This window comes from Acipenser ruthenus, chromosome 17, assembly GCF_902713425.1.
Source record: "Acipenser ruthenus chromosome 17, fAciRut3.2 maternal haplotype, whole genome shotgun sequence".
Lineage (NCBI taxonomy): Eukaryota > Metazoa > Chordata > Actinopteri > Acipenseriformes > Acipenseridae > Acipenser > Acipenser ruthenus.
In genome coordinates, this window is record NC_081205.1 from 33,537,176 (window position 1) to 33,681,354 (window position 144,179).

The window sequence follows — 144,179 nt, forward strand, 5'->3', positions numbered from 1 at the left end:
TATGACCATTTTCATAGCGAGGCTAAGAGAACCAAACTATGACTGTAATCTAACCTGTATCTCTTCTGTCCCTCTCCTCCACAGAGAAAAAACAAGAGAAAGGCATCAAACAAACAGAAAAGTCAGGTGATCAGATGGAAGGTGAGATTGTCAGTCTACCTGTAATTCTACTGCCCAATCTCTCCCCCCCCCCCCCTCTCTCTCTCTCTCTCTCTCTCTCTCTCTCTCTCTCTCTCCCTCTCTCTCCCACCACTCCTCTGTCTTTCTTTCCTATTCTTGACAGATCCCAAGCCCCCAACACTAGCTGTTAGGCCAGGCTGCCTCCCAGGTTTCTGAAGGTTTTTTCTTTGGTTTACTCAATTCCAGGTTGCTACTTCGAGGGGGATAGGAAGATACATCCACCAGGGACCACATGGCATCCGTTTGTGCCTCCGTTTGGATACATCAAGTGTGCCGTCTGTACCTGCAGGGTGAGTCCCAAACTGAAACCAACAGTACCCCCATTCTGTATCTATACATGCAATGCACTTTGCTAAAAGGAGCGAGCCTGTGTTCTGCTGCTCACTCTGCTTATGCTTCATCACTTCAGGGAGTCACTGGAGAAGTCCACTGTGAGAAGGTGAACTGCCCTCGACTGACCTGCAGCAACCCTGTCAGACGCAGTCCCTCCGACTGCTGCAAAGAATGCCCAGGTACATAAACGACACAATCACACTTCTATACATTTCCTTGGGCACCGAGCCCACAATGTCCTTTCCATTCCCCACTCCCCATTCCCAGAGACAATTCAGTGCTCTAGTCTAGGGGCAGTGAACGCAAGGTAAAAGGCTCAAGGTTTCTAACGCCATGTGCTTTGACCCCCTAGCTGAAGAGAAGGTGCCCATTGACCTCACAGAGATGATGCAGGCGGATGGGCCGCGGGCTTGTAAATTCGGGAAGAACTGGTACCTCAACAATGAGAGCTGGCACCCAGAGGTCCCTCCTTTCGGAGAAATGAAGTGCATCACCTGCTGGTGCGACGTAAGTACCCTGCATACATGCACAGACTGAGAGAAAAGGCAAGGCAGTGCAATTCAATGAGGACCCTGCATACATGCACAGACTGAGAGCAAAGGCAAGGCAGTGCGATTCAATGAGGACCCTGCATATATGCACAGACTGAGAGAAAAGGCAAGGCAGTGTGATTCAATGAGGACCCTGCATACATGCACAGACTGAGAGCAAAGGCAAGGCAGTGCGATTGAATAGTAGCACTATTGCAGAAAGGCCCAGGTGCCCCACATAGAGGCAATGTGTTTGTTATTAGACTGCTTGCTCAATGCCACGCAGTTGGATGGGGTCAAGAAAGGGTCATTATGAATAATCTCCATTAAGGCTGGCTACATGCCTTGTCACATCACCACTCCACCAGATGTGATTGCTCATATGAGTGCCTGCTTTACAACCTCATGGTGTTGTGAAGTGTTCATGGGTATGAGGTAACTCATTGCTGGTGGTACCCACACTGTGCTTCTGTACGTGGGAGGTGTGTTAGAGGCAGACCCTGACGGTCCTTTCTTGTCTTTCCTCAGGATGGCGTTACCAAGTGCCAGAGAGAACAGTGCCCCCTACTAACCTGCAGCAAGATCGCCAGGAGAGAGAACAAGTGCTGCCCGGAGTGCAAAGGTAGGCAGCGATGATATCATGCTTTTATACACTGGAGTTTATTTCTCACTGATTGATTTTTCCATCGCCTAACTTGTTTGTTAATAGGTTGAAGCCAATCAGATCAACAGGATGAAAAGTTGGAAAAATGTCAGAATGGCACCAGAATTGGCAGCATTGTGTAGAATGTGTGTAGAATGTGTGTAGAAACAGAATTGACGGCATTGTGTAGAATGTGTGTAGAATGTGTGTAGAAACAGAATTGACAGCATTGTGTAGAATGTGTGTAGAAACAGAATTGACAGCATTGTGTAGAATGTGTGTAGAAACAGAATTGACAGCATTGTGTAGAATGTGTGTAGAATGTGTGTAGAAACAGAATTGACAGCATTGTGTAGAATGTGTGTAGAATGTGTGTAGAAACAGAACTGACAGCATTGTGTAGAATGTGTGTAGAATGTGTGCAGAAACAGAATTGGCAGCATTGTGTTCTAGCTGCCTTCTAATATGTAACTTCTTATTTGCTAGCAGATGCCTACAATGTGGAGGAAGTGGAGCAGCTGAAGGAGGAAGAAGAAAAGAAACAGAACTGGGGCTACTGAGACTGAACAACTGGACTAACTTTTACCAGCAAGACCGAACGCTGAGCTAGCACTTCCACCTCAGACAGAGAGCAAGAAAGAGCAAGCCAGCGCTGCAGAACAGGGATAGAATGAAATGAAAGGACAGCAGAAAGACACTTCCACTGGGTTTGCAAACTCCACTTTAATACCATTGAAAATAATAGATTTAAAAAAAAATAAACTAGAAAGACTAATATTTAAAACTAAACCCCTGGACTTTCTGGAGGGGTCAGGAGAACTTTAATGAACAATTATTTAAGATTTGATTTGATTTTCTTTTTCACCATTTTGATGACTACAAAAAAACGGGCCTGGGCGCAGATTATTCATATTTTTTAGCAGTCTGGTCAGAACGCAACAAGAGGCACCCTTTTATTTATTCGAGACGTTCCACAAAGCGGAGATCAGAGGAGTGCACTGCAGCCCTGAGTACGATGCTTGAGGTACAAGAAGGGACTGTCCAGTACCTGCTGATGCTGGGCAAGACAGAACCACAGCCCTGTGAGACTTCTTCAAGAGACAACGGCTCAGTCTGCCTTCCTTTCCAGGCAGCTACAGGGGCAGCGCTGGGGATATGAAGTGGGATCTGCCGCTATAGGAGCTGCAAGGATCGAATCAGGAGACCCATTTCATTGAATGCAATGTATTCACTGAGAAGCAGCTTCTGGTTGCATAGTATTCAGAACCTGTTTCTTCTACCCAGCTGCCCAGAGGGTGCCCCAGGAGGTCAAGTGTCTGGACCCAACAGGGGTGGTCATCACACACTAGTAAGCCCGGCTCTTGAGTCTTCATCGCAGTAAACCACACTGCTTCCCATTGCACTCACCGCATACAAACCTTCAGAAAGTCACTGAAGCACCTTCTCATAAAACACAAGGGACCTGTTGATGTGCTAATGAGTCCTAATTCCTTTTAAATAGCATTGTAGTGCAAACTAAGTGCGGGAGAGGAGGGGAGGGGAGGGGAGGGGAGGGGAGGGGGTGTAGACACAGCTGAACAGAGAGAGCGAATACACAGTAACTTTCTTGTAATATTACACAAAATATGTAATCTTTTCTCAGACACATAAAAGAAAAAGTGGAAAGAAGTAGAAAAATATATGAAATAGGAGAGACTCGGGCTTAGAACCACCACCCACAAAGGGTGTCATTAACCACAGGGGATGTAAACATGGCAAATGAGCAGCTGTATGTAGAAAAGTGCTCTAGACAGATGGTCTTTTAAACAGGTCTGACTGCTTTTTTTTTTTACATGCCTTATTTCTGCTTAACATGCCCTCCTCTTCTGTATGCCCTTCTTTCTCTCAGTAGATTAGGGGTTGATCTGCATTAGCATGTGGGAGTCCTGCAGAGTGAAAGTGAAAGGGAGGTCATTGATGTGGCAGGTCTTGTGTGTGTGTCTGTTGCCTTTCTTATGCGAGAGAGGCAGCAATGGCCACAGTAACATTCCTCCTGGATTCCTCGGCCGGGGGTCCCTCCACGAGGGGTTGGTTGTCTTTGTGCCGCAGTAAAAGGAGTCCTCATGCTGTGCAGTAAATTGTGCAGCTCCTGTTGCCACAGGGGGTCTAGAGACCACCTGCGCTGTGGAGACAGCAAACAGGGAGCAGTGCTGAGGTTAGATCAGGACCAGCCGTATAGTGCAGCAGTGGGGGTGTCTGCAAATGGAAGGGTTCATCCTCTTGGGTTAAACCGTGCATCTATTTGTGTTTTCTGTCTGTGGATCACATGTAAGTGCACCTACATGTTCCATTATAAACACACTAATTATCTGTCTGCCTATCTATCTGTCTATATACCTTTCTAATTTATTTACAAATGTGTCTTTTTTAAACTCTGTGCACGGGTGGACTGCTAGACAAATAGACAGACATACAGACATGAAGGTTTTAATGATCAGGCTTTAATGATCAACGTTGACACACAGCTCACTGGCTTACAGCAAATCTATAGGTCTTCTATAATGTAGTCCAGTACCTCCTGCCTGCCAGCATTTTTCCAGTGCTGCCAGTGCCAGCTCATGCTTCACTGTAAGGATGAGCAGTGCTGTACATCATCGTGTAAATGCTTCCTTCCTTCTCTGTTGTTTTTATTTTATAATTATTTGTTTTCCTGTTTGTTTGTTTCTTTTTATTTATCAGCAGCGATACCCATCTGTTCCCTCTAGGGCAGCTGATGACACTCTTAACTATTATTATTATTATAATTTGAAACTTTTGTATTTATTGAAAATTGAACAAAAATTTAAATAAAAATTAAGTTACAAAAAAATAACTGGTCTTGTTATTCTTTCTCTCTCTCTCTTTCTTTCTTTCTTTCTTTCTTTCTCTCTTTCTTTCTCTCTTTTGTGGTTGCAGGTTCCAAAGACCGTTGAAACAATGCTCTTAAAGAAATGGCAGCGCAGTAATAGCAAAGTGATGCAGAACGCTGTGCATGTGCGATCATAAGCCTGTTCCTGATCGGCTAGTTTGTCCTTGAGGTTTTGTTTGAAAGTAAATCTGTGCTCAGTGGATATGCATATGTATATAACGTGGTTCTGTTGCAATAGCCTGGCTGGGTGTGGATGCTTTCTTCCTAACGTCATCAGATTCACACCAAGGAGCTTTCATTGTGTGCCTCTCAGCAAAAGAAAATCTTCTGCAAACTGTACCATCTGCAGCTCCACTCGCCGGGATGCAAAGTCAAAGGCATATTTTCTGAAAGGAATGGATCTTTTGCAATGGTGGAAAACAAGAATGAAACAAGAAACAAACTGCTCTTACTCAAGCTGTTTCTTGTTAGCATCATAGTGTTAAAATAGCCCATTGTAAATGTATGATGCAGGCAATTTGCCTGCAGTGAAAAATCGGATCCCAAATGTTCAAGTGAACTCTGTACCACACGTGACAGCAGCAGTTAATCACTGTCCTTCACTTTTTAAGGAACAGTATTTGTCTCCCTCCTTCTCCAACACGCACACACAGTCTGACACAGCCTGTCCGTTTTCCACAGATTCCTGGCAGTGACACGGGCGTGCTTCTTATTGGGAAGCTCAGCAATGCCAGGAATTCTGGGGAATGATTTCCAGATTGAGAGGAATGCAGTCGGCAGATAAGGCCAGGCAGAGTTGATTCCTCATGCTCAGTCTCCTCTAACCCCCAGCTCCACTGCTTAGCATCCTTAAAGAAACAGCCTCCTTTTGTAGTCCTGCATTTCCCAGTGAGTTTGTTTGTTTGTTTTGAGTGCATGGTTAGTATGAAGGCATGGTTCTGGAGGTGAAGGGGCTCCTACCCCCCTGCTCTGAGCCTGTGCTGAGACGGAAGTGAACTGTGCCCCAGGGTGGCATCAGACAGAGCAGGGAGCAGGGCACCCTCACCCAGATTATTGTAGCCAGAATGATCTCTCCAGGTAACACACAGGACAAAGTGTTTGCTGTCAGATGCTGATCCTCTTAAGCCTCTGTAAACACCCGGTTGGTCTAGCTCACAGCGTTTGAACATGCTGAAAGTCTTAGCAGCACATTCCCAGGACTGATTCTTCTCCTTCTCTTAATCAGGGCAAGTTACATTGGAAGCGACCATAGCAGGTGCAAATCCAAGTACCTGGCTCTTAGGATTTGTAGGTATTGACTGGAAGTGTTTCGCAACCTTTTTGAAAGCAGCGACCAGCTCAGTGTCTTTCTAAAACCTGGCGGACCACTGAAAGCCAGGACCACTGAAATGTAAACCTTATTTATTTATTTATTTATTTATTTATTTATTTATTTAAAAGCATTTTATCCTTAGCAAAAAAAAACCAAAACATAATTTAGAAAAAAACAAGATTCTTTTCAATGCACCAAAGCGGTTTCTTTCTGTTTTGTAGTATTTGCAGGCATTTCTTTTGATCTCATGTCAATATTCTTTTTTCAATATAATCTTGAACGACAAGGCGGCTCTGGCAGACCGACTGTTCTCAGCTGCCTGATGGAAACACAGCGCAACAGAGCCAGCACAGGCCTGACATCATATACCGCCACAGGACTGCTTCAACACACAACAGCGCCGGGTTGAAAACGAATTACTGTTTCTTCCCTCCTCGAATGAAGGACATTACGATCTCTGTGTAATTTCCATAATAAAGAGATCTTAAAACAAACCGGACACAGCTTTTGGAATGGCTTGTTGTTTTTATCACCAAACAGCGAATTGTTTTCCGTGCCGGGCTGTCAGGGTTGCACAAGCAGAGCTGTTCCCGCCTCTCTCCCCCCCCGTTAACAGGCGTACAGATAAAGAATGTGACGTGTGCTTACCAAGCATCTCCAACCTCACACACCTGGCAGCGGCGTCACTCCCTCCAGGGGCTGCAGAGTGAGCGCGCGCGCGCGAGGACCCTGAACTCCAAGGCAGCTGTGCAGGAGTCCGCAGGGAAGTGTTTGTGATGCGCACCTCACAGGGATTCAGGGATGCTGCTGTTTCAGTAAAACCCTGCTCAGAGTTTACTGCAGCGATCCTTGGTAATAGCACAGTAAAGTGTAGGCAAGCATGGTGAAGCGTTGCAAGAGCAAGGAAGCGTAGGACAGACCTGCTAAACTTCATCTCCAGGTCAAAGTTTCTGTTGTTAGAAACTAGATCTGAGATGCAACGTGAATTAAATTGGAGCATCCAGTCCCAGTTAGCGGGAACTGAAGACTTGATTGAGGGGATTAGCTTGAAGAGGGGAGTGCAACCTGCACAGACCTGAGTGAATATGGTTTGGGAATGGGATCAGTGTCTAATGGGTACTGCATGGGGAATGTCGCCTCCGTAACCCGGGGCAACGATGCGCCCTGTGGAATCCTCAGCAAAGGACACAAACCTGAGCTCTGACTGCATGACTCACACTGCACACCGGGCAGCAGCGCCCTTACCAAGCGAGCCCTACACATTACACCTGCGTCCAACGGGATACAAGCCCAGGCCACCCTCTGGTCATTTGGCACATTACACCTGCATTCTCCTGGCTACCGTTAACCTGCGTGGGTCCCATCGAATCAAACCCACCTGTAATACACTGATATCTGTGTATGTGGTGGTATGTCTATGTAGGACACGCTGTACTCCTCTCCTTGTCATCTGTGTAATTTAACTAGGCGCATTCAGAGCATCGATAGCCTACTGCTCCCCGGCCAGCATGACACGATATCAGGAGTCATCAAACCCAGCACACGCTAAACGGCCGATCACCCATACATCGATTTCTATTCTTTTGTTTTCTGTATCGTTCTGTGAATTGAAATGTATTATATACTCTGTAATTAACCGAGTGGATATGCTTATCGGTTATCCCAGAATCACCGAATGGATCAATTGTAGAATTTCAAAAACAACGTGTTATTATTATTATTATTATTATTATTATTATTATTATTATTATTATTATTATTATTATTATTATACACGGTGAACGATAACAGAATTGATGTCGTCAATTCTGCACTCACTCACTCAATTGAGCTGAACAATCGGTGAACAAATATCAGGCACAGTCATCATATTCTGCTCCCGAATAAATCAATCCAAAGCGAATTTGAAAGCGTGCTGATGTGGGGAGTCGTGCTGGATTGTTGCATCGAACACACCCGCATTGCAACACAGAACCGGAGTACTCGCGCGCAGCCCCCGGGACTCCTCACAGGCTGTGTGTCGCTGGCACGGGGTTTATTCTGCGGATACGGATACCTGTGGATGTCTTCCCATTATTCAAATCTATTCTCCTTTAAATACCAGGCTATACCCACAGACAGGTGTGTGTTTGTGTAATCGTTTAGCGGTGAAGTTAAGCAGTTAATAGCAGACCCGATGTTTGACAGCAGCAAGCAGCAGCAACATGGAATTATTGATCCAGAATTCCGAATCGTGAGTCAATTTCCTCGACGTCGCTGGTGATGAAGATCTGAAGTTTGCTTCTATGCGGTGCATCGCTCCTTTCGTCTCTGTACACATTGAGTCTATTTATTTCATTTTATTCCTGTGAAGAATGGCATTTAATAGCAGACCCGATTAAGAAAACGGAGCAGAAGCTTGCTGATAAGAAACCACCACACCAACACGGGAGAGCAAGAAATGTGAGTACTGTGCCGTACGCTAGCACACAGCTTATCACTTTCACTGTACTCAACAAGGCGATTCATTTGTGATTGCGACTGTGTTCATTTGTAATCCCCTTGAGCTGCAGGCTGGGCTACTGTAGCCCAGCAAAGCCTTAATCCAATTTAAAAGAAACATTATGCAGAAGAAATACCAGTGTCCCACACAGCATTTATATTGAGTACGGTTATATGTGCACTTAATGGGGTAGTAATAATATTACATGATCTATCTATCTATCTATCTATCTATCTATCTATCTATCTATCTATCTATCTATCTATCTATCTATCATCTATCTATCTATCTATATGGGTTGACAGTTCCTTCAGCTTGTTCTTTTAGGGGGGGGGGGCACGCATTTACTATGGTATTTAATAGCAGTGTCAGATACAGTATGTTAACATTTAAAACAGTACTCGGTGTAGTTTTCCCAATACCACACGGTATACTAGTACAGTAGTAAGTATTTTTCCAGTGAGATGTATTGGTCTGATGTACACACACTATGATTCTTTGAACTTCATGTTGGTATAATGGTAATGGTATTCCAGTACAGTGTTAATGTATAAAGGCAGAGCAGTTCTGTACTGTAGCTCGGTAGTGATGTTGACTCGCAGCTGAGTGCAATGCCCCAGCTATGCACTCTGCTCTCCAGGGAGCACTCTGCACTCTGCTCTCTGCTCTCTGCTGTCTGCACTCTGCACTCTGCTCTCTGCTCTCTGCTCTCTGCACTCTTCACTCTGCACTCTGCACTCTGCACTCTGCTCTCCAGGGAGCACTCTGCTCTCTGCTCTCTGCTCTCTGCTCTCTGCACTCTGCTCTCTGCACTCTGCTCTCCAGGGAGCACTCTGCTCTCTGCTCTCTGCTCTCTGCTCTCTGCTCTCTACACTCTGCACTCTGCTCTCTGCTCTCTACACTCTGCACTCTACACTCTGCTCTCTGCTCTCTGCTCTCTGCTCTCTACACTCTGCACTCTACACTCTGCTCTCTGCTCTCTGCTCTCTACACTCTGCACTCTACACTCTGCTCTCTGCTCTCTGCTCTCTGCTCTCTGCTCTCTGCACTCTGCTCTCTGCTCTCTGCTCTCTGCTCTCTACACTCTGCACTCTGCTCTCTGCTCTCTGCTCTCTACACTCTGCACTCTGCTCTCTGCTCTCTGCTCTCTGCACTCTGCACTCTGCTCTCTGCACTCTGCTCTCTACACTCTGCACTCTGCTCTCTGCACTCTGCACTCTGCTCTCTGCTCTCTGCTCTCTACACTCTGCACTCTGCACTCTGCTCTCTGCTCTCTGCTCTCTGCTCTCTACACTCTGCACTCTGCTCTCTGCTCTCTGCTCTCTGCTCTCTACACTCTGCACTCTGCTCTCTGCTCTCTGCTCTCTGCTCTCTGCTCTCTGCTCTCTACACTCTGCTCTCTACTCTCTGCACTCTGCACTGAGGTTACAGCCCTGCCTTGTTTTGGTTATTGCAGTTAAGTCACACTTTTTTGTGTGACTGGTTGGGATGCTGCTGCAGCAGAGCAATGAAGCTTGGCATATAATTGCAGAAAAATAGCGTGAAAGAAGGAGTATGGACGTGGGAATTACTTTACATTGACATGATGTAGCTATTGAGCTCAAGGCACTGCCTGTGCAAGATAGAGAGGATGGGTTTGCATGTGACTTTACAGGCCTTTCTAATTATAAAGCAAACTAGGTTTTCAATATCCCCCCCCCCCCCCCCCCAAAAAAAAAAAAAAAAGTCAGCAGAACAAAAAGGGCTGTCTGGATGTACAATTAGGGACAATCAGGTTTGCAAAGCACCTCAGCAGGAGCAGCGAGCGCAGCGGGGAGACTCGGGGCCAGCACCTCAGTCCTGCACAGAGAAGCTGCTGATACCCAGCCCCTGGGATGCAGGCTCACTCAGAGCTCAGGATAATAGAATGTAGTCTCACTGCTCACCTCTGTGTCACTTCTTGTTTAAATTGTGCACCCCTGTTGCATGATGAATGTCTGTAGAATTCAGGTTTGATTCTTGCACATTCGGCTCCTGTGCAACAGTTTCTGGTGGATTAGTGACTTCAGATACTCACAGGTCCTTTCCAGCGATTGGGGTTCGAGGGAATATCCTATACACAGTATTTTTCTGGAGTTCTGAATAAGCCTGTACAGTATATGTAATTATCACTGTATAGACTAGAATACTGATGAATGCAACACAAAGTAGTATACAATTACACAAAGATTTTTTTTTTTGCAGGCATAGTCTGCACCCCAGTGCACATGCATGCCTTGGTGAACGCATGGATATCAGGCAGGTGAAAATGAGGCACCGCTGGTGCAAACCTGAATGGCAGATATCTGACACCAGCACACATTGAGTGACCTGTATTACCCAGAACCCCCTGCTGACCCCCAAGGAGAGCCTGACTTGCCGCATTCATCTCACACACCAGGCAAGCTAAATTTAGCCTCAAAATTCCAGCCAATCGATAAGGAACTGCTCAGCCAATAACCCAAAGAGAGTGTGTGTTCTGTTATTGCTAAACACTGCTGTATATCATGGGATGCTGTGGATTGATGTGTCCCCTGAGACCTCATACCTCCGAAGTGCCTGAATGCAGCGTATCCAACCCCTTCATGAAGTCAGCTGGATTCCTCAGGGGTAGAAGAGTAGAAGAGAGAGCCTGATTCCTCAGGAGAAGGAGAGAGAGCCTGATTCCTCAGGAGAAGGAGAGAGAGCCTGATTCCTCAGGGGTATGAGAGAGCCTGATTCCTCAGGGGTAGAAGAGAGAGCCTGATTCCTCAGGGGTAGAAGAGAGAGCCTGATTCCTCAGGGGTGGAAGAGAGAGCCTGATTCCTCAGGGGTAGAAGAGAGAGCCTGATTCCTCAGGGGTAGAAGAGAGAGCCTCGTAGCTGGAGGTTTGCCCCCCATCTACACACAGATGGTTTGAATTTTTTTTTTAAATCCTCGAAATTTGCCAAACAGATTGTCCAATGGTTCATGCAGCCAGACAAACAAATACCAGATGGTAGGAGCAGTATGGACTGCAGAAACACACACACATGCATACACATACACCCCCCCCCCCCACACACACGCATACACATGCACACACAGACACCCACACCCACACAGACACACGCATTGTGTACCACTAAGTTTGTGCAGTTGTGAATGCATTATTTAGGCAGTTATGAATACATTTTGAATGCAGTTATGAATACATTTTGAATGCAGTTATGAATACATTTTGAATGCAGTTATGAATGCATTAAGTGCAGTAAATCTAGCGTGTGAATAGAATATATAACCTGCACGTCCTTCTTTAAACTCTGGAGCCACTTTGCAGAGCTCCTATCTAAATGATCCCATTAATATTACAGGCAAATGTATATAAATAACCTAAGTCATATATTTACTTTAAAACAAAAAAAGCTGTTTAATTCTGAACTGCATTGCAGGGCTTCCCCAGAGCCAGGATTGATAACAATGTCCTTTCAACCCTCTGCAATACAACACCGCTTATCACAGATAATCTTTTCCTTCAATACTTACAGTAGATAGTCATATTTCACATCAGCACGCAACTCCAGGCAAGAGTAAAAGGGAAAGATTTTTTTTCTTCAGTGGAATTGTAAAAGTGCATGCATTTTTAAAGTAACGGAGGGGAGCGATTAGGTATGGATGTGGGGATGCCACAGTGGCACTGCAATGGTCCTGAGCTGAGGGGCGATGGTAACTCAAGGGCAGTTGCAATGCAATGAGGCTGCCATTGATAGAATGGTAACACAGTATGTGTAGAAACCAGTGGGATGGGATGAACCCATGCATACTGGCACCCATTCCAGTTCCTTGGTACCTTCCTATCAGAAGAGCTGACTACATGATTGTTCTGTTGAGTTTGCATTGCAGGTGCTCTGTGATCTTACCAGGGTTTCTTAATGATAATGGGATGCACACTTTTCTGTGAGGAATGTGCTGCTTATATTGCGTTGGTATAGTGACGGAATACTGTGTTATAAATGAGCCCTAATTGCTCCTGTAAGCACGTGCATCTATTGATTAGTCATGCGTATTTGAGATCACTGAGCGAGACACCCACTAACTTTTATAGCAACATCAGGGATGTGAAACAGTAAACCTGATGGGGGGAAAAACAAAAGAAAACAAGCAGAGAGGAAATACCAGAAAAACAAATGACTAGTGCGTTCCAATATAGAGACGTACTGCAATGCAGACTGGGAGGATTGCGCTACCTATTAATAGAATCCATACAGGGGAGCTGGGAGCACTGCAGTGATCTTACATTCAGATTTAGGGTGGTTTAAACATCATGCCTGGGCCAGTTCATTTACATGTGGAAATTACAGCATTGACAAGCAAACCTGACAGACAACGCAGCCCTGCTTTGAACTCCTCCTCAAGCATCTCAATCGCTGTTCTGATGAAAGCCACTGCACAGCAGCATGGCTCTCTACAGAAGCGTGTGTTCAGTCCGCACTGTAGTGTTTAAAGTCCAGGCTGCTGTCTTTTTTGCCCTGCTTGCCTGTGTTTCCTGCAGTTTTGACATGCACTGGGCATTAGCCGTTTCCCACAAGCAGCCTCAGGTTCAACTGTGTTTGTTGAAATGCCCTGATGTTTCATCAATGTGATGTGTGCAAAGAGGTTTCATCAATGTGATGTGTGCATGAGGTTTAATCAATGTGATGTGTGCAATGAGGTTTCATCAATGTGATGTGTGCAATGAGGTTTCATCAATGTGATGTGTGCAAAGAGGTTTCATCAATGTGATGTGTGCATGAGGTTTAATCAATGTGATGTGTGCATGAGGTTTAATCAATGTGATGTGTGCAATGAGGTTTCATCAATGTGATGTGTGCATGAGAGTAACAGTGGTAAGCTTTGGAAGCAATGCTAGCACACCTTCGTACCCAAGTTAACCCCAATCAAGCCATTATAGCCATTAGAGTTTAATCCCATTCCAATCCCCTTCCATGTCTCCTGCCTGCTCCACTTGCTCACACACACTGCTTTTCAATTAGTGACTCCAGGGAGTAACCCAGCCCTCCGGCAATATTACAACCTCCTCTCACTTCTGCACAACATGTCATCGATGCTAACTGAAGAAAACAGCAACAGTAATCGACATGCAGGAACTCATGTTCCCACATATCTGCCGAGGCACTTAACTGGACCTGTCAGCTAGTTTCCTCTAATTCTGCTTTGCCTCTATTTGAAACTCGTTGCTGAAAAGCCGAGAAGACCACGTGCAAACTCATTTCTATACCCTTTGTACAGTCTATAGAGAACAGTGTTTGAATATTGAGGGATTTTGTATCATTCAGAATTGCATTGGCAGGTTCTGCTGCAGTGGTTATAGGTCATGCCTTATTTCAAGGCAATGGTAGTCCAGGGCTTCCTGTGCAGCTTGTTTTGGTAAATACTGACCGGAGCAAAGTGTAGTAATGCTCATGTTTACAGTGCACGTTTACCACAATAAACTGCTATAATATATAGCAGTCTTGAATAAAGCTCAGAGAATACTTTAAGTGCCCGGTATTCAAAGAGGTGAAAAGGCAATCGATAGCCCCTTTTCTGGAAATGAACCCCTTTTTCGTAGGACTTTATATTACAGGCATTAATAGCTGTGTAATGACATTCCAGTAACCGAAGAGTCCTGCTCTTACCCGGTAATTACTATGTAATGGGCTTGTTAACATCTTCTTACATTCTGTAATTACATTGAACAGATGGTGCAGGTCATTTCTGTCACACTTTGCATGAGGAAAACCTGTCCGGATGCTTGGCAGTGTTAGGGTAGGAGTGCTGGGGTCAATGCCAGTTACCTGTATTGGGTCTATTATAATGAAGCAAACCCTGTCACCCTAACCCTTCACTGTATTTAATGCATGCAGTAATGTTCATTATAAGAGAGAGGGGGTCTACATACAGAGACTGTATTTAATGCATGCAGTAATGTTCATTATAAGAGAGGGGTGTTCTACATACAGAGACTGTATTTAATGCATGCAGTAATGTTCATTATAAGAGAGGGGTGTTCTACATACAGAGACTGTATTTAATGCATGCAGTAATGTTCATTATAAGAGAGAGGGGGTCTACATACAGAGACTGTATTTAATGCATGCAGTAATGTTCATTATAAGGGGCAGTCTACATACAGAGACTGTATCTAGAATCACCACGGTTCAACCCTTTCATGCACGGCGACCTCATATGGGGATGAAGAAAAACTCTCCATCTTTATATGGGGTCGTATGGAAGACGCAGATGCATGATGACATTATGTGAGCCGCATGCCATTTTTTCCTGATATAAAGCAATGGAAAAACTTTTTTTTTTTTTAATTGAAGAATATATTTGTTCCGTGTCCAAAACTACTTCAAATATGTTTTTCAGCTATTTTTAGTATTTCGTGCAAGAAAGGATTAAATCGTTAAAATAAAACAAAAAATACCACGTGATTCTAAACAGGGTTTCAAACCTGCAAATGAACAACTGCGTAAAAGATGACAATTGCCCTGTCCCTGTCCGCATGCTGGTAGGAAACTGGAATGTGTTTTTACTACCAGCATCGGCCTTCCACGGATCGTCGACAAAGAAAACAGTTGCTTGCACCTCACCTACGTATCCGCACCTTATTAATATGCGAAGCAAAAACGGGTAGAGGCTAGCTCGTGCTGGTGTTGAAGCAGATCGAAGTCTGGAAGTGATACGGGTACTTTCTAAATGCAATACATTAACAAAACAAACAAACAAACAAACAAACAAACACATCAAAACATACTTAGTTCTTAAGTACGCGTCACGGAGACACAGTTCAAAAGGTGTTATTTCACATGTAATGTCGGAAACTGTATGAATGCTGTGCATTTGTTGAATAAAATATATATAAATAAAACCAGCAACTCTTTAATCCGCTCACTTACAAAAAAGCCACTAAAGGACACTTTACTTAGGATCTGAAAAACATTACAAGCGAACAAACACTGTTTTGCACAAACTTGCTCCTTTCTGTTCTGAACTCTGTCCCTCTGGGATATGCTTAGACGGTACCACGTGAGCTAAAGGAGGGGTGTCCAAACCTACACACCCACTAAAAGTCCTGCCTGTAACCAGAACCCGGATACATTTGGGAAGATAAGCGCACAGACTTTGCTTGTCAGATGTTTATTAAAGTTTGAGCTGTAAAAGCGGGATATGGACTGTAACTGATTAAATAAGTGAATGTTGTAATCACCCGTGCAGGCTTTATCTGCGCCTGAGACTTGGTACACATTTCAGTACTGTTGGCACACCAGACCTACTCCAGATCAGAGCTGTCCAGTGTGCAGCTATGTCAGGGGACGGGACAGACCAGCGAGCGCTCCAGTATGAGCAAACTTTGGTAAGTGTCTGTGATACCTTGTGTTGCAGGGTGTTGCTTTGGAACAAAACAAAAAAACCGAAACAAGCCGGAACACTTCTGAAATGCACGGCAGTGTGGCTGCTTACGCGGATGCGTAAGTGCACGACAGCTAACAATAAAGCATTTTAAGGAACTGAGGTTTTTTTTTTTTTTAAGAGAGACAATTCAGAGTAAAGTGACTTCGTCCAGTGAGGAGAGACGTGTGTTTGGAGTTTAGGTCGTTTCTGGAGATCTACAGTACTGCCGTTTTGTTATTGAATGCTGCGGTATCTTTGAGTGCAGAGTTATCGTGTTCCCTTTTTAAATGATACCCTTCGTCCCAATACCTCTACAACTCAGTATGAGGCAGAAATCACTGCTTTGTTTATTTATTTATTTATTTATTATAGATTTATCATAGCTAAAAACACTCCGCAATGTTTTATGATAACGATCGTAAAGTCAGTGGACACCTGTAGCAGTGCAGGTATAAGTGCCTTGGTATATCAGTATGCATTGCAGAGATACTAATGGCACACTGGACAGCGGTAATACACTGTGTATCCTATCTGCCATCTTCTACAATGGTTCATTTGTCAATACTCAATGCGGAGTTATCATGAGCGACAGGAACCGAATAACTCCATCGGATTGTTGCTGCTGCATTGTATATTATTGTGGCTTGTGTGTTACTGTGTGTCGTGCATGCGCTTCCTAAACGCAGGCGGTATTGTTGCAATATGTTGGTATAAACTCACTACAGTGTGTGTGTGTGTGTTTTTGCCGGTGTCTCGTACAGCGTCGCGGATGGGCTGACCGGCTCTGTGCATCGATACGTGCTTTTCTCAAAGAAGGCGACTTGTTTTAATAGGAATCTGATGTTAACATGTGGGGTCCGCTAATGCCCTTCTGTACAGAGCACTGCAGGGCTCTGTATGTAATTGGCGTCTGGCAGGGAGACACTGTGACTGTGGATGCTAACTCAGTGCCTCTTCAGCACAAAGCTGGGCTCCACGGAGTCTCTTTAGATGAAGTGCTTTTCTTTTTGTAGTACTGTAGTCTGTATATTTCTAGTGGGGTAGTTATTATGTATACCTTTATTCCATTCATTACAATGGGCTGAAGTCAGTAAGCATTAAAGAAAAATAAAACCCAGTTTCCATTCAGCGTGATGGGTGTTGGTGTGTAGCCATGTGTGTATAAATGCATGAATATCATTGAAAAGCCTGTCTGGGGATCCACGAGTGACTCGCCAGGTAAAGGCCGTGAGTCTGACACCCTGCCTTGAGTCTGACACCCTGTCCTGACACCCTGCCTTGAGTCTGACACCCTGCCTTGAGTCTGACACCCTGCCGTGAGTCTGACACCCTGTCCTGACACCCTGCCTTGAGTCTGACACCCTGCCTTGAGACTGACACCCTGCCTTGAGTCTGACACCCTGTCCTGACACCCTGCCTTGAGTCTGACACCCTGCCTTGAGACTGACACCCTGCCGTGAGTCTGACACCCTGTCCTGACACCCTGCCTTGAGTCTGACACCCTGCCTTGAGACTGACACCCTGCCTTGAGTCTGACACTCTGTCCTGACACCCTGCCTTGAGTCTGACACCCTGTCCTGACACCCTGCCGTGAGTCTGACACCCTGCCTTGAGTCTGACACCCTGTCCTGACACCCTGCCGTGAGTCTGACACCCTGCCTTGAGTCTGACACCCTGTCCTGACACCCTCTCTTGAGTCTGACACCCTGTCCTGATACCCTGCCTTGAGTCTGACACTCTGTCCTGACACCCTGCCTTGAGTCTAACACCCTGCCGTGAGTCTGACACCCTGTCCTGACACCCTGCCTTGAGTCTGACACCCTGTCCTGACACCCTGCCGTGAGTCTGACACCCTGTCCTGACACCCTGCCTTGAGTCTGACACCCTGCCTTGAGTCTGACACCCTGCCTTGAGTCTGACACCCTGTCCTGACACCCTGCCGTGAGTCTGACACTCTGTCCTGACACCCTGCCTTGAGTCTGACACCCTGCCTTGAGTCTGACACCCTGCCTTGAGTCTGACACCCTGCCTTGAGTCTGACACCCTGTCCTGACACCCTGCCGTGAGTCTGACACCCTGTCCTGACACCCTGCCTTGAGTCTGACACCCTGCCTTGAGTCTGACACCCTGCCTTGAGTCTGACACCCTGTCCTGACACCCTGCCGTGAGTCTGACACCCTGCCTTGAGTCTGACACCCTGCCTTGAGTCTGACACCCTGCCTTGAGTCTGACACCCTGTCCTGACACCCTGCCTTGAGTCTGACACCCTGCCTTGAGTCTGACACCCTATCCTGACACCCTGCCTTGAGTCTGACACCCTGCCTTGAGTCTGACACCCTGTACTGACACCCTGCCGTGAGTCTGACACCCTGTCCTGACACCCTGCCTTGAGTCTAACACCCTGCCGTGAGTCTGACACCCTATCCTGACACCCTTCCTTGAGTCTGACACCCTGTCCTGACACCCTGCCGTGAGTCTGACACCCTGTCCTGACACCCTGCCTTGAGTCTGACACCCTGCCTTGAGTCTGACACCCTGCCTTGAGTCTGACACCCTGTACTGACACCCTGCCGTGAGTCTGACACCCTGTCCTGACACCCTGCCTTGAGTCTAACACCCTGCCGTGAGTCTGACACCCTATCCTGACACCCTGCCTTGAGTCTGACACCCTGCCTTGAGTCTGACACCCTGCCTTGAGTCTGACACCCTGTACTGACACCCTGCCGTGAGTCTGACACCCTGTCCTGACACCCTGCCTTGAGTCTAACACCCTGCCGTGAGTCTGACACCCTATCCTGACACCCTTCCTTGAGTCTGACACCCTGTCCTGACACCCTGCCGTGAGTCTGACACCCTGTCCTGACACCCTGCCTTGAGTCTGACACCCTGCCTTGAGTCTGACACCCTGCCTTGAGTCTGACACCCTGTACTGACACCCTGCCGTGAGTCTGACACCCTGTCCTGACACCCTGCCTTGAGTCTAACACCCTGCCGTGAGTCTGACACCCTATCCTGACACCCTGCCTTGAGTCTGACACCCTGTCCTGACACCCTGCCTTGAGTCTAACACCCTGCCGTGAGTCTGACACCCTATCCTGACACCCTGCCTTGAGTCTGACACCCTGTCCTGACACCCTGCCTTGAGTCTAACACCCTGCCGTGAGTCTGACACCCTATCCTGACACCCTGCCTTGAGTCTGACACCCTGTCCTGACACCCTGCCTTGAGTCTGACACCCTGCCTTGAGTCTGACACCCTATCCTGACACCCTTCCTTGAGTCTGACACCCTGTCCTGACACCCTGCCTTGAGTCTAACACCCTGCCGTGAGTCTGACACCCTATCCTGACACCCTGCCTTGAGTCTGACACCCTGTCCTGACACCCTGCCTTGAGTCTGACACCCTGCCTTGAGTCTGACACCCTATCCTGACACCCTTCCTTGAGTCTGACACCCTGTCCTGACACCCTTCCTTGAGTCTGACACCCTATCCTGACACCCTTCCTTGAGTCTGACACCCTGTCCTGACACCCTGCCTTGAGTCTGACACCCTGCCTTGAGTCTGACACCCTGTCCTGACACCCTTCCTTGAGTCTGACACCCTATCCTGACACCCTTCCTTGAGTCTGACACCCTGTCCTGACACCCTGCCTTGAGTCTGACACCCTTCCTTGAGTCTGACACCCTGTACTGACACCCTGCCTTGAGTCTGACACTCTGTCCTGACACCCTGCCGTGACACCTTGCCCTGACACGAACCGGTGACCCTGCGCTCTGCAAGCGAACATCTTAACCACAATGCAGAAGAGTAGGGCTTGTTTGCATTCGTGGTTATAGAGCTCTTAACCTCCTCTCATCTTACCTCACCGACAGCGGAAAGGACAGATTCCGCAATGGCAGGGCATTACACAACACTGCGTGTTACTTAGGCTAACACTATCTGTGGATTTAATTACAGTGTCTTCTAAAAATAACCAATGTGATAAAGGTAACCTTGCCTTTTATGCAGCACTAGCTTATATAATTGCACAAGCTATCAAAGTTTCTGTTATCTGGTGCATTAATAGCAGCGCTAAGGATGTTTCCTGGTTGTAGCTTCAGCACATTCTGCAGTTGCGTTTGAAATGAATGTAAGAGTTTGTGAGTAAGTGTTATTTCTCAAACTCTAATTTAAATAATGAAAATGCACTGAAGAGATCCGAGTGGCTGGTTTTCAGGTCCTTGCTTGACCAAGGGCTCCTGTTGTGGTCATGTATGCAGCAGTGGTATTAAGATCACGTTGTGATTATTATCAAAGAACTTGCTATGTCTCCAAATAAAGAAAATGAGTTCATATAAAGAGCAATGGAAATATTGGCTTTGGAAACAGAAGCCCCACCATAAGGAAGTCACGTTACTTTACTCACAGTGCATTTCCCCTTTTTGTCAGCCTACTGTACTTCTACTTCTATGAATTTAATGTTGCAGCTTCTGAGCAAGGGCTGCTGTCACAGCGTCGCATTGCCACACTGGCTGAGCCTGACACATTCAAATTGCAATCTAGTCCCAGTTTCACACGCGCTTGTCTGTGGGGGAGTTTGACTAATTGTTCCTCTCAGAAGACTCATTTTCAATGGAAAAGCTTGGGGAGTCACTGATGTAGTTCACTCAGGGCTCTGGTGTAGTTTGGGAGAATTGGGCATGTCATTTTATCCTCTAGTTATTGTTTTCCATTGACACCAGCGCAGTGAGATTTCCATTTCATTTGCAGGTCCTGTTAGCTCCGAGCGGCTGTGTAAACTTGCACACGATGTTGTGTTGTCACAGTACTGCATATACCATATTTGAGAAAGAAAAGGATGTAATGCTGCTGGGATTAGTCCTTGTTCACAGCTCGTAAGATACAGGCAGCACCACGGACAGGTCAAGACCAGCACTAACCTGGAGACTGCAGTGTAAGTGAGGAGGGCTAGCAGGACTGGGGATTTGTCACTACCACGCTGCTGTACTTCACTCTGCAAACGTACAGCAGCTAGGGATCGGAAGTCTCTTGAAGAGCGTTTTCTTTTCGGCTCAGTGTTTATTTATCCATGTGTGGACTTGCGTCTGAGAGTCCTTTGGGTTTCCTTGGCTGTGGGAGCAGATTGAAGAGCAATGGTTTCACCAGGACCCTGTCATTGTGCTCAATGCATTTCCAACGTGCTGCTGCCACGCTGTGCAGCCTCGGGCTAGTCTGCACCTCCCTTTACTCATTGCACCCTGGAGTTCAGTGATCGGTTCAGTGTAGGGGTGCCATCCTCACCCGTGAATATTGCTTGCTTTTGAATGAGCTGCGCTGTATGTGTCAATGCAAATTAAGAAACAAAGTAAGTTTGTCGGCAAAAGTCAAATAATGAAAATCAATGTGCATGAAAATCAATACCTGGAGTTGAACAATCGGAGTACGTCATAATTACACTTTGCAAAAGGGCTCTGCAAAGGTGTGTGTGTTACTGGCAGGTGTGTGATACTGGCAGGCTGTTTGCACACAGGGTGAGGAGGTTTCTGAGACAGCAGGCTGTGTGACGTGGCATCCTGGTCCAGCTATAGTTTCAGAAGGGTGTTCTAGTATTCTCGTATGGATGGGGAATATAAAGATATGAATGAGAGCTGCATAGTAAATACATCACGGAGCGGGGAAAGCAATTCCTGTGCTTCCTGATCTGTCACAGCTGTTGTAGATGACACTCCCCGCTGTTATCTGTGTTGTTTCTAGCATGCTTGGATTACCCGGACAGCTCCCTGTAACTAGCTTAAGAAATAGGAAAGTAACCAACGCCTGCTTTCTGGTTTAATAGAACAGAAGGAATCAATTAACAAACAGACTTCACATGCACACGCACGCACACACACGCACACACGCACGCACACACACACACACACACACACACACACACACACACACACAGTCATGTTTTAAGTATAATGTTGCAGCTAGGTGTATTGCAGCAGTTCTGTACCCGATTCTCCTCCAGCTGTGTAACTGGCGTGCCAGAGCCTCCGAGAGGCAGCCCACTGGCCCCCAGCTACTGCCTCTCAGTCTTGTGTGAGAATCCTTATAAAACTGGAGCATGTGATATTACGACTCACAGAGAGCGAAGGCCAGGAACTGATTTGATTAGCTGTGCTTGTGTAATTTTTAGCACCTTTTTATTGTAGGCAGACCAGATAAAGATAGAGAGTATTAGTTTTTAGTTTTCTTTGCTGAACGCTTTTTTTAATATTTTGTATTTCCTCACTCTTGTTTTAAGCTCTTAGTCGCTTATACGTGGACGTCCCTGCAGCCAGTATCTTGAAGTAGAGCCGGGCTCTACTTTCCAAGCAACCTCCTGAGCGACTTCTTTAGACACAGGCGATCACGTGACAATTCGTGAACTCTGATTGGTTCTTATAATGCTGACTGCACGGCTTGCACATCCTGTCATAAAGAAGCGCTCATTTTAAAAATGTCAGCGGTAAAATTAAACGGTTTCGTCCAGCTTTTATGTGGCTTTGTTTTTTCTTTAGGGAATACGGCATTTAAATTAACAACAGTTGAAAAAATAATAACAGCCAGCTTTTCCTCGTTAATTACTGAACACATTACGACCTGACCAAAAAAAGTGTCACCTCAGTTGTCAAAAAATAAATAAAATAAATACAATTCTAAACTTGTAGACACGGGACAGAAAAAAAAAAAAAAAACTACTTCACCTTGTAGATGGAATAAAAATGTCAAAGAAAAATGTCGCCTCAGTTATCATAAAAGAATGAAACTTGTAGAGAAGTTGCTCAGATGTGGACCCGGCTTAACCCTTCTCTGGTAGCGGTTTGTTTGTTTGTCTGTTTGTCTGTCTGTTTGTTTGTTTGTTTGAGCTCTAGTTTTGTTGTGTAGGTATTCTTATTGCGTTGAGCATTAATCGCTGTTATCATGGCAGCTTTGCACTCTGACTGTGTTGCCTGTGTGAGGCTAATGAGCTGCTAAGCCTTCGAGGGGATTGGCTCATCTTTGCAGCTTGTTACAGGAATTACTTTTTCATGTCCGTGTGTGTGTTTGTGTGTTTGTGTGGGTGCTGGCGTTGCTGTGTGTGTGTGTGTGGGTGCTGACGTTGCTGTGTGTGTGTGTGTGTGTGTGTGTGTGTGTGGGTGCTGGCATTGCTGTGTGTGTGAGTATCAGTGCGTGTGTGTGGGTGCTGGCATTGCTGTGTGTGTGTGTGTGTGCGCGTGTGTGTGGGTGTGTGTGGGTTCTGGCATTGCTGTGTGTGTCTGGATGCATGACTTCATTCTATTGAAGAGCCCACAGACAGGTAGCGAATGTTTTCTTGTGTTTTGCAAGAGCCCACTGTCATCACCTGACAGTGATACCTGGGGCTCGCTGCACGCTTTCTCAAGCCAGGCATAGAAGTGGGTTTTATTAACTACATATCGACGCACACAACAGACAGTCTTAGTTTGTCTAACGACTGGTTGGGAAATTGCTTTTTAAAATGGTGCACCTTTAACTTTCTAATTGTAGTTTGGCACGTACAGTATTGCGAGACTAGGATATATGATGTCTACCTTAAAAAAATAAAAAATAAAATAAATAAATAAATAATAATAATAATAATTCTGTCCCAGTAGACATTGCTGTTGCAAACACAGTGCAAACGTGACTTCTGGAAGACACACAGGCTGAGACACTCGCCCTCGAGACAGTTGCAGAATCAGAAGTCAATTCTAATGCGAGGAGCTGGAGTAATCTCAGAGGCAGGGAAGCTGCATTGAGATCTCAGCCCAGACACAGGCAGGCAGGCAGGCAGGCAGGCAGGCAGGCAGTACAGAGTCGCGTTATTGCTGATTGGGTCATTAGCTTTGTATTGATTCTGTATCCAGGAATCAAGACTGTGGCTTCTTTTACGCTGATGACTGTGAAGCAAGCCGATCATAAACAAGACAGGATTAATTACTGTACACTCTGCTTGTTCACAGCCAGCCCCATCATTTACAATGAAACCTCTCCAGGGCAGTCGTTCTTATATCATGATAGTTATTCAACCCTGTGCAACATGACATGAGTCAAAGACTGTAGAAATAAAATACAAAAATCTGAGAGCCACACAGGACAAGACACTCACTCATTCTGCCAAAAGTGAAAAATGTAAAATTACTGTAATAAAAAGGCTGGCTTCTTTATTGCAGAAGCCCTGAGCGGAAACCACCTCTAAGTATTGGAGTATAGAAAAAGATTTAGGGCCCTGTCTTGAAGAGAGTGCAAAATCTGGTTTTCTGAAAGGAATGAAACCCATTGTAAATGTATGCCAACACCAGCAGGAATCACACAAGCCTGGGAACTGGAGCCAGTTAGAGAGAGAGAGAGAGAGAGAGAGAGAGATGGGGAAAGGGAGAGGGAGAGAGAGGGAGAGAGAGAGAGAGAGAGAGAGAGAGAGAGAGAGAGAGAGAGAGAGAGAGAGAGAGAGAGAGAAAGGGAGAGGGAGAGGGAGAGAGAGAGAGAGAGAGAGAGAGAGAGAGAGAGAGAGAGAGAGAGAGAGAGAGAGAGAGAGAGAGAGAGAGAGAGAGAGAGAGAGAGAGAGAGAGAGAGAGAGAGAGAGAGAGACCGCGCCATCCGGAGAGGCTGACATGGAGATATCGGCTTTCCTAGCAACGGCAGGGCCTTCGGGAAGCATTCCTGCTGGAGCCAGCCTCCTCCATGTCCTGCCCTCCAAACACCCCGGACCGCTGGGATATATTTCCAATGAGGTGATGTCCCCATTCTGGGTGTGGGAAAGTGCAGACACATATTGAACCCCACAATCCCCCGAATCATCATAGACGAATTTCTAAAAGATACAGGCGTATATTTCCCACTGTGGGCCGTTTGTAGGCAGATTGCCCGCCGCTTAGCCAGCCTATGACGTGGGAGAAATGCCCAGTGTTTTGGTTTTTGTTCTTCTATTTTCCTGCTTTTTGATTCTTCACACTCAAGCATAGTTTTCTTTTAAAGTTCTGCAAAGACTCCTTAGCACAGTGAGGGGAGGCCTGGGGAGCGAGCTGGTGTGTGCAAAGCAACCTGGACGATTGCTCACGAACTCCAGGTGCTGTTCTGCATAAGAATAAGAGTGTGCTCCTCGTACGGCTAAGCTGGGCAGAAAGTCAAAGCTACTGCATGCTGTGAATGGAGATGTTGGAGTGCTCTGCCTTTAATGCATTTCTCTGGAGCCAGCAGTGGTAGTGCTGGCAATAGGGGATCTGAAAGCATTCAATAATGATAGGGAGGTGGAAAATCTGTATCCTTCGAGGTGCATTACAGCAATTAGTCCTGTGTTGTGTGTAGATGTCATAGTGGTGGTAATACTGCATCTCCCCATTTCTAACCACTCCCCCGTTTGGGGGCAATTATTATGCAGGGTCATTGGAATTATTATGCAGGGTCACTGGAATTATAATGCTGCAGATACTGCAGATACTGCACTAGTGAGAGTGTCCACCTCTTCATTCACAGCGCCCGATTGAACAGTCAGCATTCGAGAGGTCAAACAGCCCTGGGTGTCGTGTGTCAGCTGATTAAAAGGGGGAAAGGGAGGAGTTTGTGTGGTGGTTTGAGCCGAGGGGAATGAGAAGCAGTAATCGTGCCTCTTGACTGGGTGTCTTTCACTGCGTTTGCTGTGGATTTGGACAGAAGCCCGACCCTCTTTTTTTGTGCATGTCTTCCGGAGCTACATGGCAGTGAGAAAGAGAGAGAGTTAGTGAGCATGTTTTCAAGTGGACAAGTGGACAAGTGCACAGAACCCTTCAGGCGCTGACCTCACTGCACAAACCTGCTCTTTGCCTGTCCCATTCGTGTCATGTCCGGGGTGAATTGATTTTATGATTATTATTTGAGCTTCCATACTCCATTACTTAGCTGTCCATCACTGCAGATTGCGTAGTGTCTGTGTCAGGATGGCTTCTTCAGTCGCGGGACTGTGCATTAACACACTCTTGGAGGTTCCTCATAAGAAAAGGCTGGTTACAATGAACATGTGTCCTCCTAACCCCACTGCTTTCTGCCTCTCTGTGAAGTTTCAACAGATCTGTGAGCGTTCTGAGGCTGGGTTTCAGTCAGGTTTAGACCCCTGACCCCAGTGATTTCAGGGAAGTGGATAAAGCCTCTCTAACCGTGTTTAACAAGCTCAGGCTGAGTGAAAGCAGAGTCTGTTTACACAAGAGCAGTAAGAGATTACACACTCTCACTGAGCTCAGATCCATTCGGAAGGGTCAAGCCCAGCTTAAGTGAGGGCATTAAAGACGTTTGTAGTTTAATAAAAAGTGAAATCAAAGTTTACCACTGTACTTTTTGCATAGTCTTGCTCACTTTAATCGTGCGTTTCCCAAGGTTATACTATGCATTTATCACCTGGTTTGACTTGTTTTTTGAATATGGCTTACCATACCTCTCTGTACTTTAGAATGCTTTAACAATAGAACGACCAAGGCGGTCATTTTGACATTTAAATTTAAATTGGGGTGCGTGTGTTTAAGATACAGAGCTGTGCTTTCCTGACTTTTCCTAAATATATGTACTAATTCCCCTGACAAGGAAAGAATCGCATAGCTGCAAAAGTTAGCGAGATAAAATACTGTCATACCTATTTTGACCAGGAGAGGTCAAATTGACCGCTAAATATAAAACATATTATAACAATGAAATGTTGCTGCTTTATTTGTAATAATAAGTCAGGACTTACCGCCATGTATTGAAGTTTGATAATATCAGTCTGCATTCCTCAAGTGAGCGGTCGTCTGACATTTCTATGTTGCAGTGAGCCTCCGGATGTATGTTTTAGATGCACTCTGGTTATTGTACAAGTCACTTGTTTTTCTAAGAAATTCATTGTTGCCCCAATACACATTGAAAATGGATTGCGGAAGACGCATGACAGCAAAGCAGTGTTTGGAACTACTGCAAATGATTCCGATGCAGCAGAGATGGACAATGACGAAGCAGACTGGGTTTGCGAAGATGAATCCTCCAGCAGCAATGACAGCGAGGAGGATGCCAGCGAAGTGCCAGGACCAAATGTGCAGGTGATCCCGTGGGAGAAGAAGCAATCCTGTGGCAGCCCCTGCAAGGATGCCAGCCACTTCACCAGCATCAGCCCCTGCACCTGATCCAGCTGCTACTTCACCTGAGGCAGCTGCTTCTCCAGCGGTAGAGCCAGCACCACCTGGCACTCGAGAGGCTGGTAATGAGGGCACTGTTTGGAACACTATAAATCCTGGTGTTGAAGCTGCAGGTAGAAGAGATGAACATAATATTTTGAGGGAAGTTCCAGGGCCCACGGCATATGAAAAACACAACATTGACGAGAGCGCATTGAGTGCTTTTCACATATTAATTGACATGCATACGCTTCACCACGTACAATGCTGCACTGAAGCAGAAGCCCACCGACAACTACAAGGTGATTCCTGGTCAATGCCCTTGGAGGAATTAGAAGCTTTCATTGCAGTAGTATATGCCTGTGGAGCATTTGGTGCCAGAAGCCTGTCACTGTACAGTAAGTGGGGAGTTGCTTTTTCAGAGACAATGCCACGGAATTTTGCGATTTCTGCGTTTCGATCTGAAGCAAACCATAAGCATCCGACTTCAAAATGATAAATTTTCCCTGGCATCTGAGATTTGGACCCGCTTCATTGACAATAGCATTCTCTGCTACAAACTGAACATTACAGTGGACAAGCAGCCAGGCGCAAGAGATAGCTGTGCCAAATGCTCAAAGACAGTCTGCGGTAAGTGCACTGCATATCTTGAAAAGCACAGGATCTGTGTGACTTGTGCCAGCACTTGCTTTATAAACGATTGTAAATGAAGCCCATTCTGCTATAATGTTTTATTCGTGTCATTTCGATTCTAGTATGTCTGTGTATAAACGCATAGCTTTGGTTGCGTGTATGCGCTTTGTTATGTAGGCAAACCCATTTATTAAAAACCCATTTATTAAAAACCCATTTATTAAAAACCCATTTATTTTACATTTTCAGTTGTACAGTTTTGTATGTACATGATAAACCTGTATATACACACATTTATTTTCAAATATTTCTTTTTCATATTTTACAGTTTTCTGAGGTGGCGCTTTATGCATTTCTGCTCAAATGTCAGTTTATTTACAATGTTTCGGTTGTGTAGAAGCTTTTATATGACATTCCTGAGTAAAACTACGACTTATATTCAATTGTTTGTCCTTTCATTATACAGCTGTCCCGCGTTATAACGCCACCCTCGCATACCTCCAGCTATTCTCTCTGAACAAATGTCACCAATATAAAAACAGTGCTATTTGTACCCGTTATATAATAATAATAATAATAATAATAATAACTGCTTAAAAAGAATGCTGTTGATATTAAATTGCTTTGTGCAATAAATAGATGGCATCATTCAGTGGGGGGTAGTATTCGGCAGACTTAGTCATGCCACAAACAGTAAAATTCAAAGGACAGTACAGTTTAAAAAAAAAAAATAAATCTTACACTAGTTTTTATGGAATTGTTGTTTGGGTGATTTGAAACTAAATGAGTGTTTTATTTGTTTATTTATTTTTAAGTATAAGCTGTTCCTCAAAAGTAACCATGTATGTTTCATACAGATGGGAAAAGATGATAAAACGTCACTATACTGTTGTGTTAAGGACTAGTACTGTAGTTTTAAAAAACGATTAATGTTTTATTAAAATGGCTGGAGATACTGTAATTGTATAACTAAAAAATTAAAACGTTTGAATTTATTGCAAACATAGAAGGTTGTGTGTGTTTGACTCTCATTATAACGCCACCCTTGCTTATTGCCCGATTGTGCCCATGGCCCTTACCTGGTGGCATAAAGAGGGTGGACTGTAATATTATGTTGTTTTTAGTATGCTGGTCAAATTGACCGCTCATGGTCATTCTAGTGTTAACAAACTTTCACTGTGAAAGCAATGCTTTTAATAGTGTAAGAAATATGAGATGAATATAGGAACCCTGTCTACTGGTTAAGTAACCTACAGGTTACATTCACACAATCTGGGGCCCCTTATCTGCAGTGGAAAGAATAGAAAGTCCTTGCCTTGCCTTGCGAAATCTCTTTTTTTTTTCCTCCAGATAAAAGTGTATACCCTTGTTTATGACTGCGGGGTAAAGACCAACCCCAGTGTAGAAATCTCTCCTTGTATAGAGATAGAAAAATTCAAGCAAAGGTAGCTAAGGTCACAAGCTTTTGTTAACGTTTAATTTGAGCTTCTGTTTCACGTCATTCACATGTTTAAAAAAAAAGAAAGGATTGAAAAAATACATTTTGTGTATAGCAGCCTTTCCACACAGTTGTGTCTTATTGCTATTACTATTATTGTCTAAAATTAGGTGTGTGTGTGGGTGTGTATCTGTGTCCCTGTGTGTGTATCTGTGTGTGTGTGTGTGTGTGTATCTGTGTCACTGTGTGTGTATCTGTGTGTGTGTGTGTGTGTGTATCTGTGTCCCTGTGTGTGTATCTGTGTGTGTGTGTGTGTATCTGTGTCACTGTGTCTGTGTGTCTCTGTGGATATGCGTGTTTCTGTGAGTGCGTGTGTCTCTGTGAATGTGTGTGTGTCTGTGAGTGCGTGTGTCTCTGTGAATGTGTGTGTGTTTCTCTATGTACCTGTATATATGTGTGTGTGTGTGTGTGTGCTTTGTGGTTTTATGTTCTCTGCTCTACTGGGCAGCTACTGTATGTTTTGATGTGATTACACGTACACAATGGTGCCAAGCAGTGCAGCTCCCATTAATTAGCAACAGTGTGTGGTTGAGAGTGCGACTTTCCTGACATGAAAGGTTATGAAGATGTGAAGGAAGGCATTGTGTTCCAGCGTGCCATACTGTGCAAGGTATATTTCTATTTGGACTAGTTTAAATTGTAATAATAAAATACCTTATTTGAATTCAAGTCATGTAGAACCCACCTTGATCAAAATAATCAGACTAGACAATGTTTCTAGTGAATACAAAGGAACAGTTTTATTAGAAATAAAACTAAACAAAGGAAAAATTACAGGTGCAACAACTAAACTAAAATAATACAGAAAGGAAGAGTTAACTAAACAGTACAGAAAAGAAAGTTTAAACAACACCACCCCACTCCCGCTGGTTGATCAGTGATCCAACGCAATCTATGGGAGATTCCCTTAAAGGTTACAACTGCATTCCTGACAGCTATTTAAGATGAAGGTTAGTCTTAACAGGGGTATTGTTATTAACACAAATATTTACGATCGTTAATATCTGATAATCAATGCATCGTTAAATTAGTCTCATATATATATATATAGCAAAGTGTGATCAAGCATGGCAAAGCACAGGTAAGCACTGTGGAGTCCAGAGAGGTCTGGTAACTCTGGTAAATACATAGCATAATCATAAGAGGACTCAAACTTCTCTCCATCTTTATGAAGATAAGGGCTGGGACGACATGACAGGACCCTTACTGGAGCCCAATCGCCCACAGAAAAGTCAGTCATTGCATTACCGGTCACAGTGTTTGACTGCCTGTGTTCCACCCAGCATTCCCGAAGACACATAAGCCTACTCATCAGGTCACTGAAGAGTTAAAACTGTAAAACAAACTATTTCCAATTGCCTGTTGACTGCCTGATGGGTGAAGACAGCACAGCCCATAGCTGCTGCTGCTGCCAACAACTGCCTTACAAATCAATCACAAAAGCGTGTCTTTGAGTCACACAGGCTACTGTATCTAGATGTGAATCAGTACATTGATCCAGACACAATGCCCCAAGCCAGGGTTCAAACCCGCTTATAACGACCGGTCGAGGGACTGTATCAATTGGTGGTCGTTATATGCAGACGATTAACACAGGCAACACATATCCACTGGCATTCTCCAGAGCTGCGCTGACAGACTGGAGATCTGGCTGGATAAAGCCTGCTTTTCTTTGCTCTTCTCTACCTTGCCTACACTAGCAGTCTTTAAAAACCTACTTATTCCTGGCTTTTACAAACAGCTAAAGGGAATACTGTAATGCTGCCACCTACATCAAAACTGTACGCTTGAATAGGTGGGATGTTTTTTGCCCTAGGAATTCTAAGCATCTAGCTCTCTTTTAAAAGAGCAGAGAGAAGCACACAATTAACATTTTTCATGAGTAATTAATATAATGTATGCTGAATGTATGCAAGTGCTAGTACAGCTTCAACTGCAGGAAGCCCCCAGGGTTACAGTGTCTCTTTCTCTCTCATCAGACTGTATTGCGATTTAGAAAAAGGTAAACAGCATTTATTGTTATGTCAAACATTTGAAATCTCTAAATTTACAGGTTTCTTTTCCTTCTGTTTTTCTTTTTATGAAGTTTTTTTTTATCTGGAAGTTCTGCTGGTGGATGATGGTCCTGAAGTTTCTAATTTATATTTACCGTACTTCTTTAAACAACAGAAGTTAATTAAGGAGTGCGCTAAATGCTTTGAAAATATGGCCCATTGTGTTTTATTACAGCCAACCTATCAAGCTCTGTCTAACAGAAGGTATGCAGTGCCTGTGTCTGGGACTTTTTATTCAGTGATACATGTTTGAATACTCGCATCATCAAACACATTCATTGTAACTTATCCATGTTAAAGACCTTCATGTTTGTATGGTGTAACTGCAGTGTGTCAGTGTTGATGGATGGATGGATGGATGGATGGATGGATGGATGGATGGGATGGGATGGGATGGGATGGGATGGGATGTCCACCACTGTCACCTAATCACAATCCTGGGACCTTATCTCACGGGTGTACCTACCGTGCGTTTCTCATCACCAATACAAAGCTTTCTGAATCTTTTACATAAAAAATACTTTTTAACCCAGATATCAACTTTACCGCCCATCGATTGCCTCTTTTATACCTTTTATACCAGTTTTATACCTAAAAATCACTCTCTAAATGACCACAACTCTTTAACTCTCTAGCACTCTGTTCCTTCTTAATTCAGTCCTTTGAGCAGCATGCACTGTACAGGTCTTTCTTTGTTAGTTAACTTTACAGTCCTGGGTTCTTTGGCAGAGCTGTCCCCGTGATTGGGGCTCGGAGCCTGGTTTATAAATAGAGTTCTTGTGGCGTCTTGGCACAGCCTGGAAGAGCCTTTCTATCAGCCGATGATCAGTTCAGCGATCCAACAGCCTTTCTGAGGAATTGCGAGCAGAGCTCTGCCAGGACAGACCTAAAGAACTCGAGCCAATAAATCCTCCGTCATTACTTACTGCCTAACTAATGCATCCTGTTTCATTAATGTGATGATCGTGAGGGCTAAGGGGAGATGGGTGGCTCTGAGATCTCAGACAGGGTTAACAGAACAGAGTGGTCAGATTCAGGACTTGGTCCCAGACAGAACTAAATGGGTTGAAATGTCAGGGAACTCGACAGTCAGTGTTGCAGCTGCGTTCACAATCTAGTGTTTGTTTTCATTTGAATCCCCCCAGTTTACGTGTTTCGGAAGCCACAGTGGTTTCTTGCAAACAGCCTCTCAGTCCCAGTGACAGGCTGCAGGTTATTGGCATCTCGCTGAATGTAAACATTTTGAGTTCTGCCACGTTGGGAGGCACGTGCGAAGATTGAGATGCGCATCATGTTTAGAGAGAGAGGAAAGAGACATTTACTCTGGCAGGGCTTCATACAGATTCATCAGAAGAAAGTGGTTAATAATAAGGCCTTGGTGCAATTAAAGGATTTACACAGAGAGCAGGCCAGCAGCAGAGTGGTGAAATCCTTCTCTGCAACGATCACTGGAGTGGATACTGCAACCACCCAAACTCACTGTGCCTCCCCATTCAGACTGGAGTGGATACTGCAACCACCCAAACTCACTGTGCCTCCCCATTCAGACTGGAGTGGATACTGCAGCCACCCAAACTCACTGTGCCTCCCCATTCAGACTGGAGTGGATACTGCAGCCACCCAAACTCACTGTGCCTCCCCATTCAGACTGGAGTGGATACTGCAACCACCCAAAATCACTGTGCCTCCCCATTCAGACTGGAGTGGATACTGCAGCCACCCAAACTCACTGTGCCTCCCCATTCAGACTGGAGTGGATACTGCAGCCACCCAAACTCACTGTGCCTCCCCATTCAGACTGGAGTGGATACTGCAGCCACCCAAACTCACTGTGCCTCCCCATTCAGACTGGAGTGGATACTGCAACCACCCAAACTCACTGTGCCTCCCCATTCAGACTGGAGTGGATACTGCAACCACCCAAACTCACTGTGCCTCCCCATTCAGACTGGAGTGGATACTGCAGCCACCCAAACTCACTGTGCCTCCCCATTCAGACTGGAGTGGATACTGCAGCCACCCAAACTCACTGTGCCTCCCCATTCAGACTGGAGTGGACACTGCAACCACCCAAACTCACTGTGCCTCCCCATTTAGCCTGGAGTGGACAGGTCAGGGTACACAAGACAGCCCTCAAGAATCAGGCAAAAATATATCCAGACTTGTGCAATAAGACCATGCATAGTGTATGGAAGAAAATAATGAAGCCAAAAGGAAGGAGCCCTGCCTGCCTGCCTGCTACCATTTTAAATACTAACAGCAGAATACATTCTTCAGTGGTGTTAAGAATTATTCAGCACACCGTATACTGGGATGGCCATGAGATTTCTACTGCAGAGCACTTTCACCCATTGCAGGACAAATGGCTTTTCTTCCCGATCGCTGAATGACTCCAGGCAGTTCTGGGTGCTTTGACACCTAAGACAGAAAACAGTCCATCTCATAAATCCAGCCGACAGGGGGTGGAATAGCTGACCAATGGAGAACAAGGGGCTGCATCGGAACAAGAACAACCAATGGGAAATACTCCATGTGGACTCAGGCACCGCCCAAAATAACCATAAATAAAATAAGATAAAAAATAAGAGCGTCTTTGTATTCACTAGAAATGTTGTCTAGTCTGATTATTTTGATCAAGGTGGGTTCTACATAACTTGAATTCAGATAAGGTATTTTATTATTACAATTTAAACTAGTCCAAATACAAACATACCTTGCACACCACAGGAAGTTCCAGGAGTTCTGCAGGCTAGCCAGCCCCCTCCTGCTGCTGCTCCTTTAGCTGATACCTGCATATCTTGTATATCCCAGCCACTCAGAGCAGCAGTGCCCAATTAAACGCACTGAAACGCTGCCGAGTCGTTACTGTATATACAGCCTGGGGGTTGCTACAGCCCTGTACAGTACTGTACAGTGCCTTTGCAGCCCTCGGGTCTCTAGAAATATCCTTTGAAGAGTAGACCCGATGGCTGTGGCAGCTCAATCTACCTTCCACCAATACCCTTGATGTGGTCCTCTGCTGATGAGCTGGTGAGGAATAAAAAAACAAAGTGGCGAGGTCAAGAGTATTCAATCCACATTCATCACGTTACTGCATCAAGAGCTGCTGAAGCAACACTGTGTGCGGCACTGAAAAGAGAGCAGGGTTCTGGCGCTACGGGGAAGAACATTAATACAGTGTTTCTGCTCCCAGTGTGAGAATGCATACTGCTTTCAGAGATCATTTATCTCATTCAGAAGTTAATATGCAGTTGAACCTGTCCCGTATGTGCTAGAAAAGACGACAGAATGTAAGAGGCGGGAGGTAATTGGGCATATAAACCTATTGTAAATCATCTTTAACATTACTGTTACATGATTCTAATACAATCCTCTTGTGTGGGTTTTTTTCCCATTATCATTATGCAGAAGATTGCTTTTGTCTATACTTTCAATATTAAGAAGTTAATATAAAAATAACAGCTAGAGCTCAAATCGAGAGGAATACGACTGTGGAAAGTAGATCAGTGGTAAGCATTTGAGGGGAGGTGTGGTGGTCTGATGCATTCGGAATGAATGGAAAAGTGCATTGAAATGCTCTGGCTTTGTCTGGGGAGACCAGGTGGTTACAGCTAAGAGTAGAATGCATGACTACAATAAATACATCCTCGAATGGGTTAGGCTTGATTTATGGAGACGTGAAGTCAGAGGCTCTTAAACACCCCAGATCCGACTCCCTATAACTATAGGGGACAGGCAGACTGGTGACTTTCCATTGTGTGAGAGCAGAGCTTCCAGAGCCTGGCTCGGGGGATGCCTGCCTGGAAGTGTCTAGTGAAAGAGGGGGACCCTTCAGTTGTTGCTCTGATGTATACTAGAACAGTGAGGGAGTGAAGCTGCGGTGTCGTGGTCTTAGACGCCAGTCTCACGGTCCTGCAGTCTCACCTGATCATTGTACCAAGTCACACCGTTCTTGTATTGGGTGGAGATGTGGGAGTTTGGAGGCTGTACTTTTCCCATGTGTAGCTCGTTCTTCTCGTATTGTGCAACAACAGCAGCAGGCTTGTTTTTTGAATGCCTTTCTTGACAAGAGCATGAAAGAGTACAAATGTTTTACTGATCAATTATGGCTTGTGATGGTGATGAGGTCAAATGCAGATTTGTAAGCAAGGTTCCATTTTACTGCAGCTGGCTTGTGAATCGCGGTTGTTGCAATAATGGTTGTGCAGTGTTTGGAGTTGCAGCTAAAGGTCAGTGGAGGCTTCTGAGGCTGATGTGCTTGAGAGAACGGACAGGTCCATTCTACATATGCTTTATGGCTCTTCTAGGTGGGTTGTAGGGAGCTGACCGGGAATAGGGATGTTGGGAAGCGATTCCCAGGAATTTGAACCTTCGTTTGGTGTTCCTTGTGTGGAATCTGCCCCCGGGTGTTGTATAAACCCTCATTTGTCCAGGCTGAAAGATTCACCACATCCCAAACTGTTCATGCTCAGAGCTCCTCTCCTGGTGCGTGCTCATTGTTTGCCATCTCTTCAAGCTCCCATAAACCTGTGGAGTCCCCAGTCACTTCTTGGGGCAATAGTAATATACTGTAGGTCTAGAGTTAAGTAACTCTTAAAGAGATGAAATAGGGTTCATTAGTGTCCTGGTTATTTCCACGCAGTCGTCTGTATTGGAATATACAGTACACTGTGCTGGGAGTCCAAACGATATACAATAACATGCCTGCTTCACTCCCCGATACCAGAGCAGGATTGTATTTTTATTGAAAATAAAGATTTAATACAATAAAAAAAGCAGCAAATAAAACTGTGAACAAACCTCAAGCAGAAAATCCCTTCTGCTCCTGTTCCTCTCGAGTGACTTGACGTGATAATTGTACTTCCGATCAAAGATTACAGATCTTGGCAGCCAGTGCTTGGTAATAAATATTGACTTTAGTTCTGGTGTTGTGTTGTGTTGTGTTGTATTGTATTGTATTGTATTGTATTGTATTATATTGTATTGCATTGTGATGGATTGTCTTATTGTGGTAAGCGTTCTGTTTACATTTGTCCTGTGTATAAAACCGTGCACGTTGTTTCATTTCTCATCCATAAGGACATTGGAACTGCAATTTAAGAAAACTGGAGAAACAATTCTACCATTCAATAAGATGCAGGTCGACCGCAGTCTTGCAGCTCTGTGCCGGAACACTAATCCCTGGAATCTCATTTTGTTTTTATAGAACTGGAAAGGCAAGGTGTTGTACAGTACAGTACACTGTTGAGACGTGTGCGGAACAGTATAGTACAGTGTTGATACGTGACTCGCTGGGGTTTTGGATGGAACATATCAGGAACTTGAAGTTGCTCATTTGCATACATACATAAACCCACGTGTGTGTGTGTGTGTGTGTGTGTGTGTGTGTGTGTGGATACTGAACTCTTGGAGCATATGTAATTGTTCCTAGTGGTTAATTTAAAAAAAAAAAAATACCCATGTTGAACAAGATAGGACGTGTTTTTCTAAATTCGCCTTTTTGCTAAAATTGTAAGAGAGCCACTGAAGTGACTTGTGGGCGTGCTGTTGTGTTTTTATTTCATTTGCTTCCTGGCTGGCCAGATGTTTGAGGGGTTTTATGAACTCCACTTGGTTCCAGTCCATTCACAGGTGTAGGGTAACACAATTATTCACAGTTGTGACTAACATAAGTAAAGATGTTTTGTTTTTGAAATCCTTGTCTGTGTCGTGTTGCATTTCTAATCTCCTCAGCATGGTGTCTTCAGCATTACAATGGTAGTTCAGTGAGCTGGTTTTGTGTGTGTCGGGTATCCCCGTAGTGTGATACAGGGAGGCATAGTCCACAGTGTACTAATGACTGCCCTGACCTTGTGCTGGAGGGGATTCTATGTGTTTAGACCTGTTTTCAAAGTGCACTGTAATGAAAAGGTCCTAAACAGAGCGACTCTGTTTGAATCGTTAACTGAATGCAGAAGAAGGGCAATTAAATTTATCAGCTTGTGAAACTTTGGTCAAAGTGTGTTATCTGAGCAGTAAAGAAATCACATTCCTTAGCCTGTTAGGCAACGGTGTATCTGAAGTGAATTATTTATCAAAGACTTTAATTCCTGTTATTGTACAATTAGGCAATGTACTGTAAAAAAAACAAACAATATAAAACAAACACTGTTAAGCCAAAAGAAGAAAGAGTTCTATTAAGATATCTGCAATCTTAACTGCTGATCTCTGTTTGCACTAAGCTTGACACCCAGAGCGTTTGCTAAGGTTTTGAATGGTTTTCTTCTTATCAATATAATGACCGGGGGCCTGTGCACATGTAAAATATCTACGCACCCACAGTCCTTACAGCAGAAACAGGACCTGGCGTAACATATGGGGATAATGTTGAGGAAATATGTAATATATTTCCAGATAAATCTAGGGAACCTGAGACCCATTCAGTTTTAAACGTGGTATTGAGTTTGAACACAGACGTCATTGACCACCATGTCTGTCTCGTGCAGATCACACAGCACAGGTGCAAAGTGGGCAGCTCATTATTGTGAATGGATATGCATGCATGTCTTAGATACAACGTTATGGTTTCGATCAATGAAACTACACCTGTACTTTGTACTGTACACCATTCCACACTCCCCACTTTCACTCCCAGTTTCTAATAGAAAAAGGGTTAAACCTCCTATTTGTTTTTGTTTCCTCTCAGAAGCCATCCATCCATTCATGATTTGTTGTCTCTGCTCTGCACAATGTGCTGTGCTGGCTGTTTAGTTCCTTGCGGTCTCCAGAGACTGAGGCCTCCAGTCTGAGACCCCCTGCCCTGGGGGGAGTGCTCTCAGTGGGGCGCTTGCTGTTTTGTCCCGGCTGCTGTGTGTGTGTGTGTGTGTGTGTGTGTGTGTGTGTGTGTGTGTGTGTGTGTTTTTTTTTTCTCTCTCCATACAAGAACAATATTTCATGCTCAATTAGAAATGAACATGTAGGAAATAAAATTTGAGGCAACACGTAACCCGCTAATTGACTCTAGGAAGGAAGCCTGAGGGTCTTTTGTTTGTGTTGTAGTTGTTTAATCTTAAAAAACAAAAAACAAAAACAACTCAGCGACTGGGATCCCATTCACAGTCCACTTCGGGAAAAATGTAGTCTTTCTTAATGGAACAGAACAATGAAAACATCAGCATCCAAACCTGGGGATGCAGCCTTTCTAAAGCTTCCACTGCTCTACACTCCCAATATATTCATCTCTTTTTTTTTTGTACCTGCTTTCTCACTTTGTCTTGTGTGCAGACCACGTATTCTGCCACAACACGACATGCTTCATGGAAGTGCCTGCTTTTCTCTCCCCGTCTCCCGAGTCCCGCTGTGCTGGCATTGGGATCCCACCTGACCCCAGACAGCTTCCTGGAGTCGCAGTAGAACGAGAGAGTAGTACTGTGGGGGTGCTGGATAATGAGTCTTCCCACCAAGTCAATGTGGAAATCCAAGTGTGGAAAACAAGAGAATGAAAAGATCCTCACTGAGTCTTGTCAGAATGCTGCAGTGTTATGAGTCTTGTCAGAATGCTGCAGTGTTATGAGTCTTGTCAGAATGCTGCAGTGTTATGAGTCTTGTCAGAATGCTGCAGTGTTATGAGTCTTGTCAGAATGCTGCAGTGTTATGAGTCTTGTCGGAATGCTGCAGTGTTATGAGTCTTGTCGGAATGCTGCAGTGTTATGAGTCTTGTCAGAATGCTGCAGTGTTATGAGTCTTGTCAGAATGCTGCAGTGTTATGAGTCTTGTCAGAATGCTGCAGTGTTATGAGTCTTGTCAGAATGCTGCAGTGTTATGAGTCTTGTCGGAATGCTGCAGTGTTATACCGAGTCTTGTCAGAATGCTGCAGTGTTATGAGTCTTGTCGGAATGCTGCAGTGTTATGAGTCTTGTCAGAATGCTGCAGTGTTATGAGTCTTGTCAGAATGCTGCAGTGTTATGAGTCTTGTCAGAATGCTGCAGTGTTATGAGTCTTGTCAGAATGCTGCAGTGTTATGAGTCTTGTCAGAATGCTGCAGTGTTATGAGTCTTGTCAGAATGCTGCAGTGTTATGAGTCTTGTCAGAATGCTGCAGTGTTATGCTGAGTCTTGTCGGAATGCTGCAGTGTTATACCGAGTCTTGTCAGCATGCTGCAGTGTTATGAGTCTTGTCGGAATGCTGCAGTGTTATGAGTCTTGTCGGAATGCTGCAGTGTTATGAGTCTTGTCAGAATGCTGCAGTGTTATGAGTCTTGTCAGAATGCTGCAGTGTTATGAGTCTTGTCAGAATGCTGCAGTGTTATGAGTCTTGTCGGAATGCTGCAGTGTTATGCCGAGTCTTGTCAGAATGCTGCAGTGTTATGAGTCTTGTCGGAATGCTGCAGTGTTATGAGTCTTGTCGGAATGCTGCAGTGTTATGAGTCTTGTCAGAATGCTGCAGTGTTATGAGTCTTGTCAGAATGCTGCAGTGTTATGCCGAGTCTTGTCGGAATGCTGCAGTGTTATGAGTCTTGTCAGAATGCTGCAGTGTTATGAGTCTTGTCAGAATGCTGCAGTGTTATGAGTCTTGTCAGAATGCTGCAGTGTTATGCCGAGTCTTGTCGGAATGCTGCAGTGTTATGAGTCTTGTCAGAATGCTGCAGTGTTATGAGTCTTGTCAGAATGCTGCAGTGTTATGAGTCTTGTCAGAATGCTGCAGTGTTATGAGTCTTGTCGGAATGCTGCAGTGTTATGAGTCTTGTCAGAATGCTGCAGTGTTATGAGTCTTGTCGGAATGCTGCAGTGTTATGAGTCTTGTTGGAATGCTGCAGTGTTATGCCGAGTCTTGTCAGAATGCTGCAGTGTTATGCCGAGTCTTGTCAGAATGCTGCAGTGTTATGAGTCTTGTCAGAATGCTGCAGTGTTATGAGTCTTGTCAGAATGCTGCAGTGTTATGAGTCTTGTCAGAATGCTGCAGTGTTATGAGTCTTGTCAGAATGCTGCAGTGTTATGAGTCTTGTCGGAATGCTGCAGTGTTATGAGTCTTGTCAGAATGCTGCAGTGTTATGAGTCTTGTCGGAATGCTGCAGTGTTATGAGTCTTGTCAGAATGCTGCAGTGTTATGAGTCTTGTCGGAATGCTGTTATGAGTCTTGTCAGAATGCTGCAGTGTTATGAGTCTTGTCAGAATGCTGCAGTGTTATGAGTCTTGTCAGAATGCTGCAGTGTTATGAGTCTTGTCGGAATGCTGCAGTGTTATGAGTCTTGTCAGAATGCTGCAGTGTTATGAGTCTTGTCGGAATGCTGCAGTGTTATGAGTCTTGTCAGAATGCTGCAGTGTTATGAGTCTTGTCGGAATGCTGCAGTGTTATGAGTCTTGTCAGAATGCTGCAGTGTTATGAGTCTTGTCGGAATGCTGCAGTGTTATGAGTCTTGCCAGAATGCTGCAGTGTTATGAGTCTTGTCAGAATGCTGCAGTGTTATGAGTCTTGTCAGAATGCTGCAGTGTTATGCCGAGTCTTGTCGGAATGCTGCAGTGTTATGCCGAGTCTTGTCAGAATGCTGCAGTGTTGTGAGTCTTGTCAGAATGCTGCAGTGTTATACTGCAGTGTTATGCGTATGGTTGTTCTGTGTTCTCCTACACCTTTTCAAGGAATAGGTTTTTCTTTTCTTTTTGCACCCCAGCTGCTGCTATCGGCTCCTGACTGTCTCATGCTTTTGAATCCCAGTGGGTGAAGCTGGGGTGGAGCCGTCTAGAGTCGCAGAAACACTGGGCCATTGAAGAACAATTGTTCTGCTCTATTTCAGAGCGCTGAATAAACTGCAATAAAGAAAAGTCTGTTTTTAACAGACTGGCATCTCTGTTCAACTTTGCTGCTGTTTGCTAACCTCTTGGCGCCTAATCTTTCCTGCGAAAGCACAGACATCCATTTGCTATATAGTGAAGTCTAAACTGGGTTGAGACATTTCCTTTTGAAGTTTTAAATCTATGATTCCATTGATCTTTATATACTGTAACGGATTTCTCCTGCAGAAAGATATAATCGGCTGTCCTTTAAGATGTGTCCCTGAAATGTCTGAAGGCAAAGGCTTTCCTGCATTTCATAACTTTCTTTAACAGTTGCAGAGTTCAAGTTACTTTATTAATTGTTCTAGCTAACTTGGAATATGCAACTGTTAAGAGCTGAAAGCAATTACAAAGGTCTAATTAAGCAAATTAGCAGTTCAATTAAGGGTCTCTTTAAGTAATTGAGAGCTCAGGTGGATTGAAAACCAGCAGACACAGGGTCCTCAGGACCGCTTTGGGAACCACTGCCCTGGCAGAACTGGGAGCTGTTTCTCAAAGAGACTTGTTCTATACAGTGGGCCTGTTCCAGCTCTATTTAAAACAAGCTCCCCTTACTGCTGAGCCCACGATACATCACACTGGGTTTGAAAACAGAAAGACCCATTCCGAGCCTGGAATTATTCATATTTCTAACCATAGTGTCTGTTTTCTTTGGGCTTGTTTTTCAGCTTTGTCAGTAAGGGAGGCAGGTCTGTGTGGTTGCCAGGTAACCCTTGAGAGAGCAGCGGTAGTTGGTATTCAGTTTGAGGCCTGCTCTTGTTGGCAGTCTTGGAGGTGTAATAGTTCAGGCCTCTGTCACACAGTGGGGGTGAAAGGAGGCTGGAAGCAGGTTATTGCTGATTTACTGTAACCATACTTTACAACGGCCTGATTCTGTCCTGACTCCCTCCCAGGCTTGAGGAATGGAACCAACGTGGGACTGACTTTCCCAGCGTGCCACGCTGAGACGTTAGGGCTCAAGAACCCGGAGCCCTGCTGAGCTGAATGACCCAGTTTGTACTTTATTATCCAGGGTGTGGATGTGGAAGGGGGTGGATTGGAGGGTGTCGGGTCCCTGATGTCATTCCCTGATGCTTCAGCGCATACTGGGGATATTGATGGTCCCAGTTGTGATGCAGTTGCTCCGAATAAAGTGCATGCTGCCTGTAAGCTGGTAGTGTTTTGGCTGTGTCCAACACTATATACAGTACGTGTGGATGGTTGGATGTAAGTGAGACTTCACTGCAGTCTAACGGCACTCTTTCTAGGTGTTCGTTACTCGGGTGCTGCAGTTCAACTGAACTTGCACATTGTATTGAACCTACTGAACCCCCTGGAGTCTGCCCCCCCCCCCCCAGGTGTCTTACAGGTGCAGTCTGGGGTTTATGGACCCCTTCCCCTGCTTATTGATCAGTTTGCAGTCTGCGTGATGTGTCAGTGTGCCTAGGCTCTTTACTCCCACAGACTCATGAGTAATCTTGTCCTGCAGAATATCGCCCTGTCAGCAGAACACATCTCTGGGCTACAGTGTAGCATTGCACAATCTACTGCATTTTTTAAATTATTTATTTTTTTAAATTGTATTTGGTCTCAAGATCTTTAAGCATTGATAAAAAAAACAAAAAAAAACACTGGCTCCGTTTTAACGCCGCGCGGCTCTGACGGAGCCAGCGGAGACCCCGTTAACACAGCGTGGCTCTGACGGAGCCAGCGGAGACCCCGTTAACACAGCGTGGCTCTGACGGAGCCAGCGGAGACCCTGTTTGTGGTCTGGCTTTTGAAAGCAGTGCTGTCCTGTGTAGGAGTGACAGAACAATGCTCTTTGATTGGAGTGTAGACACAGGCTGGTAACCAGCTTACAACACCATTCTGTATGCCCTCTCTGTAATGCCAGTAGAAATGTTAGTCTTACAACACTATTGTCACCTTTTTCGAGTAACCAGTGACTCGAGCCATTTTTTAAATGGGACAGTAATTAGTAAGAGATCAGAAACTCGTTCGCCTATTTAAGGTTAAAGTCCCCACTTGACTGATCCAATGGCAAAATCAGAAAGCTCCCAGGAGTGCAGATTTGTGAGGGGGGTGAGGCGCAGCTTCCCCAGTGCTGCTCGTCTCTTTGTGTTTGACGGTGCTCTGTGCTTCTCATCCGCAGATGTATGGCAGATATACCCAGGAGCTGGGGGTATACGCCAAAGAAGAAGCAGCACGCTTGCGGGAGGAGACCAGTTTCAGGAGGACAGCGCTCAGCCGGTCTGCGGAGCTGCTGGAGTACGACAAGAGCCGCTGCGCCAGGTGTCGAAGTGAGTGACCCTCCGTACAGCCACCGTGCACAGCACAGGAACAGCAACCATAGGAACAGCAGAGGAACAGCAGAGGAATAGCAACCGTGCACAGCATAGGAACAGCAGAGGAATAGCAGCCGTGCACAGCATAGGAACAGCAACTGTGCACAGCATAGGAACAGCAACTGTGCACAGCATTGGAACAGCAACCATGCACAGCATTGGAACAGCAGAGGAACAGCAACCATGCACAGCATAGGAACAGCAGAGGAATAGCAGCCGTGCACAGCATAGGAACAGCAGAGGAATAGCAGCCGTGCACAGCATAGGAACAGCAGAGGAATAGCAGCCGTGCACAGCATAGGAACAGCAGAGGAACAGCAACCATGCACAGCATAGGAACAGCAGAGGAATAGCAGCCGTGCAAGCATAGGAACAGCAACCATGCACAGCATAGGAACAGCAGAGGAATAGCAGCCGTGCACAGCATAGGAACAGCATAGGAACAGCCACCGTGCACAGCATAGGAACAGCAGAGGAATAGCAGCCGTGCACAGCATAGGAACAGCAGAGGAATAGCAGCCGTGCACAGCATAGGAACAGCAGAGGAATAGCAGCCGTGCACAGCATAGGAACAGCATAGGAACAGCCACCGTGCACAGCATTGGAACAGCAGAGGAACAGCAACCATGCACAGCATAGGAACAGCAGAGGAATAGCAGCCGTGCAAGCATAGGAACAGCAACCATGCACAGCATAGGAACAGCAGAGGAATAGCAGCCGTGCACAGCATAGGAACAGCATAGGAACAGCCACCGTGCACAGCATAGGAACAGCAGAGGAATAGCAGCCGTGCACAGCATAGGAACAGCAGAGGAATAGCAGCCGTGCACAGCATAGGAACAGCAGAGGAATAGCAGCCGTGCACAGCATAGGAACAGCATAGGAACAGCCACCGTGCACAGCATTGGAACAGCAGAGGAACAGCAACCATGCACAGCATAGGAACAGCAGAGGAATAGCAGCCGTGCACAGCATAGGAACAGCAGAGGAATAGCAGCCGTGCACAGCATAGGAACAGCAGAGGAATAGCAGCCGTGCACAGCATAGGAACAGCAGAGGAACAGCAACCATGCACAGCATAGGAACAGCATAGGAACAGCAACCCTCACTTTAGATAAGCTCGTTCCAAATTAGTGCTAACCAGGGGTCTGAGATCCAGTGGTATATCAAATGAAAGCATGATTACTCTAAACAGCCATTAAGGCCCGCAGGGAAAAGGCAGCTCCCATCATTAATGAAGCTGCTCTTACTGTAAACAGTGACGAACACATTTCACAAGCAGGGCAGTGAGCTGAGCTGCAGAGTTTTCAATGGAGTAACAAGTCAGGAAGTGGAGCACAAGTGAGAGTTGAGTGATCATTGGACCTGGGATTGGAGGAATGCATTATAGTTTCCAATCTTGAACTGCTTGTATGAAACTCCCCATGCATCTGTTCCACTGGGCATGACTGGGGTGGAGATACGAGTGTTCTGATTGGAGGAGGGGTGCAGGAAAGCGCTGGGTCTTTGAGGTGAGCTCGGGATCCCTGCTTTCAAGGGCAGGAAGCTGGGGGTTTCCACATCTCATTAAGCATTGTTACTGTTAGAGGAAATCAATCTAGTACCATTGCAAAAACAAGGCACTTCCTATTGGGGCTGCGACAGACCCACACTGCCTCGTGCAGACAGCAGTGCAGCAGAGCTTCCAGGGAAAGCTAGAAAGCACAGTCAGGAAAAGGAATTTCCAGTTTGCCTAGTAATACAAAAAACCAATGCAATGCTTTGTTTAACCACTAGAGGAGGCTGTGGCATTGCAAATTCTCTGTCTTCCCACGGTGAATGTAATTTACAGAAAAGCATCTCAATGTAGTATTGCTTTTGTGGGGATTATCTAAAACACACACACATATATATATATATATATATATATATATATATATATATATATATATATATATATATATATATATATATAATATCATTTTTTTTTGGGGTTTTAAAGTACCTTTTTTGAACATAAATGTCCCTTAATATGCAGTTTGGCACGAAGGTCCATTACTCTTTAATATATAAGCAGGAGGGTAGGACGCAGTGTAATTCTTATTGTTGCTGTTCTGACACAGCTAAACTGTGTGAAGTCTGCTCTCTGCTGGTGGACAGTTTTATTACAGCATTGTTAAAAGATTGCTGGCTCATTCTCCACTCCTGACCATCCAGGTTTTGGGGTTGGGGTTGGGGCTGGAGTTGGGGTTGGGGTTGGGGGGGCTGATCTCGTTAGTCCAAGGCTGCTGCTGTTGTATGGAAATTCAGAAGCAATGCTGACACTGTTACTGGGGCTGCTCAGTCCTTCACCACTTCTAAGAAATCATAATGGTTAAACATCTGAAAACAATGGAAGAATCAAGAAAAATAATTTTGAAGGGAAAATCAACTTGATTATGCCATTGAGAGCATGATACAAGTTCGAAAACAGAATGCTATTCAGCCCTTAGAAAGAGAAGCCTCGGCTGGCTGCACCCTGCTCCTTTAATGAGTGACAGCTGGCCTGGCCTGCTTCCTGCCCTGCTGCGAGACCTCCTCCCTGGCCGGGCGGCGCCGGTACTTTCTGTTTCCTGTCCCCGTGGCGTTGCCTGTCAGCAGCTCTTCCTGGCCGGAGAGAGTGCAGGGGCGGACAGTGGAGTGAATAATCTCTTTGTGTCTGGCAAGGGGAACGCACTTCATTCAAAAATAAACAAACAAAACAAAACGGTTCCTCTGAGGGTGACCTGAGCCGCCGTTTCCTCTGAGCAATGCAACCCCACTGGAGGGCTGGTTTGTGTTCCCCTTTTAAACACGTGTTTATTCATTTGAAATGGGTTCTTACCTGGAGGGCAGGTGTGATACGAGTGCTGTTTTCTACAGTATACACACTTCTGAGACATGCAGAGTTGAAAGAAGAACTATGCGTGGATGATACAAGGATAGGAAGGGACTTCATGCATATCTTACACTCATCCAGCATCTCCGTATTAGCAAACCAGCCACACCTGCTACTGGTTCAGAGTTCAAATCTAGCTAATTCCTTGTGTGATCCTTGCATCATCATAGCAGAACCCTTCTTCCATTCTTTGTGCTTCACATGCTCCCCAATGCGTGTATCATTCTATCACAGCTGTTGCTTTAAACCTGCATTGTGGTCTTGCATGGTCCTTGTGTTTTTATTGGAGTGTGAAGATCTGGGTGTACTGTAGGTCTTAATGGAGTCTCCTCTCTGCTTCTTTATTCGCTGTGTGACTTTGGATTTCTGTTTTCTCATTCTGCACTGTGTTCTTTCAGAGGACACATGCCTGTAGAATGACACAAGATGCAGAAAACCACAGAAGTTGGCTCCCCATCCATCTTAACTCGCTTTGTTTTCATTGTGAAATCCAATACATATATTGTAGTGGAAGAAATTGGCAGTTGATATTTGATAAATATGTTATGAATTTTTAAAAGATTATCATTTCATTTTGAAGATGACTTTTGCGGTTATTACTGCACAATACATAAAAAAAGGAAAATACAGACTATGAATGTTCAAGGTAAACTGAGATTTCTTTAATCCAGAGTAGTTCCAGATATCCTGTTTGTATTATTTAATGAAAATGCATGCTTGGTAAAACCTCGGTTTCTTTCATAACTACACATCTGCTTGCCAACATGGATCCAAACAGTACGGAGCTGATGTTCATTTCTTGACTGGCAATGCTCGCTATCCTATACAAAGAGCTCTGCATTGTTCTATAGCCTGCATTGGAACATGGACTTGTTTTGAGTATGACCGTTTCCTTAATGAACAGAATATCTGAACCTTGCACAGACCGTTTGGTTTGGACTTGATTCATGTTCTGAGCGGAGCTGGGCTGCGCTGGTAAAGCTGACATCCAGCCCAGTCACTTCAATAAGGTGGTTAATAAATGAGTGTTGAGTAGTTTAACAAGAGCAGCGCCAGGCCGTGGCTGTGTAAGGCTTGTCGGAGCGCATGCAGCGTGACAGCGAGCTTTTCCTTTTCAATCCCACAATCTAATCTGCTTGCATACAGCAATCCAAACCCCAGGCGAGTAACACGGAAGGGTAGTTGTGGAATCAGGGTTTCGTGAATGTAATCGCATGCTTTCTGTACACTTCCCATGGTCTTTTTTAACCCCTGCATTGATTTCAGTTGTGTAGCAGCAGCTTCTCTTCAATAAGCATGTATTAAACGGAGAGCAATGCCTTTCAGAACAGAACCGAGAGAAGGAGCTCAGGGTGCTGTGTGTGACTAGCTGCGCTCTGCCTTTGAAGTGAGACATACACATTGTAAACAATGCATTAAAATTGAACGTCTTCTTCATGTAATCCAAACACATCCGCTTTGTTAATTAAATACATGTTTCATTTCTCTAGCTAACATGTTCATTGAATTGATGATGCCTTAAGGGATCTGCTGACTTCAATGCATTTTAACAGGAATAGACCCCCCCCCCCCCTCTGGGCCACTTTGGGGCATCCAGTGGGACCTGTAAAGCTTGTTACATTATATAGTGTCCCCCTGAGCTGCTTAAGCTGCATTGTTTTCTTCTGCTTTTCCCAGAGCTTCCCGTGGTTTGCTATGTTTTTCTCATACCTCTCTAGGTCTCACAGTGTCAAGCTCAGCACAATGTCCTGAGGAAAGGAGGCTGGACACTGTTGGGTTGTTTAGGTGCCGCAGGGATTACTGGTGTTTAGGGGTTCATTAAATCTTAGCCAGGACCCCAGGGCTCCAGTCCTGCTCTTTCTTGAAGTATCTCTGTGGTGCTGTCGACATGCATCAGGTTTACACCATCACTATCACCCTTTCATTTTCCATGAGGACCGCAATCATCATTTGAAGGGGTTCCAAGTCCAATATTGAGATTCCAGTAGAAACGTCTCTACTGTACCTGTCCTGCCAGGTACCTCATTATCCAGACAGCTGCTGGCCCATTAGCACTCTGGCCCCGTGATTTAATCATTTTCACCCCCACCGCCCAGTCCTGCTCCGGAGTGCTGGCCTGTGCTACAGAGAACAGAGTGACCAATGTGAGCTATCTGGACCCCCCTCCCAGATCTCCTGCAGCTAAGTCACATGGTTGGGGTTACCTTGCTGTAATTTCTGTTAACCCTTTAATATTAGATTTAATGTTTATCTTACATTACATTGCCAAAACAACCTTTTACACCTTTTACACTGCATTGTGTGTGTGTGTGTGTGTGAGATGCATTCAGTATTACACTGCATTGTGTGTGTGTGTGAGCTGCATTCAGTATTACACTGCATTGTGTGTGTGTGTGTGTGTGAGCTGCATTCAGTATTACACTGCATTGTGTGTGTGTGTGTGTGTGTGAGCTGCGTTCAGTATTACACTGCATTGTGTTTTTCTTCTTTTTCTTTCTGGAGGCGTTGCAGCTCTAGGAAGGCTCACATCTTGCTCTGTGCTGTTATCGAGCTGTCGACTGCCCTGAGATGCATGGCTGTAATTATGTCTAAATGACATCGCGGGAGCAGGAGAAAGGCTGCCACCTATCTTTCATATGAATTGGCCCTAATGACCCAGCCCCACTGATAACATCACTGAATAACACCGAGCACGGCAAAGCAAGCTGCTCCACAGACTCACAATTGAAGCTCTCCTGTAAATCGGGGATGTGCATGACTCTCCGTTCCAGTGGAGCTCCAGAATGGATGGCTTCGTGAATGTAAAGGGAGAGTGATGGTTTTGCTTGTCCCAGTCAAGACCAGCTCACCTGCCAGGCTCGGGACTCCTTGTTAAAGATGCACAGCTCGCTGTTCTTGTGCTGCTACCAGGTGACACGTAGAACAAGCATGCTGTTGCTGCATCTGCCCGTTCAGGTACCCGCAGGCAAGCGCGTGCTGTCCAATTGAAAAGACATTCTGGTTTCCTCTGTGTCGCGTTCATGTCTGCTTGTGCACGGGATCGTGTGCACAATCAGGTGTGAGACGGTGTTGTTTTTCCAGAAGGCTGGCACTAATAATCTTTCACAACCAAGATCTGGAGATGTTGAGTAGGAGGTGAGTTTTTGCCAGACGCCCGACTGCACTGCCAGAGCAGCTTAGAGGAAAGCAAAGAGAAAGCAGGGCTTCTGATTTTCGGTCGATAAAACCTGATAAAACACCCCCGATACAAAAAGAAATTGAAATCGGTGTATAGCCAATAAACACCGGAAAACACTGGAAATGGTTACTCAATTCATGCTGACTTCACCCCTTTCCCATTAAAAACAAACAAACAAACTGCTTTTCCCAGTGCAGCTGGACAGTGTCCCTCCTTCCTGGCTTGTATCTCTCATTGAATCATCAACGTCCCTCCTTCCTGGCTTGTATCTCTCATTGATTCATCAGTGTCCCTCCTTCCTGGCTTGTATCTCTCATTGATTCATCAGTGTCCCTCCTTCCTGACTTGTATCCCTCATTGAATCATCAATGTCCCTCCTTCCTGGCTTGTATCTCTCATTGATTCATCAGTGTCCCTCCTTCCTGGCTTGTATCTCTCATTGATTCATCAGTGTCCCTCCTTCCTGGCTTGTATCTCTCATTGAATCATCAGTGTCCCTCCTTCCTGACTTGTATCCCTCATTGAATCATCAATGTCCCTCCTTCCTGACTATTCTGATCATTCTGAATACTTTAAACCCTGGTACTGTTCTAGCCATGCCTTACTGTACATGATCACAGCAGCCACAATGTTCCCAGAGTAGAGTCCTTATTGCTCTGCCATTGTAGTGGCACTGCATTGCCACTGAATATCACTGTTTGTGAATATCAGTAATGCGTCTTGCTTACGATTAAGAGTACATATGATGGATGCATTGCATCGTTCCTCTTCATAATGGATTTACATCTTTCCATGACTGATCGCGTCGAACACAAAAGCTATTATTTTGTCACTTTAGAGAAATGCTTTTTCTTCACACCTTGCTGGTTTTGTTTCGTAGCTCCCTGTAAACTCTAATTGCAGCTTGTACTTCGAGCCCAGGCAAGATACAAGAGATCTTCTGTGTCAGAGTTTCTGATTTCTTGTATCTACTTTTTAAAAAGCAGAATAACTCGGATGAACATGTACAATAAGATTTCTGATAGTGCAGCAGACAAGTCCCAAAAATAGCTGAGCAGAATCTACAGAATCACCAACACAAAAGCTGTAGTTAGGTTGTATGCATTTGAGCTTTGCCCAATAGTCCTGTTCATCCTAAAATCCTCTGTTAGTCCTATACCCATATATTAGTCCCAGTTAAAGCGCAGGAGAGCAGGTTTATCAGGGGAAAGCGTGGCACCAGCCCTGGCAGACAATAGCCCCGGAATCCAGCTTGGTAAATTGCAACATTTCTCATGGCTAGCTTTTTTCCTTGCTTATTGATGTTGCTGCTATGTTTCATAGGGATGGAAACAGGATTGCAGCTTGTAGCTACTCTCCAGTGCTGTAAGATTGCAGCTTGTAGCTACTCTCCAGTGCTGTAAGATTGCAGCTTGGAGCTACTCTCCAGTGCTGTAAGATTGCAGCTTGGAGCTACTCTCCAGTGCTGTAAGATTGCAGCTTGGAGCTACTCTCCGGTGCTGTAAGATTGCAGCTTGGAGCTACTCTCCAGTGCTGTAAGATTGCAGCTTGTAGCTACTCTCCAGTGCTGTAAGATTGCAGCTTGTAGCTACTCTCCAGTGCTGTAAGATTGCAGCTTGGAGCTACTCTCCAGTGCTGTAAGATTGCAGCTTGGAGCTACTCTCCAGTGCTGTAAGATTGCAGCTTGGAGCTACTCTCCGGTGCTGTAAGATTGCAGCTTGTAGCTACTCTCCGGTGCTGTAAGATTGCAGCTTGTAGCTACTCTCCGGTGCTGTAAGATTGCAGCTTGTAGCTACTCTCCAGTGCTGTAAGATTGCAGCTTGGAGCTACTCTCCAGTGCTGTAAGATTGCAGCTTGGAGCTACTCTCCAGTGCTGTAAGATTGCAGCTTGTAGCTACTCTCCGGTGCTGTAAGATTGCAGCTTGTAGCTACTCTCCGGTGCTGTAAGATTGCAGCTTGTAGCTACTCTCCAGTGCTGTAAGATTGCAGCTTGTAGCTACTCTCCAGTGCTGTAAGATTGCAGATTGGAGCTACTCTCCAGTGCTGTGCTCTGGTGTACAGCCTGAGATTGGCAGTTCATTACCAGGGCTGCAAATTCAGTGTGTGTCATCCTCCTTTAGCAAAGCAGATAAAAGTCTCTGGGCAATTAAAGCTGAGCTGATACAGCTGGGTGTCATTAACTAAAGAAGCAGTAAATCAGGGATCAGAGGCGAGGCACTGAAAGGGCTGCTTTCCTTTAAATACTAATGGTACCAAAACTCCTGTGATTAACTTGCATTGGATTGCAGGTCCTCTGGGCTGGGTTACGGAAGCGCATTTCTGTTCTAGTAAAGATTACTGATTGCTGTTTGAAGCACAGACACCCTCCCTCTTGTTTTACCCGCTTGCTTGTCTTTTATCGCCCTGTTCGGGGGGGGGGGGGGGGGGGGGGTTCATCCTCCAATTCCATCCTCCTGTAAATTCATTAAGTCCTTTAAGGAACAATTCTGTAGTACATTGGATTCCTAAAAAAAAAAAAAGGCTGGATATTTTTCTGAATTTTAGGTTTGTTTGCGGCTTCCGAGGAGAAGATTTGGATTGTTACTTGTTTTTGAGCTTGGTTTGAGGTTGAAAAAAAAAAAAAAATCCATAGGCTTGTTCTGAGTGAGTGTCTCTTAATAGACTTTTCTTTTGCCTTTTGTCTTTGTTCAGGAAGAGGGATTTGTTAGCTCTGCATGTTGACTTTTGAGACCTGAAGGAGGATTTGACGGGGGGGGGGGGGGGGGGGGGGGGGGTCCTTTCTGCAATTCCAAAATCTTGCAGCAGGGGGCAAAGTGAGTCTTTGACTGAAAGTAGCCAGTGTACAAAAATAAAACAAAAACGCCTCCCCCAGTGTGTGTGTTTAGTCGACTGTGACACACCTGTGTAATACTGTCAGTGTTGGGTTCAGATCTTGATGAAACTAATCCAGGTACAGAGGGCACTCTCGGTAAAGGAGCATTCTGGAGTGGGCGTGTGTCAGGCGGATTGTTTCAGATCTCATCAGACACTGTGCTGTGTGGGAGGGCTGTCCGAAGGGAAGGGGGCAGAATGCTGCCAACAGTGCCTCACTTCTGTTCATCTGTTCCCAAGCTCTAAACAACACGACCCATGCATATATTCTCTTTCCTCATGTTAAGTAATGGGGCCATATTGAACAACGTTGTGTTAATTTGCACACTGGAAAGATTCAATGGGGGTCACTGCTGGATTGGAGTGGAGTTTTTAGAAAGCGGGTGATGGCAGGGGTCTGGAGCTGAGGGACCCTTCCTCGTGACCCCGATTACACCCCTCCCCACGCCCAGCCCCTGGTGGAATCTGGTACCCTTAGTTCAGATCTACATGGAAAGTGCTTGGTGTGCGTGTATCCCCTCAAACTAAAAAAGGCTTGGGCTTGGTGCTTGTAGTCCAGGTGTTGGATTCAAAGTGCGCACATCACATGGTCATGTAATAATGTAGCATTAGCTTTCAGAAGGCATCTGTGTAGGTAGCTATACAGTTCCTCTTGAGATAAGGGTGGATTGTACCGTGCTTGGAAAATGTTATTAAAAATGAGAACTTCAGCAACACAACGATGCACGAAGCTGTGTGAACAGAGCCTCCGACAAGCTTCTGAAGTGGATGTTTTAAACCACCTTCCGCTCCTGGGCTTTGTTCCAGCCCTCTTCTAAATGTTTAATCAAACCAATTGCACCTCCATGCAGACCCTGAAGTTGTTCATTATATCCCTTTACCTGTTAAACCGGGAGTGGAATGGCCCTCCAGGACCGTGATTGGATACCCCTGTTTTAAACAGACTGGCAAATATGCCTGTAATATAAATAACCAGGCATCGGAGCCCCTTTATTTAAGCACAGAGAGTTTGTTTGACACTGGAGTTGGAAGGAAAGAGAAACCCGGGGTCTCTGATTTTTTTTCTGCAAGCGAGCGATCCTAATTACGAGACGGAGCCCCTCATTACAGAGCTGTGACTGTGCTCATTATCACAGAGCTGCAGAAACAGCAGCCGCTGCTCACCCCTGCCCCCGGGTGCGTCACTGCTGCCCCAGAGCCTGTGCTGTGCCGCTGCGTGAGGAACCGTGCTGACTGTGGAATAGACGCTCCCCACAGAGCAAAGAACCCTAGGACTGCTGCCATGCCAACTGCATAACACAGACAGTGCCTGGAGGAGGATCTTTAAATAACATATTCCAAAAAAGCCTGCTCGTGCAATGCATTACTATCCTTCAATTCAACTGTAACTTAACCAGAGTCACGTTGTTTGGGTTTGTGTCAGTCTTGTAACAGTGTGTCTGTTACCGCAGTGTATTCCTCTGTTTAATTCATATTGCACTCGACAATGGCTCTCAAACTAAAAATAATCTTTATTTTTATATAGCGCCTTTCATAGTGGACCACCATCACAAAGCCCTTTACAAGATGCAAGACTAGGGTCTCACCTGAAAGACGGAGCACAGGAGGTTAAGTGACTTGCTCAGGGTCACACAGTGAGTCCGTGGCTGAGCTGGGATTTGAACCGGGGACCTACTGGTTACAAGCCCGTTTTCTTTACCCACTGGTCCAGAGTTTTGCCTCCTATATTAGGTAAAACTGTGTTCATAAATTAGGAAAAATGGTTTCACCCATAAAATAAATAATAAAACTTCCAAGCTGTACCAACCAGGTTTGGAATATCGAAGCGTGCGTGCTTGCGTGCGTGCGTGCGTGTGTGTGTGACCCTCAGGGGAAGCACTCTTGTTTACAAGAGGGTCCCAACAGAGCGCAGGCAAAGAGAGTGCACATCATGGTGCAAAAAAAAATAAAACATCATGGCAAACATTTAGAAAAGCTGATAGACTGCCCCTAAAAAACTAACAGGAGCTGCACTCTCTTATAAAGTTTGTTCCATTAGTGAAAGATGAAAAGAAAGCTCTTCTTAATGTCTGAGCTGGATCTGATTCAATTGCATTCCCCTGAGAGAGAGAGAGAGAGAGAGACTGTCATTTGGATGGCAAGATGTCACGTTGCAGGTCGTGTCATTGATAAAGACATAAGACATTGATTGTACCCAGCGATCGGAACACATTTTCTCTGTCACAGTGACTGCTGAAGCACCAGCGTCTGAAGCTGTGATGTGCTTGGAAGACAGAGATAGTCTGGTTTGTGAGCTGCAACACCGTGGCCATTCAGAGACAATGCGATACTGTCCCGGGTGACCCACAGGGCTCCTTCCAAACTGCTGAAGTTTTCCTTTTAAAACAATGTGACTGCCTCAGAATCAATATGATGCTGCATTTGTAAAGTTGAGAATATGTTGTTAGACTGGGAACACTGGGACAGGATAGAGTAGTTTTTAGTCAATGACTCCCATCTGGTGATAACTAAGGTAAGGAGGGGTTTTGGTCAAGTGGCTAAAAGGCACTGTACATACTGTTACGCCACGAAGTGATAAAATATACATTGACGCCACCTGGTGGACACTACAGCTCATGATTTCCTCTGATGATCCTGATCCCACGGTTGGCAGTAAATGATAAGGGCCTTCAGGGGAATATTCTCCTAGTTCAGTAGGTCAAACTGTTCTGAGTAGCGCTGCTGAAGTTAACAGCGTTGTCCTACGCCTATCTGAGCCTAATCCCAATGAAGCTGATGTCAGATTGGGTGTTTCTGCTGACTGCTTGAGCAGAAGTGTCCGGGTTCGGGGTCCCCAGCTCTTGGCTGCAGTGCCTGTTTGCTGGCTGTGGGGGGTGTTGGCCTGGGTACCCAGCACGGCTTTGCATTAGTAGAGCAGATGGGAGTTCAGTGGCAGACAGGCCTGGTGTCATTAGGGAAGCAACATGCTATTCAATGTTGCCATGGATACAGAACAGCCCCCCCCCGATAATTTCGCGCTCTCTCAAGGTGAAAGTAATCGTTATTGGTTGTGATTGGGGGCAGGAATACAAAGTCACAAAGTGTTGTTATAGCAACAGAGAGAACCAAAGGATGACGAGGTGTAGCCTGTGTCACTTCTTGTTCAGCTCATTCTGTGGTTTATCGGCAGAGGCAAGGTTGACCTTTCCTTCCACGAAATATGTAGATAAATAAATATCTAAACACAGACGTGCCATTAAATGATCGTGTTGAAGAGGCTGACCTGTTTAAATGTTATTTATTTTAAAGTCTCAAGAGTTGTAGGTGTGTGAGGAATGTTCTGCTTCCTGGAATATTCATCTACCCATCTTTCTGTCCTTCCTCGCAGTTCACCTACAGCAGGGTGCAGCATGTCAGTATAGAGCGACACAGCCTCTTCCATCTTCTAAACATCCCCCCTCCTCTGCTCAGTTTCCTTGAGCCAGGCAGGAAAACAGTGGCGGTGGTTCGAGAGGAGCTGAGATCCTAGAGCTGCACCTTTTAAATGTTTTAGTGTTTGTCATATTCCTCGATTTCCTAGGGGCGTTCTGTGCAGTTTCAGATTGCGTCTGGATATTAGTCTGCACCCCAGAGTGGAATTGAGGGCGCTGGGTGAGAACTGCTAACCCTCATTCAATCAGAGCCTCGTTACCTGCTTCTGAAATCTGATACACTGCTTTAGACTGTGACTTTCAGAGAGCACTGACGCAGGTCTCCTGAGTTCTACAGTGTCTGTGAGCCTGTCTGCGTGTCTGCGTGTCTGTCTGTCTGTCTGTCTGTCTGCTCTTTCCACCCCTCACACTTTATTAAAGCACATGACTCTGGCATGTGTTGCATGTCCGCTGTGATGTTTCGTTTTCCACTGCAGATCAAAGGCTCTGGTGATCCAAGCACCTCACCTGCTTAAACATTTGGTGATGAATAGCAGTGTGTTCTAGGAAAACAAATCCTGTGAGGGTTATATATAATATATGTGGTGGGGACAGGGTTAAAAGCCTCCCTGACAAGTTTAATTGTATTAGTTAATTGTTTTATTGTTTGATTGTTTTGGTCGCTGATTACTGACTGAAAAGAAATCCGAAGCAAGCCTGTGTGTTCACTGCTCTCTCTGCCCTCTGTCTGCTTGTAGACCAGCGTACCGTTACCATGTGCAGTATGAGTGACTGTGCAGGTATCATAGTTTTTTACATCAGTGCTTGATCTGCAATGTGGACATTTGTCAATTCTTACATTTATCTAACCCAGATCATCATCATCATCATCATCATCATCATCATCATCAATCTGGAGGCACTGTGCTATCCTGTAGCAAGCTGATGTAAATGCAAATAGCGATCACCCCTACAGCAAACCCTTCCATTAGCAAAGCCATTTGTTTTGCCTCTGGAACTGCTCGCCCCCGGGAGGCTCTGGATTTATCAAGGCTCTGTAATAACTAATAAGTGTGGTTTGTGCCCAGGCAGTAGAACAGCAGTAGCTCTATAATTGATGACGATTAGTAAGCCTAATAAATAAGTAGGTAAATAATTGATGTCCACAGTCGAGAGTGAAGTTGGCAGCGGGCACCCAGCTGGCAGATTGCACCAGTAACGAACCTCTCTTGGTTTACTGTTGAAATGAACTAGCCTGCCACAGGTCTCTCACACTGCATGTGCATACTGAAGATACTCTGTTACACTGTGTGTGTGTGTGTGTATATGTGTGTGTGTGTGTGTGTGTGTGTGTGTTTATAATACCTCCGCTGACACAAAAACGAAACCAAAAGTGCCATTGCAAAATTAAACTGCTGATGCCTTAAAGAGCAATTGACCCTCATAAAAAACAAAGAGGCCTGTCTGCCTTATTACTTACCCTGGAATTTGACAAATCAACACATACCTGGCTGGGAGGGGTGGAGACAGAACTCCATCTGACTAGGAGGGGTGGAGACAGAACTCCACCTGGCTGGGAGGGGTGGAAACAGAACACCTGACTGGGAGGGGTGGAGACAGAACTCCACCTGGCTGGGAGGGGTGGAGACAGAACTCCACCTGGCTGGGAGGGGTGGAGACAGAACACCTGGCTGGGAGGGATGGAGACAGCACTTAGATGGATGGTGTATTTCTGTGTGGTGGTGGATGGTGTATTGCAGTATAACTCTGTGTGGTGGTGGATGGTGTATTGCAGTATAACTCTGTGTGGTGGTGGATGGTGTATTGCAGTATGACTGTGTGGTGGTGGATGGTGTATTTCTGTGTGGTGGTGGATGGTGTATTTCTGTGTGGTGGTGGATGGTGTATTTCTGTGTGGTGGTGGATGGTGTATTTCTGTGTGGTGGTGGATGGTGCATTTCTGTGTGGTGGTGGATGGTGTATTGCAGTATGACTGTGTGGTGGTGGATGGTGTATTGCAGTATGACTGTGTGGTGGTGGATGGTGTTTTTCTGTGTGGTGGTGGATGGTGTATTTCTGTGTGGTGGTGGATGGTGTATTGCAGTATGACTGTGTGGTGGTGGATGGTGTATTTCTGTGTGGTGGTGGATGGTGTATTTCTGTGTGGTGGTGGTGGATGGTGTATTTCTGTGTGGTGGTGGATGGTGTATTGCAGTGTCATGTTAACCACACTCTTGTTGTCTGTCTCCCAGGGAACTCTTTTATGCTAGATGCTGCAGCTCAAGACATTTTCTCTGGTAAAAATATTTCAATAAATAAATACATTTTAAAAACCCTTAACTCCATCAATAAGTAACAGTCATGATAGTTTTGGTTGAACTAACATGGGTTACTCTTAAATATAACGCTGTGCTTCTGAGTGGCTTGGGAATGCCATTTATATTAATAACACAGCCACCCTGATCTTACTCTGAGTGGATTGGGAATGCCATTTATATTAATAACACACCCACCCTTATCTTACTCTGAGTGGATTGGGAATGCCATTTATATTAATAACACAGCCACCCTGATCTTACTCTGAGTGGATTGGGAATGCCATTTATATTAATAACACACCCACCCTGATCTTACTCTGAGTGGATTGGGAATGCCATTTATATTAATAACACAGCCCACCCTGATCTTACCCTGAGTGGATTGGGAATGCCATTTATATTAATAACACACCCACCCTGATCTTACCCTGAGTGGATTGGGAATGCCATTTATATTAATAACACAGCCCACCCTGATCTTACTCTGAGTGGATTGGGAATGCCATTTATATTAATAACACACCCACCCTGATCTTACTCTGAGTGGATTGGGAATGCCATTTATATTAATAACACAGCCCACCCTGATCTTACTCTGAGTGGATTGGGAATGCCATTTATATTAATAACACACCCACCCTGATCTTACCCTGAGTGGATTGGGAGTGCCATTTATATTAATAACACACCCACCCTGATCTTACCCTGAGTGGATTGGGAATGCCATTTATATTAATAACACACCCACCCTGATCTTACCCTGAGTGGTTAACAACCAGTGTGAAATCTGCATATGTATAAATGAGTTCTAGTAACAGGTGTTTATATAGTATCATATAGATGTTTGCTAAACTGAAACCAAGTAGACTGAAAACTAGACAGAGAGCATGCTGCAGTTTTGTGGTCTGATACAGACTGTACGTCACACCATTCAGTTTTATATATATATATATATATATATATATATATATATATATCTAGAGAACCGATTGGTAAGGAACATTTTTAACTCAAATTACTGAGTCATGTACTGATGTATTATCTGTCCCATATACTCATCAAGCTTTCTTTATTTATCCTCGGATGGCTGATCCCAGTTTCAGCGAAGGCAGCAGGTGCGCCGGGGTCCAGCAGTTCATCACAATTTAAAAAGCAATTCTCACCCATAACCTCAGAGAACTGCTTATTCTGAAGAAAAAAATAAATAAACCCAGCTCTGAAATCCTGAGATTTTCATGTAGCCTCTGCAAAGTAAAAGCGTTTTCAACTGCTAGTCTCAAATCCTCTCTCTCTTTCCTGATTCCATTGAGATGCATTGGACTCCTATCCGCTGGCACACTGCAGTGCCTCTGTAGTTTCGTTTAGTCTTGTGAGTATCACCTCCTGTATGGGGCACACTCAGATTTACCTAATACCTACAACTTTACAACTGGATTCAGTTTTAGATATGCACTTAATAAAGAAGGCAGCTTGTGTCAGAGAGGAACGGGAGTCTGTAATGTATCCAGGGTGGGTGTGGCTTGGTCACGCTGCTCCTTCGAGAGAGGAACGGGAGTCTGTAATGTATCCAGGGTGGGTGTGGCTTGGTCACACTGCTCCTTCGAGAGAGGAACGGGAGTCTGTAATGTATCCAGGGTGGGTGTGGCTTGGTCACACTGCTCCTTCGAGAGAGGAACGGGAGTCTGTAATGTATCCAGGGTGGGTGTGGCTTGGTCACACTGCTCCTTCGAGAGAGGAACGGGAGTCTGTAATGTATCCAGGGTGGGTGTGGCTTGGTCACACTGCTCCTCTAAGAGGAACAGATTGTTGTGGGCCGTGGTGTGACATCACGGTGCCACCACGCTAATGTGTGGGAATCGGGGAGAGAGAAAGAGACAGCATTTAAAGTATACTTTTTAAAAGTGTTTTTTCTACCTAACAATGAAAGAAGCATTGAAGTGACACCACACTTTTTGACTTGCAGTCCTGATGAGATGTGAGGCAGCCAGTGTGTGTGTCAGTGAGTGTGTGCGTGCGTGCTGGTGTGTGTGTGTCAGTGTGTGTGTGTGAGTGTGTGTGTCAGTGTCAGTGTGTGTGTCAGTGTGTGTGTGTGAGTGAGTGTGTCAGTGTGTGTGTGCGTGCGTGCTGGTGTGTGTGTGTGTCAGTGTGTGTTAGTGTGTGTTAGTGTGAGTGAGTGTGTCAGTGTGTGTGTGTGTGTCAGTGTGTGTGTGCGTGCGTGCTGGTGTGTGTGTGTCAGTGTGTGTGTGTGAGTGAGTGTGTCAGTGTGTGTGTGCGTGTGTACTGGTGTGTGTGCGTGCGTGCTGGTGTGTGTGTGTGTCAGTGTGTGTGTGTGTGAGTGAGTGTGTCAGTGTGTGTGTGCGTGCGTGCTGGTGTGTGTGTGTGTCAGTGTGTGTTAGTGTGTGTTAGTGTGAGTGAGTGTGTCAGTGTGTGTGTGTGTGTCAGTGTGTGTGTGTGTGTGTGTCAGTGTGTGTGTGCGTGCGTGCTGGTGTGTGTGTGTCAGTGTGTGTGTGTGAGTGAGTGTGTCAGTGTGTGTGTGCGTGTGTGCTGGTGTGTGTGCGTGCGTGCTGGTGTGTGTGTGTCAGTGTGTGTGTGTGAGTGTGTGTGTCAGTGTCAGTGTGTGTGTCAGTGTGTGTGTGTGAGTGAGTGTGTCAGTGTGTGTGTGCGTGCGTGCTGGTGTGTGTGTGCGTGCGTGCTGGTGTGTGTGTGTCAGTGTGTGTGTGTGAGTGTGTGTGTCAGTGTCAGTGTGTGTGTCAGTGTGTGTGTGTGTGAGTGAGTGTGTCAGTGTGTGTGTGCGTGCGTGCTGGTGTGTGTGTGTCAGTGTGTGTGTGTGAGTGAGTGTGTCAGTGTGTGTGTGCGTGCGTGCTGGTGTGTGTGTGCATGCGTGCTGGTGTGTGTGTGTCAGTGTGTGTGTGTGAGTGAGTGTGTCAGTGTGTGTGTGTTCAGGGTCACTGCTGCAGCCTGCCTGCTTTTTTATTTTTACTTTATTTTGATTAGAATTATTTTCAAAGTGTATTCCTGTTTAAGGTAATACAGTGCAGTTCTGCGCTCTCTGCTAGTCCATTGCTGCTGTGACACAAGGCTCGTGTCTTGATTGGGTTCACTCGCATGCAGGCTGTGTTAATTGATGCTGAGGGTGAGGGAGCAGGGAATGGTTTCTAGATGTTCATTATGCAGACAGATGAGTGCCCGGGAGAGACCAGCCTGTCTGTGCGACCCTTGCTCTCTCAGGCACAGGTGTCTGAGCACATAAACATCTGCTTCACTCAAACATTAAAAACAATAGATGTAGCATCTGGGTGTCCTACAAAAGCGGCTTTGAGTTAATGGCTGTAGGAGTTTATAAGATATGGTAGAATTGATGGACCAACTGAGTAATCCATGACATTAAGAAGATGTAAAAAATGAATTACTCCTGTAGTTTTGTAACATTTGTATATTTTATTTCAAAACAGAGTTTAGAGCCAGACAGGTGCTGACTAAAGATAGGCTTTGCTTTGTTGCTGCTCAGTCTTTAGATTTAGGTATAGAAATGGCGTATGTATTACTGGAGCCTGTAAATGTAGTAAATAATAATAATAATAATAATAATAATAATAATAATAATAATAATAATAATCATCATTTTAAAATAATAACACAGAAAAAGGGAATAACTAAACACAGAAAAAGAGAAGCCCTACTTCTAAAGTTTGAAGATGCATGGTGTTGGTGAATGCTCTGAACAGATCACATACCATGCACTCAAAAACAAGTGTTTGGAAAAAACAATTTGAAACAGCATAACATATATATCAAAAACACAGTCATCAATAACAAGTGGAAGATGAACGATCTTGTGATAGGACGCATGAATTATTCATGTCAACAAGACATTTCCTTAAAAATAACAGGTAACAGACTGCATTTAAATGCTGGCGCAGACTGCTAATGGAAACGTGCTGAGATGTAACAGCTTGCTCGAGTCCTGGGGAAATGGTCCCAGATTTCAAGCTCCAGGTGCCATCTTACAAAGAGACGAAGGCAAGGTCTGCATCGATCCGGCCATTCCCCTTTCAGCCAAAACTAGAAGAGCAAAGCAGAGCGTGTCATTTGCGTCTGTGCTGGCTGAGCCTTGGAGCCGAGCTGCTCCACCCTGCTGCTGACACTGGAACCGGGAGATCCAGGAAGCTGCATATCACAGCCCGAACTGCGCTGGAGGTTTTTTGGATTCACTTTGTGTCGGTTTCTGCCATCGTCTCATACCACCCTGTGGCCTCAGTAGAGCTCTCACAATCATGTCGAAACCCTTAAGTGTATCAAGCACACCAGAAAGTAACCATTAACCTCTCTGCCCAGCAGCACTCTACTCCTGGGATATGTAAGAGATTTTACATTTGCTAAATGTGTTATTACAAATGTTCTGTTTTATTCCAGTCACTAGTAAGCAGGTCACCTTTACGACAGTTATTATCTGTAGTGCAATATACAGGATGGGGTCTATAAGGGAGGCTCTAGGACTGTAGAAAGTGGTAGCAGAAGGACTGACAATCTAATTTTGGGGAGCAAGGGGGCTGTGAGAGGCTGGGAAAGGGGGCTGTGAGAGGCTGGGAAAGGGGGCTGGGAAAGGGCACTGTGAGGGTCTGGGAAAGGGGCTGTGAGAGGCTGGGAGAGGGGGCTGTGAGAATCTGGGAGAGGGGGCTGTGAGGGGCTGGGAAAGGGGGCTGGGAGAGGGGGCTGGGAAAGGGGCTGGGAGAGGCTGGGAAAGGGGCTGTGAGAGGCTGGGAGAGGGGGCTGTGAGAATCTGGGAGAGGGGGCTGTGAGAATCTGGGAAAGGGGGCTGGGAGAGGGGGCTGTGAGAATCTGGGAGAGGGGGCTGTGAGAGGCTGGGAAAGGGGGCTGGGAGAGGCTGGGAGATGGGGCTCGACGATGCCAGGGCTTGGAGTACAGCAGGCTGTAAATGTTGTAATCATGTGACAGATGTGTGTGGCTGTTTGGACCGAGTTCAGAATGCCTCATCCCAGTCTCCCGAGCAGTGAAGTGCAGAGCACACAGAGTCTTGTGTGGGCCAGGCAGCAGGGTGAACGAGACCATTAAACAGAGTGCCGAGCGATGAGACTTCGAGCAGTATCATTCTGTTAGCTCTGCCTCTGAACGTTCAGTGATGGGTTATTGTTGAAAGGTTGGTACTGCTTCTTAAAAGCCTGGTAAGTGCACATGAAGCACGGGTCCCTGTATTTCTTTATTAGGACCGGGTGGGTGGGTGGGTGGGTGGATGGCACAGAGAGAGAGATGTTCTCAATAAAACGAGGACAGAGCCACCTATAAATACAGGGATATAAATACAGTGCTTCTGTAATAGTTTTTTCCTTTTAAAGAGATACAATGCAATTAGTTTCAATCCCCCTAAAAGCAGTGTGTGATCTGTGCTCGGGTATTACTCATCCCACTTCTATCTATCGAGCCTGGCTGAAAGAGCTCATGCCTCGTGTCCACCCCGCCGCTTCACATTGCAACCTCCCCAATGCCAAGCTCACAGAGGTGTAGCCATACACAGTGCAGTGAATGGCACGGTGTGCAGGTGGCAGTGTCTACCTTGATGGAGTGCTTTGCATGATGAATGACAGCTACCTTTTCATCCTCATTACTGTTGTGCATCATACATACTGGAGTAAATGCCAGCCTTCACCAAACTGAAAGTCATCGTGGTGACTTTCATACATCACAAACCGTTCTAAAAGACAAGCTGGACTTCCTTCTATGTACTGTGGAGTGTATATTGTACACTGAATACTGTATGCTGTATGCTGTCTCAATTAGCCAAGGGAGAACGTGGATGGAACCTAGACACCCTGCAACCAAAAAGATTACTTACTGTCTGAGCTAAAGGGAAAGTTTGCAAACTTAGCTCAACTCTGTCAACACTGCAGATCTGTGTACAGGCCAAGGAAAGATAACTCCACTCACAACAGCAGACCAGTAAATTAATCTAATACACTAATATCTTTGCCATTGCTATCCCAGAATAGTCTTTCTTAGACGTTACTTGGTGCTGAAGGTGTTAACTCTAGAGATGGATGGATGGATGGATGGATGGATATTCAGCGCACTTTAGCCTCCAGCTCTGGCTGTCTCTGGACCCTTTCCTGTGCACTTTGCAGAGGTAGAGAGCAAGCTTTTCTGACAGCAGATTCTAGCAGTGGAACCAGGTTTAAGTGTAGCCTGCTAGAATAAGACAGGGGATCTCAGCGAGCTTTTCTGACAGCAGATTCTAGCAGTGGAACCAGGTTTCAGTGCAGCCTGCTAGAATAAGACAGGGGATCTCAGCGAGCTTTTCTGACAGCAGATTCTAGCAGTGGAACCAGGTTTCAGTGCAGCGTGCTAGAATAAGACAGGGGATCTCAGCGAGCTTTTCCCTGCTCTTATTGTGTGTCTTGCAGGGGGTCACCTGAGGTTAGCACAATGTGCCCCGTCTTTCCTGGTTCTTGCCACTGTCGGGGGCTGCTTGGAGGGTAATTGGAAGGGCTTGTAGCTGGAATGTAAAGTGTGGGATTGGGTTAAACATGTACAGTGACTTCACACTCCAAGGGGAATTCTTAGTTGCTTTTCTGAGATTTGTTTGAGCAATCGGCAAGGCACAAATCCACCAGGCGTGTTCATGCTTGTGCAAGGACTTGACTTATTTCCATCATGTCTTGGCAACATGCATTTGAAGACGTGTTTATGACAGGCTAATGGTTAGAACTGAGAGACTGGAAGGCAGTGCCGTTCTTGGTAAGAGCTGAGGGGCTGTGAGGGAGGCAGTACAGAATGGGTTTATGTTTTGCTAGTAACTGCAATTTCAGATCACTTGCAGATCCAACCTCTGGGGCTGGTGAAGTTACAGTTGCACCTGTACCCAGTGTGTATTTCACCCAGATGTTGCTAATGTGAGACCTCACGTCTTGTGCGGGGCCCAGGGTCCAGCCATATACAAGATATCCCGGAATTAGCAGCAAGTCTTAATGTGTGGAGGCACAGAAAGGTCATCATCAAGGCAACAGAAGGTGGTTGCCAAGAAGCGACAAATGCTGGAAGGTGGTGGCTCTTTTTGTGATGAAGTGGCAGCTCTACCATTAGAAAGGAGGAGGGCTTTGCAATGAATTTGTGATGAAGAGGCAGCTCTACCATTAGAAAGGAGGAGGGCTTTGCAATGGGTGAAGAGGGTGTTTGGGTAATTTTGGTTTCCACAGTAACCAACGTATATAGCGGATGCTCTGGGTCCCTTTACAAGCTAATCAGGTGGACTGTCTGTGTACGAGCTTGGAAAGAAAGCAGTGCTGTGTCTTGGCTGTGATTACAGTGCCTCTCAAACAGTGCCCTTAGATTATTGTTTTTTTTCAGGCATTCATTGATTCTGCTTTCTGTTTTTATTTTTCAAGTTTCCACATGTCAAGGTACCTGTAATAATTCCCCTCTCACGGTGACCCAGGAAGTAGCTTCCCATCTGTTGTTGCGGCCCCTCCCCTATAGATGGTAGAACTATAATAGTGAGAATTGAATTCGAGAGAGTGTGGAATTAGAGGAGACAACCCCTTCCCCTGTCGTAGAGCAGCTGCTGCAGTATAACCTCTGCTTAATCAGCATGAAGAGAGACTGTTTAATTGCTCTGTGTGTGTGTGTGTGTGTGTGTGTATATATATAATATATAAATAATATGAAGCGAGTAATGAAGCGATAATATGTTTGCTCTGTCGTCATGGTCCCTGTAGCCAAAGGCTTCTAGCCATGGAGCACATGGTGCACATTCAGTAGCATATGGTGGCCCCAGTCCCGTGTGTTTTGGATGGAAAGGCAGAAGGATGAAGGCTGATGCAGCGTCCCATATGTATAAACAGGCTTACAGGAAGGTGTTCAGATGGAGCATCACCGCTGGCCTGGCATGTGGGTGCTGTTCCCATTCCAGTTAGGCACACTGTTGAATTTGTTGTTTGCACATCCTGTCCCGAGGTTCTCCTGTAGTTTGTCATTGGTTCCGGTCTGTCTAGATCATTTTTAATGGGAAATCTCTGCTAGAGTTTAAGTACTTTGCCAGTAATTTGCATACCACACTATCAGTTCACAGGTAGATAACAGTGATTCCACCTTTTCTATGGTAATTACTGGTGTAATAAATGTGTAATTAGCGGGGAATGGACCACAATTACTTACATCAGCTAACAAGATGTTGTTCATAAGGGAATTTCCTAACCTTAACCAGTAATTACCATAGAAGAGGAGAAACATTTGGCAAGTAATAATACCAAAAGGATCTTCAACTGATTGAACTGCCCCTCCTTTCCAGAAAGGAAGTGTTTCAAATAGTAGAACCACTGTATCCAGTCTGCTCGAGCTGGGCTTGCTTGGGGACACAATGCACAAGAAGGCTGCTGGATTTGAGCGTGAGGTTGTCCTGTAGTTTCTAATCCGTGTCAGTGGGTATACTGACATGCATACAATGACACAGCCGCTTATTAAAGGAGACAGCATCCCTTTGTGTACAAACTAAAAACAAATCGTGTTCCATTTACTGTCACAAGTCATTTGGGTAGGTGGAGGCAAGACACTGCCAGTGCTAATCCCTCTCTGCTGTACAGATGAGCAACGTGACTCCTGGTTAGCAGTCTGGTCCTGTCTATCACTGGAATAACAAAAAGAACCAAAAAAACCCCAAAATCTTCATATGTGAGCTAATGCTGCCGGAGAGAGATAAAGATGGCTCTTTTGTTGAAGCTTCAGATGTGCAGGATGCAGACAGATTCTTGCTGCCTTTGTGTACGAAGCACCAGCCACGCTACTCCAAGCTACACATGCTTCTGATGCATCTGCTTGACTGCTGTGTGGTGATGCACGCTGTGGCTTTGAGAAGATACTGATTAGAGAGAACATCTTTTTTTTTTTTTTGATAAGCACTGGAATGTGCATTTGTCAGCTGATTTAAGCAGTGACAGATGTACCAAAGTTATACAGATGACTGCTTCAACCATCTCTTTAAGGCATGCAATGCTCCAGAGAGGGTCCCCGTTAAACCCATTAAAAACATTGCTTTTCATCAACCCTCGATGCAAAATGTCTGGAACAACGCAGGGAAACCAGGACTTATCTTTACAAGCGTCTTGCAAAGAATAGATTGATTATATCAATGAGGGCTCCATACTGACTGTACCCCACTGTTTAACATTGGACTCCCTGTAAAATAATAGATTGATTGTATCAATGAGGGCTCCATACTGACTGTACCCCACTGTTTAACATTGGACTCCCTGTAAAATAATAGATTGATTGTATCAATGAGGGCTCCATACTGACTGTACCCCACTGTTTAACATTGGACTCCCTGTAAAATAATAGATTGATTGTATCAATGAGGGCTCCATACTGACTGTACCCTGAATCTATAGCTGCTGGTGTGGGTGGGCAAAGGCAGAGAAAACCAGTAAGGCTCTTCTTTATAATTCAAACTGAGCTAATGCAGAACCACTCTGAGTTAACGTTCAGTTAGAATTCAGTAACAGTGGAAAGTGTGGAATTCGCTAAACAACTCCCTGGAATGACAGCGACTGTGCGGTTACAGGGACGTAAACACTTAACATCTTCATTTTGATGCTTGTTGCAGTGTAAATGCCAGGGATGACAATCGAACTGCAAGAGAAAGCTAATAGTTTTTTCTTAAGATTTTCAGGTGCTAAATTAAAATTTTAATTCAATTTTAAAAAAGGAGGGGTAAGTAGCTGCTGTTCTCTCCCCACCCTGTCTCTGTGAGGTCTCTGTGAAGAGACTGACACACCTCCATACATCATCAGTGCACTGCACTGCACAAACTAGGAGAACAGACAAATGAAGACATCAGACACTGATAATCACTCAAACTGTAGAGTGGCTGGTAGATCATCAGCCTATCACAGAGCGTCTTGCTAAGTGTTACATGTCTGACACTGGCATTCTCACTTGGAAAATGTCTTGTGTCAGGCATGGCCATGGCCTTGGAGTTGCAGCTGGTTTAGGGGACTGGAGCCCCAGGGGGCCCAGCAACCCAGTGTGACACAGTGAAGGTCAAGATTTTCCCGCAACTAAACCACTCGGTCCATGCTAGATTCTTCAGGTCTAGTTTATGACCAGACAAAAAAAAGAAAACCTGTGGCACAGAAATGCATCGTTCAACACCCAGGGGGATCGTTACAGCGTTCTGTCAGCTGTGTAACTGAGTTTGTCAAGTGGAAGGATGTAAACGGTGCAAAAACAAAATCTCTCTATCTCTCTCTCTCTCTCTCTCTCTCTCTCTCTCTCTATCAATCGATCAGTCGATCAATCGATCTATCTATCACCGCCCACGTACGCTCTCGTCAGTCTAAACCCCGTTAGGAGTAATCAAGGCACTATAAAGAGCAGTCGTGTCTCTTCAGGTGTGCTGCAGAGCCGCACTCTGTGACCTGCCTTTACTCCAGCCCTCAGATCTGACGCCTCCAGGTCCCCCGTAATTATGCTGCAGAGAAGGCTCTTCTGTTTCCATGGCAACCTCAGATAAGCTCAGTAACATTCTGAGCCACGGTACCTTTTATTAATCGATAATCAGCTGCTTAGAACAGATTATTATTATTATTATTATTATTATTATTATTATTATTATTATTATTATTATTATTAATAGCTCCATGACCGGGACATAGTGCAGAAACAGAAAACAGCTACATTTTGAATTTCTGTATTGATTGCTGATTTGGATTCATGTATCTGTTTTCAGTCCAGTTTCTTGAAGGGTTAACACACAGTACACACTTCATAGTGATCAATAGCTTAAGCAGATATAGCACAGTCAAAGCTTATCATTAAATCATTTGCTTAATCATGTTGAAGTTTACCTGTATTTTTTTCAGTTTTGCATCATGCGTTTACTGTGCTTTACCACAGCATCCCCCAGTAAACGTGTAACTGCATTCTTGTGCACTCTGTTAAAGTCTCTTATCACGTACAGTACATGCCTGTGTTCTGTTGACACTGTAGTTCAATAGTAAATGCATCTTCACTGCACACCAGCACCCGTAGCCAGTGCCACCCACAGCAGTTCCCTACATTATTTTTTTTTAAGTATCATCAATTCGTTTTTAATAACTCTCTTTTAGAGACAAGAACATCTCATTTGTCTGGTAAGGCAGGAAACTAAACAAGCATAAATATTAATGTGTGAAGGAGAGCAGTGATTAAAAACCCATTGCTTAGTCACCCTCTGACAACTTGATTGGTGGATGAAGCTTTCTTTACTTAAAAACAACACCACACACATACATATATATCAGAGGATGTTTGGAGTCCCATTCTGACATCTTCATTGGTATCCTCCAAATCTCATTCAATTGTTCAGGGTGCCTTAGCTGATGAATTAGCAGCTACTTCTCGCCTGTAAAGAATACTGTTTAGTGGACAGTGTTTCTGTTGGTCGATCCTGGACAGAGCCCCAGTCCTCCACTTGGTGCCCTGTGCTTGGCTGGGACTCAATCTTGTTGTGCACGGGAGCTGTGGGCAGCGTCACTGCAGAGCCTCTCCACAGGAGCACAAGTTTAATTTTTGCTTGATGTTTCTCATGCTGAGCAGGCAGTGTTGTCTTGTTGCTGCCCTGTTGCACTGGCAGCAGGTAACAGCAAGCGCTTGACTGTACGAACACAGGGGAGTCCACCACAGAATCTAGACAGCGAGGATACACCTGCACAGTCCCGGGATTCAGCGGGTTATACTGGATCAGAATCTAGACAGCGAGGATACACCTGCACAGTCCCGTGATTCAGCGGGTTATACTGGATCAGAATCTAGACAGCGAGGATACACCTGCACAGTCCCGTGATTCAGCGGGTTATACTGGATCAGAATCTAGACAGCGAGGATACACCTGCACAGTCCCGGGATTCAGCGGGTTATACTGGATCAGAATCTAGACAGCGAGGATACACCTGCACAGTCCCGGGATTCAGCAGGTTATACTGGATCAGAATCTAGACAGCGAGGATACACCTGCACAGTCCCGTGATTCAGCGGGTTATACTGGATCAGAATCTAGACAGCGAGGATACACCTGCACAGTCCCGTGATTCAGCGGGTTATACTGGATCAGAATCTAGACAGCGAGGATACACCTGCACTGTCCCGGGATTCAGCGGGTTATACCGGATCAGAATCTAGACAGTGAGGATACACCTGCACAGTCCCGTGATTCAGCGGGTTATACCGGATCAGAATCTAGACAGTGAGGATACACCTGCACTGTCCCGGGATTCAGCGGGTTATACCGGATCAGAATCTAGACAGCGAGGATACACCTGCACAGTCCCGTGATTCAGCAGGTTATACCGGATCAGAATCTAGACAGTGAGGATACACCTGCACAGTCCCGTGATTCAGCGGGTTATACCGGATCAGAATCTAGACAGCGAGGATACACCTGCACAGTCCCGTGATTCAGCGGGTTATACTGGATCAGAATCTAGACAGCGAGGATACACCTGCACAGTCCCGTGATTCAGCAGGTTATACCGGATCAGAATCTAGACAGTGAGGATACACCTGCACAGTCCCGTGATTCAGCGGGTTATACTGGATCAGAATCTAGACAGTGAGGATACACCTGCACAGTCCCGTGATTCAGCGGGTTATACCGGATCAGAATCTAGACAGCGAGGATACACCTGCACAGTCCCGTATCCAGGTGCAGTACTGCCCTGTTAATCTCTGAAAGCTTTAGAGAACATGCCATCAAGTTCTGTGTATTTTAAACACAATCAGAATTGTTTTGATATATTTGGGTCAATATTCAACTAGTTCATTGCTACCAAAGTAATTGCCTTTTAATTACCTTTCATACACCACATCGCTGCACTCTCACTGCTGAACGATTCTCCACTGAATACATTAGTATTCTTAATCTCCTCAATACTGCAGTGACTTTCTTATGTAAAGTTACTTCTAGCCACAGTACTAAACCATCTGTAAAATATAAAAATTACTAGAGCAAAGCCATTTGATGCCTAACATTTAAAATCACTATTTGCAATTCTCTCTTTTTTCAATTATTAGGAATTGCTTGTCAAATTGCCTCATTATTTTCAGTGTTTAAATCTAGGGTACAGTGATGAAGTAATAGTAACGTTTCATTGAGCAGGCTGTGCTAACAGCTTTCAATGCTGCTTTTTGTTTTATTCATCTGGAATATTCCAGCCGGATGAGAGTAAACAAGTTTACCTTTTTTTAAGAGCGGGTCACCTGACCCCTGCTTGTGAAAATTAACTCTTTGTGTGCTGGAGCACTGCTTACAAAACTGGGGTTACATCGTTTTGAAACCAAGCAGCTCCAATCAGGCCTCAGCTTGAGACTTCCCCCGCTGTCCAGCTGTGTTCTCTCTCCTCCTGAGCGCAATTCAATCAATAAACCTGCTGCTGTTGGACTAAAGAGTGAAATGTGCCATCATTCATTCTGCATGCCTAACACTACATGGTCAATGAGCTTCTCTGATGAATAACTCAACTCTGGTTGAAATGCATGCGGTGTATACTTGGGAATATTGGACAGACTGTATAGGCATGCATAGATGCAGTATGGTATGTCAGTCTGAACTCTATAGATCCAGTAGTACTATTCCTCTTTCAGACTGTACCCCAGGGGAATGGTGTATCTTGCTTTGCTTGGCTGGTGCACAGTTCAGTAGCAGGGGTTATGTGTCTGTATGTGGCTGTGCTGTACAATGTCTCAGTGTTGTTGCCGGCTCTGTTCATAGTGCTAACTCTCGTCTTGTCTCTGCAGTCTGCACGGTGAAATGCCAGAAGTTCCTGATCTCCAGGGTGGGGGAGGACTGGATCTTCCTGATCCTGCTCGGGCTTCTGATGGCGCTGGTGAGCTGGGCCATGGACTACGCCATCGCTGTCTGTTTGCAAGGTGAGCCGGGGAGGGGCTGCTGATTGCATTGGGTTAGAGTAAGAGTTAGAGTTCCTGTACAGTTTGTTCATTTGAAAGGCCAGTCAATGCAAACCACATTTACAATTACCCAGCGTGGTTATCAAAGAACCCCTTAGGAGTGAATGTGAATAAATGTTGCAAATGGAATTAATAACATGCACATTTTTTGCACATCCCCTATTAAACAGTGAGCATCTTCTGATAACATTGTCCTTTTGTAGACTGTTTTGTTTCCCTTTGTAATGCGGGTGAATTCCCTGTGGAGCCCTTCGTGTGCATTAGTGATGCTCTGGTCGTGGATGCGTTGAAAACATGCCCTTATCAACAAACTTCAGAGCTTGAGTGCAGCATACAGAATGTCCTAGCTCTGCATCCTGCAAGGATGAGCACGCTGTGCAGCATACAGGACGTCCTGCAAGGAGGAGCACGCTGTGCAGCATACAGGACGTCCTGCAAGGAGGAGCACGCTGTGTAGCATACAGGACGTCCTGCAAGGAGGAGCACGCTGTGCAGCATACAGGACGTCCTGCAAGGAGGAGCACGTTGCTTTCTAAACTGTGTAACTCACTGTGACCCTCCTCAGAGTGTATGCACAGTACAGTGTGAATGTTCGAGAGTTTGATGGCAGAGGCGTTATTCTCAGCGGGCTCTGCTGGTGTTAAGATGGAAGTTGTTGTATTTACATGAGCCAGATTTCTTTGAAAGAGTAGCACCACCTTGCTTAAAGCTCGAAATAAAATGCTTTGCTCACAAAATCAAACGAACAAATGGCCACTGGTAATAATACCCTGCTTGAGCAAAGTGTCTGTGTTGAATTCATGTGATGAGGATCATGAAGCACCTGCTGGTTCCCGAGAAGGGGCAACAAGTGGTTTCTTCGAGCATTGTTTCATTTCATCTACACTCAGAACCCAGCCATTCCAAACTCCTACACCTCAATTTCTGCTGGTACAGGGTGAGAAAATGTGGCGTTTCTGGCAAGTTGGAGACGTGATAATAAGCATGTCTGCAGGTTTTCTATACATTATTAATACCCAGAGAAGAGAGCGCTACATTCTACTTGTGTAATATCTTACAAACAGAGCCCAGGATAGAGGGGGGGGGGGGGGGGGGGGATCTATACATTATTAATACCCAGAGAAGAGAGCGCTACATTCTACTTGTGTAATATCTTACAAACAGAGCCCAGGATAGAGGGGGGGGGGGGATCTATACATTATTAATACCCAGATTCTAATACTTGCAGATTCTCAGAGGACAGCTCTCGAAATTACATCTCATTTTAATCTTTATTTCTTCTTTTTTTATTTTCCTTTTCAAGAAACTGCTGATCAAACAGACTCCACAGAGTCATGAGGGGCAGTCAGAACGTTGCTGCTATTTGTACAAACATGACTTGAATTGGTCCTGTTGACACTTTCTAACATGCCTTGATATTGCATGCACTCCTATCATATTGAGGTTTGGCTTGTTTTTACTCATTGGTCTGACTGGCTGCTATCATGCTGGCAGGGTTGTGTTGTTGTGCCATGTTCATTTTCTTCACCTGCCTCTATACTATACCATGAAGCAGATGAAGCCGACAGAGCTTTCTATTCCAGTAATAGGAGAACAACACAGACCTCATCACTGTTACCTGCTTATGAAACCACACAGTCCACTCTGATCGCTATGAGCTTTGTCTAGCGTTGTATCCTGCTGCAGGTTTCACTGGCCCAGGATCCACCCTCTGCTCATGCAAAGGTAATGACTCTTTAGAATGCATTAAGAGGGTTGGCTCTCTGTTACCACTTTTTATTAATGCTATCAGAGTTATGTTTCTCATCACATAGACCTGTGCTATAAGAAATGTTGAGCAGCAGAAATGACTATACTACCCCTGGATCAGTGTCAGGCCAACTTTTTTGTAGAAAACCGCAGTGACATTTCAAGTAGCAGCAATTGAACCCTGTTAGATTTATTTAACCTGCGTGTGTATGGAATGGCTGTCCATGTTTTCCGGTTCTGTGAGTTCCCTGTACTGGTGTTTTATTGTATATGCTGGCTCTCAGATCCATTACCCAGTACTGAGTTCTTTCATTTGCTGAGTCACAGGCTCACAATTAGGGTCGCTGGTTGCAACACTCTGTACTGTGATAGTCAGTTAAGTTTATCTACTAATGACTCTGACTTCTGAGTTTGGTAGAAAATAGACTCTTAGTTCACATAGAGTTCGATATTGTCGTAATGACAATTGACTATTTATACTGTGTAGATGGAAGGAATGTTAAATAAATAATCTCAAGCCTCTGAATTTTCCAGCCACACTGATGTTCTCTGTGGCAAATTGAGAGAGAATGCATTTGGATTGGCTCACTTAGTCGATAAGCCTGGCTGAATATGCATAGCTTGTGGGTGGCTCCTACATTAGCGAGGAGAGTTTTCACTTAAATCTGTACAGAGCAGGAATTAAATACGTGTTTAATTAATTCTAGCGAGGCTCGGAGTCCCCCAAGCCAGTCTTAAGGACATTCATAGTAGCCTTGTCCTCGGCTGAACAGCGTGGGACGCTCGCTCGTCCTTTTAAAAAACATTCTCCTCTGCTTCATTAGCTTTGGTGGCGTTTACCGTCTCCTCCTGTTCTCGTTTTTGATGTGGCCGTCAGGCTTTTCAAAGGTTTGATTCGGGTTACAGATAAGCCACTCAACATGGAGGAGAGAGAGGCAGTCCAGGGAGCCCGAGATCCTCTCTCTCTGTTCCACCGGCACATAGCAGATGATTATTTTACATTTTAAACCACCTTCGTTATTACACTTTTTCTACCTCTGTTTCCTGAAGTTCAGCGTTGATTCCCAGTGCTCTTATACCCACACACCCACACAGCCTGTGCAGAAATGCAGCATGCCTCTAGAACTCTGTAACTTCATGAACATCCTATCAGAAAGGGAGCTGCATACTAATGCTGGCTTTGGTCAGCAGCCAAGGACGGGATGCCTTTCTTTCTGAGAGAGGAGCAGTGTGACGGAGACGGAAATCCACAGAGTGGGAGGGAAAGAGAATCAGGAACAGCTCCTCAGATATGCCTTTTAAATCTCACTTGGTGTTTGATGTTTGTCCGAGCGTTCTCCTGTGTGTACATACGAGAGGTGCACGGGCTGCACTCGTACATACGAGAGGTGCACTCGTACATACGAGAGGTGCACTCGTACATACGAGAGGTGCACGGGCTGCACTCGTACATACGAGAGGTGCACTCGTACATACGTGAGGTGCACTCGTACATACGAGAGGTGCATGGGCTGCACTCGTACATATGAGAGGTGCACTCGTACATACGTGAGGTGCACTCGTACATACGAGAGGTGCATGGGCTGCACTCGTACATACGAGAGGTGCACTCGTACATACGAGAGGTGCACGGGCTGCACTCGTACATACGAGAGGTGCACGGGCTGCACTCGTACATACGAGAGGTGCACTCGTACATACGAGAGGTGCACTCGTACATACGAGAGGTGCACTCGTACATACGAGAGGTGCACGGGCTGCACTCGTACATACGAGAGGTGCACGGGCTGCACTCGTACATACGAGAGGTGCACGGGCTGCACTCGTACATACGAGAGGTGCACAGGCTGTATCTCTACAGTGTTTTTATGCGTGTGTGTGTGTCGGGAAGTGCTGTCAAAACCATGAATAGCAATTGCCTGAGGAATCAGATAAAGTGCTTTGAATGTAAACTGGTTATTATACAATAAATGACACACACTGTATGTGGGACCGGGGACATGGGTCTCTTATGAATGGTCTTTGCATAGCAGAGGCATCTGAAGCAGGATTGATTGTGTAAAAGCTGTGTGTTTGTGACCAGTTCCACTTGGTCCTTACAGCCGTGTACAGGAATGTGTTTCTGAGCTCATGTGACATAGTGGAGGTGCTGTTTGCTGTAAGGTTGTTGGGGGGGTGGGGGGTGTTAAACCACATCAATGCACAGCACTAAGTGCCCCCCAGTGCGGGGGTGTTCTTGTTTGGTTGTCTTTAGCATTTCATTTCGTAATCTTGTACTCTGCAGAATCTCAGTTAGCTCTGGACTTAAGAGTTTGTCCTGCAGTGCGTTTACTGAAGCCGTCACTGTGTGCTGTAAACCCGGACAAAAATAATACACTTTCAGCAAAACAGACCTGGTGCGTTTGTTTGTTTGTTAATTGTGTTTGTCTTCATGACAAGGAGACATTTTATTTGAGTCCCCATCTGCCCCTTTATGTAGTAGTTACTGTATGTCTTCACTGTACTGTACATAACAAAAATGTAAAACAAAAAAACTTCAAACTTCCATTTAGTGCACAACTAGATAAGCATTCTCAGACTCTCAGCAGTAAGGCTTCACTTTGATCCCTCAGTCATGTCATCTGCAGTAAGGTTTCACTTTGACCCCTCAGTCATGCCATCTGCAGTAAGTTCACTGTGTTGTTCCTCTCTTCTCTTACAGCACAGAAATGGATGTACGGTGGGCTGGACAGCAACGTCTTCCTGCAGTACCTGGCCTGGGTCACCTTTCCCGTGGTCCTCATCACCTTCTCCGCGGGATTCACGCAGATTCTCGCTCCCCAGGCAGTCGGTAAATACGCAAGCTGCTGCTGCTGCTTCTCAGCATCAGAGTCAATCAAACACAATGCACAGCTCCCCCTCTGTAGCAATGCCATGTCCTTATAGAGCTCTGTGGCAATGCCATGTCCCTATAGAGCTCTGATGGGAATGCCATGACCCTATAGAGCTCTGCTGCAATGCCATGTCCTTATAGAGCTCTGTAGCAATGCCATGTCCTTGTAGAGCTCTGTGGGAATGCCATGTCCCTATAGAGCTCTTGCTGCAATGCCATGTCCTTATAGAGCTCTGCAGTAATGCCATGTCCTTATAGAGCTCTGTGGGAATGCCATGTCCTTATAGAGCTCTGTAGCAATGCCATGTCCTTATAGAGCTCTGTAGCAATGCCATGTCCTTATAGAGCTCTGTGGGAATGCCATGTTCTTATAGAGCTCTGTAGCAATGCCATGTCCTTATAGAGCTCTGTGGGAATGCCATGTCCCTATAGAACTCTGTAGCAATGCCATGTCCCTATAGAGCTCTGTAGCAATGCCATGTCCCTATAGAGCTCTGTAGCTTGTAGCACCACTGGCATGGTAATGCAGACCAGGCCTTGGGAACATGTTCTTAGCTTCAGAGGGAGGGAGCTCAATATTTATTTGGATCAAACCAGTGCATTGTTGATGTTGTGTTACTGAATTAAAATCTCTCCAATAAAGTCTCTCCATAGTTTGCCCTGCTAATTCGTTTCTAATGCATTCGGCTGCACAGAATTTGTAGAATGAGCTGCCAGAATTATTTTATAAAACTGTATTTGCAATGCGTCATATGGGACAGAGCCCGTCAGACGCTGGAGTATATCTTGGTATGCAATTCATTCCCTGGAGTGGCCTCGACATTCAGCAGCACCCTCGACATTGCACATTTTTTACTGCTTCTCTTAAAGACGGGTCCTGTTGTTGAGAATAGATTGTTTTTTTGTTTTACAGACCTGGCCGTGTACAGTCTGTCTGTTCTTGCTTCACTGCAGGCCTGGCCTTTCCTCCAATTTTATTGTATTTTTTCCAGAGAACTGAAACTGTCATAAAATTGTGCAATGGATTGGAATAGACAAGGCCCTCCTGGGAATATTGCTTTGTCAATACGCTGGGCTGGTGACAGCTACTATCACTGTCATTTACAGACTGATTGCACGCCTCGGCAAAGCTGATAAATCTACAAGGATTGGCAAAGTGATTCAGGGTCCGGGAGACTGGAGAGAGAGGTTATCTTAGCCTTGGATCAGAGTTTATCTTTCTGCATGTCTGTCAGCAGACAGTAGAGTGCTTAGCATAATCGTACAATACATAATATCTAAATCTCCTATCACAGATCACAGCTGGATACAAAGAATCATAGTGATCCAAATACATAGCGACTCGTTTTTCTTGTCCAAAATTCAGATGTGTGCAAACATATTATTTAGGTATTATCAATCAATCTTTATTTTATATAGCGCCTTTCATAGTGGACCACCATCACAAAGCGCTTTACAAGATGCAGTAAGAACAAGAAAATCCATAACACTTCAAATACAGAGAAATGCATAATACATTATATACAGTGTAAAAAAATGCCTAATACATTAAATACAGTGAAAAATGCATAACACATGATATAGTAGCATAATACATGAAATAGTAGCAACAACACAGCAGCTAATAGCAGATCGCAGGCTTAAAGAGCATGGAAAACAAGAGAGAACAAGTGGGTCTTGAGAGTTGATTTGTGCAAAGTGGTTTTTAACATTATACAAGTATAGATAGATAGGAAAAAAGATAATATCTGAATACATTTCTTCCCATGGTTTAGATTCAAAATGAGCTGTAATGTGGTAACTGCGACATTAGTGTACAGAATAGAGCATACAAATTTGCATTAGGTAACAGCAATCGGAAGCCACCAGTATGGTTGAGTTCAGATACTGAGACACTGCTGGTGGTGTATCTACAGTAAGTGAATCCGAGTAGCAGACGCGGCTGGTTATTTTCTACAGGAGGTTTAGTATCTGTTACTGCTGGTGGTGTGTTCAGATCCGGTTCAGGTTCAAGTGTGCTCTCCCCGCAGGCTCTGGGATTCCCGAGATGAAGACAATCCTGCGCGGGGTGGTCCTCAAAGAATACCTCACTTTCAAAACCTTCGTGGCCAAGGTGATCGGCCTGACCTGCGCCCTGGGGAGTGGTATGCCCCTTGGGAAAGAGGTGAGACCGGAGCTTGGGGAGCCCCTGCTGGGGGAACCACGTGGGTGTGCAGTGTTGCGATGCATCCAATAGCCAGCGTGTCCACCACTCAGATCTCTAGCAGATAGTGCTTTTACTACTGCTAAACTTTCGACCAATCGCAGCCTTGCAGAGTCTGTATCCAGGCAACCGCGTCCCTGACTCTATCCAGAAGAACACAGCCAAGCGGAACACACTTCTGTTCCCGAGCCTGGCCTTGTAAATGAGATACTGCTGGGAGAATGGATTGCTGTTTACCAGGGGAGGGCTTTACACCAGGCTATTAAACTCATATCGGGAGTTCTGTCTACTCTTATTGAAGGCAAAAGTGGAAAAAGGTTTGCTAGAATAGAAACTTGAACTAAATAAAACAAGATAAGCTCTGAGTGGTACAATACTGATGTCCCCCGTGATGGAAATACTCTTTTTGCATTGAAATCCCTGTGTGTCATGTGCATGCAGTAATGTACGCATCTTATTTGTTATGAAGTTAAACCAAGGGTGAAACATCTTGCTAGGTGTATCCGGGTGCTAAAACCTGTTAAACCACTTTGGTGCATGCATGCAAAAGCCTGTATCTGTCCATAAACTGCAACCTGGTCTGTTAATCAACTCTGTGAAACCATGGCCAGGGTTGAGTATCACTAGAGAACAGCAACGCTGTGTCTAAACTACAGCATAAACGACTTTATGACAAATGAAAGCTCCCGTGGCATCGTGTATCCCTTGTGAGGCGACACTCGTACCCCCACGCGCAGGAAAGGCAGAAGAAGGTGACTGGTATCCTACCAGCAGAGGGCAGTGTGGAGACACTCTCTATAGCGAGGGATTGAGTCCCTGTTGAAAATTGAATTGCTAATCTTTCAAGTCTCAAGAGGTATATTCCAAAAACAATTGTTATGGTCCCCTTTGTGATGCAGAAAAGCTAGTTTCATAAAAGCTGAACTCAAATATTTATTGGGGTTGGGTTTAGGGTTTAGGGGTTAGGGTTAGGGGTTAGGGTTGGGGTTAGGGGTTGGGGTTGGGGTTAGGGTTAGGGGTTAGGGATGGGGTTAGGGTTAGGGGTTAGGGATGGGGTTGGGGATGGGGTTAGGGTTAGGGGTTAGGGATGGGGTTCGGGTTGGGGTTAGGGTTAGGGATGGGGTTAGGGTTAGGGATGGGGTTGGGGTTGGGGTTAGGGGTTAGGGATGGGGTTAGGGATGGGGTTCGGGTTCGGGTTAGGGTTAGGGATGGGGTTAGGGATGGGGTTAGGGTTAGGGATGGGGTTGGGGTTGGGGTTGGGGTTGGGGTTAGGGGTTAGGGATGGGGTTGGGGTTAGGGTTAGGGTTAGGGATGGGGTTGGGGTTGGGGTTGGGGTTGGGGTTAGGGATGGGGTTAGGGTTCAGGTTGGGGTTGGGGTTGGGGTTGGGGTTAGGGTGCTAATTTCCATAACGTTCCCATTTGTACTCTTTCTCACACAGGGTCCGTTCGTGCACATAGCCAGCCTGTGTGCGGCACTGCTCAGCAAGTTCATGTCACTGTTTGGTGGAATTTATGAGGTAAGAGAACTAAGAAGCCAGCCCCGCTAGTGCTACAAACAGCGGGAGGAGTGGCAGCAGAAACACCTGCACAATATATTTCAGTCCCACACCTCCAAGTGCAGAATAGAGGCCTTTCAATGCTGTTCTTTTTTATATGTAATTTGAATGTTAACTTTGTCAGTGCTTCTATGACCATTAAAGACCACGTCAATGGAACCCAGAGGCACGCTTGCATCCCCTCCACTTGACGAAGAAAAACTATTTTAATCAGACCCCCCAATTTGGGTCAGAGCCGACCTTACAGTATGTGCTGCGGTGTGCGGTATTACTCGGGGTGCGAGAGGCCCCCGGGGGTGTGGGATTGCGGTTCCAATGTGGGGAGCGCACTCTTCAATAAGAAGGGACTCGCTCGCTCACTCACTCCAGCAGCTTTATGACAGAATCACTCACCATAGTGAAAAGAACTCTATAGTACATCCAGGATGCTTTAACGTTGAACACTGCAGACTTGTATACAGAGCTAGGGAAGGTAACTCCACTCACAACTGCAGACCAGTAATATGTAGATCTAAATTTATATTTATTTTACTTATTTATTTATTTTTAGTAAAAGACACTGAAGCTGTTTCATTAGTTGTCCAAGGCTGGTCTTTCTGTAAAGTTGATGAAAGTGTTAAAAAGGTTTTTCTTTCTGGCTCACTTGCTGTCACGGGAGGAGAGCTTTGAAGGGAACAAGGTAGATACACACTTACCTTCTCCAGTCAAAGATTATTTGTGTTCTTATTCTCATTTTGTGATTGTTTAGAGGCAGTACTGTGCTCTCTATTGAAGCCCCCAGCCCTGCTCTCTGTTGAAGCCCCCAGCCCTGCTCTCTGTTGAAGCCCCCAGCCCTGCTCTCTGTTGAAGCCCCCAGCCCTGCTCTCTATTGAAGCCCCCAGCCCTGCTCTCTAGTACAGCTTGCAGCTCTGCTCTCCGTTGAAGCCCCCAGCCCTGCACTCTGTTGAAGCCCCCAGCCCTGCTCTCTGTTGAAGCCCCCAGCCTTGCTCTCTGTTGAAGCCCCCAGCCCTGCTCTCTATTGAAGCCCCCAGCCCTGCTCTCTAGTACAGCTTGCAGCCCTGCTCTCCGTTGAAGCCCCCAGCCCTGCTCTCTGTTGTATATCGCATTGTGAGACCTGTTCTGCAGTGAAAGTGACCGGGTGACCTGCAGATATCACACCAGGGACACAGCAGAGGCACTGGGATTAACACCTCACTGAGCTGCAGTCAGGCTGCTCTCACTGTCCAGCCCTAGAGGGAGAGCCTGTCCAGATACACACATCCCATCTGTGAGATCTGGAAAGAGCTGAGGTCGCTTGCATGCCCATCACATGCATATCATTATGTAGAAAAACAAAAGAGAAAAACATGAGCTGCACGATTTCCACCATCTGTCTGTCTGTCTGTCTGTCTGTCTGTCTGTCTGTCTGTCTGTCTGTCTAGTCACTTTGTAGTCCTTTTGCATGATTATCGTTGTATTGCTAGGCAGGCAGACAGACAGGCAGGCTGTGTTTGCTGACAAGCTCAGTTGTGTTTTTCAGAACGAGTCTCAAAACATCGAGATGCTGGCAGCGGCCTGCGCTGTGGGGGTCGGCTGCTGCTTCGCTGCACCCATCGGTGGTGAGTCCCTCCCCGCTCCACTCCCCATTGAGAAATGCATTCCCGTTCTCTCTGAATGTTAAACGGCACGGGGCTCCTGTGTGATCCCTGTTCCTGTCTCCCCCACAGGCGTCCTCTTCAGCATTGAAGTAACCTCCACGTTCTTCGCTGTCAGAAACTACTGGCGAGGCTTCTTCGCAGCCACCTTCAGTGCCTTCATCTTCCGAGTGCTGGCTGTCTGGAACAAAGACGAGGGTAAGGGCTGTCTCAGCCATGCTGCTTCTAGCTGCACCGACCGACGTGTGAGCCAAGCGAGGGTGCCAGTCTGCCACTTCCCAATACATCATCTCACCATCGATCTCTGTCTTTATTATGTCATCTGGAGCTCTGGACATAGAGAACAATGAGCCACAATGAGTGTGTGTCTGTGTCCGTTTGCCTGTCTGTCTATGTAGTTAGCTGGCTTCTCTGAGTAACACTGACCTCATGCAGTACATCTGCCTTTCATCTGATGCTGTCTAGTTACCTGTCCTATCCGACCAGGTCACAGATACAAGCGATCTAGTAAGGATGTGGAAGAAATGCTATTAATACTGCTTGACAACAGTAAGTAAAGGCAATCAAAGTTATTTATTAAAGCGTACATGTATCAAACATTAGCCTCATCGGCTTATTGCTAATACAGACCTACACAGTGTGGCAGGGTAGGGGGAGGGTGTGTGACAGGGCAGAGACCCCACACACTAAGACATGTGTATTGTGCGGCTGCCTATGCACAGCCACATGCTAAAGGCATTGTTTAAGGGTTTGATTGTCTGATTGAAGTTTGGAATATGGCCAGGTGGTAACTGAGTGATTGATTGTCAGTGACCTGCTGGTCACACCCTAGAAAAGGAACAAAGGATGCATGTTTGGTGTGAGTTTGTGTAGGAGAGTGTGAAGCTGAGAAGGAGGGAAACAGAGTGAGAAAGGTCCCATGATAGCTGTGCTTGGGTGCTGTTTAGTTTATTTTGAGTTTTTATTTGTGTGCAGTGTTTTGTTCAAACTGATATTTTGTGTGTGTTTTGGGTTTTGATTGTTAAATAGTAAAAGTGTGCAGGAATGCTGAACTTGCTGTCTGAGTTGCTATTTCTGACGCTGGCCAGCCTTGACCACTTTATCACAACAGTTACTGAAATCTACTCCTGGACGGAATACACTAGTCATCTAGTTTAAAAAGAGTTACAGTATAGGAACGCAATGTCTACCTGCACGGGGTGTTCTTTCAGGAACATCTCTCCAATAGCCCAGTGAATGTCTCGAGGTTCAATGTGTTTATATGCTACAGCTCCAACTCCAGGGTGAGGCCCTTATGTGTACAAGCCTAATTGGTTCCATTTCTGTTTGTGTTGGGCATTGATTTGCTTAGAATACAGTTGCCATCACTACCACCTCATTATCACTTCAGTCTTGTACTGTTCACTGTGCCACGTACGCAACCTTGACTGGCTTGTTATTGTCGTCCCCACCCTCTGTACATGAACTTGGCTGACTGGTCACATGACAATGGCAGCACAGAATTGGAGCAGTATGAGGTGTGTGGATCCAGTCCTTTGCTTCCACTGGCTCTCTTCTACCTGGTCCCTATGTTTTATGTTTGTATGATATTTCCATATGCTATTGTACTTCCACTGTCAGTTCCTGTGTGTCTTCACCCAGGTGGGTTGCTTATCTGAGTCTGGGAGTTGGGTCTGTGTCGAGGTCCAGCACTGACTCATCCATTGTAATCAGGGGGAGTTGGGACTGTAGCACTGACTCATATCCATTTTAATCAGGGCCAGCTCTGTTAGTTTGATTTCATTTATCTGCCTGTAACTCTTTTTTGTGTTGTAATAATTCTTCTAATCATCATTGTTGTATTTTCTTATCCCCTGTAATTCCTCCTTCAGAGAGATGGTCCTTGTTGAGCCCTGCTCCTGCTCTCGAATTAAGCCTGGAGCTCAGGTGTTACTTTTACACTGATTGCATTATGGACGTTTCAAATACTGTGATGCTTCCTAATCTGTGAATGAAGAGCACTGTCTGTGTGCTTGCAGGGCTGCTAGAAGCACCGTAAAAGGCATTTTAGCAACACAGGATACTGGTTTGAACTGGGATTCCTACAATACCACGTGTCCCGTGGATGTAAATAGAAAAAAAAGTAACAGCTGGTGGGGGGGGGGGGTTTAAGAATGTGCTTCTCAGCTTTTTTATTGTTGTTAGTTTTCCCCAGCACTGAGGTGTGCTTGTGATTGTCTTCCCCTTGCAGAGACCATCACTGCGCTGTTTAAGACTCGGTTCCGCCTGGACTTTCCCTTCGACCTCCAGGAGCTGCCTGCCTTTGCTGTCATTGGGTAGGTATCTGACTGGACTCTGATATGAGATCCACTCACATGCAATGGGCATCTTAAACTGTGCCGTGGCTCATGCAGAACTTGGTGCAGGAGTCTGTGCAAACACATGGTGTTGCTTCTCGGTTCTGGACAGACTGAAAGGGGTTGGAGTAAGTATCCAAGGGGAGGATATTTAGCGATGCGCCGTGCCGTGCCATCCTGACAATTAAGGGTTGCTTCCCATCTGATCGAACCCCAGTAAGATACTTTCCAGTGAGAGCCTGTCTCCATGTCTTGTTTTGCTTCTGTAATCTTATGCAGTTAAAAAGCTGGAAAATGTCAGTTTTGAAATACTCAGATGTTTGCATATCTATCCTGTATAGCTGTGTCCTGGCTACGGTCCCTCACTGCCTCAATCATTAGAAAGCATCTTTCCTAATCTCTTTAAATGCATGGTTTGTTTTGCTGCTTTGTTGAAAGTGTGTCGCGGTTTTTAAAATGAAATGTAGTGAAAGCTGCAATAAAGAACCTGTCAATTATGGTGATGTGAAAAAGGTTGCCAGTGTCCTCTGTGCGTTCATCCTGATTGCCTTGGCACCTGCTTCAGTGCTAAATGGATGCATTACTTCATTTGATCCGCACAAGGCAGGAAGGCATTCTCAAGTTTTTTGATGCTCTGGCTGGCAAACTGTCAATTGATTTTTTTTTTTCTTCTCTTCCTTTTAAATTGGAATAATCTAATTCTGAACAGACCGCAGCAGAGAATAGCATTTGGAATGTGTTTGTAGGTTTGTATTTGGTATGGGGCTGTTCAAAAATAAACAGATTCTCTCATGGTCAGTGTCATTGTGGTGTTTATTTCAGTGCAGTATAACATATGCTTGCTATTTTCACATTTCTCCTCAGCTATGAGGATCACTGCCAGTCTTGTTTTGTTTCCCCTCATGGTAACAAGGACAGGTACTCCAGACCAACACTGACCTATAAAGCGTACAGAGCAGCTTCTTGGATTAAAAAAGGTCATGTGATTGGGGTAGTGGAACAGATTTACTAAGCTTGCATCTCAATAAAAGGCTTACTTTGTATCTGTTTTTTGACCTGTTGCTGAAGTTTGCACCAAAACCAGGCAAAGTCAAATCTGGCTGGTTGCTGAGTGTCCCTAGAGTTACATGTATTGCTCACAGAATATAAAACAGCAAGCATGCACTGACAGCAAGCTCAGAAGTCCTAGCACAGAAGATGCTGGCTGCCGAGTCTCAATTAAAGATGCATGTTCTGTTGAGAAGGGGCTGCCGTCTTCGTTTTCAAAGTAGACGCTTCAGTGAGAGTTTCGCATTTCAAACTGACTGCCCTGCATCTGCCGGGATGAAGCAGACAAGGTCTTTATGAGCAAACTCTTTTTTTCCCTCTCCAGTATCTCTGGCTCACTGATTTACTTGCTTAGTTAATTCAAAGGTACATCTCTTTAAACTCACTCGCTCTTTGTAATTTGAGCTGTTTACTGCTGCATGGCATCTCAGAACCATCACAAGAAATGTTTACAGGCTAGCTCTTGGCGGAGTGGATTTGAGGATCTAAAGGGTCTGTTTCAAAACTGGAAAGATACACCTGAGGAGATGCGTGAGCAGCATTCACAACAGGCCTGTTTCGTTTCTCAAGGTCACACTGAATTGTTTTGCCAAGGTATAATCCTGCTGATTGTACCGCTGCCCTTCTACCAGATGTTTTTCATCCTGATCTCTTCATTATGATCTATAGCCTAGCATTCCCCTTCCATTAGGCTACACCACCTTGTAAATTACTGCAGCACCTCCCACTGGACTGCATGTGCAGTTTTGAAACTACAGTATAGCAAACATGTATTCCCATTGCAAACAGAGCTTTCTTTCAACCTAGCATGCAACCATATATATATTTTTTCCTGTAACATTTACTGCTTTCCAAACTTCACGTTTGAGACTAATACAGTGAATGCAAGCGCATCGCAGGTAAGATTTATGGAATTAGTTTGTTAGCTACATCCTCTCTTAATGAGCTTTACACTCATTTTCCATTAGCTGATAGAAAAAAAAACAGACTGGAGTGCCGCAGGCTACCCTTTCACACTCAGTCATTCAGAGACATGGCAGGGGGTCACACTGCACCATCATAGGAGTCACTGCATTCATCATGATATGAGGAAGCATTCCATCCTTAGTGCCAGAATCTCCCTGCCCGTTACCTGGCAACCACAATCTCAATCGAAATGATTACTCCAGTCTTCAAGTGACTCTGTTTTTACAAAACTAGAACCACACGACTCAAGGGGTCATAGTTTAGAAGTTGTTTTTTTTCCAGTCTTTACTTAACTCCTATTATATGTGTTAGTTTGACAAAACTAGAACCAAACAACCAAGTAATATAAATTCTCTTCATCCCTCTCGGGGTGTTTGTTTCTCATTGTGTGACGTGTAAGTGAATGTTTCTCTTTAAAATAAATCGGAGTTCATTAAAGAATGGGTGAAACGCTTTACCCCAGGTCTCTTAAGCATGCTCAAGTTTTGTGTCATTAACTTGGGAGCTAACTAAAGAGCTGACTAAACGTGTGTCGACTCGAAGGGTGCAGGTTCTTATGCGACGCACTTTGCACTGCTCTGCTGTCGACTCCCACACAACACTGTCACTCCACTTCTCATTTCAATCGGCTCTCATTCTCCGTCAGTCTTTTCCAAAGCTGTTTCTGAGGGCTCGTATTATGCACTTCTGTTCTCATCAAGAGGCTCTTGGATGTAATGCTGTTTCAGGGGCTAGCCGGCTTCACTCCTTTCTCATTATGAAGCCCTGTGTTGTATCAGCATCCATCACGCAGCATTGCCCCGGCCCCTAATCATGTACATGACCCTAAAACCCTCCTTTATTATGTGCTGAGATGCACGGCTGCCTAGGAGAGCTTGAGCGCCGTGGGTGGATTGTTTTCTCATCAGTGTTAAACTCTCGAGTACAAAGGGTTTGTACAGCGTGAGCGTTTTGCATGCTGTATGTTTGAGAACTCCTTGTCATTGTTATAGTCTTCCAATTTTAACTCTGTCTCCCACTCAAGGCTAATTATATACACAATTGCCATAATCACAGCCAACTGCGCCCCCATTATCAGCCCCCGATGCCTCTGACCTGTGACCCCTCTATTGCAGGATTGCCAGTGGGTTCGGAGGAGCTCTCTTCGTTTATCTGAACAGGAAAATCGTTCAGTTCATGAGGAAACAGAAAACCATCAACAAGTTCTTAATGAAGAAGTAAGTCCAGTCGCCATTGTGTTCTATACTAGTGTTCTTTTCTTTCTTTTCAAGTGCCCTTGGTTGAGCTGTGCCATTACATTAGCAGAATTGCATCACACATTCTTGGCACACATTGCACTTTGTTATTTGTTGCTGTTGTTTTTAGTGATGCTGATTTTCCTGTCTCTTAGGCGCCTGCTGTTCCCTGCTCTGGTAACCCTCCTCATCACCACTCTCACCTTCCCCCCAGGGTTCGGACAGTTCATGGCAGGACAGGTACTGTACCCGACCGCTTTCCACAGCGATCAGAGTAGGAGTATATAAAGGAACGAAGGTGTTAACATGAACTGAGAATTTTACACAAAGTGATCATCTGTTTTGAGAAGCAGTGGCACTGAGGCTAATGAAAGGTGTGAGAGAGGATTGGGGAGGGACTGTAACTTTTAAGTTGAAGTGAAAGTTTTACTTTAGGTTGACGATATAATTACATGATCTTTTTTTTTTGGCTTTGTGAATTTATTATCCCTCCAGTTTCCATTAATTATTTCTTTTTGTTTTCTCGTCTCCAAGCTCACTCAAAAGGAGACTCTGGTCACCCTCTTTGATAACCACACCTGGGCCAAGCAGGGCATCTCAGAGGAGTTTGTGCAGCTCACCACCTCGGGGGCGTGGAAGCACCCTCACGCCAATGTCTTCGTCACCCTCGTCGTCTTCATCCTCATGAAGGTTCCTGAGTGTTTATTAACTCTTTCTGTTTCTACTGTGGTGGCGAGCATCGATTTAACCAGGCTTTCAGTGTGGTGCTGTTCATATCATTCAGTGTGGTGCTGTTCATATCATGCAGTGTGGTGCTGTTCATATCATGCAGTGTGGTGCTGTTCATATCATTCAGTGTGGTGCTGTTCATATCATTCAGTGTGGTGCTGTTCATATCATTCAGTGTGGTGCTGTTCATATCATTCAGTGTGGTGCTGTTCATATCATTAAAACAGACCTCAATAAGGTACATGTAGTACATTCTATTGCATAGATACAGTTATTACTATCCTGTGTGAAAGTATGTGGAATCCTGTAGGTGATGTTTGTCATATTGTTTTTAAGTGTGGCTAGTTGTTTAAAGTACTGACGTGTTTGTGTTTGTTTCGGATTTAATGGAGGAAGTTTGCTGGATACTAGGCAGTCATTTAAGTTCTTGTTTCTCCTGTATGCAGATATTATTTTATGTTCTGTGAGAGTGTTTGTGTTTTGGAGTTTATTGGTAAAGTTTTGTTTCATGCGTGCATTGGCTGCTACACTAAATTGTGAGAAGGTAGTGATTTAAGGGAATCATCTTTTTGTCGTTTTGTGGTTTTGGTTTGAGGAAGGTTTTCCTGATTCCTCTAAGGAAGGATCAAGAGTATGCTCTGTGTTGAAGTGCTGTGAATAAAGTCTTAGTGGCTTCTTGAAAACCAATTTGTGTTGTGCAGATTCTATGAACTCTGAGTAATTGTGATTTGATTGGTCCCTTAAATGTTCCTGAGCAATGTTGTGCAGTTAGACAGGCAATTAACAATAAGAATGGATGAAAGCGCCTGTTCACAACAGTTAAAAAGGCAGATTGTGACAGATTAGGAGACCTAATGAGCTTCTTTGCAGCACAGCCACTGCTGTGTGGCACTTGTGAAAGATGGATCTCTGAAGTGTACAAAGATCCTCCCTCACTCCAGAGGAGTAGTTCATCGTGTAGGGCTTTCTATCTATTTATGTGTAGGAATACCTGCCTCTCTGAACTCGCAATGTAAAACCATCTGCTTTGTCAGTCTAGAGACTAGGGTAACAGAACTTGGACTAGAGGCTTCAGTGTTGTCTCAGCTCAGAACTCTTCTGCGCTGTGCTGTCTTGAGTCATTCCCTCGGAGGCTGATTGTCCCTCATGCTGTGGCTCATTCAGGTGCTGTGGAGCCTACCTGTTTGTTTTTCCACAGCCATGTCAATGTCTGCTGCCTCAGATGGGCCGTCTCGATGCACACAAAGCCGCTGTGGGTGGACATGTGGGGATAACGCTGCGTCAGCAGGGATCAGAGGGGATGAAAGGGCAGCAATTAACACACAGATGGAAGAGAAGGCTGGAGTGTGTGGAGCAGACTCACTATCCTACTGTGTTTATTGATTAGCATATAGATAGCATGAGAAAGCAACAGTTTGCAACAATCTGAAACCATCAGATACAATTTAATGGCTTGAACTTAATGGCTTCCTTGTGCTGAATTGTTGAATGGATTGTAGGTCAACCTGCTGGTTCTGTAGTTTTTAAGATAAGGTATCAAGTTTTCTATTATCACTGCTTTCTTTTTTTTCTTTGCAAGCAATTTATCAAAGGTCCTTTGGTGTTCTTGGAAAGCTGTGAGTTTCTATAAAATGAGGAGATTTCCATTCCCTGCTGTTCCTCCTCGGCGTGCCTCTCTGAACTGATCTCACAAGGGCAGTAGATTGTTAAACTGCTGAATTACTACAAAAAAAACAAAAAACAAAAATTGCAAACTAGAATGGTACGCCTCGAAGTGTATTTTCAGAGTACCCATTCCGCTCTGGTAGGTGAGGAGTCTCTGCACAATGCGCAGTGTGAGATGAACTCTCTCTCGCTCCAGTTGACCTGTGATGAATGCATGTACAGTACAGGGACGTGGCTAAGGATCTGGTCGGGGGATCTTGCGCTGTGGGCAGTCAGATTGCTTAGCTGTCAGTCCTGGTGAAGCAGTGCTGGTCTTAGTCTCGGTCGTACTGGGACTCTGTTCCAGGCTGCCGGTCCCAATGAAGCGTCACTCTGTTCAGGCTACACTCTGGAAGACTGGGGGCTGTCAGGGAGATGAGCCACATCCAGAGACCAGCAATTCATTACTATGACAGCGTGTCACTTTAGGTGCCAGTATAGCCAAGCAACGGGATGGTGTCAACATTTATCTGCAGGCATGCCACTAATGTTACACGTGTTATTTTATTAAGAAAACTGTGCCTGTTCCACTCGCCTAGAAAAGAACAACGATTTTGACATAATGTGCATCATGAATCTGGAAGAGAGTGTTAGGACAGGTGGCTGGTGGCTGGTGAATATCTTTCTCCACAGCAGCACACCCAGTGCATGGAAGGGAAAGGGCTGGAGAGGAGCAGCACACCCAGTGCGTGGAAGCTTCTTCTAGAGGAGAGAGGAGTATAGGAGCAAACCGCACTGAGCCAGACCACCAGCCTCGAACTCCACACCTGCCCTCGAGCGATCCAGATTCAAAGAGTACGAGAGACATCCAGTAAAGCATATAGGTTCAGATATGAGAACGTCTGATGAGACCATCCTACGAAAGGGATTAGATTAACAATTGTGATGTACAGGTCAATACTATAGACCAGTCCTGGATTTAAACCATTATGGCTTTGTGTTCTGTCTGGGATTACTGGTTTTGTGGTTAATGTCGGCATTGAAGGAGGTTTCTACTGCTTTGAACATAATTTTTTTCCCTTAGGATTTAATTTAATCTTTTGTTCTTGGTGGTGGAACTTTCTATAAAGATGGACTAGTATCTCTAAAGAAAGGGCAATATTCAAATACAAGTTGTGTTGAAAATTGGCATTTTTTTGCAGTGGAAGCAGTTGGAAGTTAAATGTCAGTTTAGAGTGATTGGTTTCTGTACAGTCCAGGGTTGCTGGGTGTCATCCTGCTTGTTGAGCATCGACTCCGCATTTCTGAACCAAATGTAGAAAAAAAGAAAGAAAGAAGGGGTTGTGTCATTCCTGATCCTAAAATAGCCGTGATCCAGCCAGGACTAATTCACCACCATTATTTTAAATGGCACTTTACTAGATTGCATCCCTGGGTTTTATTAGTTATTGTGAATCACTGTGAATTTTGCTTTGTTTGGGGTTTTATTTAATTTATTTCACTGGCAGCGATCCATGAACAGGTACGAATGTCTGTGACTTTTGGATTTTATTATTTTTACATTTTCCAATTATTTTAATGACAAAGAGCCCAGCCTGGCTTCTGAGGAACAGCAGTCTGGTAATATCGTGGCCTTTTTTGGGGTTGTTTTTACAGCCGCTCACAGTAATTGCTGGCAGTTTCACTGGTAATTAACAAGTTCTTTTCAAACCTTTTTAATAGCTGCAGATGCAGCTTTGCAACGGTTTCCTGTTCTTGTCAGAAGTGCTGGAAGATTTTGGTGAAAGAGGCTGTTAGACAGTCCACTAAGATGACACATTGATTTCATGACAATTGACCGTGTTGAGTGAGTCTCTGGGGTGATCTGCAGTAAGAACACACTAGCCACACTCTGTGTTACTGAAAGGATCCTCTTAAAGACCGCTCTACAGCCAGACTTGCCCCTAGATATCCATCACATTACCAGACCTATTAACCAGGTAGTGAGGGTTCATCTCTCTTCTCTGCCTCCCTCACAGTTCTGGATGTCTGCCCTGGCTACCACCATCCCCGTCCCCTGTGGAGCCTTCATGCCAGTCTTTGTGATAGGTAAGAAGCTTCCTCACTACACTGGCTGTCTGGCGGCTCATCCTGTTTCTGTTGGGTATCTCTGTTTCTCTCCAATGGGAAGATCACTAGATTTAGTTAGAGATCAAGCTCAGAACAGCTCTAGTCTTTATGATTCCAAAGGATCCCAACCCAGCCAAACGACCCAGAATGACAGCTTGTGGCTAGGGGCTGCTGTCGCTGCGTTCTCCTGTCGCGTGTGTCCACATGTGCCTGTCTTGTGTTGTGCTCCAGGGGCTGCGTTCGGCCGGCTGGTTGGGGAGAGCATGGCGGCCTGGTTTCCGGACGGCATTCACGCAGACGGGAACGTTTACCGCATTGTGCCCGGTGGCTACGCCGTGGTGGGTGAGTTTCCTGGCTGTGCCCCCTCTCCTCCCTGCAACCCCCGGGTAGCTGTTAGAAAGAACCTCTGCACTGTATTTATTGTCTAATGAGCCACTAAATAACCTGGGGAGAAGAGTGTATAGATTTTTTTTTTTTTAATAAACACCTAGGATTCACAATGGATATTTAATGTGGGTTTGATGTAAAGTCTGCTAGTTAAGCCTCATGTGTGTTAATTGAATTCACCCAAGAATTATCCAGACAGGTTGAACACCAGCAGTCTCTGACCACCCTGGCTTCATAACCTTGCACCGCAGAGCAGATATTTAGAGAATACATTTCATTTCATTTGATAGTCATCAGAACTGGAGGTTTTAGTGGCTTTGCTGAACTGAGAGAGGTGTTAATAAACAGCAGGAGACTTAGCAAAATAAAAGCGACTTGTTTTCCCTTGTCCCCGTGTCTTTGCAAGATACAAAACAAAATGTATCTAGGAAGTCAGCAATCTATAGAAGAGAAGGATTTGTCCTGTCCTGTTTCTCTCCTGACTCCCTGTCCTGTCCTGCACTGTTTCTCTCCTGACTCCCTGTCCTGTCCGGCATTGTTTCTCCTCTGACTCCCTGTCCTGTCTTGCACTGTTTCTCTCCTGACTCCCTGTCCTGTCCTGCACTGTTTCTCTCCTGACTCCCTGTCCTGTCCTGCACTGTTTCTCTCCTGACTCCCTGTCCTGTCCTGTCCTGCACTGTTTCTCCTCTGACTCCCTGTCCTGTCCTGCACTGTTTCTCTCCTGACTCCCTGTCCTGTCCTGCACTGTTTCTCTCCTGACTCCCTGTCCTGTCCTGCACTGTTTCTCTCCTGACTCCCTGTCCTGTCCTGCACTGTTTCTCTCCTGACTGCCTGTCCTGTCCTGCACTGTTTCTCTCCTGACTCCCTGTCCTGTCCTGCACTGTTTCTCTCCTGACTGCCTGTCCTGTCCTGCACTGTTTCTCTCCTGACTCCCTGTCCTGTCCTGTCCTGCACTGTTTCTCCTCTGACTCCCTGTCCTGTCCTGCACTGTTTCTCTCCTGACTCCCTGTCCTGTCCTGCACTGTTTCTCTCCTGACTCCCTGTCCTGTCCTGCACTGTTTCTCTCCTGACTCCCTGTCCTGTCCTGTGCTGTCTCTCTCCTGACTCCCTGTCCTGTCCTGCACTGTCTCTCTCCTGACTCCCTGTCTTGTGCTGTGTTTAGGAGCGGCAGCGCTGGCTGGAGCAGTGACCCACACCGTGTCAACAGCGGTCATCGTGTTCGAGCTGACCGGCCAGATCTCTCACATCCTCCCTGTGATGATTGCGGTGATCATGGCCAATGCCGTGGCCCAGAGCCTGCAGCCCTCGCTGTACGACAGTATCATCCGCATCAAGAAGCTTCCCTACCTGCCCGAGCTGGGCTGGGGCCACCATGAGTGAGTCTATCTGTCTGACTGCTTGACTTCATATTATCAGATCTGTCAGATTACTGTCAGTGTGTGCTTGTGTAAGAATGTATGTAAATGGACTGGTGTGCTGTCTGCAGTATCTGCCTATATTGTCTATTTTTTCATGAATTGTCCACGCTTCTACAAGCTGGCCCATGTTTTATTACACTTGTCTGACCCTGTAACTGGAATCCAGTGTGCCAGACGCAGTCTTTGAAATACTGCTGCCGTTTACGCAGATGAACAAGTTCAGTTCAATAGCAGAGTTATTGAACAGTTTGAGCAGGATAAACAGAAAACCTGATGGTTCTGTGTGGGTAACACAACAAAACAAAGCAATTTATTCCGAAAGCCATCCATGAAAGCTTCCCTCGTTCTGTTACCCACTCGCAGCACTGTACCTCCCCTTTATATTTCCTTCATGCAGTCATTGTATCCCCTGCAGAAGGTCAAGAAAGCAGCGCAGCATCTCACATTTCCCAATCTTCATGGAGCTGAGGTTGCTGTTTTTGATCTATATTTAGGTCTCCAATTACATCTATTTTGTTTGTGTTTGTATTATGGTCCCAAGAGATTGAAGCTGCCAGTGCAGGATGCAGGTTGTACTGGATCGTGTATTCCTTGTATGTGCATTTCCTCCCTTCTTGTTCCACCCCATGCTAATTCTAGAGGGGTGAGGTCTGCTCGTACTCAGCAGTGAGAGTGAGACAAACTCAATTTGGCACGTTTCTGTTCAGTTCGTTTTAATGAGCATTAAGTAACAGAGGAGACCTCCAGGGGTTAGTTAACTGGTAACGCTTGGACCCACACCATAGCACTCCCAGTCATTGCAACTGTCTGTTCATAAGAGGACTCCGCACAAGCATGCTCTATGGGCAGCAGTGTGGCGTAGTGGTTAGGGCTCTGCACTCTTGACCGGAGGGTTGTGGGTTCAGTCTCTGGTAGGGGACACTGCTGCTGTACTCTTGAGCAAGGTACTTTACCTAGATTGCTCCAGTAAAAACCCAACTGTATAAATGGGCAATTGTATGAAAAAAATAATGTGATATCTTGTAACAATTGTAAGTCGCCCTGGATAAGGGCGTCTGCTAAGAAATAAAAAATAAATAAATAAATATTATAGGGGCCTTACCTGTTAGTTAAGAGATGATTGAGAGATATCTGAAAATGATTTTAAGATATATAATTTAAAGCTCCAGTTAAAGATATCTGGAAATCATTTTCAGATATCCCTGAATGTATTTTAGATATCTTCATGTGATTTACAGGTGTATCTTCAAACATTTTGAGATATCTGGAAAGTGATTTTAAAAATATCTTTAAATATTTAGATATCTCTAAGATGATTTGAGATACCTCTAAATGATCATTTGGCTTGCCATATGCCTCGGCTCAAGGGTTCAGAGCATGCTGGTTAGTACAGAGCCTTTGAGATGATAATTAAACCTGCTTAAGAAACATGAACAGCTGTGTCCAACCCTGCTTAGCTTCTCTGATGTGTCAATACCAGAAGTGTGCATGGCAACAGGCTTTATGCATGCTGTGCGTGAGTGAGTGTGTGTGTGTGTGTGCGTGCGTGTGTGCGTGTGTGCACCCTAGCTCCCATGCTGTGCTGTTGGCAGACTGTCTGTCTGTCTGTCTGTCTGTCTGTCTGTCTGTGTCCAGGCTGTGTGAATGTGCTGCTACAGAACAAAAGATTTCCAGTAATGCTGTGCATTTCTGTTTTTCAACACCGTTCGACACCTGGCCCTCTCTTTCCATGACCACAGGAAAGCAGTTATGTAGTAAGAGATGGAAGTGAATCCTATTAGTTTTGCATGTGTGTCTTACAGCGGATTGTGTAATGTGCCGGCTGCCTGGCTTGTTAATATTCTGTGCATTCTCTCTCAAGCAGACGCATTACTTAATCTTGTTGTGCAAGGCTGAATAGCAAATCCACTATAATAAAAAAAGAACTGTTCCCTTGCAAAGTGGCTGCTGCTGTATTGAGGGAGAGGGAGGTTAGGAGAAAAACAGGATGTCAGAAATGTGCCTTTTTGTTTTTCTTTCTTGTTTTTTGTAATTGTTTTCGGCGTTGTATTTGGTGGCTTTGCCAGAGGATCTGGAATGATAGAGGGGTAGCTCTGGCCTCTATGTCCTGGTGGCAATGCTGGCAGGGCCTGGTCAAACCACATCCTTTACCTGCCAGTGTCGAGCAGCCTCCATCTCCACAGAGCCCCCTGTTCGTTAACTTGGTATCCCTCTAACCCTGCTGGACAATGCCAGCGCAGACTAACACATTTCAAACCCACAGGCCTTTGGGGTTTGGTCAGTGTAGTCACTGAGTTAGAGCTGAGGGACTGGAAGGGCAGTGTGGGCTCATTAGAGCTGAGGGACTGGAAGGGCAGTGTGGGCTGCTTGTTGTTAGAGCTGAGGGACTGGAAGGGCAGTGTGGGCTGCTTGTTGTTAGAGCTGAGGGACTGGAAGGGCAGTGTGGGCTGCTTGTTGTTAGAGCTGAGGGACTGGAAGGGCAGTGTGGGCTCGTGGTTAGAGCTGAGGGACTGGAAGGGCAGTGTGGGCTCGTTAGAGCTGAGGGACTGGAAGGGCAGTGTGGGCTGCTTGTTGTTAGAGCTGAGGGACTGGAAGGGCAGTGTGGGCTCGTTAGAGCTGAGGGACTGGAAGGGCAGTGTGGGCTTGTTAGAGCTGAGGGACTGGAAGGGCAGTGTGGGCTCGTTAGAGCTGAGGGACTGGAAGGGCAGTGTGGGCTGCTTGTTGTTAGAGCTGAGGGACTGGAAGGGCAGTGTGGGCTCGTTGTTAGAGCTGAGGGACTGGAAGGGCAGTGTGGGCTCGTTAGAGCTGAGGGACTGGAAGGGCAGTGTGGGCTTGTTGTTAGAGCTGAGGGACTGGAAGGGCAGTGTGGGCTGCTTGTTGTTAGAGCTGAGGGACTGGAAGGGCAGTGTGGGCTGCTTGTTGTTAGAGCTGAGGGACTGTAAGGGCAGTGTGGGCTGCTTGTTGTTAGAGCTGAGGGACTGGAAGGGCAGTGTGGGCTTGTTGTTAGAGCTGAGGGACTGGAAGGGCAGTGTGGGCTGCTTGTTGTTAGAGCTGAGGGACTGTAAGGGCAGTGTGGGCTGCTTGTTGTTAGAGCTGAGGGACTGGAAGGGCAGTGTGGGCTCGTTAGAGCTGAGGGACTGGAAGGGCAGTGTGGGCTCGTTAGAGCTGAGGGACTGGAAGGGCAGTGTGGGCTGCTTGTTGTTAGAGCTGAGGGACTGGAAGGGCAGTGTGGGCTCGTTAGAGCTGAGGGACTGGAAGGGCAGTGTGGGCTCGTTAGAGCTGAGGGACTGGAAGGGCAGTGTGGGCTTGTTGTTAGAGCTGAGGGATGGTGCGCCACTAGGAGGCAGCGTGAGGATTACTAGTGTCGGACTGGGAGGCAGTGTGGTCTCATAGGTTGAGTGTTTTTTTAGGTTCAGTAAATAGGATATTCAGAACAATAAAACCATTCACCCACACAAAAAGAGATTTTGGAGGAGTTGTTTTTTTCAGTTGGCAGATTTTTAACTTTCAGTCTGCGATAAATGTACGGCACACATCTGCAAGTGAATAGCTGATTCATTTTTTAGTAGGATGGCACTTTAACACAATGAGGACCTCAGCAGGTGGTATTTCTGTACCTGCGGCAGTAATTATTTTATGTATATGGAGCTCTGGTGTTCTGCGTAGGCTCCAGTGTTAAGAGGAGGATGCTCGGAGCTGAGCTGGGAAGTGAAGAGAGGAATATTGAGTATGAAGGATGGAATATTAATGGTGAAACAGACACTCATTATTAAATATAAAATGAAAAAGAGTCATTACAAATATATAATAAACAGACAAAACTCCCATCGGTAAAGCACTGATAGCAGTCATTTAACACGCCACATTTATTAACATCTTAAAGATTCAGAACAGAGAAGGACTCCCCAGAGATGCTGCTGTCGTGAGAGCAGAACTCACTGATGGATCATGTTTTAAACTGTTCTGTGGAGGAAACCAGCCTAACAGTCTAAAAGAGTTTCATCAATATCAAACTGAATTTAATGCATTCAAATAGACTTTTAAAAATTGCATTGTTAAAGAACTCAGGACAGTGTGCAGGGTCAGTATTATTACAGGACTCGGGACAGTGTGCAGGGTCAGTATTATTACAGGACTCGGGACAGTGTGCAGGGTCAGTATTATTACAGGACTCGGGACAGTGTGCAGGGTCAGTATTATTACAGGACTCGGGACAGTGTGCAGGGTCAGTATTATTACAGGACTCGGGACAGTGTGCAGTGTCAGCATTATTACAGGACTCGGGACAGTGTGCAGGATCAGTATTATTACAGGACTTGGGACAATGTGCAGGGTCAGTATTATTACAGGACTCGGGACAGTGTGCAGGATCAGTATTATTACAGGACTCGGGACAGTGTGCAGGGTCAGTATTACAGGACTCGGGACAGTGTGCAGGGCCAGTATTATTACAGGACTCGGGACAGTGTGCAGGGTCAGTATTATTACAGGACTCGGGACAGTGTGCAGGGTCAGTATTATTACAGGACTCGGGACAGTGTGCAGGGTCAGTATTATTACAGGACTCGGGACAGTGTGCAGGGTCAATATTATTACAGGACTCGATTCACTTTCTTATTTTTGTTAAAGTACATGGTGCTAACAAAATATTTCCAGTAAATCTGAGTAAATATTACCTAGAATTTTGTTGGTCTCAGAAAAATGCACACATTGTGGTAAAGGTGAATTTTATTTTTTAATGGTAATTTATTAAAGACGTTTTTAGTCTTTAAAAAAATAGATTTTCCTACAAAGACTCAAATGCCCAGGAGCAACTAGCGTGTGTCAGCGGGAGGTACAGCATGGAAAAGAGAACATGATTTTACTGTTTTATAAATGCTATGAAAACAATCATTCAATCAATCAGTTGATTGATCAGTTCCTATGAGTTCAAACAGGTTGATCGATCCCCTGACGTTATACTGTAGTCAACTGAAAACCATCTCTCTGTCATGTGGAACGCCTCCCTCCCTCCCTCTCCCTCTCCCTCTCCCTCCCTCTCCCTCTGCCTCGCTGTGATCCTGCAGGAAGTACAATATCCGCGTGGAGGACATCATGGTGCGTGAGGTGCACTATGTCACCCTGAACTGCTGCTACCGGGACCTGCACGACGTGCTGCAGATAGGCAACCTCAAGACCCTGGCGCTGGTGGAGTCTGCAGGTGAGAGGGGGGCACTGCCCAAGCCCTGGCCCCACATCACTGCTCAGAGGCAGGGCTCTCTCTGGAGCACGGTCCATGTAGATAGGTAGATACATTAGTAAGCAGAAAGATTAATTTAACTTTCTCCATTCTTAGAGATCAAAGAACAGCGAAAAGATCAATGCATGAAAAACCCCTTACTGCAGATAGTTTAAGTGATGCTCTCAGCTCCACCAACAAGCAAGCTTGCAAGCAAGACGCACGACTCCCATTTGAATTGCAAAGCAGCAAAAACCATCCTGCAGTACTTTCTGTTTTATATTTTGAATCTTAATTGATTTACTTTCTGTCCAAGCCACATTGAGCTTCAAACTATTCCAGGAAAAACCTGTGATGCGATTGGTGCCTCTTTGCCAGAATGTACTGTTCAATCCTAGTAACATGATAAACATCACTCACGTTTTGTTTTGAAATTTGAATTCCTCAAAAAACAAATTTGCAGCATTCAGTGAGGGACCTTTATGCAGTAAAGCACAGTACATGACTATTTACTGTCAGCACCTGTCAGATAACCAGATTTGTGAATTATCAACCCTTTTCAACCCTCTTCGCTACAAATAAATAATGCCTCGATGAGTTTTTGTTTTTGCTACCTTATGTCTGTCGCTTTCCCCCCAGAATCGATGATCCTCCTGGGCTCCATCGAGCGCTCGCAGCTCCAGGCTCTGCTCACCCAGCAGCTGGGGCAGCACAACCGCCTGGCATACCTGCAGGAGAGGGCACAGGCTGCCAAGAAGCGCCTCTCCAACCACAGCCAGGGCCAGGGTGGCAACGAGCCAGGCAGCCAGCGTGCCAGCCAGGAGGTGCGCTTCCAGGTCAGCGCGACCCTTCCCATAACATTGAGGAATCATTATTACACAGGGGATGAGCTGTGGAGATTGAGGGGACTGCATTATGGAGGGCTTGATTGAAGCCTTTCGATCTTAAAAGGATTTGAAAGCCGAGCACAGCACAGAAACCAGGACCAGAGGGTTAAAGTGGAGACAGGCATTAGGGTACAGGGTAGCGTAAGGAACGGGTTGCAGAGCCATGTTGTTGAGGCTGAATTACTGACATATTTTAAGACCCGGGGTTTCCTAGCACAGTACAGTGTGTGGGAGTGAGTACTGGAGAGGGACCCTTCTCAGCACAGTACAGTGTGTGGGAGTGTGTACTGGAGAGGGACCCCTCTCAGCACAATGCAGTGTGCGGGAGTGTGTACTGGAGAGGGACCCCTCTCAGCACAGTACAGTGTGTGGGAGTGTGTACTGGAGAGGGACCCCTCTCAGCACAGTACAGTGTGTGGGAGTGTGTACTGGAGAGGGATCCCTCTCAGCACTGTACAGTGTGTGGGAGTGTGTACTGGAGAGGGATCCCTCTCAGCACTGTACAGTGTGTGGGAGTGTGTACTGGAGAGGGACCCTTCTCAGCACAGTACAGTGTGTGGGAGTGTGTACTGGAGAGGGACCCCTCTCAGCACAGTACAGTGTGTGGGAGTGTGTACTGGAGAGGGACCCCTCTCAGCACAATGCAGTGTGCGGGAGTGTGTACTGGAGAGGGACCCCTCTCAGCACAGTGCAGTGTGTGGGAGTGTGTACTGTATCTCTCTGTATCTCTTTCTCTCTCTCCCCCTCTCTCTGTATCTCTTTCTCTCCCACACACCCTGCTCTGTCTGTTGTGTAACCCCTGATTGCCATGCTGGGCACACTCTGCAGATAGGCTGTGCACTGCATTGCAATCTCACAATGAGGAGGGATGTTGAAAACCCTGCAGAGCTCAGCAACTTCAAGGGAGCTGGAAAAGGAAGGGGAGCAGAGGGAACTCGCCCGGAGCACTTCAGAAAGCAAGGAATGCTTAAAGCCATAATAAAACATTACTATTTGACTGAGTTCATAGCGCAGACAGAACACTAAATACAACATAGCATAATGTTTGCATAATAATTAAATGCCATCGTTTTTCTTATATGTCTCTTTCCTGTCTATCAGGGATTAAAATGATAAGAAGGAGTCTATCAGTGCTCTTCAGTGTCCAGGTATGGCTTATTGATACTGAGATGTGATAAGAAGGAGTCTATCAGTGCTCTTCAGTGTCCAGGTATGGCTTATTGATACTGAGATGTGATAAGAAGGAGTCTATCAGTGCTCTTCAGTGTCCAGGTATGGCTTATTGATACTGAGATGTGATAAGAAGGAGTCTATCAGTGCTCTTCAGTGTCCAGGTATGGCTTATTGATACTGAGATGTGATAAGAAGGAGTCTATCAGTGCTCTTCAGTGTCCAGGTATGGCTTATTGATACTGAGATGTGATAAGAAGGTGTCTATCAGTGCTCTTCAGTGTTCTAGAGGTAGTTCTCTCAAAAATTCTGTTCCCAATGATTCAGCTTTGACAGTGTGGCTTGGAACCCCATTCCATACCCTCCTCAATACCTTCTGTCCTCAGTCTGTCTCCATTTAGTTTCCAGCTGTCCTCCGGTCCTGGTTTCTGTGCTGCGCTCATGTGTTGGGCAGAGAGCTGTGTCAGTGTCCTCATTTCCGTCTTTTCTTTGCTGTGTGTTTTTGTTTCTACGCAGATCTCCACGGATACGTCCACATTCAGCCCCTCGAACGCAGGACTGCAGAAGCCCCTGAAGCCAGCACTGAAACGAGCCTCCTGCCCCACAGTGGAGACCCCCACTGGTAAGCCCCCCCCACCCCCCTCAGTCTGGGCAGTGCTGGGAATAGGGGACATACCTGCTGGATAGGACAGAGTTGGTGCTAAGGTTATGAAAACCAACTGTAGCAATTTCTGTTTAGTGTATCCTGAGCTTAGTGTGACCTAGTGAGAATATCGTGAAAATCTACATTTAGAGGAAGAAGGTATTAATAATGGCTTTTTTTGCACTGGGTCATGGCAGACCCAGGTCATTTGAACATGGCTCCTTGCTAGAAAGCAGTTCAACTGATTAGTCCCCGTGCCCTCTCCTCTCTGAAATTGAATTTCCAGATAGATTTTATGACAAACTGCTAAGCCAGCATGCAGTGGCGGCCTCTCACTTCACACCCATCTGTCCGAAGTTAAGCCTTTTCTTTTCTGCCGTTTGCTCTGCGGATTGTTAATTGATTCTAGAGTTCAGTGACGTTTTATAAAAATGTATTAAAAAAGGCTGTAATTTCAGCGAGGGTCTCAGCTGCTTTGAAGATGTATATAATGAGCCATGCTCAGTTCTATGTATCATTACATCATGTGCTGCAGTGTGTAGCTTACACTAACCCTGGAGTACACGAACCACGTGGAGTGGTCTGGTACATGGCAAAATAAACAAGCTAATTTGTTTTCCTGCTTTCTCTTCTTTCTCTTCCCAGGGCCTGAGGACAACACTGCCATCGCCTTAAAAAACCTGTTCTGTGTCAACCCAGTGAGCGAGCCCGCCAAGGTATGTCTGGCTGGCCCCACAGCCTGCGTGTGTCTTCTGTCAGTCGTTACCTTTTTAGCTTTTCATTTGGTCTGACAGTTGTCAGCTTTCAACAAAAAACAAAAAAGACTGCTGGCAAATCTCCCCTAAGCAGGTTTACAGTACCTGATTGTAAAATAATATCTAAAAAGCTTTTGCACAGACATGTAGAGTGTGGTAAAGAAACATTCAGAGGTGTAATCAGTTTGTTTTTTGTTTTTTTAAATGTGGAGTTGTACCTTTGTAAAGCACCTGAAACGTCTCATACAGCAATGCAGTGTGAGCCCTGCTCTGCGCCTCTTCCCCTGCTGCAGCCCCCCATGCCCCTTCTTTATAGCATGTGTGCATGGGGAGGGATGGAGGCTTTACCTGATGCTAGCCGGTGTCTGTGAGCCTGTGAGTGCAGTGCAGGTGTGCTGTGCAGTGCAGGTGTGCTGTGCAGTGCAGGTGTGCTGTGCAGGTGTGCTGTGCTGTGCAGTGCAGGTGTGCTGTGCAGGTGTGCAGTGTAGGTGTGCTGTGCTGCTCCTGTGTTTAATGCTCTGTCTCCTCCTGTTGTCTTTAACTAAAGAACAATGAGCTGTCAGGTGCCCCTGACAACAGAAAGCCCAAACGAGTGACGATATCTATCGTGGTAAGTGGCACCAACCAACCACCCAACCAACCCAACAAAAAGCCATACATGAAATCAAAGCATCCTCAAAGCAATCATTGAACAATCATTGAATCATACTGCCTCCCTGTGAAACCTGTCCAAACCCTGCTGTACTGTGCTGATTCCTGTCTGCCGCAGCCCAGGCCAGTCCTCTCTGGCTCCCCTGAATCCCTCATCTTATTCAGCTGTGTGTAGTGACAGGATTCAATCCTCAACGCATCACTCATGCACTGGAAAAGTCATGCTGCCAAAATATCTTTTACACAGAACTATCCCCATGAGAACAATACAGTAAATAAGTACCTTACAGAAAAGCAGCTTGGATTTCACTCCAATCTAACATCAAAATGATGCGTTTCTTCCTGAGAACCATTGTTCAGCTATGATTCAGTTGTTGACTGACATGAATATTTACAGCATGACTAGTATTCAAATTTGTATTAGGTCTTATAGACATCCTTTCATCTATGAGTTCAGACCAGCGGCTCCATTGGCTTTCAAAGCCTGTTGAAAAGTGACACAGACTCGACAAAACAGACCCTTAACAAAGTGAGCACCCGGGACAGCAATGGGGCTGCTGGAGTCCAAATACCCTCCTTCAACACTGACCAGTGAAAGGGGAGTCAGCACAGTAGGGCAGCAATCAAAGAACAAGCTTGCCATCAAATCTGCAATCACAGAACTGTTCAGATAAAACGACTCAACTATTAAAATACTACAGCCATACACACCAGCAACTGACCAGGCAGGCAGGGTGAGGAGCTCAAATCTGTGCAAATTACTTTCAATCAATCAATCAATATTTATTTTATATAGCGCCTTTCATAGTGGACCACCATCACAAAGCTCTTTACAAGATAGTAGGTATGCCCCTATTTCTCTATGACTTATTTCCATATAAGACACTTAAACAATTTAAATAGTTTGAGTAGGATTGTCTGTTGCTGATTTAAATTTCAAGTTAATAATAATGTGAATCTTAACAACCTGGCTAGTGTGGGTCTTTCCACTCCAGCAGGGACTGGTTTGTGGTGGGACTAAGGTAGGAGCCACGCTTCCCGATTCCTCCTTCCTGTCTGCTTGCAGTACTTCCTGTTGAGTTGTGGGTGTGTATGTCTGCAGCGAAACCACCTGGGACCCAACAGTGGCCTCTCCCACTCTCCCATTCCCTGAGGCAATCATCTGCACCGACTCATCCTGGCGAGCCTGATTGAGAGTCATCCTGTGCTGGAGATGAGTGAATTCAGAGCGGGGGATGTAATGGGTTTTTGTCAGGCCAAACCTGCTGGAATTCACACATATCCAGGGTCCCATACACTATACACATACCCCTGCAATTGCCTGCTGCAGGTCTCTAATGCAATCCCTGCTGTCCGAGTTATCTGTAGGAGTGTGAGCCTTGTCCTGTATGCATTACAGAACGACAGGTCAGCAACTGCATTGGAACAGTGGAACACTGCGTTCTGGACAGCAAGTACTCATTCATCTGATAGAGCACAGGCGCCCTCGTCACCTGCCTGCTTAATCGCTGTTCTTTACAGACTGTTTCACTTTCATCCTCGCCAGTCCTGCACTGTGAATGTGTGGGAGATCAGATGTGCAGGTTTATTTAGGGATCCCAATGAAAGATTTAAACCTGTCATATACCAAGCTCTTTAATTACACACGTGTTGTTGTAGAGATAATTATTAATTGGCTTCCTATTCTTCAGGCTCTTCTGCAGTTTCTGAATTTTATAACTCCTACTCTTTACTGGCTGGGAAGACAGAACAATCTGCACTGTAAAACAAAACATGCCGTGGATCGCAAAGTCACAGCTGCTGTTCTTGTACAAATCTAGGAGAGGTTCTTGTGCGGAAATGTTTCTTGTAATTGAAGTGGGCTTCAGTGACAAACCCTGAAATTACAGTGGAAGCAGCTGCTATGAAAACATACAGGCTAGAACCCAGCAAGGAGAGGTTTACAGTGTAGTATTCTTTAAATTATCCTCTCTCTCTCTCTCTCTCTCTCTCTCTCTCTCTCTCTCTCTCTCTCTCTCTCTCTCTCTCTCTCTCTCTCTCTCTCTCTCTATCTGTCTCTCTCTCTCTCGTGTGTTCCTGCTTTCTTTTGCAGAAATGCCAGCTCTACAGCTCTGCAGTTCATTAAAAATGTATGTGGCTTACATGCCATGTGCCAGAATTATTTCAGCCTATAGGTAATGGTGTAAGGGGACAGTTCAGTGCTGAATTGAAATGTCACCTTTTTGAAGAGCCAGCCTCGGCTCTGCCATTGTTTACCTGGGACTCAAAGTTGCTATTGTTGGCCGGTTTGACATTTTCTTGATTGCTGGAGTACTGCGAGTGACAGCGGAAGATTGAACTGCAGGGTAATTATGTCAAACCCTATAATCATCACAGCCTTTTACTGCGTTTTCCTTCTTTCAAACCCAATGAAAAAACACCCCCCCTTGCTCAGGCAGCTTTCTCTTCAGAATAGGAATTTCCATCTTGGCCCTGGTTTTAATTAACTGCCTCAATGCTGGTCCATGCTGTATTTCTTTTAAAGGTCTACTGTTACTGAAGGAAGGTGTTTAATTATTTAAACCCACTTTAAACGAAGGGCTTATCGATTTGTCAGATTCCACATACTTCTTTTTATTTATATATATATATATATATATATATATATATATATATATATATATATATATATATATATATATATATATATATATATGCTCTGAGCACACTCTTAAATTCAGGGGAGATGTTTAAGGTGGACGCAGAGATGTTTTGGACTCTTGTAAATGGATTGTTTGTGCACTGGACTTACAATATATCCAGACAACTTTTAAATAATCAAGAAAATCAATTTGAATTTTTAACCAATCAGAGCAGTATTAGTACTCCTTCGATTTATGAAATGCTTAATAATGGATCGAGCGGCTCCAGACCACTTTGGATCCCTGCTAGTAGGCAGTCTGGTTGATTCAGTGCCTTACAATTTTAACAGAAATAACACTTCCATACAAATATGGTTATTACATGTTTTTTTTCCCTTAGGCCATGCATGCAAAATGCTAAAACCGCCCACCGCTAAATCCTAGAGCATACAAAGTATCACTCTCTAAAGCTAAAATATAATTCCTTTACCTTATAGCAATGCGTCAATGTAAATGAGATAGAAATTCAAAATGATTCTTACCTTCCTATATATGGAAGTGTAGTTGTGTAATATAATGTAAAGACAGGAACTGTCTTCAAAGACAGAGGCTTCTGAATACGACCAAACAGCAACCAGCTTTTTCAGAGATCTTCAGAGCATGGACCACGCAACCTGTAGTTAGCAAGTTGAGCGATGCATGACTGGGGTCTTGCCTTGATTTTCATAGAACTTTTTCTCCGCTTCATACGTCACAAGTTTTAATTACATTTAGACATTAATCTGCCTCCTTTCAAGTGAACAAAACATTAAGAAACCCAGGTAACTCCAATTGGTAACTCCTTTTTAAAATGAATTGGTTATGATCTCTTATTCCCACCCTCTCTTCATTTCCAAAACATGTGAGATGAACTTTTGAACATGATGTTATTTTTCTCTGTGCCATGGAGTTCCTTAATACTATATTCAAATTAATGATTTATTCTTACATGATGTAATGGTGTTCTATATATTGTGACATAATTTTTACTTCTATCTTTAAATCTGTATTAATTCTAATTAACATTATTTTATATAAACTTATATTTATATCATGCAGTGCTGACTCTGAGGATCAGCCTTGATTTGGGCTCCCCAGCGCATCAGCATGCACAACTTTTGAATTAATTTTGTTTATTTATTTATTTAAATGTTACCTATTTATTGGAGTCAATTAGTTCATTCTTTTCTATTGAGTCCCGCTGGCATAATCGTGTTCAGTCTATTTATCCATTTACTTGCTTTTATTCTTCTATATGTCGCATTGTCTAATTTTAGCTGTTCTAATACTACAAACCTTACATCATTTATGTCATGTCCTTGACTGGTGAATATATAGATAGATAGAGAGGTGTTTTAAATATGTGCCACCAACTCTGTCTGATTATTATAACCTGGGTCTAAAATATATTTCCATCTTAACATTAAAAGTAGATTAGCTTTATTTTATATATAAATGTGTTTTAACAAAATAAGATTGAATAAAGTCTGTTAGAAGGTTCATGGAAAACTTCTGCAGTTGTAGATCCAGTTATTTTCACTGAAATCCAGGCTCTAAAAATATAGTTAAATGTAATAGTCTCAGTTTGCTTTCCAATTCTTGAACTAAGCCTGACCTCTCTGTTTCTAAAAATCCCCTGTGCAAGCAGGTGTCAGACACCCTGTTTACCTGCCAAGGTTTGAATTAATGTGAAATTCGACTAAAAGCATTTTCCCAATTGAATTACATTCTTACTGGATCTATGAAAATCTATTATGCCTTCTTACTTCTTCTGCCAGGTTCTCATGAATTTCTATAATATGGTGAAGTAATGGACAAGGTACTTTTTGTTAGTTAATATGAAAAGATCATTCATTATAGAGACCTTGAATTTAACCTGCTGAATAATACACATTATTATAGAGGACTCAGTGCTAGGGATCTGAGAGCCAGCAGGTTTTCTGCTGATCTGCTCATTGGCAGAATGATTCAGTCTCAGACGGGTCTCATTGATTCAGGGGCTCTATAGAGAGCGGGCTGTGTTGATCTGCTCATTGGCAGAATGATTCAGTCTCAGACGGGTCTCATAGATTCAGGGGCTCTATAGAGAGCGGGCTGTGTTGATCTGCTCATTGGCAGAATGATTCAGTCTCAGACGGGTCTCTATAGAGAGCGAGCTGTACTGATCTGCTCATTGGCAGAATGATTCAGTCTCAGACGGGTCTCTATAGAGAGCGGGCTGTGCTGATCTGCTCATTGGCAGAATGATTCAGTTTCAGATGGGTCTATAGAGAGCGAGCTGTACTGATCTGCTCATTGGCAGAATGATTCAGTCTCAGACGGGTCTCTATAGAGAGCAGGCTGTGCTGATCTGCTCATTGGCAGAATGATTCAGTCTCAGACGGGTCTCTATAGAGAGCGGGCTGTGCTGATCTGCTCATTGGCAGAATGATTCAGTCTCAGACGGGTCTCTATAGAGAGCGGGCTGTGCTGATCTGCTCATTGGCAGAATGATTCAGTCTCAGACGGGTCTCTATAGAGAGCGGGCTGTGCTGATCTGCTCATTGGCAGAATGATTCAGTCTCAGACGGGTCTCTATAGAGAGCAGGCTGTGCTGATCTGCTCATTGGCAGAATGATTCAGTCTCATACAGGTCTCATTGATTCAGGAGCTCTATAGAGAGCGGGCTGTGTTGATCTGCTCATTGGCAGAATGATTCAGTCTCAGACGGGTCTCATTGATTCAGGAGCTCTATAGAGAGCGGGATGTGTTGATCTGCTCATTGGCAGAATGATTCAGTCTCAGACGGGTCTCTATAGAGAGCGAGCTGTACTGATCTGCTCATTGGCAGAATGGTTCAGTCTCAGACAGGTCTCATTGATTCAGGAGCTCTATAGAGAGCAGGCCGTGCTGCTTTTCTAATCTCTCATTGTTAGCACACGACACAGCAGACACATTTCAGGAGTCGTGTCGCTCATTTAAGCTATGCACAGAATTGCCAGAGCGTACTTTGCTTTTGTAAATTACAGAATTACAGTGAAGCAGGCAGGGAGGGGGTTTGGAGGCAGACAGGCTGCTATGATCAAGAATGAAATCATTCCAACCATGCTTGGATTGGACTTCCACTTATTATTTGTCTATTTAGCAGAGGCCTTTATCCAAGGCGACTTACAGAGACTAGGGTGTGTGAACTATCCATCAGCTGCAGAGTCACTTACAACTACGTCTAACCCGAAAGACGGAGCACTAGGAGGTTAAGTGACTTGCTCAGGGTCACACAGTGAATCAGTGGCTGAGGTGGGATTTGAACCAGGGACCTCCTGGTTACAAGCCCTTTTCTTTAACCACTGGACCACACAGCCCTCCTTAGTTACCATGGTCAGCAGACTACAAGGGATTGAAAGAAAGCACTGGAGACTCATATATTGCAAAGATATTGTGTATGCTATTAGCTACTCTGTGTCCCAGTATTGATTTGTGTCAGCTGAATATGCTGTCTCTCTGATCCCCAGAGCTGAGTTCTCTATGCTGTACGGTATTGTATAATTAATTATAAGAACCCCCCCAGCCAGTAAACGGACGTCAGTGACACCCAATGAGAGTAGAGGTTTCACGCTCCAGGTGCTCTGCTCAGCCTCTCAGATCTCTATCGGAAGGGTCTCTCTACTCCATTGATAAGTACACTGTGTGCTGTGCAGGATTCCTAACAGGTTGGTAGAGTTTTGCCGCAGTTTAGATGCATCTATCCAGGATGTTTGGGTTAACTCCCTTGGGCCTTCGTTTGCTTACCTCTCACAAGCATTTAATTAATCTCGGTTCTAAAAACCAGAAAGGGTTATTTTAGCTACAGCACGGGAGGCCCTGCGCATTTTAATACCGTTAATTGAGGTCACTGGGTTAGTGTGTCAGCAAGCAGGACCTGACATCTCTAAGCAGGTGCTTGGAGGAAAGTAGAGAATGTTTAATAAGTCTTGTTTATGTGTTTATGTGAAAGACATTGTGTATACTATTAGCTACCAGCTGTGAGACAAATAGATTTACATTTGAGATTTCATTTATAAATATCAAATACTTCAAGGTTTTGTCCACACTCAAATATTGATTTTGAATATATTTAAATCTAAAACTAAATAGGTGTTCTTATAATACTTAATGTGTTATGTTTCACATCATTGTAACACATTTATAAATATATTTAAAACCGCATCTAACAGCATTGGTACAATGAGCTCCACTCAGACACACCTGCCATTCGCAGCTGATTAGGAGAGGCCAGAACATAGCTGGTTTACTTGATGCAAGGTTCATGAACAAGCTTGAGTGCATCGCAGACACATACAAGATATTGACATGCTCATTGTTGTTATTGCAGGTTAATGGGACAGATGCGTTTGAATATAGACATGCCGTAAATTCTTCTCAGTGCTGTGTCCTGGTAATGATTTAAAGTCAGGGTAACGGCATGCTGCAAAGGGAATGGTTTATGGGCTCTGTGTCCTTATGCAGTGTGGTCTATTGACTTCTAAAGCACTGAGGCGGAAATGTTCACATTTAACTATGCAGTGCTTCTGTATATATTATATGATCCCTGCAGATCATCCCAGAAGTACTGGTACAGAACACTCAAATCATTGCTTCTGTGGTTTTGATCCTTTTTTGTTTTTTTGGCACAGTATATTTATTTATTTTTATTTTTGTACTTTTCTGCTATGGGGGAGGAAAAAGAGGATGCCCTTTTTTTCTGTTATCAGCATGGCACAGTGTTCCTGCTTCATGTGCTGAGATCAAAGACAGCACACCTGGGATTAAGCATGCTGTATTTTCAGATGCTGCTAGGAATTTGTCCCAAGGTATTTGGGCTCAGTGCCTCCAGCCCTCTTCTGATTGGCTGTCGCTGGATCCCATGGTCTGGGGTGGGTTTTGTGTCTGACTCTCATGTGATTGCTGTCGCTGGATCCCATGGTCTGGGGTGGGTTCAGTGTCTGACTCTCATGTGATTGATGTCGCTGGATCCCATGGTCTGGGGTGGGTTCGGTGTCTGACTCTCATCGTGTCTGTTCTGTGGGACAGCCCATTTTTCAGCTGTGGTGGTAGAAAGCTGTTTTAGTTCAACCTGTGGCTCACTTGTTCCAAGCATTATTAATCGTGCCTGTGCCAAGTTTGGACATCGTGTAGTATTCATATATTAAGTGGGTGCGTGTTTTAGCAATGTGCTGAATGTGCATCGCCAAGAAATTTTGTAAGCTTAAAACAAAAAAATTATAAAATAAATCAAATCCTAAATAACAAAAAAAGAATACGTTGCAGAAATGCAGCACATTGTTGAACCCAGGATCGCTGTTTATGAATGCAGGCCTGCCCCGCTGTATTCAGTGATTCTTCTTTTCAGATCCGTCTGTGTGTCTGTGCCAGTTTTGTTCTGCATGTTCCATTTGTTACAATTCTTTTGTCAAACAGACCAATTGCTTTTGATTCAGCAACACACAGAGGAAGCAGACCCTTCTATTGAGGCAGCCTGCCGCCCTGCTCCTGTTGTTGTTTTCATCTCTGCTGTTTTTCTCCCCCCTCCCCCCAGGACGAGTTTGACGTGGAAGATGACATGACGGTATTGGAGGTAAGCCAAACTATAACCTTCTACCATATACTGTGTCAGCAGCATCTTGAGATCCACTCATCCTATTGCTGTGATGTAACGTGGTGGGGATTCGTGGCACGCTTGCGTGGCCATGTGGGCAAGCCCATACTGGGCCGCCTTTGTGGGTCAGTTGAGGATTGAGTCAATTGCATAGTACTAAAAAAAACATGACATCAAGTGTGAGCGTCTTTGCCTGCATCCTGGATGAGGGTGCCTGCTACGAAATAGACAATAATAATAATCAAGCTCATGACTTCACTGCTCTGCTCTCTGTTGTGTGGGGCTGCTCCTGGGCACCACTCATCCTGACCTAGTTTCACACAATCTCCTGGAAGATTCAGCTGACCCTGAATGCCCTGGTCTGTCCCCCAGCCCCAGTCTTCACTCTACCCCTGCTGTGAGCACTCCAGGTCCACTGGCAGTGGCTGTGCTGCAGGGGAGGGCTGAGGGGGACTGACAGCTTAAAGGGGCTCCAAATTCCAAATTTACTTCCAAACTAAAAACAAAATCACTTTTGTTGCATTGTAATGCACGCATTTGGTTCTATTCTTCAAATGTATATTTATTTATTTATTTATTTATTTATTTACAATAGCAGTTACAGTTTCACAACTCAAGTAGTGTTTTTGTACAAAAAAATAAAAATCTAAATTGGTTCCCTGGGGAACATTGTTTGCATCAAAGAGAATGGATGCTGGATGCAGCCTCTCAAAGTTTGATTCTGCACTTTGCATGCACACAGTTTACAGATTTGTGTAATTTGGGAGTGAGTTCCTAGAATATTTGCTGTTGCTGTTGGCATCAGTCCTGGATTGAAAGTTTATTTTGTCAAAATGCTTACTGTCATTATCTCACAACTGATGCTTGTTTCGAGAAATCAAGTAGAAATACACTCCTACTCTCACTCATTCTCACTCTCACACTCCTACTCACACTCATTCTCTCACTCTCACACTCCTACTCTCACTCATTCTCACTCTCACACTCCTCACACTCATTCTCTCACTCTGTCACACTCACTCACTCTCTCTCTCTCTCACACTCATTCTCTCATACTCACACTCTCTCTCACACATTCAAACCCTGAGTAGCTTGATGGTGTAAGTGACTGCTAGTTCATACAATATTTTCAGAGACAGGTAGACTTTTTTTCTGTAGTTGAAATAACATCTGTTTTGCTGAAATGCAATTTTTTTCCCTGCAAAAGGTCAAAATATGCACATAATCAATTTGGTCTCGGGGAAGTGTATTGATTTTATATCTGCAGAATAATTTGTCACAGTTTATGAAATGTTTAGGGTTTATCAAACCTGACGGCTCACAAATGCACATCTATTAGCTTTTCAGTCCGTTGGAAAAAAAATCATATTGCGAGGAGGCTGCAGTGAAAGTGAATTTAGTTTTCTGTTCATGATCTTCAAGACCTCCCTGAGCAGCTATTTTTATTAATATTTGCCTGACTTTTTGGTCAAAGGCTTTTCGTGATCCAGAGACAAGAAGCACCTTCTTAGTAACTTCACTTTACACTGCCAGACCTGTGCAAGCAGCAGAGACTGCACTCAGTTTTAGAGACCTGCTGTTTCTCTTGTGTTTTTCCTGCCTTCTGTTCGTTATTATACAGCAGCCGGACACTCCTCTCCCATTGTTTTCTATTGAGATCAGCTGCTCTGTTATTAATCAATAACAGAATGGCAACTAAAGCATGACTGAGAGATGACACTAATAAACGACACCTGTTCTAAAGCCATTGCTTTCTGATGAAATCCTTCACAGGGACGCTCAAGCACTGCTCTCCAAAATCAAACCATTCAGTGACTACAATGGTTATATCAGACACAGTGGGAAATTAACAAATAACTTGAAAAAGCTGTAATCTAATAGTGATAATGGCATTGCTGTGGTAGGTTCCCCTGTAATAATGGAACACCCTCATTCAAATAATGCCCTTGACCTTACTGGGGAGTTCCATTATTTCCTCTAACATGCCACAGGACAACACTGCTCAGCAGTTGTTGTGTGTGAGAAGAGGGAAGATGATAGATTCAGTTAAATCTATATTATACTGGCAGTTCTATACATTGTTTCATAACCTCTGTGTAAGAAGCCACAGAAGATGTCTTGGAGTAATCGAGGAGAAGACATTTTTGCCTGCGAGAGGGCGCGCTGGCATTGCCTGTTTTCATTCAGATTCATGTTTCTAGTTGTCTGTCTCTGCATTGTGTAACTGGAGTAACTTTGCCCTCTCCACCTTCCCAGCAGTCCATTATCTCACAAGCCCAGCTGTCTCAGGAGTCACACTCGTGTCCCACACTGCACTGGTCCTCCATTCTCTCTCTTCATGTTTGCAGGTCATCGAGTGGGAGGAGAGACAGCTGGAAGAGCAGGTCAACTTCAACAACTGCAAGATCGACCCGGCGCCGTTCCAGCTGGTGGAGAGGACATCCCTTCACAAGGTAGCTCCCCCCTTCCAGGGTCCTCTAGAGAAGTCTATTATTTGTTTATTTAGCAGACACCTTTATCCAAGGCGACTTACAGAGACTGGGGTGTGTGAACTATACATCAGCTGCAGAGTCACTTACAATTACGTCTCATCTGAAAGACGGAGCACAAGTAGGTTAAGTGACTTGCTCAGAGTCACACAAAACTGTGGATGAGGCAGCTGTTGAGTCCTCTACAACAAATTGCTTCAGCAGTTGCTAGAGAAACGATGAAAAGTTTTCGCTGGTAAAATACTGGCCACAAATCGATTATGAATTGCATCAGTAAGCTGTTACCCCTGTGAAATAATGAATAATATATGGCCGTCATTTATTAGTATATCTGTGACAGTGACGCCCCCCTTGATTAATAGCACCCTCCGCGCTCCATGGAAACCGCTTTGTGATGTGCCCTCCGGAATACAATGGGACTCAAGCTCTGCATTGTATCACTTGTCTTGTTAATGTCACGCACATTTTCAAATGATACAGCTGATTTCCACCTAGATTAGGTGTACCTGTATGCAAGTTGCAGTGTAATATTGAAATCTTCTGATATACTATAGCACAGTAGCACCATAGCTTACAGAAAAATGTGTATGTTTATGGTTTTCCTAGTAGACTGCATATTGAAAATCTTTTCTAATTAAAGGACACTATTGTACAGTACGAAGGTCACTCTTGAAATCAGGACTTAAAGGACGTGTTGCAGTAAGAATACCTCTGTTAAGAAAGGGGAACAAGACTAAAATACCCACAAGAACACAGACATTGGACTATGGAACAATGGTCAAAGGTGCTTTGGACTGTTGATGGATGGACAACAACACCTGTGCCTTCTGCCAGTTCTGTTGTCAATTCAACACTTGTATTCTTTCTATTCCTTAAGGATATTATCTTCAAGTATTGCTCATCCTTGTTAGACAGCTTTTTGGGTCTTCCAGTCCTGGGTTTGTCAATCACAGATGATGTTTCTCTGTACTTGTTTGATTATGCGTTGGATACCACACCTTGAATGATGCGAGCTATTTCACTCAATGTTTTTCCTTCTTTATGCAAGTGAAGGTTGTTATAATGTAGAAAACACTAGTGGAGGCTTTGAGTAAATTGTTGATGCTCATAATGCATCAGAGTAGAAAAATGCAACATTCCTAAGACTTTTGCACAGCAGTGTGTGTGTGTGTGTGTGTGTGTGTGTGTGTATATATATATATATATATATATATATATATATATATAATATATATATATATTTTTTTTTTACAGCAAAGCAAGCAACACAGAGTTGTGCTTGTCATGTTATTAGTGAGCTCCTGAGTCAACCCTATCTATCATCCATCTTCTAGCTCAGTCCCTTTCACGTCATATTAAAAGTGTTTGACTGCAGTTTACAATAAGCTATTCATATGTTATGTACCATTTGAAATGTGATGGCAGAATTGAGATGTCTTTACTAAGCAGCTTCCCCTCCTCTGTAGACCCACACTATCTTCTCTCTGCTGGGCTTGGACCACGCCTATGTCACCAGCATCGGCAGACTGATCGGGGTGGTGTCGCTCAAGGAGGTAAGTCTCAACACGCCCTTCAATCACCCAGTTCCCATGGCAACACTGTCTTTGTCTTCTAGAATCTGTGCCAGCATGAGGGTTTGGGGTTGGGGTTAGGGTTAGGGTTGCAACAATGTTTCCATTGCCCAGTAATATCGTGTTCCGAAGAGGGCTCATCCTGTCTTGTTGAGAACCTTGATTTATTATTTTTGAGCAAGTAAATCAGATGTAATCTGTGCACCAAATATGAACCTTGTTTATAATGCATTTGTAAAGCATTCTTTTTGCAGTCCACTGGTTTTCATAATGCACTGGTTTGTTATTCATTGGGATTTGACATTGTTAGGCAGGGTGGGCTGTAGAGGGGCCTGCAGCTCCGGCAGTCCCACGGCTCCCTGCAGTACAGTTAGCCAACCGAACAATTTTTTTTTTGAAACACGGTAATGACTCCCCACAGTCGGTATGCTGTTTGCCATGGTGATCTGTTGTCCTGGCTCGTGATCATACATCTCCGACAATTAATACACATGAAAACAAATCACTCCCCAAGGGGATCCCAGTGTAAAAAGCAGGCTTTAATCCTCTGTGTAGCATCCTGGTTTCAGTTTGTGAAAGGGGGTTAAAAGAGAGCTTACACAAGCAGTAATGCTTTAAATATTTATCATAAAAAGAAGTTTCTGTTCTGTGTTGGCCGTCTCTGACATGACAACTGTTGCTATGCAAAAACATGAAGCACTCTGACATTTCCCTTTTGTTGGAATGCGAGCAGCAGCCAGCGTTGCACAGTTATGCAATGTCATTTCAGTAACAAGCCTGTATTTGCTTCACAATGGTGTTCTTTTTTTATTCCAAAGCTGTCTCATTATGTAGCTAGAACAGGCACTGAGGACAGGTAATGAATTTTAATGACAGGACCATCTGATTAATTCCCTTTGTTGTGAGTTGTTTGGCAGTTTTTTTAAACAATGGGAAATTGCAGCTGGTAATTTGACATGGAGCTTCGAGCTGTTCAGACAATGCTTCGCTCACCCAATCATGTCTGCATAGTTGTGTGTTTATTTGAAACCTGTTTAAATCCATCAGTGTCGCACCAGCGTGTTCTGAACACAAGTTACAGATCAGTGAGTGTGCAGCTCATCCATTACAGGACCATTCCATAAACTATGAACAACTGAAAAACAATGGCTAAGATCCTACAAGAACAGGAGCCACAACACAGTCCTGAAAACACAATCTAGGGGAATAATCTAAAATAGATCAAATAGCACACAGGCTGACTCCTGACATATAAAATAGCACACAGGCTGACTCCTGACATATAAAATAGCACACAGGCTGACTCCTGACATATAAAATAGCACACAGGCTGACTCCTGACATATAAAATAGCACACAGGCTGACTCCTGACATATAAAATAGCACACAGGCTGACTCCTGACATATAAAATAGCACACAGGCTGACTCCTGACATATAAAATAGCACACAGGCTGACTCCTGACATATAAAATCATGACACTAATGACATCGTCCAAGGCAGCTTTAAAGGCTAGGATGTATACAATCCTATGAAAAGACATCCGCCTTAGCAGAGTGGCAAAGTAGCTGCTTTATAAACCCAGAGGGTACGAATCCCACACCTCATTACAATCTACCCTGTACTCGACCGGGTCTGTCCACAGTTTTGGATCTAGCAGCACTGTAGTGGCATTACATAATGCATCCCTTTACAGAATAACAAGGTTTTAGCAATTCTATAACTGTGTGTAATTTACACCTCCGACACTGGAGGTCAGTGTGTTGAAATTGCATTGCTTTTTTTTCCTGTCCAGCTGAGGAAGGCGATTGAAGGCTCGGTGACGGTGAAAGGTGTGAAAGTGCGCCCCCCGCTGGCCAGTTTCCGGGACAGCGGCACCACCAGCAGCAGCGAGACGGAGACCACGGAGATCCACAAGCTGTGGGACCGGCACAAGAGGATATCTCTGCCACGCGAGTCCAGTCCTTCGGAGACCGACGACAAATCCCAGTGACAGGAGAGCGTGCGAGCGCCGTGGCCCAGGCAGACACTCTGCCGCCTGGGACCCCAGAACCTACTCCACTGAATCCACTTTACTGCACTGCAGGGGTCCCCCAGCCTGTACACGTAGGAACCCTAGAGGGATGATGACTGTGTGTGCGGATAGCAGCAGAAAATGGGACTTTATATTGTACATGTTGAACGTCTTGCAAGCTTGTTTGTCTGGGCTACCCCTGTCAATGAGGCATATATGTGAAGGTTGTAGTCCAGGTTGAACGAGCTGCACGGACTCCCACTACGTAGAGCTTGGTAATGTAAAGAGATTTCAGCAGGCGTATGTGTAATTGAGTGTAAGGAAATAACCCCTGCACTTTATTCAAATGGGTAGCTTCGGGTACAGAGCATATCATAATCTTAAATAGGGACAAGTTCTATGCAACGGGAGTCTTATTGCCATTCTGTATGTACCTGTATGTCTGTACAGTACACCCACACACTATGGGTCAAGAAATGAGAAATCTTTTAATCGATTAAGTCCTAAATGATATACAATTGTGAAATGAATTTAAAAGTGTTTAATGAAAGAGATGACTTTATTATATTTTATTTAGCTCTGACAGATTCAATCAATCTGTTTTAACAAAAACATGTAAGTGATGTGATAAATCAATTAATCTTTAATCATAAATTATTATCATTTTTATTTCTGCATTATTATTTAAAACTCAGAACTATTGGTTAGGTTTATGGATGTAAATTACTGGAAGCAATCTCTAAACTAGTGGCCAGTAGTGTGTGTGTGTGTGTGTGAATATGTATATACTGTATATGTGTCTGTGTATCACATACTTGATTATTGCATCTCTCTGGGAAGATTGTGCATAATCAAATGAAGAGAAATGCACCATTGTGGTCCTGATAACGGTATATGTCTGTTTGTTTGATAAATATTCAGGAATCCTGGCTATGCACTTACCATGCCTCTCCTCCAGGGGGGTTGCAAGCAGGCTGGGTTAGCAAGCTGCAGTACTGACAGCATTCACAGACCGCAGGACAGTGAGCATTGCTGAGCATCACCAGGGGAAGCAGATAACTGCAGGTAACTGCTGGTATGTGCTTTCCACGGTGCCTTGGTGCTATACGCTGTGAATTCAACTGACAGAGCAGCTTGCTGAACTGCACAACCCTGTATGTGACAGAAACAGGGATACTGATGTGTCTGCTATTTAATATAGGCTGCTTGAAATGTACATTATCCAGTAACTAAACACACACTGGTACAGCAGGGCAGAAACAGACAAGCTCTGTTCAGGAGTTCGAGGCTCCTCCGATAGATACTTTAAATACTCGAGACCTTTTCACAGCCCTTTGCTTTTTATGTGCAATCCATTTTTTGTTTACATTTGTATGCATGCTAGTCTTTACTTGCAAACACAGGACATGCAGGGAATTGAATGAGCATACCTGTCATACATTCTCATATATAGTCTTCCATTAGTCAGAGGGTCTGTGTGAAGCAGCCATAACAGTGCAGAACAAGGAGAAGAGATTCTGAATATATTCTGCTTTACGGTCTACAGGCCTCTTCACACACTGACGCTGCTGCTATTGAAAATAGACGTTTACAGAGCAATCAATCTGACAGGTGGAGGACCACTGAATGGGCATCTACACACAAACCATACCCTACCACAAACACTGAACTGAATCCTAAGCTTAAGGTTCCTATCCGATTGCCATGGGTGCGTGAATGCATGTGTCCTAAAGTACTGACTGCTATGTGAAATTCATTTTTGTAATGTCACTTTATGTTCTTTGAGCAGACTAGCCCTGCTGTGTGACTGGCATATAGGGCGTGCCAGTGCACAAGGCCTGTGTTCCTAAGTAGCGGGCTCCCACTTTTTCATTTTGCTGTGCTACACTCCAGTCTTCCTCCATTTCATTCCAGAAACCCTCGGATTAGTCCTGACTACTTCGGTGCTGTAAGCGACCACCACGTCAGCATCCATGTTACAGAACCAGCACCCCTGTGCTGGAAGCGTCTGGGAATGTCCCTTATTAAACTGGCGTGAGGAAATCAAAGTTGTTTCAGTCGGGGCTCAGGCACCACGTTATTAAAGATGGTGGCCTGGCACCAGAGACCCAGCTTGCCCTCTCACACCCCCACCCATGCATGACAGCGGGCCCTCTAGAATCCTAGTTACTGAGAATGCATGCTGTTCGGGCTGTTTTCTGTAGACTGTTTTGCTGTTCAAATCCACCATGTTTTTGGGGGTGGGGGGGGAGAACATTACATCTTTATTATGATTATCATTGTTGTTAGTTAGTTTGTTTGCTTGATTGTTTTTATTAATTATTCATTATTTATAATCGTTCGCTATTAACTGCCTATTCTTTAACCTGTTGTTTTCGACAACGCTGTACTGTGAAGTGCAGCAAAAGAACACTAAAGGAAGGTTTACAATTTTTTATATATTAAACATTATCACTGTAATTAATGTGAATTACATTTATACTGCAATGTTTAACATCAGGACAATATATATATGTGTGTGTGTGTGTGTGTGTGTGTATTTTACTGTTTTAAGAAAAGCAAAATGAATAAAATTAATTCAGAAATTTGTCTGCAAGGATCCAAAACTTCTGTCTCCCTTTAAAAATCCCCACCAGGAAACTGTAAAGCAATGTAGTTCATGTGAATGCTACGTTGTGAACAGCGATCACCAGGCTCTGATATGCAAGTGCAAGCAGTTTGGATTGTTGCACACATCCTCTGGTACAGAATGTCATTTCCTTTTTGTCCTCTTTGTTATCTTGCTGTTTAACTGGAACTGATCACAGGGGTAGAAACTGCAGGAGCAGGTTTTTAATGATTACAGCTCAGATAGTGCTGAGGATTGTTCTTCTTTGAAATCCTTTGAAATAATAGATGTGTGCAATAACTCCTCCTCATTTCATTTTGTAACAAGATTTACTCTACTACTTGACACGAATGCAAAATAACCTTATTTTTGTAGAAATAAAAAGAAAAAAGTTGAAATGATTGTCTAGTAACACTAGAGGTAACACTCTGTTCGTGCTTCATGGCTGTGCTGCCTTGCACCTTAATCATTGAATGTATTAGTCCGATCTTGCTGTCATGTTTTTGATGCTTAACCAATGCCAATATCTGTATATATATGAAAACATCTTGAGAAATGCAGATTAACACATTTACAGTGATATTTTTCAGAACAAAGAAGAAATGTTTTGTATATCGGAGAGAAATAATAAACATTTTAACACATTGAAAGTTTTTGTCCATTATTGTTTATTACAGTATTGCACAAGCACATAAACTAAAAGAGGCATGCACAGTACTTTCCATATGTACCATTCTACCAAATATCACAAAATACACCGCTGCATTTATCTATATATTGACCAATACATTGCACTATATATTTCTCTATATAAATGCAAATAATGCAATATACTGTGATCATCAAATATGACTTTTTGCTATGTGTATATATTTCTATAGGTATTATAATGTAGGTTCGGGTACCCTGGTAATGCTTTGCTGTGGTCATTTTACACTTTACCATGAAATGCCATGTAAGCTACATTATACACCATCTTTGTTTAGTTCTGCTGAGGAGTAAAACATTCTGAAGATCATCCTTTTTCTAAAAGTCTTCCTCCCCTCCCCATACCACAAGTCCTGTATGCTCGCCAGTCCTGCCTTAGCTTTGCTTTCCAGGATGTATTTGCACTCCGACTCCAGTGAAGCCCACACATTCAGACACAATGCTCTGCTAGGTTTGATGGAAGTGCTGCCCCATTCACTGCTGGGTAACTGGTAACGGTCTCCAGTGTGCACTGCAACTCCCAGTCTGGGGTTGTGATCGAGATTGCATGTCAATGAACATACAGAATCTTTTCTATGCATTTAAAGTTGTGGTCCAGTCTCCATTGTATTGTGCTTTATCATTTATTGTACAAATAGAGAGAAAGTTCAGGTCAACGCTGACTAGAGCCCTTCTCTTTTGTTTTCAACTCCTCAGATAGCTGCAGTGTGGAGGGATGTCCTCCTTTAGAGAGCTTCAATACTTGAAGGAATAATCCAGAGGCTACAGTGATGCAGCACAGCCCCGTTTCAGGCTCAAGCTGCCTCATAATGAGCTGCACTGTGGACCCCCTGGAGTTAGAAATTCAAACTTTGCCAGTGGATAAAGAAACAGCCTTGTAACCAGGAGGTCCCCGGTTCAAATCCCACCACTGCCACCGACTCATTGTGTGACCCTGAGCAAGTCACTTAACCTCCTTGTGCTCCGTCTTTCAGGTGAGACGTAATTGTAAGTGACTCTGCAGCTGATGCATAGTTCACACACCCTAATCTCTGTAAGTCGCCTTGGAGAAAGGCGTCTGCTAAATAAACTAATAATAAACAAATAATAATATTTTAATTCATGTGGAATGCTGATAAGATGAGCCTTTACAGGATATAAATTAAGTATTTACTATAGATGCATTTTCACCTTTAATGGAACTACCATAAAGTATACTTGCAGAAAGTAGTTTGTCTTTTGCCACATTCTTATTCCCATATGTATGGAATCCAGTGTTTTAATAGATGGTACCGGACCCCCACACCAGTGTTTTAATAGATGGTACCGGACCCCCACACCAGTGTTTTAATAGATGGTACCGGACCCCCACACCAGTGTTTTAATAGATGGTACCGGACCCCACACCAGTGTTTTAATAGATGGTACCGGACCCCACACCAGTGTTTTAATAGATGGTACCGGACCCCCACACCAGTGTTTTAATAGATGGTACCGGATCCCCACACCAGTGTTTTATTAGATGGTACCAGACCCCCACACCAGTGTTTTAAAAGATGGTACCGGACTCCCACAAACCCTCTGTAACAGTGTAATGGTTATAGAGCCTAGGACAGCTGATTTGGGATAGTCACTAATTGAATTCAGCCTGTGCCATATTTTCAAACTGTCTTTATTGCATTATGACAGAGCGTCATCCTGCTATTGCCCTTTGCAAACTCCTGCATAGAGCTTTCATGTCAGTGTTGATTTCCTCACTATTAAATTCAATTATATGCATGGTTTCTGGAAGTAAATAGGAATGTAACTTTGCATTTATTTCACTCAAGGATACTCGGTGCACTGCACTGTTCCCCACTGGAATTGACGCAATGCCCCAAACCTTTCCTCAGTATCAAGGTCCTGGTTACCAACCATACAAGATGGGCTATGACAAGCATGGGATTTCATTATACAGTTCCTAATCTTCACGTCACTGTAATTATTATTCATAGCAGTATTTTTTTCAAATAGATTGATGAGGATTTAATTAAAAACTTTTTTTTTTTTTTTTACGGTGCCAGCTTTGTAAACTCTGTGACAAGCACATGTCATGTGCAGAAATGTAACTCTTTCAATGCTGGAGAACAGAGCCGGTTTCATATTTTTACCCTTATACTCTTCTGCAATTTGTAGGGATATGCTGTCAAGGGATAAGCTGCAACCTTTTCCCTCTACTGGTAGAAGTGAATGTAAATGATAAACCTCTCTTTTGCTTTTGTAATTCACTGAAATCAAAAGGTTTTCAAATGCACCTTTAGTTTCCGCACAGAGTAGTCAGTGTGAGATTGTGAGCGCTTGCTGAAGGATGTCTGTTGCGAGCCTGCTGCTCCGGTGGCAGAGTGATCACTCTATGTCTCTATAGAGACACAAGTGGCTCCTATCCAGCACGTTGGGAGGCTGCTGTGTGTGCAATTCACAGGCTTTATCTTGTAGTGTGTGTTTAAGAGGCAAGTGTTGAAAAGCTCATCACAAAGCCGTCCCTGGGAGGAGATGCAACACAGCATCTCCTACCTATTATTCCTAAACACAAAACACACATCCCATTTCACAATGGCTTTAACACTGCCAGCACTGCACGCTGTGCACAGTTCTGTTACAGGAACTGATACTCCCCATAGAAAAAGCACTGCCGCTTGTGCGGGAGAGTCATGCAAGCGCTGTACGAATCTCATTTGCAGAGAGTTGTCATTCCTGGCTGGGATACCTAGGGAGCATTTTCCAATGTACTACAGGTAGATAAGACCACATTTTTGGACACATCTGCATTTTATTCCAGGGGAAGTAGCACACCTGCTTCTAGTTGTGGGCCTGCCCTGTCTCCAGCACCCAGCAGGGCATGTGAGATTGCTGTGCTTCTTGGGTTATGGATGAGCTCTGTTCTCTCAGCACTATCCTGGTGTGCGTGGGTGAAGCACTGTTAGAATGCCTGACGCAAGAACGTGCGCAATTTGCTTAGTGAAACAAAGAGCAGTAGCTTCTTTTTCACAGTTTCAACTGTACGGAGAGGACAGACAGCTGCCACGGGTTCAACAGCAATCCTGTACAGAAAGGACAGACAGCTGCCACGGGTTCAAGATAACTATGGACAGCAATGGACAGGAACACTGAACACTTGATCTGCACCGTTCCAGGAACTAGTGGCAAAAGGGTACATATTGTGAACAACTCGCCCAAATTTCATTAACTTTTACAAGGACTAATATGCTTAGGAAGTGCTTGTAAAGTCTGTCATGGCAACCTGGGGCTAGTTTCACTAAGCAGTCAGGTAGCAGTCTGCTAAATTCAATTCACTTCATTCAGCATCAGTGTGGCTCACAGGCGTTGATACTTCGAGCTCAGCCGCTGCACTGGGATAGGCTGGAAGAGATTGTGTTCTGAGCTCAGCCGCTGCACTGGAATAGGCTGGGAGAGACTGCGTTCTGTCCCATTTCATATCGCTCTGCTTCTGCTGGCTGTGTTGAAAAGACCAGGAATTGAGAAACTCTGCATGAAAGCTGCAGCCACAGTGGGTTGAAAGGTGCTGCAGACCCCCATCACTGCACAAACTCTCCTCACATTAATCGCCTGTTACTGTCCATGATGATAACGGCTGTCCTTCCTCTAAGGGGGTCGTTTTCCATGCTAATCTTGCTGTTGCAGAACCTCAATAAAATATTCTCTCTAGTGCGGTTCTACAGCAAGGATCGGGCCCATAGGAGCAAGACACTGCACGTAATGAGTTTATCAAAAGAAAAATAATAAGATGTTCTGACACATTAATAAATGAATTGCACAAATATATAAAATGAAGCAAAGCGTTTAATCATCTAATTGCACTGTGGCTGTCAGAAAGCAGCTGGATGTGCAGTGAGGAGAGGTTTGATTCACAGGAAATTAAGATGCATTCCTCCCAAGCGACTTAAACTGTCAGCTAACAACACAGACACACCGGTGTGCTCTGCAACTCCAAGGGAGAGCAGCTCCTATCCTACCCAAAGAAACCTATCCTTTCTGCAGGTGTGATGCACGTGCTGTGACTCGCATGATTTGATTCTGTTTTGCACCACGCCTCGATCCAAGCAAAGCCAGCCCATGGGCTTCCCTTCTCAATGTGTGTTTTAATAGCAAGCCTTTATTGTACTGAATAGTGTTGTGTAGACTGTAAATAACTGACCATTCAAGTAGTCTGATTAATCGATTGAAATACAAATGTATGCAGGTTTGAAGAACATTTTTGATGCTGCTTGTAGTTTCCTTTAAAAAGTTTGATAATCGGAATTAGGCAAAATAAATCAGAAATAGACAAATCAGAATTAGGCAATAATTCAGAACAATAATGTAGATAACAATCAGCGTTACAGGCTGGATCAGGAATAACCCAAACTCTGAGTGCAGTCTGGTGAAAAGGCTGGATCAGGAATAAACCAAACGCTGAGTGCAGTCTGATGAACAGGCTGGATCAGGAATAAACCAAACGCTGAGTGCAGTCTGGTGAAAAGGCTGGATCAGGAATAAACCAAACGCTGAGTGCAGTCTGGTGAAAAGGCTGGATCAGGAATAAACCAAACGCTGAGTGCAGTCTGATGAACAGGCTGGATCAGGAATAAACCAAACGCTGAGTGCAGTCTGGTGAAAAGGCTGGATCAGGAATAAACCAAACGCTGAGTGCAGTCTGATGAACAGGCTGGATCAGGAATAAACCAAACGCTGAGTGCAGTCTGGTGAAAAGGCTGGATCAGGAATAAACCAAACGCTGAGTGCAGTCTGGTGAACAGGCTGGATCAGGAATAAACCAAACGCTGAGTGCAGTCTGGTGAACAGGCTGGATCAGGAATAAACCAAACGCTGAGTGCAGTCTGATGAACAGGCTGGATCAGGAATAAACCAAACGCTGAGTGCAGTCTGGTGAACAGGCTGGATCAAGCAGAAAGGTGCTGACAATGTGGCAGCTTTAGCAGTGACGCCGAGCAGTCTGATTGTTACACATCTACACAGATAACACGGCAAGCTGAATTGTCATGGGAAGATTCACTGGTCAGAAGAGGATTATAATTCTAATTGTCTTAAATAAGCTTTTCATCAGATATCTTGAAAGCAATTACAGGTATCTTGCTGCAGATAAATTGCCCCCAAGCAACCCAGTATTTTCAGGATCGGTTTCTCTTTTGACCAGATATACACATTCAGATAGTGCTGCCAACACTGGCCGCTTGTAGAGCTTCCTTGAGCCGGTTCAACTAGACAGTGATCCGGAGCGGAGGAGAAAGTGTAAAATGGAGGTACATTGTTTAACAACAGACAACACGCCTTACCCCAGTTTGCATTCTGAGAAATATATTAAAAAAAAATATTCACGTATGAACCCTTGCATATCCCCTTCAGTCACACAGTGAAGGGGAATACATACATACTTCTACATGAAAAAAAAAAAACATTGCAATGATTGAATTGAGGTACAGAAGGCAACAACTGTAAGCAGAAGTTTATTGTAAAATGTAGACAGTGTTCATCTGAAACGGAGTGTCTGGAAGCAGCGAAACCATTGCTGAGGGAGTGCTATAATTATTTATAGAGGAAGTGCTTTGAAGATATCTCTAAATATTTACACACAGTGCATCTCTGAGTGACATTTGTGCTTGCTATACAGATTAGACTAATAGATCGATAAATGAAATACACTACTGCAGAAACCAGGCAGTCAGTGTTGCCTGCCACGTACCTGGAGGAGTCTGGTTGACAGGGACGCCTGATGCTTTCTGAGGCCTGAGGCTAACCACCTGAGTAGGGTGCCCTGTCTATAATAATACTGCTAATTACTCACAATGAATATTTCAATACAGATGCAGAACAGGCTCAGTAGAAAGTCCTCTGTATAGTTGAATACAGGTGTGAATATTGACGCAGGATAGTTCACATCTTATTTTTTTATTTTTGGTGCGTTTTTAATTTAAAAAACAAAGCAGTATTTTTTTCTATAAACAGTACCTTACACACCCTAATTAATGAAAACCTAATCTTGGGTTTTTGTAAAAGTGGATATACAGCAAACACATATATAAATCTATCCCATGAATAGCTCAAGCAGCGGAATACAGTGACGTGCGATCTATTCTGTGGCCGGGGCCCTGCTGGTGGATCTCAGCACTGCATCTCGGAGTGGTAGGCTGGCGGCGGATCTGCCGTGTGGTTCCTCTTCACACTGATCACCAGCATTCCTGCCTCGCTCAGGGCGCAGCTCACTGACAGCGGGTCCATGTCCTCTGGCAGCTGCACCTTGTGGGTGAACGTGTTGCTGACTGTCCCGTCCTCTGCCACCTGGGGAAGGAGGAGCTGCAGTTAAACCTGTTCCACCAGAGGAACGGGCTGCTGGTGTTAAAGAAGTCATTCAAACCCAATGATCAAGCCAGACTTCTGAACAATGAGTCTAACTAACTCAAAGGAGCTTCACTCACAAAGTGCTACAGTGTAGCAGGGTAGCAGCCTGCAGATATCACAGCAGCGCCTGTTCTTATACTAGTTAAGATTCATTTTGTGTTTCTTTTCAGCTATCAGCTGTAGAAACACATTTTCGCCTCCCTCGGTCTGTTTGTGTTACGGCTTTGCTGTAGCCCCCCCTGCTGCCCCCTCCCTCTCCCCCTCCAGTGCCTTTTGATGGTACCTGCTCAGCGTGGATTACGATGTGGTAGTTATAGGTCGTTACCACCACATCCTGGGGCTCAAACTGACTGACATCAGCGGACATTTGGTACATGTCTCCCACTGATCGGAGCGTCCCCAGACTGGCAGGGCGAGCAGACACGGGAGCTGCAGAGGGGAGAGGGGAGAGGGGAGCGGGGAGAGGGGAGAGGGGAGCGAGGAGAGGGGAGAGGGGAGCAGGGGAGAGGGGAGAGGGGAGAGGGGAGCGGGGAGAGGGGAGAGGGGAGCGAGGAGAGGGGAGAGGGGAGCGGGGAGTAAAACAAATATATCTAAAGTAAATTGATAAATCACACTTCTCATGTTGAGTCTGAATTTAGAGTCACTTTCCTTTCTTTTAAAACATAACACTTCAGTGAAATTATTCTTCCACTATTAACTATATCAGGCAAAGAGCTTAATTGAAGAACAAATTGAGAAACGTTTTGTCATGACTTGTAAAGTTTCTTTTAGTATTACTAAATATACCAGTGTTATTACAGGTACAGGTGATCATCATAATATATTACTAAATATACCAGTGTTATTACAGGTACAGGTGATCATCATAATATATTACTAAATATACCAGTGTTTTTACAGGTACGGGTGATCATCATAATCACAGATGCATTTTGGAATCAACCTCCATTCTTTTGCAGCTAAAGGTTCAACTTCCTCATTGAAGTGCTACTTCCAGTATATGTGCTATAACATTGCACTGCCCTGTATGGTTTTGTACAGACCTGCATATCTGAAGGACTCCCTGCACTGGCTGTGTCGGAGGGGGATGCTGTTGGCCTCGTCCCTGAAGTCCCGGTAAGCAGAGGACGGTTCCCCTGGAGAGCTTCCCCCTGGCCGGAACGAGCTGCTGCAGCGCTGTGAGCGATAGGAGGAGGAGGAGGAGGAGGAGGAAGACATGCTGCTGCTTCTGGAGGAGACGCACACACACACTGCGGCCTCCCAACAGCACGGCTGCTGCTGGGGTGCAGATGATGACGCGCTGGTCTTCATGTTTCCATAATAAGAAGTGCTCTTGAACCAGCAGTAATAATCCCCCAACCCCCTCCTTTACTGAGATTGCAAAGCCATTTAGTCATGGGGGCTTAAAAAAGACCTGGGCCCTATGGAATGAGTGATAACGCTGGCTTCTCTGATACGGCTCTGTAGTGCGTGCAGTGCTCATGGTAAACAGGAGATAGAGTGAGGTGCTTGCTGAGCCGCGCAGACTGCTGTGCTTGTCACAGGAGACACTTTGTGTAAAATAGCGTTTAGTCTCAGCGACCAGTTGGCCCAGTAATTCCTGTGATGGGTAACACTGGCCTTTGCTTGATAATCTGCAAAGTGCTTGAGCCCCCTTTCAAACAGTCATCTTATAGTGGAGCAACATTACCTTGCAGATGGAGGCTCTACAGCTCTGGCTAAAGGTTTTGCATCATCTTATAAAATGACCTAATTCTGCTTCATAAAGACGAATGAAACCTGCTCTCCACCAGCTCCCATTGCTTAGACTTATGTGTGTAACCTCTCCACCAGACCTCACCTCACTCCATTTCCATGGCAACGCATTACACACCATGAGAATAAGAAGATTGTGATCATGCCATTAGAAGCCCAGCCCCAGGTGCAGCAGTTATGCTAATGGCTCTGAACTGTCCATCAAGAAGATGAATGCTGTTTGGTGTGCGAGTCGCAGTTAGTTATTCCTGTGCCTGTCTGCTCATTTGAAACTGCAGCTTGTTCTTTTCTTTTAATTGTTTTTTTCCCCCTGTCTCCAAGTGCTATTTTTAAACAATGCATTCCAAGTACCACGATTGAAGGGAAGTAAGTCCAACCCATGCAACTACACCGTCTTATCAGACCACTTCAACTGAATGCTTTTCATATTTAATTGCTACTCTTCCCAATTCTGACAGCCATTCTCAGTAATACATTATATTATATATTTACTGCATTTATAGAACGCTTTTTATACAAAAGTATCGCAAAGCACTGTACAGTACATTTAGTAGGAATAGGATAAAGAGAGCATGTAGTAGCTCTCATATGTTAAAGTTCCTGTAAGGTAATCAAAGATAAAGCTCCCATAATAGCCTTAATAGGTCTAGTTGGTAAAATTCTGAGTCCTCCTTAATAGAAGGTGTCTGTGGAATCTCATTTCTGATGTCTAGTATTTTATTTTCAAAGAAATGTAAGAAGTAATTGCAGCTGTGAGAGGAGCCAATGCCAAGGGTAGGACTATTAGGGGAAGGATTAATTCATTTAACTAGGGTAGCAAAAAGAAATCTAGGATTATTTTTATTTGTTTCAATTAAATTAGAATAATATGATTATCTAGCCAATGCCAGCACCTTCCTATATTTAAACAGGTGGCCCTTCCATGCGATGTAATGAATGTGCAGTTTAGATTCCTGTCATCTCCATTCTAGTTTACGATCCTCATATTTAATCTTACGAGTTGTATCATTGAACCATGGTGAGCTTTTTTTTAAAAGACACTCATGAGTTTTGATTGATGCTACAGTATCTAAGATACCAGTCAAGGTGGTGTTGTAGGTATTAACCAGCTCATCTACTGATGAGGACTCAGAGAGTGGTAATGAGCTCAAGACATCAGAAAGCTTAACAGCAGTTGAAGAATTAATTACCGAGGATTTAAATGTACGGTCCACAGTCTTTGTAGATTATTATTTATTTCTTCTTATTTCTTAGCAGACGCCCTTATCCAGGGCAACTTACAATTGTTATAAGATATCACATTATTTTTTACATACAATTCCCCATTTATATAGTTGGGTTACTGGAGCAATCTAGGTAAAGTACCTTGCTCAAGAGTACAGCAACAGTGTCCCCAACCGGAGATTGAACCCATGACCCTACAGTCAAGAGTCCAGAGCCCTAACCACTACTCCACACTGCTGCCCTAGATACTGGCAGATTCACTTGAGAATGGCAAGATGATCAGAAATAGTAAGATCTAGGGTTATGATCTTAACAGCTAAACCACGAGAAATTACCAGATCTAAAGTATGGCCACGGTTATATGTAGGACTTTTGACATGCAGGATATAATGTAAGAAATCCAGATTATGATTATATGATTCAATGATGACTCCCTGTAGGAAAGCAGGTCAGTATCATAATAACCCAGTGAAGACATCAGTGTTGAGATCAAACCTCTCTACATCCATCCCTCTCCCTACTCACTGACCCACCGTGTGTCCCCTACTGTAATAACAGGTCAGTAGGAGCCAGTCAATGAGGCAAAATCACTCCACAAGGGTTTCAAATAACATTAACGACTTTTATTCATGGCAGCTGCTGAAACAAAGGAAATAAAGAGACAGGGAAATCAAAGAAGAGGAGAGCCATTTACTACACAAAACACTGAGCATATTACAAAGAAGTGCAAGAAGATAGCTAACAGTGTTCACAGTGGCACCTTCCAATAAACCTGGAGTCCCAAACCAACACATTACAGACAAAGAGAAAAAAACAAGATATTGTTCAATTGTAAAAAAAAAAATAAATAAATAAATCAATTTTAAAAAAAGAACTGCTTCCAAAGATAAATAGCCAAAGATGGCGACTGATTGTTTCCTAGGACACTCCATTTGATAATGCAATGTCAGTTTTATGTGATCCTCTCTTTAAAAACAGCGGGAGGGTTTCCAACATTGAGAGATTCTCAATGCAAGGGGCTATGCAGTCAGGTGAAGACCCTGAACTAACGGGACCTGTTTCTCACATAGTCTGCTTCTGTTCTTCAAGGAGGAGGAGGCAAGTCTTCAATGCAACAGAACTTCATTTTTCAAGCGGCTACGTTGGTCCTGGCAGACCCCCTCCACACATAACCCTGCATTGAAGAGCATTTCTGACATCGTGCAAATCAAAGGATCCCGGAAAGAAACGAAAACCACATGCAACACGTTTTAAACATGCTTCAGCAGATATAAACGTGAATACTTTACTCTGCAATGGTAGCAGTCCACGTAAACACTAACATGAGATTCAAATCAGCAGCTTTATGTTGATTCAGTGTTGCACGGTGTGAGGACCACGATTCAAGAACACAGAGTTCCATTCTGGGTCTCAGCAGTCTTTGTGGGGTTTCAAGGGTTCATGAATGTCTTTCTCCGAATCGGGGTTTTTGTTTCTGCTTACAATGTAAATGGTGATCTGTCACTCGAACGAGGGATACATTTTCCATTAGCACTTTCATCCTTTCCACAATCAAGCACTATGTGAGAAACAATGCCCTGAAAGGCAATGGAGCCCTGGGACTGCACTCTGTGTGCAAGAGCCGAAGAGCAACAATGAGCTGAATAAAGGCTCCTGTCGAAACACAAAGAAACCATTTGTTTCAGTTCGATTTTTTTTTAACCAATACAGTTTCAAAGCGAAAATGAGAATACCAAAAAAAGAAAGAAATATAACGACATGAAAAGAAAAGTAAATTGGATTCTTTCTGTTAGTAAAGACAAATAAATGTATGTCTTTTCTTTCTTTTTCTTGCATGTTTTTCTTCAGCCCTAACTTGGTCTCAAGCAATGCATTGACCCTGCAGGAGGATACTAGTAACTCTCCCAATGAAACGCAGAGCCCTGGAATGTTGATTATCCGGAATGATGCAACAGAACATTCCGCTGTGTGTCACAGTAACACGCCACCTACTGTACATTCAACACAGCTTTTCCTTTCTGTTCATGGTAAGCCCCCCATTTATTTTTCAGTGCCTTGCTTGCACATGATGCAGAGTACTAGGAATGCTGTGCTAACAACTGGATCTCAGATGTGTATGCAAGTACAACAAGAAATATAACAAAAGGGTGTGCCTTTCACTGCCCAAAGTGTGATCTCTAAATCTACTGTACTCTGAACTCCAAGGTCCAATAACATCTACACATACCTGCTGGACTAACCCAAAGTATGAAGTACTTATACGAGGTCTCGCAGAGGTTTGGATGCAATACTGAGAAAGCTCATTGTTCTGCCCGGGGTTTGCAGATCACAGGACCTGCTGTAGGATGCAAGTCCAGTCTGGATGATTAAAGAGAAAGAGATGGTTTGCCCTTCTGGGATTCTGTTTCTACTGTATATTGTTGAGATATTTCTGGGTATGTTATGTGTTAACCCTTTTTAAAAGTTTCCCATAGTAAAAGCATAGCCAAGTGTAATAAAGCATAGTAAAATATAGTGTAACCATGGGGAAAAGCATTGGAAGGGAGACTGCAAAGTCACTGTACAAATTTGCTGTGGTAAACTTCCATAAGGGAATTGTTGATCTTTTTCTGTCATTGCAATGTGAAGCATAGCGCTCTGTTACATCAGGGCTGGTCAGCAATGCTGTAAACAGTACAGGGAGTGGTTACCAGCGCAGGCAGGCTGTCCCAAGGCAGGGATCAGATCCATCCCCTCTCATGCAGTGGGCAGCTTCAGAATGTGATCAACACAAATAAACAAACAGAAACCTGCAAGCCAGGAGGACCGTCAAGTCTCTTTGTTTTCTCTTTGCTACTTCCAGATGATGCGATTTGCTCTGTACTTTGGGTTACTCCATGCAATGCCAGTCAAACAGCATCCAACTGGCATCCTACTCACAGGATCTGACATGTGGACTACTTTAGAGTCACAGATACTGCTTATTCTACAGGGAGAAGCACAGTGTGGGAATGCTGGTGTCACCGGGTACGGAGGAGATGTCCACTGCTCTTGACTCTCTGTTGAATGTGGCGTTTGGATGGATTGACATAGGAAAAGGCAGAGATGAAGGCACAGCATGTTACGTGTACCTGAGTTAATTAAGCGATCGTTCATGCATTGTAGCATCTGGGTGGCAAGGTTTGTGTCGTCCTGCATGTCGACTACAAACACAGTAACCTCTGCAGGTTACAGGAGAAATAAGGGAACTGCGATGGGAGCCCATGGGCATTTTTAGTACAGATACCTTTTGATGTCTACATGGATTTTGGGCGTATTATGTTTGTTTAACTCTCTAGATACTAAATGTTTCAATTATTAAAAAAAACTGAAAACAAAGTCAACAAAAACATATCCTTCTGTTGTTGGGTTGCCATAGAATTAGTAAACGGAATGTCCACAAACAGAATGCCCGCACTTAATCATATGATTCTACCACCATAGTATACAACTAACGTTCTGAACAACAAGAACAACAAAAAACAAACAAAAGACATAGAATGCTAGAATCATGATACATTACAGTTCGACACTCATATTTCTCCCAGAACATATATGCTGGTATTTGTTCATATAGGGTGAGGCGCTGAACTTTAAAAACAGATGATGGTCTTTTCATAACCCACTAGCATGCTGATGGGTGTGTTGCAATCACATGCATGCGCTGCAGTGCTCAGGATGCCTATTGTCTGAGCATCCCAATTTACTTTCCGATCATCATACCCAGCTGATCCACACTTCCTGTGTGCAGGGAACAGTAGAGCCCTTAAAGGCACGCAGACGGACTTCTCAACCCCTCCCAGCCCAGAGGCACTGCAAGCAGCAGTGAAACAAGCACAATCACTCATCGACTCCGGGGTTCAGAGATGTGCACACCTGAGCAGATTGCATGCCGGTGTTCTTGTGTTGGGTCAGGAGTGTCCTGATTGGAGAACTTCCCCATTCATCAGCACACCCTACCAACCAGGGCCTCACTGGTGGACTGGGGTGGTTTGAGAGGCACGAGCTGTGTTTGAATTTATATACCATTCACTTTTAAGAAGTTTAGTAGCTGACCTTTCATCCCGGCTATAACAGACTTGCATTGAAAAGGACATGACGATGACAATAAAAATGAATACCACAGTATTCTGTTTTTTTTTCTTTTCTGTAGACCATATCACACAGTGATAACAAATAAAAAACATCTCTACGGCAACAGTACTTGAAGCTTCGTGCAAACCACTGGACAGCAATGCTGCAGAAAAAATGCAGACGACGGATACAAAAATATAGAAAATCTGAACCAACACTTTTACTGCATCAGTGAAAACTGCTTTGATGCTTTGTTTTCTCTTTTTTAATCGAAGGTTGTTGTTTGTTTTAGACACTTGCACGTGTGTTTTTTTCACGTAAGAATCATCAGGCTATAATAACATGTTGAATGATATAAAACTAGAACAATAAAAGCATATTGCCTTCTTTGTTTGTGAGAAATATTTTAAAAAGACATAATCTTGTCAGTTTAGAACATTCCAGCATTTTCTTATAATCTTTAGTGAAAGGTTTATCTTTTGGCATTCCCAGCGTAAGCCATGCCACTTTGATGCTTTAGTTTATTCAGCCAAGGAAAAGAAGTTTGGGATGCAATGTCAAAAAGTCTTAGATGGGAGATGTTCTTGGAAAGAAACAACCAGGGGTACAGACCGAGCTTAAAACGTTTCAGACCACAAGTTCATTTCTGCACTTAGCATATCATGCAAGTTATCTGCTTGGGCCTTTGCATCAAACCCCAGGCAATTGGTTTGTACAAAAGGCAGAGCAAGTCAATCGGAACCCAAATGAAAAAAGATTGTTTGGACGCCTCAAGACAAAATATCAAACTCAGGATAAGGGGGCGGGGACGAAGTGAAGCATGCCAAAAACATTCAGGAGAGCAAGGAGGAGGGATGGACGATCATTCAGACATCTTCGTTCTCCTCCTCCTCCTCATCGTCGTCTAGAGACACCACTCCAGAAGACGCCACGTCCGAGACCTTTCTCCTGACTTCATAGCCGCTGTCCTCCTTGCACACAGACCCGTAGTCCTTGCAGGGCATGTCTTCCTCGTCCTCAGGAGAGAAGCACGACTCAGTGTAGGAGACAGAGTAGGAGGAGTCGTTGCAGATAAGGTGTCCGAGGTTCCTGAAGGCACTTTCCCCGCCACGCTGCAGCTTGGCCAGGATCTCCTCTCCACCGTGGAGGGCTCCAAAGAGCTTGGTGGCCAGGTCTGTGGGAGAGCCCAGGTCTTTCAGCAGAGGGTGGTCCTCCAGGCTGCACAGGCTGGAGCACAGGGTCTCGGGGGAGACTGTCTGTGACGAATCACTCTCGTGCTCGCAGGAGCTCTGTCGCATGCTCAGCTGTTGGCACATGTGATTGTGAAGGATATCCCGCAGGTAATTCGGATAGGGTCCCACTGCATCTGGAAAGGGATTAAGAACAGCAGCATGGTCACCTCTGCAACTAGAAGGGTTTCATCATGAGAAGGCCCTGCTGCTGCTGAAGAACTGTGTGAGTGTTGTGTGTGTACGTACATGTGTATGTGTGTGTGTGTGTGTGTATGTGCATGATCAATAATCACAGATAGATCATTGCTCCCTGAAAGTTCTTTCAATATTTTACCCATCATGAAAAAGTCATTTCCCTCAATAGTTTTTGCTGTAGTGCACCTGGTTACTGATTAACAATCCCAGCTGAGAGAGAAATAAACAGTCAGTGAAGCGCTACAGAAAGCCATGTGGTCTCAAGCCTCAAGTGAATTGGGATAGAAAAAAGGCAGCGGACTCTTTATTGTACTGTAATAAGATGACAGGCCAGTCTGCTGTACAGAAGTCCTTTCCATGCCTCCACACCATGCCTGTTTGGGATACGAAATGTATATCAAATTGCACCACGGAAAGGAAAGCATGTATCAGTATATTCTGAGGTTGTAAAAACAAAAAAAGAAATAGGTCACTAGGACAGCGGATTGTGTTGTAAAGCCTCTGCTATCCTGAGACTCCCTGGTAATTCAATGGAATCACACTCCTGCTGTACAGAAGAGAGTGAGTGAGTGCTGCAGCCCTGTCCCTGAGGAACTGATGACTGCAGCACTGAAACAACCCCCAAATATAGAGCATGAAAGAGATAGGAATCACACTCCTGCTGTACAGAAGCTTGATCAGACATCCAACTTTTTACTATTGACTTAATTAGTCACGCTTGAGCTAAATTGGACTTGCTAGACCTCAAGCCCAGGGTGTGTGTGACTGAGCAGTTACTGTGCATGTCTGTGCAGGATGGCCTGTCTGAGTGCTCTGCTATTGCGGCTCCATTTTAGGAGGGGCAATTTGGCACCTACCTGACATTGCTTGACATTAGTAAGGTGCCAGTTTTGTAATGATTTGGATTAAAAGACCATTTAAAAAAAGGTCCTCTGTTCTGATCCTTGTAATCTAAAGGATTTTGAATCGGCTTACATCAGCAGTAATCAATTTCAATTACAAACCTTGCTTCAAAGGAATTTAAGAAGAATGGTATATATGGTTAGTCCTGCCGCCCGCACTGTTCACAAGTGCAGTACACAATGTAACTCCACCAAGTTAGCTAGTTACAGGGAGCCCTTGTCATGAGGTGTTACTGGTGTTCCTAAAGCTTTGCTAGGTAATAGTAAATCAGCTGGTGCTGTAGTTACCGGCTGAATGGGGGCCTTCGCTGGCCGGGGCGAAGTCCTCATCGTAGGAGTCGTCATTGGAGTCCTCTCCGTCCACAGACGACCACGCTCTGAGCTTAGCCTCCGCAATGGCAAACTGCTCCGCTACACCTGCAATGCAGCGGGAATATCAGTCACAGGCAGGGAGGCTGCTGGGGCAGATCGATGCCAATAGGAAGGAGATCTCTCTGGCAGTTCGAGGTGGTACTTTTTCATTTGTTTATATCACAGCCATGATATTTCTTACATTTGCAGCGAGGTCTCGTGAGTGCATGTTGCAGCACACTCCTGACACACATTCCTTCTTTTGCAAAGCGAGATCACATGACAAAGTATTTTGTAAATTGTAAATGAGGCTAACCCCCTGGGTAATAAATCACTGAAAAGATACAATGAACTTGTTCCAACAGAAGCGCACACATTATTGTGGAAACACACTTACTTACTGTAGCAAACATTTACAGAAATATTGTCACATGCAATAGTTTAAGCCAGAGTAGATGCTACTGCTAAATAAATTTCAGCACCATGGTCAGTTCCTCCACTTAGTATGGAATGTATTCTACCTGCGGCTGTGTAGCTCTGATCCAGTCACTGCAGCACTAATGCTGCCTTGAGGGCAAATGCTCAGTTAAATTCAGTAACATTCCATACACTTACACTAGCTTGAGTTACATTTAGGGAGACTTGTGTCATTTCAGCCCACCGAAGGAACACACACTGCCTCGATGTTAGCGGATGGTGCACAGTAGAGATTTTGTTTAGCCTAACATTTGTGGTGTCCTGTTTTTCAGTACCTCTGGCAGATAGACAGATTGAGCATCTTCAAAAGAAGTCCAAACCCCCAACAGGCTTGCAAAAACTCTGCCAAAGAAGTCACTTGAGTATCAGACACCTCTCTCCCTGGAGACAAAGTCATGCGAGTATCAGACACCTCTCTCCCTGGAGATACGGTCACTTGAGTATCAGACACCTCTCTCCCTGGAGACAAAGTCACTTGAGTATCAGACACCTCTCTCCCTGGAGACACAGTCATGCGAGTATCAGACACCTCTCTCCCTGGAGACACAGCCACGCAGAGCAGACTATAGTCTTTTTTCTTTTTTCTAATTTGCACATCACAGAGATCCTGCTGTTAACCCCAAGACCATGAGATACAATGTCACAGATCCCTGTAGGCCAGCTATTTAAATTCTGCTGATCACCTGTGTTTCTGTTTCTCCTTAACGCTTACCTCCAGCAGCCGCTTCCTTCCACGAATGTAATGAGGTTTTAGAAGAGTCGCTGCAGTTGTGATTAATCTTTGTGACACTCTGACTAATGCGAGGAGGGCTGATCCAGGGACTTCTATCAGAGATTGTCTTCTGCTGTGGATTTCAGTTTGCAGGGCGACTGATCACCAGCTTTTCCTGATTACAGAAAGCTTCTTACAAAATCTTTATATTATGTGTTTTGGCTGAAATCAGTTCACTTGACTCACATTTAAAGATCCCCCCTCAGGGGGAATCTAATGAGAAAATGCACTGCCTGTGTAGTTCCTTGTTCTATAGCCCCCACTCGATCACATTGTCCAGAGGCGCATGATAGTTCTGTTAAATAAATAACTTTATATGGAATCTACCTTCCTCGTGTGTGTTCTGTAAATGTAAGGAGGAGGTGCTGTACCTGCTGCAAACCGCGCCTCCTGCTCCCCCTCTGATAAGTCTGAGTAGGAGTTGAAGTCGCTCTCGAGGGCCACGGGCGAGTCGATGGGCTTGCACCAGCCCTTCCACTCAATCAGGTGAGCCACCCTGCCCTGAGCCATCGCTGTGGGCTTCGTCACATGGTCCTTCACCACCTGGGAGATTCCTGGGGAGCAAAGCACAGCGGGATTTAGAATGCTGGAAAGAGGAAGAGAGAAAAGTAAAGGCAAAGTGAAAGGGCGGGGAAATGGAAAGAGGAAAGGAACTGAACCGGAATGGATGTCTTTACCATGCAAGGATGATCTGGCCAGAGCTGCAATCTCCTGGATGGTGAGAGCTCTTCTTGATTTAGGTAACATTTTGACAGTGTCTTCAACATTTACCTGTGGAAGAAATGAGCTTGGGGTTATAAAAAGTATTTGTGTGCGTTTTTACTCTCAATCATTATTAGCACCTTTGTTTTCTGAATGGAAAAAAAAACAATTAACCATCTAAAATGAATAAGAAACAACATAATACTTGATTGAAGCCCCTGAAATTTCTTGGGTGCATTTCTCCTTGCTGAATAAAGCGTGCTGCTGATGTATTGGAATATCTAGCCCAGTGTTTATTGCTGGCTTTACTGTTAAATGCTGATTATACACCCGCATGAGCAACTAGCAGCTGCATTCTAGCACTTCGAGAGAGGCATTCACAGAAGCCAGCAAAGTCTTTATGAATGGGATCTGTTTGTATCTCAGTCAGACAGGCTTGAGTGCTAATGCTCCAGCCAACTCTATCAGAACACAATAGCGATGGCAGCAGCACAGACGGGCTGGAATGAATCTGTTTACCACCCCTGTGTGCCACACTAGATTCAGCACCTGTCCTAACAAAGGAAGCCTTTGATTAACATAGCTGAAGTTCAAGGGTACTAAAGGGTTAATAGTACTCTACACAACTTCTAAAGTGCAGCTTCTAGCTCCAAGTACTTATGGAACTCTTACTGGTTCCATTAAGAACATACTGGATTTCAAAAGAACACACATTTAGAACACTGTTGTTCAAATGGTTCTTTATAGAACCGAAACAAAATATAGAACCTAAAAATAAAATAAAATGACACTCTTAGTGTAGAGTAACAATCATAATCCTTTATTTTAAATGCATTCTAAAAGAACAGGAGCTCCTGAATGCCTCACAGCTGTTTCCAGATCGTACTGAACCATTCTAAAAGAACAGGAGCTCCTGAATGCCTCATAGCTGTGTTTCCAGATTGTACTGAACCATTCTAAAAGAACAGGAGCTCCTGAATGCCTCATAGCTGTTTCCAGATCGTACTGAACCATTCTAAAAGAACAGGAGCTCCTGAATGCCTCATAGCTGTGTTTCCAGATTGTACTGAACCATTCTAAAAGAACAGGAGCTCCTGAATGCCTCATAGCTGTGTTTCCAGATCGTACTGAACCATTCTAAAAGAACAGGAGCTCCTGAATGCCTCATAGCTGTTTCCAGATCATACTGAACCATTCAAAGTTTTTTTTTTGTTTTGGTTTTTTTTTCGAAGGCAAACTTAGGGCGGTAGTTAATGCTCTATGAATATGATTTTTCTTTGAAATGCAAATAGAAAATACAAAAACAAATAATAATAATAATCTTAAATGAAAGCGCAGCAAATATATATTGCCGGTCCTGAAGAGCTCTTTTTAACGAGACTATATGTTACAGCAATGATATCCCTGACATGGGTACACCAATACACCGTGCACAAGGATGTGTGCGCGACTGGTCCTGTTTAAAACCCTGCCTCCTGGAGCAGCTGCACTTTGACAGATTAGAGTATTTTAAAATCATTTTCTGTTTGTTTTTTGTTCTTTTCTCTAGTGTGACTCGTGTAGTGCAGTGCAGGCAGCACCGATCCCCAGTGGATACGTTGAGTCTTTTTTTATTGCAGCTGCTCCTCTGCTGTAATGAAATGCAGTTTTGTGACAATCTGCCCAGGTGGTGATGGATATGAAATAGAAAATAACTCTGCATAACCCTTGAACCCTTATCCAACCTGCTGCAGTATTATGATAACTCTGCATAACCCTTGAACCCTTATTCAACCTGCTGCAGCATTATGAAAGAAAAGACACCTAGCTGATTTTTTGTGTTCTGGGAGGTGGTATTCTAACACGCCTGCGTATCAGCAACCCGCTGTACCAAACAAACTGGCATGCTGAGACTCTGCAAAGATCATCTCGAGACCCAGGCTTCAGTAACGCAGGTCGCCATGGCAACCCATCGATCTGCTGCTGTAGCTCATGACTAAATCAGGAAATCAGAAATTAACACCTGCCGACCACCACAGCGCGCTGCTCAACATTGAGAACGTTTATCTCCCCTGCCAGCAAAATCGAATTCACTGTAAAATAAACAGCAGAATATACTTATATAATCCTTGGGGTGTGGGTGTGGGGGGTTGGGGGTTGGGGGTGAGGGGTTGGGGGTTTGGGGGGGTAGGAGGTGTGGGGGTTTGGGGGGGTGGGGGGTTTGGGGGGGTTGGGGGTTGGGGGTGAGGGGTGGGAGGTTTGGGGGGGTAGGAGGGGTTGGGGGTTGGGGGTTGGGGGTTGGGGGTTGGGGGTGAGTGGTGGGGGGTTTGGGGGGGTTGGAGGTCTGGGGGGTGTGGCTGAGGTAGGTGGTTATACATGATATATAAACTACACGATTAGTATAACAGTTTTTTTAAGTTTTTTCTGCTGTAAATTGAAATCGATCGACACAGATAATTAGTTGAACATGTTTAAATTAACACAGTGATTAAGGACAACACTATGCTGCTAAATTACTTTGTAATGTTTGGGGGGGCTAACAGAATACACATGATTTATATACTGGTGAAGCATTTTGGCATGGTTTGAATTTGTCAAACCTGAGATCTAACATATCAGGTGCAGCGACAGTTTTGTTCAAACAGCTATGCAGAGATGCTGCATTGGAGTATGCAGGTCATGTGCTCAGTCAGATATTACAAATGCACACGTGGAATACGCTAAACACACGCTGTTAAATATTAAATAGACACTTTGCTGCAAAGTGCTGTTTTTTTCCTCCATGGTTGTGCAAGCATGTGTCCCATTCTAAATGGGTTAGTGCACCAGCACTGTACAAACATCTGGGGGAGTGCGCCGGCACCCTGTACTCACATCTGGGGGACAGCGCCGGTACCCTGTACTCATATCTGGGGGACAGCGCCGGTACCCTGTACTCACATCTGGGGGAGAGCGCTGGTACCCTGTACTCACATCTGGGGGAGTGCGCCAGCACTGTACTCACATCTGGGGGAGAGCGCCGGTACCCTGTACTCACATCTGGGGGAGTGCGTCAGCACTGTACTCACATCTGGGGGAGAGCGCTGGTACCCTGTACTCACATCTGGGGGAGAGCGCCGGTACCCTGTACTCACATCTGGGGGAGAGCGCCGGTACCCTGTACTCACATCTGGGGGAGTGCGTCAGCACTGTACTCACATCTGGGGGAGTGCGTCAGCACTGTACTCACATCTGGGGGAGTGCGTCAGCACTGTACTCACATCTGGGGGAGTGCGCCAGCACTGTACACACAACAGAAGAGATCAATAGTTTACGGGACACTGTCAATGCGTTTACACAGGAGAGACGTTACAGATGAGCAAAATATTAGCATTGCCTTCACTGGAGTGCACTGTGGTCACACGTGAGGGATGAAGTGTTCCTGGCTGTTTACTACAAGGAGAGAGAGAGAGGATAAAAGCAGGCGCTGATTCAGACTGTAGCCCAGGGTAACACAGAACAATGTACATCACAATCTGGAATTTTATTTAGAACCCTTTTAATTGTTCAGGTTCAAAATTGGTCATATTCAGCATTTGTGCATAACATATCCATTCTATAGTTCTATAAAGAACGACCAGACGTGATCTGGAAAAAGAGTAAATAATTGGAGTCCTCCTTTCACTTCGTTGTTATAGAAACCCCTGTGTTATGTAGAGGAAGACTTTTACAAAGATACTAAGTAAATATCAGCGTGTTGTAAACAGGACACTTTAAGCACACTCTGTTGTAGTCCACTGTCTCAGTGTTTAAATTAGAAAGTATACAGACGAGAAGAGGCCATTCGGCCCATCTTGCTCGTTTGGTTGTTAGTAGCTTATTGATCCCAGAATCTCATCAAGCAGCTTCTTGAAGGATCCCAGGGTGTCAGCTTCAACAACATTACTGGGCAGTTGGTTCCAGACTCCCACAATTCTCTGTGTAAAAAAGTGCCTCCTATTTTCTGTTCTGAATGCCCCTTTAACTAATCTCCATTTGTGACCCCTGGTCATTGTTTCTTTTGTCAGTTTGAAAAAGTCCCCTGGGTCGACATTGTCAATAACTTTTAGGATTTTGAATGCTTTAATCAGATCGCCGCGTAGTCTTTTTTGTTCAAGACTGAATAAATTCAATTATTTAAGCCTGTCTGCATATGAAATGCCGTTTAAACCAGGAATAATTCTGGTCGCCCTTCTTTGCACTCTTTCTAGAGAAGCAATATCCTTTTTGTAGCGAGGTGACCAGAACTGAACACAGTATTCCAGATGAGGTCTTACTAATGCATTGTAAAGTTTTAACATGACCCTTACTTTTATATAATGTACATCCGCGCACAGATCTGAATGGATGCGAATGTGTAAGGCAACCACAAGCGTAACGCGACTTAAAAAGAAAGAAAGAAAGCTAGGTTCTGTATTCAGCTTTATGTATTCAGCACAGCCACCTGCCGCTAACGCCCTGGGTAATGAGAAATAGGAAAAACTGTTATTCCTGAATCTTGAGCAAAATCAGCTGACATCGCGTGAGTGTCTGCAGCGACAGAACATGGCGCTACCTTTACGAGGGAGTTTATCTCCCGCCACGGAGCTCGAGCTTGACGCGCAGGGGACCCCGTTATACCGCAGTATGTTCTGATGTTAATAAAAAATAAAAAAATAAAAAAAATAATAATAATAATAATAATAATAACATTAAAAAAAAAAATAATAATAATAATAATAATAATAATAATAATAATAATAATAATAATAATAATAATAATAATAATAATAATAACATTCAAGACTCCACGCGTTTTCTGATAAATGTTAGTAATTACCTATATAAGGGACCAAGGTAGAAGCTGTATATAATATAATATGTGCAACACCGCATCTGCTATACAAGGCAGCTGTACTGCAGCTATGAAACGCTATCTCAGGGAAGTCGAGATGATGTAAGCCCCCGGTGGGTTACAAGAATCTCAACGATACCGACGGGCATGGACTTTCTCCTTTCAGTAATTATCACAGGTATAACATCACCGTAATTATCACAGGTATAACATCACAATAATTATCACATGTATAACATCACAGTAATTATCACAGGTATAACATCACAGGTAAGAAGGAGCGGCTATGTCTGAATCATTAGCTAACATCAGACATTTAACTTCGTGTGCAGCTCTTCTGTGGTTCAGAAACTCTCTGCAATTCAGATGTAAATAAAGAAATGTACGCGTCGTAATTGAATCATTATTATTTTTTATAGTAAACTACAGCCCCATCACCAGTCCATCAGACACACACACACACACTTACCTTGTTACTCTGCCGACAAACGCCACAGACTCGCTACCACGAGTCACGTACGAGCGTGTCTATTTACTTATGACAAGCCTCTGTATAAAAATAACTTTACAAAACTTGCTC

At 44.7% G+C, this 144,179-nt stretch overlaps 4 protein-coding genes across 10 annotated transcripts in view; 2 read left to right on the forward strand and 2 right to left on the reverse strand.

Moving 5' to 3' along the window:
- Nucleotides 1-3,196, forward strand: part of LOC117423731 (chordin-like) — a 12,206-nt gene extending 9,010 nt beyond the window's left edge. Inside the window, exons 17-22 of one of the 2 annotated variants that reach the window (XM_034039852.3) lie at nt 85-141; nt 367-470; nt 590-692; nt 866-1,020; nt 1,572-1,665; nt 2,173-3,196. In XM_034039852.3, the coding sequence (XP_033895743.1) occupies nt 85-141; nt 367-470; nt 590-692; nt 866-1,020; nt 1,572-1,665; nt 2,173-2,246 (587 nt within the window). In that variant the 3' untranslated portion in view covers nt 2,247-3,196. The remainder of the gene's footprint in view (nt 1-84; nt 142-366; nt 471-589; nt 693-865; nt 1,021-1,571; nt 1,666-2,172) is intronic. The other variant, XM_034039854.3, reaches the window with a different exon arrangement.
- Nucleotides 3,197-7,838: 4,642 nt separating this feature from the next.
- Nucleotides 7,839-120,633, forward strand: LOC117423348 (chloride channel protein 2-like). Of its 4 annotated transcripts, none has more exons than XM_058990452.1 (24): nt 7,839-8,327; nt 43,023-43,170; nt 71,647-71,778; nt 76,268-76,396; nt 78,469-78,602; nt 80,081-80,158; nt 81,717-81,795; nt 81,904-82,029; nt 84,062-84,146; nt 87,296-87,397; nt 87,571-87,655; nt 87,950-88,105; nt 91,807-91,876; nt 92,129-92,239; nt 93,447-93,660; nt 98,769-98,902; nt 99,560-99,756; nt 101,494-101,599; nt 102,266-102,336; nt 102,923-102,985; nt 111,241-111,279; nt 113,649-113,753; nt 115,256-115,342; nt 117,157-120,633. In XM_058990452.1, exons 2-24 carry the CDS (start codon nt 43,023-43,025, stop codon nt 117,352-117,354), a joined length of 2,649 nt encoding a protein of 882 aa, XP_058846435.1. In that variant the 5' UTR covers nt 7,839-8,327; the 3' UTR covers nt 117,355-120,633. The 4 variants fall into 4 exon arrangements, with proteins under 4 accessions (XP_058846435.1, XP_033894857.1, XP_058846433.1 ...); XM_034038966.3 differs by lacking the exon at nt 7,839-8,327 and adding an exon at nt 15,486-15,742; XM_058990450.1 differs by lacking the exon at nt 7,839-8,327 and adding an exon at nt 15,486-15,742 and having other exon boundaries at nt 99,560-99,744.
- Nucleotides 120,634-126,139: 5,506 nt separating this feature from the next.
- Nucleotides 126,140-128,377, reverse strand: LOC117423213 (heat shock protein beta-7-like). The gene is made up of 3 exons (XM_034038709.3): nt 128,110-128,377; nt 127,350-127,495; nt 126,140-127,006 (listed from the first exon to the last, which is right to left on the reverse strand). The coding sequence occupies exons 1-3, from the start codon at nt 128,375-128,377 to the stop codon at nt 126,830-126,832; spliced, it is 591 nt and encodes a 196-aa protein (XP_033894600.1). The 3' UTR covers nt 126,140-126,829.
- A 2,269-nt stretch (nt 128,378-130,646) lies between these two features.
- Nucleotides 130,647-144,179, reverse strand: part of LOC117422895 (protein FAM131A-like) — a 19,856-nt gene continuing 6,323 nt past the window's right edge. For all 3 annotated transcript variants that reach the window (XM_034038120.3, XM_034038122.3, XM_034038121.3), the window contains 4 exons: nt 138,744-138,837; nt 138,438-138,620; nt 136,755-136,883; nt 130,647-135,503 (listed from right to left, as the gene is read on the reverse strand). In XM_034038120.3, the coding sequence (XP_033894011.1) occupies nt 135,004-135,503; nt 136,755-136,883; nt 138,438-138,620; nt 138,744-138,837 (906 nt within the window). In that variant the 3' untranslated portion in view covers nt 130,647-135,003. The remainder of the gene's footprint in view (nt 135,504-136,754; nt 136,884-138,437; nt 138,621-138,743; nt 138,838-144,179) is intronic.

What these genes read in the sequence shown, in the direction of transcription:
- LOC117423213 (XM_034038709.3), bottom strand. Translation starts at nt 128,377, where the DNA reads ATGAAGACCAGCGCGTCATCATCTGCACCCCAGCAGCAGCCGTGCTGT. An exon ending in GGAGTCCTTCAGATATGCAG is followed by an intron (nt 127,496 to 128,109) that starts GTCTGTACAAAA and finishes TCCCCTCTGCAG; the next exon opens with CTCCCGTGTCTGCTCGCCCT. An exon ending in TCGTAATCCACGCTGAGCAG is followed by an intron (nt 127,007 to 127,349) that starts GTACCATCAAAA and finishes CTCCTTCCCCAG; the next exon opens with GTGGCAGAGGACGGGACAGT.
- LOC117423348 (XM_034038966.3), top strand. Translation starts at nt 15,692, where the DNA reads ATGTCAGGGGACGGGACAGACCAGCGAGCGCTCCAGTATGAGCAAACT. An exon ending in GACAGTTCATGGCAGGACAG is followed by an intron (nt 87,656 to 87,949) that starts GTACTGTACCCG and finishes CTCGTCTCCAAG; the next exon opens with CTCACTCAAAAGGAGACTCT. An exon ending in CACAGTGGAGACCCCCACTG is followed by an intron (nt 101,600 to 102,265) that starts GTAAGCCCCCCC and finishes TTCTCTTCCCAG; the next exon opens with GGCCTGAGGACAACACTGCC.